Here is a 144,179-nt window from a genome sequence, read left to right on the forward strand (position 1 = left end):
TATACTCAAATTTTTAGTATGTTGATACTAATGTCGAATGAGGCTGACTCGCAAAAAATTCGGGTAATTGGAGCTGAACCAACCCCGTCTCGACCCCTAACTGCCTCCTTCCCAGAACTACGTCTTCTTTAATCGTAAAAAATTGTTTTTGTTCTATCATAAACTAGATCAAAATTCATCGACAGATTTCAAATTTCATCAAAAAATCTCTTTTCGAGTTAAAAAATAATAAAATTCCAGAGAAACTGAGCAAGTGTGATGTATATGCGTGCAAAGATTTTAAAGATTCAAGCGTCCACAAAACTATTATATTGGCCATTTTGCCTTCATCAAACGAAAAATACCATAATATGCGGTTAATTTTGGATAAGTTAAACATTTCATCCTTAGATTACACAATATGTGAAGACCTTAAGGTTTTGCTTCAAATGGTTGGAAAACAAATTGCAGCATCAAAAGCACCCTTGTCCGTAATGCATGACGTCTTCTCCGTACTTTCAAAAAGCTGATCATTACACTCAGAGTGTAATGATCAGCTTTTTGAAAGTAAGGAGATGACGTCATGCATTACGGACAAGGGTGCTTTGATGTTGCAGTCTTTGTGTAGATTGTACGACCAATGGATCAATGGCTGATGTTGCAATTTTAAAAAAAGGAAATTTAAGGGCTACAATTCCTTTAAAGGTAAACATATTTGAGCAACATGTTATCGAATTTATTGACATGAAAGGTGGAGTCTTAGTATGATAAATAACTTTTAAATTTGATAAAAAATAATTTATAATCTTAGTAATTAAATACTCTATTTCAATAGTTGAATAGTAAAATTTGCATAATTTACGACGAATATTTATTAAATAAACTTGCATTTCTTTTGTACTTCTACTATTCTATAGGCTTTGGTTACTGGACCAAACAAGCTCTCGAATCCATTCATCAGGATTTCAATCAGTTTTGGTGAATGAGAAAAGTTGGAGAGCACAGCCGAAACTATATAGAGGCGCTAAAAAACACGATTGTTGCTTACAACTAAAAGCACTTTGAAAGTAGCATTCTATTTGCAGGAATGTGGTTTGTAAAAAGTAAAATATTAAACCTCCTATGAACAAACGTTTAGTATGACTTTGAAATGTAAAATATCAATCATAATCTAACCATAAAGACCAGAATTTTTTTTTACCGTAATAAATAGTTGTAGCAAACTCTTCTCGACCCCTAATAGCCCTCCCCAGGGTATGGTTCCTAAAAACACTTTTCAATTTTTTGCTTGTTTTATATTCAACTAGATCAAAATTCATTGACAGATTTCAAAATACATAAAAAAAAAATTTTCGTTTGAAAGTTGAAAACATTTTAAGTTATTTCAGGAGTAATTTTAAGCTTTGCATGGTTATAAATCTTAAACGAAAAGAGATTTTTTGATGAAATTTGAAATCTGTCGATCAATTTTGATCTAGTTTATGATAGAACAAAAAATGTTTTTACGATTAAAGGAGACGTAGTTCTAAGAAGGGGACAGTTAGGGGTCGGGGCGGGGTTGTTTCAGCTCCAATTATCCTAATTTTTTGCAAGTCATCCACATACGACGCTAGTATCAACATGCTAGAAATTTGAGTATACCCCATGCCTCTTAGTTACCTATCTTGAACAACAAAATTTCTGGGCACTCCCCTAAAATAATATATGGTTTCTCCCCAGGCCCCCACTAAAAAAAGTTGTTGTTTACATTTAATGAAAAAAAAATTTCTGGGGATGTGCTGCAAGGTCTTAAAGTATGTTCCTATGCACCTTGCCCTTTTGTTGCAAAGCGTAATTATTTTGTAGAAACTTCTTTAAGTTAAAAAAAAATTATCCCGCCTTCTTTTAATAAAAAAAAGTTCTTTTCTTTTGTCTGTCATACGGAGTAAGAAAATATTCGAAAGTTAAAAAGAGTCAGTTGTAGTGTTTTTCTTGTAATAAAAGAATCTAGGTATAAAAAAGAGAAAAATTGTATTTGAACCGTATTAGAAAATAACGGTTTAACGGCGTTGACTTAATAGGGTTTCTCATTTTCCGTAAAAATCTAATTCCTGGGATTCCGGGACAAAAATTATTAATTTCCCGGGACCCCAAGAAATCCCAGAATTAGGTAACAAGCAAGAATTTATCCAATTAGGTGGGGGAAATGTGTAAGTTCAAACAAATACAAAAAAAAAACGCCTCTTTAATACTATTACTTTTAACAAGAAAATAAATACGAAATAATTCTTAGAAACTAAGATTCTCAAAATAAAACAAATATAAACTTCAATAACATTATATTTTACATACATTTATTTTGAAAATAATTTTTTAAAAAACATAAACATTGTCAATAGCGCTATCACTCAACGATGACCGAATTTTCGTAACAAAAAGACCTGCCGCCGAAAAAGCTCTTTCTGAATTGATTGATGTCGGTGGGATAGTTAATAGAGCATTATTTAATTTTTCTAAATTATTTGTACGATTTTTCGTTGCATCAAAAATATCCATTTCTTTTGTAATATTTTTAATGTCATATAATATATCTTCTGGACTCTTAACTCAACTAACGTTAGTAATGGCAGCATCCAATTTTTGATGGAGTGTTAATTCAGATGTTGTCTTCAAATTTGATTCGGCCATAAATGACGTTTCAGTCCCATTATTACTGCATTATAGTTCTTCAATTTCAGCGGAATTTCCACCACCATCAATATCCTTAACAAATAGCTTAGAAAATAATTTTTTAGCCGTAGCTTGAAGGACTGATTTGGAAGGCAATAATAATAAAGAATCTATGTCCGATTCGTGTTTATAATTTGATGGGTTATTTAAATATTTTAGCAAGCCAACTAAATTTTTATTCCGTCTTTCAACTATTCTTTGTTGCACACACTGCAGCATTTTAACCGAAAAACAATCTTTATTTTTGCGTAAAACATCTAATATAAATACTAATACACCCTCTGCATCAAGTAGGCCAAGTTGCGTCGGCCAAGTCTTTCAATTCCCAATTTAATTGGTTGTAACGCCGTTACTACAGTCTGTACTACTAAATATTCATCCTCCGAAATATTGTTAATATTATTGTGTTTAAAATATATCAATGCTTTTAATATACATGTTTTTAATGCAATAAATCGCTCCAACATTGCAAGAAGACTATTCCACCTTGTCTTTACATTCAGTATTAACTTGAGTTCTTTATTGTATGTAACTTTTACGTATTTTTGTAAAATTTCATTTTTGAATGTTGATTTACGAAACATTCGTACAATTCTCTTGACCTTTATTGTGCAATACTTATGTGGCCTAATAATTCGTCAGTGATCTCAAAGTCTCGTAAATTTAATAAATCGTTGTTTTGGCTTGACTGTAAATCCACTGAAGTCGTAAAACCAATTTCTTCAGGCTCGTCATCCTTGCTATTAATTTCATCAGAATTCTGACTGTTTGATGCATTAATCTCACTGCCCGATGAATTTGAAATCACTGTTTTTTGTAAAGAACATCACAAACTCCTAAATATAACCCATGTGCATAACAAAGTTGATGTTCCATCCCACTTAATTTTTCATATTTTTTCATAACTGATGCACCGTCAGTTAAACCAATTTAAAAGAAATAAAAGAAACTAACTGAAAACTAAACTGAAACTAACTGAAACTAAAAGAAATTATATGCTTCTTTATAGATAATTTAAATTCGGATAATTTATTTTCAACCTTTTTGTAAAATTTTGCTGTGCCTTAGATCCACTTCACATATGCGGTATATTTATTATCCTATTATTTAAATAGATTAAAATACACTAAAATATAAATATTAAACAATATTACCTACAATTAAATCCCGAAATAGTGTGCTAATAGTAGATTTACATAAATTATTTTAAATTATTGTAAACATATTTTAAACGTAATTACTAAACATATATTTTAAACTTCACTTACTTTTTCACTTTTTTTTTTCACTTATTTTACTTTTTACATACTAACTACTTTCTTAACGTAACTGATTACTTTACTTACTAACTACCAACTTTTATGCGTAACAACTTTTTTTGCACGTACAAGTACTTTTGACTTGTCCGTGGTTATTCTATATTTAACATATCAGGGACTACCCTTTATTCATTGTAATTTTTTGCAATTGTGATTATTTATAAGATTAGTCACCAATTTTTTGCAGTTTTGGTTTGTGTCTAAGATAAAATACTATTATTGAATTTGATTTATAAATTGATTTGGTTTGTTTATTTAAGCTTTATATGCTGTAAGTTACAACATATAAAATTTAAATAAGTGAATCAAATCTATTTATAAGTAATAATATTTTTAATATCTTTACAAATGTTTAAAATATGTTTAAAAAAATTACCGGGGTTCCCGGGTAATTTCATTGAAATCCCGGAATAGCGGGACGGTTTTTTACCTCCGGGATCCCGGGATCCTGTTTGAGAAACCCTAGTTCTTAATAGAGACCCCTTAGAAAGGTTGTTTGTAAGTGAGTCTTAGATAGAGTCAATAACTCTGATAACTCTTTTAACAACAATATGAATTAAAACCAGGTTATAGCTTGTTTTATCATGGAACTTAACTAAAACAATTTAAAAAAAAAATTAAATGTAACTCTTTAATTAAAACAGTTTTAAAATTTAAATCGTTTAAAATATTAGCTTTAAAATATAATAATAACAATTTTAACAGTTACAAAAACTATAAAAAAAATATTACTACTGTTTAAAATGAGAGAAATTTCTGTTTAGAGCAAATAACCATACGTAAATGAGTGGCTGGTAACTTGAATGCTCTTTTCAGCTGGGTCATTTCTAATCTTAAAATAATTGAATTGGTTTTTAATAACATTACCAATTGTTATTTTGTATAAATACTTTATTTTGGCATTCCTAATCTCTTTGTTAAATGATTTTTTCTAAATAAACTCCATTAAAAAGTGCTAATTCATCGGCAGTCTGTAACTCAAGTTTTAAAAAATTGCAACCCCTCAGAGAAACAAACTACCTATTATATAGATGAAGACTTTTATATGTTGTATTAAATTATTACAATATTATTATTAATAATAATATTAATAATATTATTAGAATATTTTTTTGTTTTTTTTGTTCTTTATTACAATATTTATTCAAATATATATAAGAAATAAAATTACAGGTAAAAAAATTCGTTAAAAAGAGTAAAAATTTAACAATATTTAATAAGAAAAAAAAAAACAAAGAACGCGGACACTCGAAGAAGACGATTAGGTTTTGTCACCAAGGACCACTAAAAAAAAAAAAATTACATTAGGTTACCGTACAAAAATAAGTACATTACGTTACAGTACATGCAAGTAAAATAAAATCAACTTATGATCAAAAAACAGTAAAATTCATTTTGCAACATATTTATGTTAATACGTATTTATATAAAGTTTATATAACATATTTCAATAAGCTTCCCGTAAAAAAAATAAAAATAAAATATGCACATACACATACACATAAAAATTGAGATTCGTCTAAGTTTTAAAAGTATATAAGTATATTTACAGTGACAAAAATGAGTTTTTGAAGATTTTTTTAAAAGAATCAAACTTAGGTTCTTGAGAAATGACTATTGTAGTATTTAAAACTATATTATTCCATAAAAAATGGTCCGCGAAATGAAATAAAAAAACTTCCAAAATTAGTTTGACAAAATGGTTGTCTAATTAAATTTTCATTCCTTAAAATATATTTATTTACATCTCTTTGCAAATACAAGTCGCGGAATGAAACGGGCGATAAGTTGTTTTTACATTTATACATAAAACAAAGAATGTTAAAAACATTTAGCTCGTATATATTGAGAGCTTTTATTCCATATAAAAGAGGCTTTGCATGAGCAAAACGGTCCTGGAAATTTATAAGGCGTGCAACGTGCTTCAGTTGCTGATAGGTTCAAGTTTACCTTTATTTGTACTACCCCATGCAATGTTTGCATAGTTAATATGACAATGAATTAAAGAGTAATATAATTGAATTAAGGTACGTTTGTTAAGAACGATTCTTGTTTTGTATTAAATACCTATACTCTTTGAAATTTTACCGCACAAGTTAGCAATGTAGTTTTTCCCTGTTAAATTTTCGTCGATATAAACACCTAAAAAATTTGTCACTAAAACTCTTTCAATTATTATATTATCCGTATAAAAAAAAGACGAGTTACTAGGCAGCAGGTGCTTTTTACCGCTTGGATGGAAAAGAATCCATTTAGTTTTATCAATATTTGATAACAATTTATTTAATTTAAACCATTAGCAAACTTTTACTAACACCCTATAAATAAAATCTCGGACAAATTTTAATTGCATTTATTATGTAATTTATTTCATGCACGCAAAATTGGAGAATGGATCTCTAAAAAGAAAAGTTGGAAGTGGTCGAATCGCTGAGGTAGCTACTAAAGAAAATATTCCAAAGATTGCTGCATTTTTTGAAAATAAGTCAGGGTGCTCCCAAAAGGAAGTAGCTCAAGTTTTAAACTATAGTCAAACTCGAATTTTCCAACTATTAAAAACAATGACTAACATTCGAACTTTCAAAAAAACTAATTGTCTAGATCGTAACCATCAGCAGAAGAAAGCTATGCGTCCTAAATGTCGTAAGTTGTACGAAAATTATAAAAACTTGGATTTTGTTATGGATGATGAAAGCTATTTTACCTTAAACAGTAACACATTAGCTGGTAATAATAGGTTTTATGCCGCTGATACTTCTCAATGTTCTGACCAAGTAAGATACAATTTGCGTAAAAAGAACGAGGACAAGCTTTTAGTTTCTTGTTGTATCAGCCCCCGTGGAATAAGCCCTCTTTATATTTATCACAGTAAGCAGGCAATCAACCAGTACACTTATAAAGAGATAAAGCTTTACTTCCTCTAGTATCAGAATATTATAAAAAATACAATGAGTTTATCTTCTGGCCTGATCTAGTTCGATCGCATTACGCAAAGTTGGTCATCGACTTTTTAAAATTGAAAAAAATCAAAGTTGTACCCAAAGGTATAAACCCAGCTAACGTTCTAGAAGCAAGACCAATTGAAAACTTTTGGGGTGATTTAAAACGGCTAGTGTACTAGAATAATTGGAGAGCTGAGAATTTGGAAGAGCTTGAAGCAAGAATTAGATATTGTTATTCAAAGATGAATAAAGAAATTTTCCTTTCTCAAATAAAACATCTTTAAAACAAAATTTATAATATTGCTAAAGATGGTATTTGAAATAATTATTTTAATATATTTATAAACTACGTATACTAACATATTAACAGTTGAAATATTAAATAAAATTTATTAGTTCTTAAAATATTAATTTTAAAATTTTGTCCAAAATTTTATTTATAAGGTATCAGTTCAATGTTTATGTTGTTAAAAAGTGTTATAATGTTATTATAAGAAAGAAATAAGTTGGAATCATCAACAAACATAAATGTTGTTTGGTTAGAAGCTTAAGATAGATCATTAAAATATTATAATAGGAGAGGTCCTCAAATGGATCTTTGAGGAACTCCACACTTCCCATTCACCAAATTAGATGATATATTCTCGTCCGCATAAATAAATTGCTTTCTATTAATTAGATAGTTTTTTAGCCAAATTAAATTTTTCCAGTAATTCCGAACCGTTCTAACTTTTTAAAAAGAATTTCGTGAGCAACAGTATCAAAGGCTTTAACCGAACCAATAAAAATACTCAATGTAAGTTGATGTTTTTTCAAATGAATCAGAAATATTTCTAGTAAATTGAAGAATTGCATGTTCAGTAGAATTGTTTTTTTCGGAATCCATATTGATTACTGAATAATAAATTGTTAATAGTAAGATGATTACAAATTTTGTTCGAAAAAATTCTTTCCAAAACTTTAGAGAATACTGAAAGTATTGAAATCGGACGATAGTTACTAATTTTTTTAATGTCACTACCTTTTAGTATTGGTATTTCTTTTGCTAGTTAAATAAACAAAACATGACAAGTTCGCTAAAAAAGCTTTGATTTGGCAAGCTATTTGCAGCTGTAGCAAAAAATCAGCACCTTATATTTCTCAGTCCACACTTTCTGGTCAAATATATGTTAAAAAATGTTTACAAAAACGCCTTTTACCTCTCATTAAATCACACAATAACAGACCTGTTTTCTGACCTGATTTAGCTTCAATTCATAATTGTAAACTAGCTACCCAGCAAGCACACAACGTTGAAACAACGTTGAAATAACGTTGATCAACGTCGATCAACGTTATTTCAACGTTGTTTCAACGTTGTGTGCTTGCTGGGTATGGAATGGTATAAAAAGAATAATGTGAGATTTGTGCCTAAAACAGAAAATCCTCCAAACTGCCAAGAATTAATTAAAGATATTAAATATCATTTAAAAAAGCATCAAATAGTTTTGATTCTTATTCTGTGCGCAAGCTTATGGGTACCATTAAAGCAAAAGCTCGAAATTTTATTAGATTCCCACAGGAATAATTAATTTTTAGGAGTACTTGTTTTTCTACTTTCACATTTATTTCGTGTACACGCTATAATAAACATTTAAGAATTAATTGCAATAAATTAATATGTGAAGAGATAAGTAAAGCTCAGGCATTTTATTGTAAAGAATTTTATTGTAAAGCTCAGAAATTGTAATGTAAAGAGATGAGTGAAGCTAGAACATTTAATTGTGATGAGATGAGTGAAGCTCAGACATTGTAATGTGAAGAGATGTGTAAAGCTCAGACATTTTATTGTAAAGAGATGAGTGAGGCTCAGACATTGTGATAAGAAGAGATGAGTGAAGCTCAGAAATTTGATGGTGATGAGACAAGTGAAACTCAGACATTGTAATGTGAAGAGATGAGTGAAGCTCAGATATTTGATTGTGATGAGATGAGTGAAGCTCAGACAATTTATTGCGAAGGGATGTATGAAGTTTAGAGATTTTATTGTGATGATATGCGTGAAGTTCAGACATTGTAATGTGAAGTGATAAGTGAAGCTCAGACAATTTATTGTGAATTGATGTGTGAAGCTCAGATATTTGATTTTGATGAGAAGAGTGAAACTCAGACATTTGATTGCGATGAGATGAGTGAAGCTCAGTTATTATAATGTGAAGAGATGAGTGAAGCTCAATCATTTTATGGTGAAGAGATGTGTGAAGCTCAGACATTTATTGTAAATAGATGAGTGAAGCTCAGACATAGCAATGTAAAGAGATTTGCGAGGCTCAATCATTTTGTTGCCAAGAGATGAGTGAAGCACATTTATTGTAATGCGAAGTGATGCGTGAAGCTCAGACATTGTAGCAACAAGTAAAGGTGAAAAATGGCTAGATATTAAAAACACATAAAATAAACTGACTTATTAATTATAACTAATATTTTTGTTTAATTCTTTCTTTGTTGTTTTTTGTCCTTTGTTTGTATTGATGTTCAAGTTGCAAATTCAAATATTCTTAAATTGATAATCTCACTATTTTTTACTAAATTACTATGGTAGATACTATGGTTACTATGGTTATTGTATAATCTCAATAAACTTTGTTTGATTAAGTTTCTTAAAAAACCTAAAATTAGTTGATATTTCAGCTATAGTACATTTTTTGATAATATCCAAAATTTTGTTAGTTTGGTGGGTAATGCTTAGATTTTTTTAAACAATATTGAAATATTGGTTTGCTTAATAAAAAATAATGAAATAGGGAAAAAAATTTCAACATTTTATGTTGATATCCAAAACTTTTCTTGGATAAAACAACATTATTTTGTACTGGAAGAACTATTAAAAATGAAAACATCAATGTAACGTCAATGATAAATAATTAATTTTTTGTTTATAAGAAAAAAACACACATTAAGAACAGTGCGTTGTAAAAACTTGTTTACTGGATTATCTTGAACTGTAAAAACAAATTTAGTTACTTAGATGAAGTTAGCCTAAAAGAGACCAATATTGTTCAAGATGGACTAGTAATCGTCATTTTTCACTAATAGATTGTTTTAAGGCTAATGTTACTCAGAGATGTTTAACTCAAACAGGACAAAATTCAGAACATTGGATTTTAGTAGTATAAACTTTATAATTTTGGCTTATCGATGCACATCATTTGCATGTACGCCAATTTACCTATTCTAACTTATGGCCGGGAAAAAAACGAAATAAAGTTACTGATTACAATTTTTACAATTACCTAGCGAAAATTAACATTTACTTAATTTCAAATTAATTAAAAAACTCAAGTTATGTGAAACTAACTTTACTTGATTTGAATCACTTTAAATCATTTAAAATTTTAAGTTCTTATGAAAATGTTTCTTTAAAAGAGGTGATTGCGAGTAATTGAAGATATTAGTAGGATGAAGTGTCAGCCAATATCAGTGCATAAATGTTTGTGATATACATTAATACGGTTAAATCTATTTATTTACGAAACTCAACATTACTAATCTAATGTTACAAGTACAATATTTAATATGAGATTAACTTAAAAAAAAAAAAAATGAAAGACCGCCTTTTATAATTACCTTAATTACCTGTTATAAATATAAACTAATGTATTTGGTAAATTAAACTTATCTCTGTTTGTTGAAATTTTTTGAATTTTTTGTTTATACCAAATTAATGAATTAAAATTTTAGGTATAACTTTTAGTAATTTGAAAAAAAGAGGTTGCTTTTAGAAACTTTACTCGTTTTTCTAATAGAGGAAAAAAGAAATGATTTTGTCTTGGTAAGTAATTCTATAAAACTTTTGTGCAGCAAAGTTAAAATAAAATGGACCTTTTTTTAATAGCCTAATGTATTTATACATTATACATTGCATGATGTATTTATACATTTACATTAATAATAACAAAAATAAAAATAATAATAATAATAATAATAATAATAACAAGAATGAAAATAATAATAATTAACAATCTTGTGCTTTTTAAAACTTGATTATTACAACTCACTTACTAAGGTAAAGCACAATGGCATAATATAAGAAATACAAATTAGACCACGGAGGTTTTTAATTAGAAAAGTAAGACCTTATATGTTTATACTTTTACATATAAATACACGTTCATCATACGTTAGATTATTTAGACGTTATTATATAAATGGGATAGGCGTAATTATTCTGATAAAGTTTGGCGCTATTATGTAAGTGCATCACTTTGAGATTGAGTGAGACGACAAAAAACAACTTTTATCATATTTATGCTCAATAATAAAAAACCAAAGGTTCAACTCAAAAGTTTGAGCTCCTTATTTTGCATTTAGTGGCATATTTTTTCAATCGCTATTTAAAAAAGTACCATTTAAAAGTAGTATTTTAAAGCATTCTATTTAAAAAAAAAAATATACAGCTTAAAAAAATAGTTCTATTTCATGAAACTTTCAACAAATTATAATTTAAAGTAATTCCAGTACAATATCTAAAATGTAAATATTTGGCATTACTATTATGATAATACTTTCAATATGAAATTTTTTGAAACTGTTTACAATATAATATCTAAAATACATTTAGAAATATTGTTTATGTTATTATTGCACAAAAAGAAGTTCTTTGAAATATAAGCTTTTTAATATATTTTATTAAAACTATAAAAGTAATAAAAAGGTAAAAATAATTTATTTATAAAATACCATTCTAAGAAGAAAAAACACCATGAAGTGTAAAACATGAAGTATTTGGCCAAATAAAACGAAGTTAAAAATTCAACAAAAGAGTGCTTTACATTAGAAACTGGTGTTCATTTATTTTCCAGCAAGTTCACTTAAAATAACAGTAGGTCACTCAAGTGGCAATACTTAAGTGGAGTTAGGATTAGAAATTTTTTGAAGGATTTTATTTCAATTTTTTAAGCAAAAATTTTATTTTAGAGAAAAGATAAACTTTTTTATAACGTGCTTTTTATTCAATAGAAGTTGTTCTTTGTGACCATTACCCTACAATAAATAGAGTAAAAGTTGATACTAATGCAAAAAAAAAAATCTTTGTGACCATTACCCTACAATAAGTAGAGTAAAAGTTGATACTAATGCAAAAAAAAAAAAAAAAAAAAATTTTCAAATGTATTTAATAAATACAAAACAAATTTTATAAAAACACTTCAGTTTGACAGGAAATGTTTTACGAGTGCCATATTATCATTTATTCAGTATTCAAACGAAAATTTGTCCAATAATCCAACTGGCCGATTGAGGTTTGCATAAATTAGCGTAAAAGTATTCAATAATAAACAGTTGCTACTTTGTATCGTTCTTACTCGTTTTACATATCAAATGATCTAAAAATGTTCAATGTTCATTTATTCTAAAAAAATCTTTTAAATGTTTATTGTTTTTATTTAAAAGATTCAGTTTTTGGTGGAGTTTTTATAAGCATTATCAAATATGACTCGTGTAGTTCCTGACCAAAAAGCAAAATTTGATACGGACGAACTATTTCGGAAGTTATCAAAAGAATCAGAGGTAAGATTAAACTCAAATATTTATTAGACATTATCGTCTTATCCTCGTATCAATTTAACTTTTTGATTTGTTTCTGTATTTACTTTTTAAGAGTCGTTTATAAGTTACACATTTTATACCGTCGTTTTAAAAAATAGGAAATATAATAAACGCAATGAATTTGAAAAAAGAAATAGATCTTTTACATAAAGAAAGTTGTTTAAAAATGAAACACAATTGAATTAAATTTGAAAAGCTTATGTTTTTGTTTGAACAGCTTTTTTAAAAATGTATATTGAATTTTTTTATATTTTGAAGTTTTTATATACACTTATAGCGAAATGTTTTACTTTTTTTTTTTTATTGATCATACCAATTTTTAAACAGATAAATAATTATTTCTAATTACAAGAAACATTATATTCTTATGTAACCATCTTTACTCATCCTTGAACCAAATCTTTAAAAAAATATTATTTTATGCGACTAATTAAGAAAAAATGAAAAAAAGGATTAAGAATGGAATGCACTTAGCACATGCTAAGAACTTGAAAGCAAATATACCTAAAAAGTGTGTTTCTTTTCTGAGATTTTAATTGCGATAAATGCGATATGAGAATATTTTATAAGTGCATACTTAAATATAATTAGTGCGCTAATTATTAAATAATAGCAAAATATAATCGCAATGTAACCAATATTACGTCGAAAGCGTAGATGCACCAATATATCGAAAAATATTTAAAACAAAAAAAATAAATATCTAAAACAAACCTGTTATAGCCAAATTGATTGTTTTCAAATAGATACAATAAAAATAATATATTTATATAAAAACCACTATAACATCAGTTGTAACTTTATGTTTAAAAAAGATAGTGTTGATTTTATAAAAGTTTTATATTGTTTTCAGATTGATATTGGTTTTATAATAATAAACTTGACTTCATATAAACATATGATTGTTTTTTAGTAGCTACATCATTGCTTTAAGAATAAAGTCTATAAAAAACCTTCGAAAGGTTGATGTTTACACTTTACAAAAGCGCATTTTTGGTGGCAAATATAATTTTTTTTATTTTTCGATTGACGTATTTATTTATATATTTCAATATATAAGTTTGACAAATGCATTTTGTTTAGTGCAATAGTGTTGCTAAGTTTTTACGCTTGTTAACAAGGAATTTATAGGCAAGGAACAAACTCCAATATTTACGATATTTTTATTTTCAGTCACACTTTAATACGCTAAGTAATTAATGACTGAAAATTATATCAGTCGGTAAATTTGAGTAAAGTTTGAATAAAAATAAAAAAGTAAGAATATGTCAGCAAAATAATATTAGTACATATTAGTAAAAAAAAAAGCGCAATTTTTTGCAAGCATTCTCATTTGACATAAATAACATTATAGGGTTTAAAATTTATTTGTGAAAGTTTCCTACATTAAATAACACTGGTGATAATTTTTTTTTTTTAATTGAAAAAACGTTTCTAATGACGTAAGTTTTGGGAAATATCTATTTATGACGTAATAATATTTGCGAACAAATCAATTAAGTAAGGAGCCCAACTGCAAAATGCGTTAAGTCACAAAAATAAGACTTTTGAGTTAATTCTATTTCCATAGTCTAATAACTGAAATCTATCATCCATTTAAATATAAGACCATTTATAAGTTTTTTTGTTCGAAAAATAAAAGAAGAAAATATTAATTTCTATTGATGCGCAGTTATGAGTAATTCAGTTTTTTTTGTCGTTTTCTTAATCTACTCAATTATTATAAGTCCGAGCTAAGTCCGAGTAAATCAATTTACTCGGACTTTATTGCAAATGGGCTCCTCAATTTTAACTTATGCAATAAAAAATAATGTGCTTGGTAGTGATTATTTTCATACTTTCGTTGCTTAATGTTAGTTAATCTTTGAAGGTTTTATCGTTAAAATTTGGGCCCTATTGCTAAGTCTTTTAACAACAAACTTTTAAGCACTTTTTGACAAGACTCTTAAGTGGTAGGTATAATAAATTTGTGTATTTGCAGCGGCTCTGGGTGTACAAGTTAATTGTTTTTCTTTTTCTCATTTGATTTTTAAGAAAGTATTTTAAAGAAGAAAAATAATATTAAAGTGATTTTATATTAAATTGCCATATTCTTTTATTAATCGTATAGGTTACATATATAAAAATGATTTTAACATTTATTTGAATATATAAATTTATTTTTGAACTTTTTCTTTAAAAATATATTAAATGTGCTGTAACAATATTTTTTAGTGACATTTTTAATTAATTATAATACATTCATGGGATGCGTTAAATATTATTGGTTTTTATCTCTAAGCAAAGAATCAAAATGAGACACTAGAGTAAAATGGAAACCAATAAGATATTCAAAATTGAAAAAAATATATGTTTTAGACTATTCTTAAGTTGAGATTTTGATTATTAAATACAGTACAACAGGTGTTATATTTGTTATAAGCAAAATAGGTTTTGTTTTATATAAAGTGTTCGCTTTAATTCGTTTAATAACTTATCAGCTTCGAAATTACGACAAATCAAGGGTGGCAATTCGGAAACTTGGTGTTTGATGGCAAACTTCCAGTCGTAGAGTGAACTCCGGATATTTACATGTTTTTATTTATGTCAAGTAAGAATACTTTGCAGAAGGTTGCAGAAGTTGGAACCTGAGAACAAAAAAATACTTTTAAACTTGATGCTCTTGCGTTAGGAGTCAAAATTTCACGAAGGGTCAAATTTTCACGGTTTTTGATCTCAGGCTCCTACCATCGCTATCTTTAGCAAAACATCTTTTTTTGAAAAAAGTATACAGATTTAAATACTTGCAGTTTTATGCATCTCTGCAGAAAACTGCAAGTATTTAAATCTGTATTTTTCTGCAATTAGTGTTTACAGTTCTGGCTCAGAACCAAGAGGTCTCAGGTTTGACGCCGGCTTTTGCCCAATAAGCGACATTGGTAATAAAGGAGATGTGAACTTTCTAGTTAAATGCTCTTCCACGGTGCTCTGTGATAAGACCATAAGGATTTCTGGGAGCACCTTAAAAACCACAAAAATGGTAGCGATCTTAAACACTAAAAACTGGGTAGCTACCCCGGCATCAAAAGAAAGTAAAAATAGATCCAGTTGAAGTAAGAAGAAAATTTTTTGCAAGTATTATACTTTGCAGTTTGCAATTGTTTTTTTTTGTTAGTGTTTTTAATGGTTATCATTTTATAATTGTGTCTTTTCTGAGCACAAAGTTTTTTTTTTAAGCAGATACTTCTTTGTATTTTAATATCTTTGAACTCTAAACATTTTGTCACATATTATCAATTTCAAAAATACTAACGTTTCGGTTATTAAAAAGATTAGTAGTGAGAAAATCCATATCAAAATTTAATTCTTAAAGCTATAAAGCCGATCTCCTATTCAGATATTTTAGAAACTTCCGCACGGAAAAGTTTTTTAAACATGTGCAACAGATTTTTAATAAAATCCTAGCGGAAAATATTATTTGGGCTTCTATATTTTTTATATTTCCACCAACGATGAAAATTGGCGATGAATTACTGGCCACCATTATTCATCGTAATATATTCAAAATATAATCCTAGTTCTGGAAAGCCTAATTCGAAATCTTTGTGAACATCTTTGCTGAAATTCTGGACATTTTGATACCATGCCATTCAATGATATAAAGATAGACTTTAAAAATTCTACTGAAAAAAATCTTTAGAAAAGATATAAAGCGGTGTTATGTCCGGAAGATATTTATTTGTTCTTCATTTCTTTAAGCAAAAATTCGACAAAGTAATAGCAAAAGCATATCAACAAAAAACGATAAAACTATTTAACGATAAAACTATTTAACGATAAAACTATGCTTAAATAAAACTTGATAAAACTATGCTTAGTAATAAATTTCTTGTTACTGCATTAAATGAATTTATAAATGTTTCAAAGGCTAAATAATTAAAAGAATTTATAAATGTTTCTAAATGGGAAAGAAATAAATAAAAGAAAAACTCGGTTTTTTGAGAGAGAAAATACTTTTTCAAATCAATCTTATTGAAAAACTTTAAACAAAAAAACAAAACTTTGGAATTATATTGGAATATTTTACTTTTAAATCAAATTCCAAATATAAATTTCGATTAATATGCACAAAGTGAAGTTTTGAGAGGCTTAAGTTACAAAATTTTTAACTCGACAAATTTGCGGTAAACCATCCTGAAACGGCAAAGCGAAAAATCAATTTCCAAATATAAATTTTAAATTAAAATAAATTTCAATTATCATTAACAAAGTGAAAACATTTTTATGATTTTACAATTTTTAATAAATAATTTTTTAAAATTTTTAACCTCTGTACCTCCGATTTAAATAATCTCAAAATTTTTAAAACTTCTTGACATGTGATGTCGATGATCAAAATAATTTCAATTTAGTAAGTAAAAACAATAGACCCTCCCGTCAATAAACAAATTTTGCTTTTTAAAAAAGCATGTTTTTATTACTAAATTACAGAAAAAAACTACAGACCAAAAAATAATTTGTCATAAAAATTGATTTTTTTTGATTGAGGCGTTAGCAATCAGATTAATAAATATGATTCAAAACTCAAAATAAAAACGGAAATACGCATTGCAGCCCTATTAGTTAACTTATACAAAGATAATTAGAATAATGGTTCTTTTAAAGTTTCAACAAACAGTTCTGACAAAAACAATTTTTTTTAACTAAGTCTTATTAGATAACATCGATGATGTCCCTTTTAGTGTTTTAGGTGTGCGTTGTTGAGAGAGGCAATTATAGGGGGAGGGGTTTATTCAGTCGGCTATCTGACACCATTCAGTCGGGTGAATTTTAGTTTAGAGGACCTTATTATTATTTTTTATTTTTAAGGAACCTCCCTCTCCCCCTCATTTTATTAGTAGAATTGCTTCTGATTGTCGTGTCCATATCAGGAGCCTTAAGTTACGACTTTGGTTTAATTTTTCAGGACTGGGATAACTGCAAAGCTCATTGTTTGGGATGCCGTGCTCTATTTATGAACGAGTTAAGTTCTCTTTGAACTTAAACCATGACCAAAGCAACCAAAATTTAAAAAAATAAAAAACCATCCCCACCACCTAACAATATATGTTTCAATATATCTTTTACAAAAATATTATTGGGCATCGGAATAACTTTCCATCAGTTGAACTTTATCTCTTGCGAAATTCACCAGACTTGCTTGCTATTTGTGAGACTAATTTAAATTCAGCTGTTCCTTTTTCAGATCTCAGTATTCATGACAACTATTTTTACCGTAATTCGCAAAGATTCCAATGGTCGCATTCTTGTCTTGGGCATATATTTACGCATTAATTTATTGATTTATCAAAAAATTGAGTTCGAATCCTCTGAACATTCTTTTATGTGCTTCTGCTTAGCCTATCTTTACTCTATCAACTTTCTCTTTGTTCTTTACTCTATCAACTTTCTCTTTGTTCTTTACTCTATCAACTTTCTCTTTGTTCTTTACTCTATCAACTTTCTCTTTGTTCTTTACTCTATCAACTTTCTCTTTGTTCTTTACTCTATCAACTTTCTCTTTGTTCTTTACTCTATCAACTTTCTCTTTGTTCTTTACTCTATCAACTTTCTCTTTGTTCTTTACTCTATCAACTTTCTCTTTGTTCTTTACTCTATCAACTTTCTCTTTGTTCTTTACTCTATCAACTTTCTCTTTGTTCTTTACTCTATCAACTTTCTCTTTGTTCTTTATCGTTCTCCTTCTTCTCAATACATGCACTCTTTCAGACGTAATTTCTAATCAAACTGCCCATGACAGTTCTTTTTGCCCCTCTGCCAATATCGTTGTTATTATTTATTTTAACGCTTATCGCACTAAATGGCTTGACTCTAACACTAAAGTTTGGCATTTATAGTATAGTCAGCCTCAAATTCTAACGATGTTCTTCAATTCCAGTAACTTCTGAGTTACATCAATGTTCTCAATGATCCTTGGTGTTGTTTCTTATCTACATTAATAATCTTCCTGACAATATTACATCTTATAAGATTTTATTTGTTGACGACTCAACTTTGTTCTCGTTTCGATTGCTTAGAACAGGCAACCGATCTTGAATCTGATCTCACTTCTGTAACAAATTAGGACATGCAGCGTCTTGTAAATTTTAACACTAAAAAAAATTATTAATTTACTGCAAAAAACTATCGCAATATTGTTGACATTATTATTAAATCTATTATTAAATGGCAACCCTCTTACAGTGTCCTCTTCTTTACCTCATCTTAGATTATCTTTCACTTTTAGACAAGGTTTAAAAAACCCATTGTCAACGTAATTGAAACTGCTTTATCTGCCAAGCTTGAGCCTCTCTCCAATAGTTGTAAAGTTGCATCTCTTTTTTTTCCTCAAAAAAAACAAGTACTATCATGGTTGCTGCTCGAAAGAGCTATCATCTCTAATTCAATAAATCAAATCATTAATCCAAATCACATCCTTTTACTGTAACTGTTCTTGCTTGCTTTAAAAACCTTTATTTGTTTAGTTTTACTCCCCGCACTTCAACCCTTTGGTGAGTTCCAAATCTTCATGTTTTCCTGACAACCTGCAACTTTTTAAGTCTTCTCTCAGTCGTTTCCTTTTCGGTATCTTTGGTTTTCTAGTAACTCCAAACTTAACAGAGGTTGATTGCTGATTTATTACACATATATTGTTAATTCTTCTTCTAAAAATATGAGTGATCACTTTCCACGATTAATCTCAATTAAACTTTTTGGTTTCCAATATGAAGGAACTATTGATAAAATAATATTCCAAGTTAAATCTGATGTAGCAACAATTTTAAACTTATATAACGACCATCTAAACGCTATTTTTAACAACCTGATCCATACAATTTGCAATTATGAAAATGCTCTAGCCTAAATTTATGTATCCATTATTTGCAGTGTAACTACGGCTCATTGTGAATACCTTAACAAAAAGAAAATATTTATATATTCCAAATCCTGGTAGACTCCCAATTGATACCAAAATAAAACGATTTTATCTAATCACTTTCGAAAGTGGAGATACAAAAAACATTCAGATTCTACCACTTAAAATGGTTACAAATTGACTCAAAAAACTTCCGCAAGGGCGCTAAGTTAGCTCAAAACAAACTATACAAGCAATACATTATAAGTGAAAAATTAAAAATAGAAAATCAATTTTTTACAATGCTTTTAAAAATGTATATTAAAAAAGATAAACTTACGATTATTCGTAACAAATAATAAAAAGAATTAAAAAATCATAACTAGAACTTGCAAACATGTCTAAAGAATTATTAAACATACCAAGTAACTATCGGGGTATTAGTATCTTACCTATTTTCAAAAAGTTTAGAATAAATTATTTTATTAACATGTTTGAAGATAAAAAATACTCATCCTCTTAATTTGGTTTTAAATCTATCAGTTCAACCCTGCATGCAGAATTTTTGATTAGTGTATGAGAATTTGTGATGAGAACAGCTCAACCCTATATTCAGAACTTGTGATAAGTGAAACTATTAAACATAACAAAACAGTAAAAATTTACCTGTTTATAAATACTCCTTAGATGCTGAAAAGGCCTTAAACTACTTTGACAAAATATACCTCTTTATATAGTTAGGACAATCTTTTCATTATACCAAGCTTGCAAATCAAACAATTTTTTTTATAAACAAAAAGTAAGAAAAGTATCAATTCTATCACACTCTTGAAAAATAATTAAAAAATTGCAATACATACTACAACTCAAACTGTATAAAATTATGGGTTTTTTATGGTATACAAAACTGTTTTTTTATTTTTGTTTCCTGGTTTGCCTCACTTGATCAGGTAAACATTTTCAAAAAATATCAAATTTCCGAGAAGCAATCCAAACTCTTTCTCATTTAGGAATCTAATTCTTATATCTAAGATCCATTACTTAATTGTTTTGAACCTTGACAGTGGCCACATTAACTTAATGTCTGTAACTTTGCAGAAACAACCACGTGACAATGCAAAAGCTAGATAAAATCGGATTTTAAATGTATACAATAAAAAGAAATTAAGCTTCTTTATTTTTCTTTTGGACAACATATTAACGTATAATAATATTGGAACTGAGCTATTCCACAGTAAAACACTCTTTATAGATGATGTCCTGTAGGTGTACCGCAGTAGTAGTGGAGAAGTAGCATTAGCAAGTGTGTCGCAGTAGTGGAATAACTTTTGAAATCTTTACAAATGTTAAAAAAAATCCGCTTTGCCATTTTTGAGAGAAAGATGTCGTGAGAACTTTGAAATCTTCAATAGAATGGTGGAATGTAAAAGAACAGAGCAATATTTTCAAGCAAACTCTTTAAGAAAACGTTCCGAAAATGATCTCCTTTTCTTTTTCTTCTTTTCAAATTTTAAACTATTTTTTTGTTTTTGCATTTTTACCTTGTAAAATATTTACAGAAGATGATTAAGGAATAATGCTCTTTCTGTTCCATAATACTGTTCCGATTTGAGATTTAACATATAGAATTACTGAAAATAAAGTATGTGGTTAATTTTTTCCTATTTTTATTTAATATGTATACTATTTTAAGTAATAAAGCATATATAAAATATATCTTATAGTAAAAGATAAAAAAATTAGGAACATCATTTATTTTCAATAATTCTATACGTCAAATGCAAATTGGAACAGTATTTCGGAACGGAGGGAGTAATAATATTTTAAAATTTGGACAAGCGATTGTGATTTAAGAAGATTATCTTTTAAAAAAAAAAGAATCTTTGGTCTGGGTTTTTTCGCTATAATCATTTATATTTTGTGATACCGCAAAATTTATCATTTTACTTTTTTTTTTTGTCTTTTCATAATTCACAGACCTGATCATTTAACGGAAATACGTTGTAGTCAGCAAAATATCATACAGACGCTATAATATTTTAAAATTGCCTTTACTACACCGAGCGTTAGTTTGTGAGAAAAAATTCTCGGGAAATAAAAATTCGAATAAATAAAAACTTCTAATCAGTTCCAGTTTGTTAAAATGGGAGTTGACTGTAATAAATATATATATATATATATATATATATATATATATATATATATATATATATATATATATATATATATATATATATATATATATAAACAAACAAATCTTACCGCTTTTAGGAGTTTGCCTTTGTCATTTTAGTCTCATCCTGAAGTCTTTTTAATACACGCGTTTTAACAGTTGAGATTGAGGCAGACATGAAACAGGGATTGCGGCATCTTTTTTCATTATATATTAGACGTAATCAGCAGCCGCTGATTACGTCTAATATATATCAAATATATTAGACGTAATCAGCGGCTTTAACGTCAGCGGCTATGACAAAGGTAAAAACACATTTTTAAAATGTTTATCTTAAGTTTTTTTTTAATGAATATCACTATTGTTCCATGCAATCTTTTACAACACTCCTTTATTATATAATTTCCTTTATTCTAAAAACAAATACTTTTTATTTAGATTGTCGTAACGTACAAAAAATGGACATTACTTTGTTATAACGTTTGTTATGAACACATACTTTGGTTTTTATGTTTTTAAGCAGTGTTAGAGTATCTCTATAATATCTGTAGAGGTATTAAGACCTTCTATTTAAAAATAACAAAATCTTTTTTAAGTGGTTGAGCTATTTATTATACCGTTTGCACAAGTAATGTCAGCATTTATGTTATACTTGTTATAGTGGCAGTAACAGAAAGATCTTCAAGATGATACAAAACCGTTTGTTTTTCCATAGCTTATTCTGCACTAATAGCTTGTTAGGTATTGGTGCAGAAAAAGCAGCTCAATTAAATTTAAAGGATGTTATTGACCGACTTGCAGCTACAAGAGAAGAAAAAAATAATCTAAATAAATTTCTAACTTGGGGGCTGTTTATATGAGGAGGGCTAACCTGGTTAGCTGGGCTGACTCACTTAAACAAGATCTCAGCATGCTCAATATTTACGTATAAAAATTAATCTTGTTTACATAAGAAACGGGCCAGCCTGGATATCTGAGATCTCACCTTGTTTCAGAATCCCAGAAGGTGAGACAATTTTTTTCCATATAAGCACGAATAAGAGAGAGCCCGGCCTATGAATGTAGCAGATTAGATAAAATAAATTACGCAAAATCTTTTATCCAATCAAAATCATTCATAATTGTTTTTAAAATAACTGATTATATAAAAATAAAAATGTGTAATTCAAATTTAAATTTAAATTCCAATGTAAACATGTATTTTTTTATGTTATTTTTTCTTTTTTAAGAATAAAGTTTTTGCTTTCAAACATACGTCATAATACATCATAAATAACTAGATCATTTGTCACTAAAAAGCGATACCTTAAATAGACAAAGTTAAAACCAAGTTTACATTGTTTAAATAGAAATACAAAAAGATACGTAGATAACATAAAAGGTATATCCAGTTCCAACAGACAATAAAACACGTTTTCTTTTAAAAACGCATTGATTAGTTTTGTAAGAAGCTGTATAAAGTAACAATAAAGCAAACTGCGAAGTTGCTTTGCCAATATAAAAAGCATGACAATAACACATTGTGTTATTATAAAACAACTTTGCTTTGTTTTATTTAACTTGATATTGTTTTATTGCTACTTTATACCATTTATAACATTAAAAACAATAAAATAATTAAATAAAAATTAATAATAACAATAAAATATAATAATTAATAAAAATATACAATAAAACGTGTTTTATCGTCGGCATGAACGGGTATTTTCCTCAAATTTGTCAAAATTAAGTTGCACATTAAAAATCTTAAAACCAAAACAGCTATTTTATTTTTTAGAGACTAAATGAAAAATAGAACAAATAGGTATGAGTTGCTAATTGTTATGGAAAAAAAATCATTAGATAGAAGAAAGTAGATATCTTGTTCTTAATTACATTTTTCAATTTGTCACAAGTCACATTGCCGTCATACATTGAAATTATTAAAAACCAATGCCGCTTGAAAGGAATAATCAAATCTGTATTGTGTCTGACTTCAGGATGATTATAAAAGGCAAAAGGGAGTTTCTACTAAAACAGCAAGGTTAATATTTCTTGCTATACACCTATTATTTAACTTCAATCAAAAAAATTTTATTGAATCTTTTTTTCCTAACATTTTATGTAATATGAGCATAACAATATTGTTGTTTCATTACATTAGTTATCTTTTAGGTTTCGTTACATTAGATTTCAATGTAATGAAATGGAATGATTCCTTCGATAGCAATTTAATCAACAATCAACAACATAGTTTTTGAAACCAATAAACTTGATACAAACGTAAGTAACTTCAAAAAATAAAAACACTCAAATAAAGGCAAACTATTAATCTTTTAAAAAAGTATTTAAACGCTTCACAATATTTAGAACTAAATTTCGATTCTGGCGACGTTTATTTCCGCGAACCTACTTTAGAAAAATATTCCAAGGCACGCAACAAAATCATCAAATCAAATTTTCCAAAAAGTGGAAATATAATTTAAAATTCAAATGATTAAATGAGTGTTAGTAAACATGACATGTTGATTCATGTTATAAAGGCAATTCATGTTAACAACATAATTTGACTAACAGAATGTTGATTGATACTCATCAAACCAAATTAGTTTACTTTTTAAGTAAAAAAGGTGTAATCAAAAATGAAAAAAATAAGATAAAAAAACAACAACAACAAACAAACAAAAAACTCTGAAATTGGTACTAACAGTTTGTTAGTTTACCAGCAGGTGTAGACGTAACTAAAAATAATAAAAGATGTAATAAAAAAAAACAAATAAATGATAAACAACATATTTTCCTGCAAAATTAATGCATTGTTTGGATTTAAGATTAATAAACATCTGTAAAAAATAAAAAGAAAGAACAAAAATGATGAAAATAATATTAATAACAAAACATGAAGAATATACATTTCACTATGACAACCAATGATATTGTTAGCTTATAAAAGTTGTTTTTTTTTAAAATAGTATTATAGTTTATTTTTAAATTTTTTTTGTTCATGTCTTGAAAAGGACAGATATTTAACTTGCTTTGTAGACAAACTGAGTCAATAATTACAAAATGTGTTTGTGAAGGTTTGCCATAAAATTTTTATAATTTTGTTAGATAAGAGTCAAATAAAACAAAATAAATAGATTTTAAAGTTTTCATCAACAAAGTGTCTTAGTTAAGATAAGAGCATTGGGTCTGTTTAATTTAAAAGATAAATCATTTGCATGTTTGTATATTATAGTTTAAGATTAAAGTTCAAGTAATAAATCATTTGTATGGTGTTTTCAGGTTAAGTTTTCATCTATTTTTATTCCAAGATATTTGATACATTTTTGGGGAAGTGGGAGAAGTTTGTTACTATTCATTTTAATTATGAGTTGAATGTCTAATCAATCAGATCTTGGTATGAAAATTAATAGCTCAGTTTTATCATTATAAAGAGATATTTTATTGGGATTATATTGGTATTTATTGATATTTTATTGGGATTATATTGGCATTTAAGAAGAAGCAAAGATTTTTGAGATCATATTTAACAAATTTGTTAATTTTTTAAAACAGACTTGTTGATATAAAGAAGATTTGTTTGTCAGCTATGAGTTGAACTCAACAAAATTTATTGACCTTAGAGAAATCTTTTATTACAGATTATAAAGAGTAATGGTCTCAGTACAGACCCTTGAAGTACACCAACATTAATATCACAAATGGAGTTTTTTTCCATTTATAGAAGCTAATTGGTTTCTATTAGTGAGAAATGATTATAACCATAAGTTTGTTACTCTTATACCATAGTAAGATAATTTGTCTAGTAGAATTTGTTCTACTGTGTCTTTTTGCTTTTCCAAGGTCAATAACAAAATAAATATATAATAAAATTGATTCTAATATAATCAGCAAAACTAGTTAAAGTAAGAGATGTTGAATAGTTTGAAACCAAATTGAAAACTGTAAAAGATCTTAGTGTGCTTAAGAAAGTTGTTAACTCAATTAAGTGGTAAACTCTGTTAAGATTTTATCAATGTTAGACAGTCAAGATTGGCCTATAGTTAGATACAAGTAATTTTGAGTCTTTTTTTTTAAGAATAATTTTAAAGATTGGAATAGTTTTAGTCTTTAGGACCATAGGAAATTCTTTGGAGAATAAAATATAAATAAATTGTTAAGAATTCATAACAAAGTAGTTTTGAAATTTCTACAGGTATACTAGTTGTCCTAGTTGATTCACATGGATCAAGAAAACCCATTTTTCATCATTATTTCATATTTATCAGAAGCTTTAACATGAAAGGAATTTAAATAGCAATTTCATTTTTCACTTTTCTGTATTTTCTATTATTGATACTTTTAGTGAAATAAACAATTTCTTATTAAACACTAATTGAGGTAGGTGATCAGGTATTCTTTAGGTCATCAGAGATCCATGATTTAGTCTTAAATTTTATATCCATTTTATTCTATTTTTCTATAACTTCTTATTAAACAATAAGAAACTGAGGTAGGTGATCAGATATGGGCGGAATATTGTTTCCTGTATTTAATTCTTTTGATTTAAGGTTTGAGAAGATGTTAACATTTAAAATAGTCAGCAAATGTTTTAGATTTGTCAACAATACATTTTAAATGGATAATATGAAGCATAATATAGTAACAAGTCAGCAAATTTATAAACTTTTCAGTCGACAGAATATTGCTTTTCAAAAGATCAATATTATAGTCACTTATATTGATTTTGATAATTAGATTAACTGAAAAATACTGATTAACAGTAAAACTTCATTAACATTTCTTATAACTCTTCAGTCACTCTTCTCTTAACTTTGTTATTATGAATTTCTATTTTTTGATGGTGACACCCATTTGTAACTATTGGTATATCATTATTAAGATATTAGTTATTTAGTTTTCATTATGATTATAAATGTTATAAATATTAATTAATCATTATCATTTCCTTTACAATACCTGTTTTTTATCTTGTGGTAGGTTGTTACTTTATGTTAGGTTTTAACTGTTTTTAACTTTTCCTATCTATGTATATATTATTCAGTTTCTGTTTTGAAATCTGTTATCGATTTATTTTAATTCTAATATATTATTTTAATTATTGGTGTTGATAATTTTTCATTATTGCCATTTTTATTCTTCTTTTCATAATTATTTTCATTAGTACTATTGTTGTTATTGTTATTAATATTATTATTATTATTATTTGTATCATTAATATTATTTGATACAATTTTAATTAGGTATTTGCTTTATATAAGTTTCAAACTATTTGTAAATATCCTTGATTTTAAGACCTTATTCAGATATATATGATTGATTGATGGTATCAAAAAATGCAATGCAATTTTTTTAATTTGTAAGTTAAGATAAATAAAAACATTCAATAAACTTGCTAAATTTTCAAATAATAAATCAGAAATACTTATCTTAGGTAAGTTATACGGGTTATCGAGATCGTGGGCATGATGAAAGAGTTGCTCGTTTTCAAACAGAATGTCGTGAGGGAAGATGCAGTTTGGTAATGTGAAAAATTTTTGCAGATCAATTAGTTTCTAGTTTAAAGTTGTTTATTAAAAATAACTTTATATTTATACTTGGTTATCTAAATTTACTTTTATTCTGTATTTAAGGCATTTTTGTCATCTGGAACCAGTTTGCTTTTGTATTTGGGTCCACAATCCAAAGAAAAAAAGAATACAGTTCCATCTAAAGAGTTTCTTGACTTCGAAAAAGAAGTAGGAAAGGTATTTTTTTACAAAAAAGAATTCATATTAATTCTTAATCTTTAGATAAATGCAATAAAACCTTAAATTCCAAGACTTAAGTTCATTGACTTAATTTATTTTTATTTTGAAAAGAAAAATTATGAAATCAATTAAGTTGTTTTAATTTTCTTAACACAAATAATTACTTTATTAGAATAGAAATTAAAAAAATAAAATAAAATACACAAATATAGCCTTACTATCAAGTTTTAATAGTCTTTTTTAAGTTTATTGAATGTCTCAACCAATATATTTATCGTTTATTGTTTTAAAACCATTAAGACACTACTTTAGGCCAAAAATTTGACAGAATTTTAATACTTTTAGATTTTACAATAATTGTTTTAACTTTGAATGTTTAATAAGTTGTTTTTCTAGTTACTGAGCTGCAAGGGTTTTACATTTTTTACATCAAAAATGATTAGTTTGAATATGTTGTGATCAAGTTAATATTTATAAGACCTTTTATTCTCAAAACATGAAATTAGTTTTAGCGACAAGAAACTATAAAATATTGTTACAATAGCAGGCTTTATAACCAAACAATTATGTATTGATTTTTTAAAATAGCAATTGATAATGGAAATAGCAATCATAAAAATTAAATTTTCAGGTACACCTTAAAAGTCGTTTTATAATGAATGGTGTTGCTGTCATATTCAAAGGATTTATTGATCTTAAAAAACTAGACGGAATTGGTGTTTTGGAATTTGATGAGCAACAGGCCAAGGTATGTGTTAAAAAAAATAATTATGTAATGTGCTAATTTTGTTTATATAGAGATTTTATATATAATTGTTTGTCATGAAAATATGGATAAATTAAATAAAAATGGGCGTTAATTTATGATGATCTTATGATAATTTATGATTTCTTTTTAGATTGAAGATAGAATATTAAGAGACACTATTGACCAATCTCGAATGAGATTACAAGAGTTTGAGGAGCGACAGCAAAGAATCAAACAAGAACCAATAGATACAGAGGTAAAGCAGTTTCAATATTTTTTTAAAGTAACACTATATCTAAGATACTTAATATAATGAACTAATATATAATAATCAGACTAAGTGTATACAGTTTTCCTAGTGTTACTGCATATTATCTAGGTGTTTACAGTTTTCCAAGTATTACCACATGTTATCTACGTATATACAGTTTCCCAAGTATTACTACATTATCTAAGTATATACAGGGTTTCAAGTTTTACGACATTTTTCCATAGTAAAAAGTATTATTATTTTGTAGGATTAACAAATTCTATTAATCTCAGAGTTTATTTGGGTATACTGTTTTTTAAATTTCACTGTTAGTGTGTTTGTCTCACTTGCGTGTATGGTCGATATATGTAAATGCTGTTGCATCTATGGCGCTAAATATTTTTAAAATTGTTAAAATCTAGTTGATTTAAACAAAGACAATCTATAGTTGATTAAAAATTAAATTATATCATATCTGTTAGATATGAAAAAATAAGTTTCAAAAAAAAAATATTAAAAATGAAAATGTCATATATTGGTTAAAAAAAAAAAATTTTAATTGGTTGAAAGTAGTTCAGTATGACATCTAAAATTTATTTTAACTTTTTGGTAAAGGTTTCAAATTTTTTTGTGGATATATGCAGCCCTCTGACTAACCTAAAACACTTTTAGGTCAGAAAAAAGTTTTGAAACAAGGTTCGATAAATCAACAAACATGCAAAATTTTAGCATCAAATTGATAGAAAAATAGACACTAAGTTTACTGACTTTTCTTTCAAACAAACATTTTTTTTTTTAAATTTGATTAACAAACAAAAGTTTTGATGATTTTATATAAAAATTATTTTTTGTTTTTATTATAACTGTTTTATTTAGAATTTAAATAAAGAGTTTATTTTAGGGTTATCCATTAATTATAGAAACAATTTATTGGTAATTTTTACCTACCCTATAAAATTGCATCATGATATAATTATCCCACCTCAACCTCAGCCCCTTTTTCGCTTTTTCATACCCCTTGTCTCCCCTATTTCGTTGACATATATTATGGACCCCTTTTACTTTTTTTATTTTGATAATTTTATTTAGAATTAAAATAAAACGTTTTTTTTTGTCGTTAGAATTCATATGGGATATTCCTAAATAACTCTTTTATTGTTCCCTTTAGTTTAGAAGAGATAATAGTAGGAGTTGTTGCAGTTTGTTATTTTATGTGTTTTGTGAACAAAAAACTTTTGGAGTGTTTCTTTTTATTTTGTAAAGAAAATTGTAGATCTTGTGAAAAAAAAAGTTCCAGTCAAATGATTTACTCATTCTTGTAAGTTTAATTTTCCTTAGTGATTTTTGAATTTTTTTCCAATTATTATTTTAATTTCCAATACACATTTGTATCCACTTTTTGCAATTACCATAATAGCAAAAACTTGGCAAAAACAAAAATACTTTAAAAAAATACCCCCTCATTTTCTATTAGTTAATGAAAATAATTTTAAAAAGTTGCTTTACCTTAAATATGATCATGATCTATAACAACATTTAAATTTAAACAAAATATGTTGTTGGGTCTTAAAAGTTATGGTTATATGAAGTTTAAACCCCCCAAGTTTTTGAAGAATTTTACAGTTTTACATTTTACAAATATTTTTAAAGAGACAAAATAAACTAGGGTAAACAGAAATATTTCATGTAGTAAGCACTGCATTTAAAACACAAGCACTTGTTTTCTCTTTTTAAACTGTAAAATTGTGTATATTCATACCTATGATAAATAAAGATAATTTGGAAAGAGTCATGGTGATTAAAGCCTGAGGACTAATTAATATTGGGAGTTATTTTTTAAACAATTTTAAAACATATATATAAATATATATGTATATATATATATATATATATATATATATATATATATATATATATATATATATATATATATATATATATATATATATATATATATATTTATTCATTTATACAATTACCTAAGTTTATATTCATCAATAGATTTAAAATTCTTCTTATAATCTGTAAGTGTTTGGAAATTATAAGCATGTAAAACTTAACTCATTCCCCTTCAATATAAGAATAAAGTGTTTTCAACTTTGTTAACTATGTAAACATAAACATGGTTTTCAATCACCGAACATCTTTAATAAAATTTGAATATTGTCAATAAATATAAATTTAATTTATTGTGACCTTTTTTTTGTGTAAATAACCTCACTCACTAAGACTATGAAGTTTTAAGTTGGACTTTGTATTATGAGTATGAAGTTTTTTTGCTAAAAGTCAAACTGTTTTTTTTAAATAACTTTGACTTATAGCAATCCATGCATATCATCAAAGATATCAGCAATAATAATAGTAGTTATTATTATAATCTTTTTTATTATTATTTTTTATTTTAATATTCTATTTCTTAAGGCATTTGGCATCTAGCTCTCTAGCTTATGGTTTTGTCATATGGTGACAGATCTGATGTCAAAAACAGACAAAAACAGCAGTTTGAGAATGTTTTTGACATCAGGTCTCTGTCACCAGTGATTAAGAAACTTGGAATCTAACCAACTATTGTTTTAATGCATCTCTTGAGAAATCCTTTTTTCTTCTTCTGGAAATTCATAGCGAATAGATTTTGCTGTGGAGGAAAAAGGCATGATTGCTTGCAAGAATGAGAGAGCATCTTATTCATATGTCAAATATTCTACTTGTGCAAAGCAGCTTTCTTAAGCTAAACTTAAATAAATACCAAACCTTCCTGCCTCCTGCTTTAAATTTATATTTGCAGGTACATAAAAGTACCTGCAGAGGAAAATGAAAAAATAATTTTAACACTTTTTTGTTGCTTTCTAGCTAAAGAAGAGCAGAGATGTCAATTTTAATGATGACATCAGAGATGTCAATTTTGATGATGACATCAGAGATGTCAATTTTGATAATGACATCAGAGATGTCAATTTTTCTTTTTCTATTGTATTTAGCTAAAGAAGAGCAGAGATATCAATTTTGATGATGACATCAGAGATGTCAATTTTGATGATGACATCAGAGATGTCAGTTTTTATGATGACAGCAGAGATGTCAATTTTTATGATGACATCGGAGATGTCAATTTAGGACTTTTTCTATAAACATTTTTAGTCGTTAAGAATTTGTGGTGCCAAATAAAGGGGTGAGGGCATTTATTCGGCTCTTTTTTTAATTAATATACTCAAGTTGGATTCTCTCGAGCCCAAGAATAAACAAAATGAAAATCTTCTAATAAAATTTATTAAATCGTGCAACTAGTTTATTAATTTTTATCTTATTTTGTTATTTGCTCTATAAACTTTTCTAATTGGAGTTTTATATTTAAAAACAAACGTTCATTTTTTTTAGATTCTTCATAAAAAAGAACTTGTTTATTGGTAACGAAAATCTCTATCCATGATTTGTATATACTTATATTTATTTGCGTACAATAAATTATTTGTATATTCGTTTTCCCGCCATTGTATAAATAGTTTATGAATGATTTCAGACATGTAAATTTTGCAAAAAGATATTAATTATAACTTAATTACCATATTTTCTTTGAAATGGTTGATTTATCAAGGGTTTATAATAACCAAATGTTTCAAATATCACATTAAGGGTTGTAAAGTCCATTTTGCTTTGGTTGTACCTAATATTATTTAGTATTAAACTAAGAAAAATCGTAAACATATTAACTTTATAAATTGCCTAAAATCGATATTTATCGACCAATTTTTAGAAATTTTTAGAATTTAGAAGGTCTAGACGGTAGTAAGGGGTACCACGAGTTGTTTAAAATCATTTTAAAACCCCCGGTCCTAATAATATATATATTTTCAATTTATCAAAGGGTTGATCTATTATTTAGAGAAAAAGCGATCGAAGTGATATAAAGATATCAATTTTTTGCTAATGGGTAAAATCAAGCAACAATATATTTTTGCAAGTAGGGTAAAGTTAAGAAACAAAGCTTGGAACAATTTTATCGATTTTTAATTGTTCTTTTTGATATCTTTAGCCAGCGAATATTTATTACTCCATACTATAAAATTAGGTATTTCCCATATTTATCAAATTAGGTATTTGTAATGCTGCGAATCTAGTTGGTTATTTAATGCTTTTTTTAAATAAGTTCTCCTTTCCAGGGCTCCACTACAGCCGAGGAGACCGCTCATATATTTTTTAAATTTTATTTGAAACTCTAAAACATTAAACTCTAAAACATTAAAACATTTATTACTCCATACTATCAAATTAGGTATTTCCCATATTTATCAAATTAGGTATTTGTAATGCTGTGAATCTAGTTGGTTATTTAATGCTTTTTTTAAATAAATTCTCCTTTCCAGGGCTCCACTACAGCCGAGGAGACCGCTCATATATTTTTTAAATTTTATTTGAAACTCTAAAACATTAAACTCTAAAACATTAAACATGTTAATCAAGACGTTGCGCGGAGAAACATTTTGTATTGTTACCTAGTTTAAACAATTTTCTTAAACATTTATTAAACTAAACTGATAATTAGTACACACAGAAAATGTTTGAAAATTGTTTTATTTATTTGAGTGGTGACGTAACTTGTTTTACTTATTTGAGTGGTGACGTAAACTTTTTTTATATATTGAGTAGTGACGTAAGTTTTTTTTTGTATTTGAGTAGTAACAAACTTGTTTCTTGTATTAGAGTAATGATATAACTATTATTTGCTATTGATACACGATAAAAATTACGACTGCAAAATCTACATAAAGAAAAAAAAGTACAACTTTTGAGAACAATGTTAATCGTTTAGGGTACCTATTAATTATATCTATGAAGCTCGCTTGTCCTTAAAAACCAAATTAAAATTAGATTACGCTTCGTAACGTATTTGTTGAAATTCGGAATAAGAATAAGCATTAGCGTCAAAAGATCAAGTATTTTCAAAAAAAAATTTTCATTCGCCAGGTCAGTAAAATGCATTTTTATATATCATATATTACTTTTTGAATAAAATTTTTACACTGCTTCTTAAAGTTCTTGTTTTTATATATATAGATATAGTTTTACATACTAGTCCTAAGCAGTAAACAAAGCAGGCAACAACACGCTAACTGTTACAAAACAATCTCAGTTGTTATGTAACAGTTTTTTCTAAATTAACCTAATTTTCAATTAGTAACTTTTTAAAATTTCAATTAAAAGCCAGATTACAATCCCAGCAAACATTTGGTCTTAAAAAAACGTCTTTTAGCCGTATTAAAAACGTTAATTACGTTTAAAAGACGTAGTAAACACGTTTTTATAGACCAAATGGTTGTTGGGATGTAACATGCAACCATACTGACATCAAGCTCAAAATTTTTATTTGCATTTTAAAAAACTTTTTTGCAAAGTTTTAATTGTTTAATAGCCCAGAGTTTATCACGGAACTTTATTTATGTGTTTTTGTTTTTGATAGTGACCCGTTTGTTTATATAATTTTTTTCAGATAGTGATCCACACTGTCATTGTTCACTGTCAATATAGTTGTGTATAATGTCACTATCAATATAGTACCTGTCAAGATAGTTTTAAAAAGCCGTTTTAACAAACCTATTCTTTGAAGATCTTTCAAAAAATTATTTACTTGTTTTTTCAACTAAATTTGTTTTAACTAAATTAAATTACATTGTTGTATTTCTTTCTCCGCAGAAACATTAGTAACAGTACAAACATTTTTATTTGCAGGATAAAGATTTTAACCATTTATTATTGACATTCTTTTTCGAGCGTTGGTATGTTTGGCGCTCAGACACTCTTACGTTGTTATCTATTTAGGTTTGGCTAAAAAGTAATGAGCATTTTTCTAAAAAACTCCTTAAAAATTATCGTGAGTTTTCGTGAGGTGATCTTTGAGGTATATATGAAAATAGGGAGTATGCCAATATTTTTGACAAGTTGACAAATAAATAGAATCTGGAGTTAATAGAAATATAGTGTTATATTGTTATATGTATTTTCACATTTTGTTTATATATTTGTTAGGTTCATTAACTTTAAACGAAAGAAATATATTTTTAAGCAATCAAGATGTTTAAAAAATTGTTTCAATTTACTTTTGAAGGTATTGCTATAATATAATATTGTTTGAATATAAAATTACTATAAATGACAAGAAACTACAAGCTTGATCCTTGTATTCCAAGTAATACAAGTTGTTTAAGAAAGAGGGTATTAAATGAGAAATACAAACCATGAGTAAAAAAGGTGCCTTGCAAATGCAAAGGCACAGCGCACCATAACACTGTGCTTTTTAAGAACAATTATAGTTTTTAGCAATTTAAGAAGCATGACGTATACTATAAACAAAGTAATAGTGAAAAAAGAAAACAAAAAAAAAAAAAAAAGCTAAACGAGAATTGAATAAAATGTAATTTTCATCTTTATTTTAAACTTTTAAAATTTAAAAAAATTTCACACCGAAGTTGCAAACATAATAACAAGAAGCTTTATATAAAAATATTCAGAAAATATTATAAAAGTAGAACATAAAATTTTATAAAAATAACATGCTAAAAACCAAATAATTAATTTGTATGGATAATATAAATGCAAAGTTTATTTTCAAATTATCTAATGTTTTAAAAGATATACTTTTCCAGACATTTTTTTTTACAAACTCAAAATGGCAAAGATGATCCTGATAATTAAAGGAAGAGGTATAGCTAAAGTTAGCAACTATTGTCCCAAATCGGTTTTATACGTTTGTGTGTGTATGTGTATGGTTATTAAGGTAGTCCAAGAAGTCCTCACAGAGCACTGCAAATATTCAACTAGGAAGTTCACGCCTCTATTTTTACTAATATCACAAATATGGCCAGAGCTGGCATTGACATTTAACTAGAGGTTAAAGCGATTGTTCTAAATGCGCCGGATATATTGACATCGTGAATATTATTTTATTGTACGAAAAACCAGAGTAAAAAAATTTTAGAGGGTTATGTTTTTTGTTATGATGTTTGTTTTTAGTTGTTTATTTTTTGTATATTAATTTTAGTTATAGTGGGAATGGACTCAATCAATTAAATAGATATCCTCTCCTGCTTCCTGAAAAACAGATATCTAGTATATATTTCATTTTTGTCTAAAGATGTTCATCCGCAACAGAAAAACAGTTTTAAAACTGAAATAATCACTAAAGATGTTACACAACCAAAAAGATATTTTAAATAAATAAGTTAAATATTTTTAAATATATTACATATTTTTCAATAGCGAACAGTTTATTTGAAAGCTTTAAGAATAGCGAGCTAAGAACAGCAAGCTAAGAACAGCGAGCACTTTTATTGAAAACAACCAAATAACTTGTAACCAACTTAATAGCAAGCAAATTCTGAAAGCGCAAAATAATGTTTAAATAATGTTTTGACTTTTTCATATGCGTTATAATTTTTTTTTTTAGAAAGTTAATTACAAAATTAGTTATATAAAAATAACCTTGTTTTACCTTGCATGGGATGTACGGGGGAGTTTGCATTAAAAAAACACAGATTATCATGAGGTAATTATACATTAGAGTCCATCAAAGCAAGTTAGTGCAGTTATACCAGTTTTTACTGATTATTTAAAACAATTTCTAAATCCTAATTGCCGTTGAAGACAAATCAAAGCTGAAATTTATCAGTTTTTTCTTAGGTAAAATAAAAAGGCAATTGTCACTGTAAATTGATAGAGTTATCTATGTAGCAAATACTAGATTATAATTATTTAAGTGCTTTAAAACTCCTAATTCGATTATTCAAGTACGGACATTTACTACATATAATGAACCAATTCTAGAATATTGTTAGTTTGGTCACCACTCTAAATTAAATTAAAGTCTGTTGTAATGCCGAGAAGAGATTTAATCCAAAAATTACTGACTTTAGTAGTTTATGTTATTCTAATCGATGACAGGTGCTCATTTCGGACTCACCTAAGATTAGAGTTATAAAACATGAACTAATTTGTATGTTTTTATATATGCATGATTTGGTTTGTAACAAAAAATGGGTATATATATGCCATTAACAAGAATAACTTTACGCGTAGTCATGCCCATTAAATACGCAAACAACATTCTTAACTCAATTTATGCAAATGTAGGTTTTCTCACCAAGTTGTCAACAATTGAAAGAATCTGAAATCAAAAGGTGCAGAAAGGATCTGAAATTAAAAACCCTAAAGTATTTGTATTTTTAAAAAAAGAAATCAATTCCTCCATTTTTCATTTAAAAAGCACTGTTTAAACAAAATTACAATAAAATATTAATATCGGCATTATAAACTGTATTTGTTATGCTGTATGCTATCACATCACTAGAAGCATACTTTGACTTCGGTGTTCTTTAGAGCATGTATTAATAAACTTTATTTTACAAAAGTTTCATCGCATTAACTTTAACTTAAAACAAAAGCTAAAACTTTGTAAAACAAAATTTCTTATTGTATTTTTATTTATTTCCTCTTCTGAGTCAGTGTCAATATTATTTATATTACGTTTTTTTAACATAAATAAAAAAAATAAATTTTTAATATAAATAAAAAAAATAAGCTTTTAACATAAATAAAAAAGAAGACGAGTTCAGCTCATTAAAGAGAAGACGAGTTCAGCTCATTAACGAGAATCATAACCCGCTTCGACCGACCAAGAGTAAGTGAGTTTAAGAAAAATACCTAAATATTAACACCTTGTGGCTGGATAGCTCAGTTGGTTAGAGCGTCAAAAAAAAGTTAAAAAACCCGGAATATTGAACAATACAAGTTCAAATCCTGCCACCGCCAACTCAGCGCTTGAGTAGTACTTCGGTACGCAAAAATGTTGGTCAATAACGGACGCTACTTTAGATTAGTCTTAATGACTATTTGAGGCTGCTCCTATGCTAAGCCAACAATATCTTTGGGTATAAGAACATTTTATGCAAAAATATAGCATGGAAAATTCAATTAAATAAAAAAATAAAAATAAAAAAAAAATAAATAAATAAATAAGAAGAACAAAGAATAAATAAGAAGAACAAAGAGTGAAAGACAGAAGAAGTCGAGTTAGAATGATCGCAAACTATCACATCTTTACAATAACAGATCATTACACAAGTCGTTGTAAATTTCAAACTTTTTATGTTGTTTCCAATATACTTATGGCTTGCAGTCTTAGTAGATTCCATTCCATCAGTCTTGATAAACAAAATTCATCTCCTAACTTAAGTAAGACCTAAATCTCCGAATAAATCATCTAGCTTAAGGTGGTACCACAGGAAAAAAAAGTTAAAATCAAAATTTATTTTTTAATGTTAATTGGTACAAAATTTAATGCTTCTTTAAATGATATATAGGTTTCAGGTGTTTTTATGTGCTAAAATAGTGTTTTTAAGATTTTATTAAAAGGCAGTATGAAGATTTAGTCCATAGAAACACCTTAGCAACGGGTGTTACTCCATATATCTTGCTTTTTATTGCTAAAAAGGGATAGGAATTTAACTGAATTAAATGTCATATAATGACATTTAATAATAATAATATACTTTGCATTTCCGATCTAAAAACCATTACTAACCATTACAACAAACTTATGTAAAAACCTCTACAATGGAGCTTAAAAAACTGTCTACTGGGAAATAAAAACTGTGTACTGGTGTACAACTGAAAGTAAATTAACTATGAGTACAAAAATATCTAGCTGGCAAAATTTTATTAGACATCACAAAAGAAAGTGGAATGGCGTTATTCCAAGGAAATGTGCCACAAAAACTAAAATAAAGAACTGACTTAGTGAAAATACTTGTTCCAGTAGCAGGAAACTCAATGGCAATATAAATATTAATGATAGTTTTTTGGATAGGACTTGTGATAATGATTATTTTTTTTTTCTACTTTAATATTTTAAAAGAGATTTTATCATTTACAGCTTGTCAAATATGTCATAACCTATTAGACATTGTTGATCAACTTGACAGTCGTATGGGATTTTGCCATGCATTGAAACTCTTTTGTTATAGCTGCGAATGGAGTTAAGAATTTTACACCTCAAGTACAATTTCTCAAATAAAGATGCAGGGACGCAATATGTTTGAATCAAATATTCGTAGTGTTATAAGTTTTCGAGAAATCGGTCGTGGTTTTAGTGCTTTGGAGACATTTGCAAGATGTATGAACATGCATTGTTTAAGTGTAAATTGATTTTCGGGTATACAAAACAAAGTAAGCAATGCTTATGAAAGTGCAGCATTTGACAGTATGAAATAAGCGTCTGATGAGAAGCAAAATGAGGTACCAGGAAAACCAGCGCATAAGCGAGTAACAATTGATGGTACTTGGCAAAAGCGCGGGCACAGCTCTCCTAATGGAGTTGTTACAGCAGTAATAGATGATAAATGTGTTGACGTGCAAATCTTCTCCAAACATTGTAAAAGTTGTCAAGTTTGGGAAAAGAGAAAAGGAACTTCTGCATTTGAAACATGGTTTGGAAATCATCAACGTCACATAAATCATCGAAATTCATCAGGATCTATGGAGTCTGCCGGTGCCGTTGAGATCTTTCGTAGATCAATAAGTGAACGCAATTTAATATACCATGAATACTTGGGTGATGGAGATACAAATTCTTTCAAAAATGTTGTTCTTGATAATCCCTATAAAAATTTTAACATAGTGCCAATCAAACTTGAATGTGTATGGCATGTACAAAAATGTTTAGGTAATAGGTTACGTAACATAGTGAAATCATACAAGGGTACAAAAACACCTATGGCTGGAAAGAGCAGACTAAGTAATAAAACAATTAATACCATGCAAAACTGTTATGGCATGATTATAAGGAAAAATAAAGGAGCACTTTATGCTATAAAAAAAGCTGTGTTTTCCATACTTTTCCATTTTACGGATTTTGAAGACCCAAGTTACCGCCATCAGTTTTGTCCAAGAACACCAGATACTTGGTTTAAATGGCATCTAGATCAAATTAATAAGACTAATAAGTATAAACCTACTGCTAGTATGCCTATGTGGATCCATTACATTATTCTTTCAATTTTTAGACAGTTACCATCTGATCAACTTCTTAATAAATGTTTACATGGAGAAACTCAGAACGCAAATGAGTCTCTAAATTCAATTATTTGGACAAAGATCCCCAAAAATGTTTTTGTTAGCAAACAAACACTGGAAATGGGAGTTTATTCTGCTGTTTTACAATTTAATGAAGGTTGTACTGGTATTACTAATGTTTTCAAAGCATTTGGCTTACTTGGAAAGTATACCCTGAAAAAATCGGTTAAACAAGATGTTAGTCGTGTAAGAAGAATGTTGCGGAAAGATTTGATTGAAATAAGAAATCAACGAAAGAGACTTAGAAGAATACATAAAGGATTTTTAGACAAAGAAGAACAAACGAATTCTTATATACCTGGTGAATTTATCTAAGATTATTAAGTGTTTTTTATTTTTTAAACTTAGTTTTGAAGGCGAAGCCTTCAATTTTCTAGAGTTATGATTTTTGTGAAAACTCTAAATTTCAAAACATGATATCTTATCTAATAGTATTGCTTCAGAGTTGAAATTTTCACCAATGGTTCATTGCATATTAAAGAATTATTTAACAGATAGGTTTTTATAATGTTTTCTACTTTTTCCTGTAGAAAGAGTTTAAAATAAAAAGCACCAAATTTTTCTAAATATTTATAAAAAGTTTATTAAAATCTGAAGAAACCTTTTAGGCAAAAAATTAAACGGTTAAATGAAGCAAATCTATCATCAGAACAAGTGCGCAAAGTTTCAACTTCATTTGAAAACTATAACTTGAGAAATATGGTTTCAAAATTTCGCTTTTCAGCCCATATTTTAGGGTAAATTTCCGCCATTATAAATAGTTACCTAATATTTCAATTTTTTTTTAATTGGAAAAAACATAAGTATATAATAAATCATAATGAAAATGAGTTTTATCTTAGAATCTAGATTTTAGTTTTTTTCCTGCGGTACCACCTTAATCTGATATGGAAAGTGAGGTTGAAAAGTTATTATTGGTGCAAAAACTTCCTATATTTCTTTTCTACAGCTACTCTTGAGATTAAATATTCATTTGATCTTCCTTTGTAAAGGAATGAAAAAACAACATATGGCAACGTATACATAAACATAAATACACTAGCGTTTAAAACTTTATTAAAAAATATATATATAGTAAATACTTCATGTTCAATTAAAATAAATGTTTAGAAATAAATGCGTTTGGAGAGTATGATGAGAAATATGCTTACATTTTTAGGTGGTACTGTAAGGCTGTCATAATGTTGGGCAGGTGTTGTAGATGATGGTATGTCTGGATGTTAAAGAACTTGTCTCCCTTTACCTTTTCTGTTCTTAGTAATATCAATATTCAAAAGTAATATCAATATTCTTAGTAATATCAATATTCAAAAGTCATTGTGATGGATCTTCGACTCTTATTGTGATGGATCTCCATTCTCTAAGAACGGCAAAAAGTATTGTCTTTTTTTTTGCTTCGTAACCATCCTGTTAGAGTTGTTCGGTTCCACGTATCAAATCATAATCACCCATTTTAAAATATTTTGTGTACGCGTAACCCAATATGGTACCTTTTACAATTTATGTAATACCCGCTTGTTGCTAATATAATATCCAAATATATAGCAAAATATATAACAAATCATATCCAATATCCAAATTTATAACAAACCATATAGTAAAATTTATAACAAATCATATTAGGAGATTTTTGAGATCCTCTAGTAGCTTTTATAAGAAGTAGCTTTTAAATAGTCGGCAAAAATACAAATATAATGCGTTTTAAATACGTATTTAAAGTAGTTTAAGATGTTTTTAAAACAAATTATTTTAGTATTGAGCAAAAACTTTGTGTGTTTGATGACAGACATGCAAAACATTTTTATACATTTCATGGAAGTTTATAGAAACAGAAAAACCTCGTATTTAAAGTACATACTAATGACGTACTTTTTTCGTCTACAGTATTATTATCTACCTTGTAATACACTTCTTTTCTTTCTTCTTCCAAACCTAAGCTGCGATAAAAGCAAACTAACTACCTCACATGAACTGTTTCGCGAGGCATTGACGATGAATGGCGCTTAGTTGCCGCACCTAACGTTACACTCCTACTAAAAAAGGAAATAGGTTAATAATCCGAGATTTTATGAAATAATTTTTACATAGGACATCATATTTTTATTTTTGTGGGTGTTTAAAAAAAATTCAAATATTTAGAAAAATGATTTTTTTTCTTCTTCTTCTTTTCCGGATTAATTTAGTTTGCCGGTAATAAAGAGTTGAAAACAGGTAGTTATCTTTATTGAACAATAAAGCATGTTTACTTATTATATCGTTTTGTTTTTTAAAACAATAAATTTGGTTTTAGGAGAATAATCTGAGTCAGTTTTCTATACAATTCATAACCGTGAAAATGAAAATTAAGCAAGGAAAAACTATTATGAAAAAACTTTTCTTTTCTTTTCTTGGTGTTTAATTAATTTAATATATCATTTTTATTTATTTTTTATTTTATTCATTTCGTCATTAAAAAAAGAATACAATGCCGTTTTATATAAATAAAATTTACATGACCGGGGCTTAAAGAAGACAATATTTGCCTTACCACTATACCCCGACGTGCTTTCATCAGCAAGCATGTACAATCATTAAAATGTAAACATAAAATTACTTTGTACCACATAAAAAATAAATACAAATTTTAGAAGTATGTTAAGATCAGTAACTAATCTATAATACACGAGTTCAAGCGAACTTCTGCCATTATTAATATCGCGCATGAAAAAGTCCTGGAACGAATTTAGAAGGGTAAATATTTATTTTGTCAGTTGCGAATTAGTAATAAAATACAAGATGAAAGTTAACTGTGCTGTTATAGGATGTACCAATAGTTCCTATAAGCTAGAAAAGTTGAAAGATAAAACGTGTTTTCAACACGAAGGGAAGATACTCTCCGAGTGTGGATGTGAGGCACCATTTCGAATGTATTGTTTCCCTAGTTTTAAAAGAAATAGCATAAAAAAAGAACAATGGATTAGTCAGCTTAGACGAGAAGGAAATAAAAAAGGAAGTGCATGGAAACCAGGAACTGCAGATAGAGTATGCTCTGATCATTTTGTTGATAAAATTCCAACTGTTATGAACCCTAATCCAACAATAAATATGGGTTTTTATCAACCTGAACAAAAAAAACCTAGAAGAACTTTAATGAAGCACCCAATCACTTCTTTACCATGTTGTAGAACCTTTGTTGACTGAAAAAAGTATTGTCACAGAGTTTTCAAGTCTTAGTTTTAATGCTGATGTTTTATCACCTATATTATCAGACCATACGTATTCATTGAGCTTACCACAACTTAACTATTGTACTTCATGTGAATACAAATCTTCACTTATCACCTCTTATGTTAGTAAGGTAAATAGCCTTACTAATCAATTAAAAAAGTCAAAAATAAAACAAACAGTCAAGCTTAAACAAAAATTCTCTTGGAGATTAGTTAACAATGATAAAAGAATGAACTTTTATACTGGTATATCTTCGATTGCTATTTTTAATGTTATTTTTGGTTTGTTAAAACCATTTTAACCCTCCATTCGTTATTGGAGAGGCCCAAAACATTCACGTAGCAAAGTTAAACAACTAAAATCTATATCTAAATGTAAACTGTTATCACACAAAGAAGAATTTTTAATGACACTTATGAGGTTGCACTTAGGTTTATTAAATGAAGATATTGCTGATCGTTTTGACATTTCAAAAGCTTTGTGTTCTAATATATTTACCACTTTTATTAGAATTATTGCTTATATTCTCGGAAATGCTATTATTGTTTGGCTCCCAAGTGAAGTCATAAAAAAAACTTACCAGAGTCCTTTGTGAAAGCAAAGCATCACAAGTGTAGAGTGATTCTTGATTGTTTTGAAATATTTATTGAACGTCCAAAGTCCCTTTACAACCAAGCAGTGACTTGGTCTGATTACAAGCACCACAACACTGTCAAGGTATTAATTGGTATAGCACCAAATGGGTACATAACGTTTCTATCTAAATGTTACGGTGGAAGAGCATCAGATAAATTTATTACAAGTGACAGTGGTTTTTACAATCTGTTGGAAAGAGGCGACGAGGTGATGGCAGACAGAGGATTTCAAATAAGAGAAGAACTATTATTCTGTTATTGCAGTTTATCAGTTCCACCAGGTGCAAGAGTAAAGAGTCAAATGACTGCAACTGAATGCAAGAAGACTACTGATGTTGCGAACTTAAGAATTCACATTGAAAGGGCCATAAACCAAATAAAAACTTTTCGAAGCTTAAAAAATGTATTACCCATTTCTATGCTTCATCATATGGATGATATTATTTTATCGTGTGCAGCTTTATGCAATTTAAAGCCTGCTTTCATAAAAAAATAATTCAAGCTTAAAAGTTTAAAACATAATTTTTAATTTAGTATTAGTCACGCGTGCTTAATACAAGGGGGTGGGGAAATTTTAGTCCAGATCTAATAAACAGGGGGATCTTAATTAAAGGTCAGATGGCAATTTTTTTGTTTTACACAACACACATGATTTTTTTATAGATTGACAATTTTTTAAATCTGATTACACTGAAAGTTTTATTTTTTATCTGTGAATGATATTATATTTTCCATTTTTTAAGGCCGGTTTACACTGAATATTTTTCTTATTTTTGACATTTCAACATTTTTGACATTTCAGCAAGTAAAAATTAATAAGATTAGTGGGTAGGAAAATTTTCTGAAAATTATTAAAAGCCCCTCTACAATTACTCTTGAGTCTTGATTGAGATTTTTGTTAAATTTTCCCATCCACTTTTTAATAAAACCCTCCAGTTTGTTAGATCTGGACTAAAATTCCCACCCACACTTTAATTCCCTCCCCTTGTATTAAGGACTCAATAGTAAGCACGTGAGAGTATTAAAATTGTAAATTTTTATAATTACTTGTAAGGGATGCCGGACACCACCGTGCACTTTTAATGAATATATATGTTTCACACTACTACTGCTTTTTATTATTATAAATAGCTTGAATAACCATTTTGATTTTCAGTATTTTCTTTACCTAAATATTTGTACACCATTATTTGGATCTTATAATAAGACAATAAGTTATTGTTTCTTTTTCTAAACTCAATAAAAATACCAATTTAAATATAAGAAGGATTTTATAATTAAAAAAAAAGATTTTACAATTTTGTTCCAATCAGTTAATAGAAAAATCTACAAAGACAGTTTTTAAATAATGATCGTTGTAGTATTTAAAAAAATCAACTTTCATACTCAACCAACTAGCTTCATCAAATGCAACTTTATCAATTTTATACCCATGAGCTGTCCATACCATAAAATAACAATTGTTCATCTTAGCAGTTCCCATTTGAACCTGACATTGAGTATAATATCTATGTTTTTTATTAATGACAAACTTGTTATTTAAATTTTTTTTAACATAAGGAAGAGATATATTTGGATCTTGTGGTGTTGTATGGTTAATTGAAAATGGGCATTTTATTTCTAAACAAGCTGGTGGGCAACACGAGCATCTGATTACTCTATCAGGGCTTCCACCTATATAGGGCATTTCAACATCTAAAAATAATCCGCATTCATTTACAGTTAAATTTTGATGAAGAGATTTCATCACTTCAAAAAACTGCTTTGCTGCTTCTATTTGCTCTCCCATACTTTAATGCAGGTATATCTGGGTTCACAAATGTTAGCCCTGAAATACTTTGGTGTAATGACCACATATCAACTTTAATGCCCATGTTAATTTTTTCAATTTTTTTTAGAACATCATGAGCTTTTGAAGCAGTTATAACTCGCTTTCAAAAATTAAACCAAAGCTCATTTGTGCTTTGACCTACAGTCATATGCTCTATATCAGTAACAATTATTTGAGTCATATTTGTTTTCATGTTTTCACTGAAGGAAAATTTATTGTCTGACATAACAATAATGGCTATTTCAGCAGAGTTAAATAATAAATAATTGTGTATATCAGGATATAATAATATTGGCCAACAAGTTAGGCCCTCGTCTTCTGATAACCAGCCATTACTGAGCTTAACAGGATCAGCTGTTTTAATAGGCATAACGTTCTTCAGCTGTTTTAATAGGCATAACATTATTTTCCATTGCACAATATACTCGAGCTGCAAGAATTTCTTTCTTTCCAGATATCTTCAAGCCACGAAGACGTAAATAAGACTTCAATTTTTCAACTTTCATACTACATACTATATCATAATCCATTTTGATCTATATATGTTTTATATTTGTTTAAAAGATTATTGGCTTAGTTTATGTTGTTTGTTTATACTTCGTTTACTCAAGAATTAAAAGCTGACTTGATTTATTTCCCTCATAAACTCGATCCAGTTTTTTTTTAAATTCTCCGTAACGCGGCTTGAATTGGTGTATTAAAAGAAAATCGCAAATAAAAGATTAAAAAAAAAAATAATAATAATAATTACACCTAAAAATTAAAAATAAGTTAATAGGAGAATTTAAGGAAAATTTAAATTAAAGACCAGTTAATAAGATAGTTGTTAAAAAAGAAAAAAAAAAATTAAAAAGAAAAAAAAAGACGAAAAAAAGAATCTTAAAAAGAATTTAATTCATTAACGTCGTTAAGAAGTTTTTGTTTGAGTTTTTGTTTGAATAGAGAAAGTGAAGAACAATTTTTCGGCTGATTATTTAATAAAGTGTTCCATAATTTAGGAACTCTGATGGCAATAGGAAATTTATTAACCAAATAATGCATTTTAGGTTGCTCATAATTGTAATTTGAAAATCTTGTAGGGTACTCGTAGTTAATTTTATTGAAAAGTGTATTAATTATTATAGGAGTTACTTTATTATGAAATTTGTACATAAATATAAGAATTTGATAAAGGTTCAACTGAAAAACATTAAGTATGTGATGATTTTTAAATAGTTCTTTAGAATGTGTAAAATGACCCGCACCTGAAATAATTCTAACAGTGTGTTTTTGTCTACTAAGCAATTTTTTAACTTTACTTACATTAGAGCATCACCATGCAATATTTGCATAGTTTATATAACAATGTATGAGGGAGAAATTTAAGATTTTTAAACAGTTTTGGTTTAATAATTGCTTAGCTTTGTATAGAATGCCAATAAGTTTTGTAATTTTATCTTCTAACGTTCTTATGTGTTCTCTCCATGTCAAATTTTCGTCAAGTATCACTCCTAAAAACTTTGATGATAACTCTCTAATTATTTTAGAGTTACCAATATAAAGATCAGGAAGTTTTAATGGAATATTTTCTTTATCGTAAATTCTATGAAAAAAAAGTATACTTAGATTTACTTAAATTTAAGGTCAATTTGTTTGCCTTAAACCAATATTGAATTTATTGAAACAAAATTAAAACGTATTGCATATACATATTGGATAAACACAAAAATATTGTTGACCACATTATTTCATTCCTAATAAGTAATACGTTATGTAATTTTACTACTCTAAATACATTGAGTTATTTTTTGTGAAACCCATGGAAACAACTTTTCTTCTGAGTCAGGCGAAGAACTATTTTGCATTTTGTACAATATAGCCGACTAAATCCAGTCTTGCAGAATTGACATCTGTTTTTTGAATCTTTATATTCCGGCCAATGATCTATGCAATCATAGCAAACATCCACACAAGGATTTGGTACTAAAGGCTTCATCAATATCAACTGATCTCTTTGATGGTCTATCAACTGACTTTGAAGGTAGTTCTTTTCCAGTAGATATAAGAGCTTCAGCCACACTGGAAATAAATTTTAACAGTGAGTACTTTTTTTGGGTATATTTATCACCATAACGACAATATAGAAGCCATCCATTGACTTTACTGATATCTACACAATGAAGTATCACCTTCAAATACCACCTCTTTGTTTTTATTGGGGTGCAATAAAGGGATATCAGCATGTCAGCTAACTCCCATAGACTTGTTATACTCCTTTGCTATTTCAGGACAGGAAACATTGACATTTGATTTAGTTTTTTGATTTCATCTTTTGACATTTGATAATGAAATGGGGGTCGAGAATGTAGAAACAAGTTGAACACATTTGTTGTCAAACTATCTCACCAAAGCTAATCCTGAATTAACATCCGTGAAATAGCAACTGCTGCCACGTCCTTTTTTTTTAATTCTTTTTCTTTTCAGAGCGGACATTTTTAAACTCTATTTGATTTAATAGTTGCTGTGGTTAAAACTCTATCAAAACAAATCCAAAGATGTAAATCAATTGTCAAAAAAAGTTTATGATTCACATTTTTTGGAAAAGTTTCGCAAAGCTTTCTTACAACATATTTCCCATTATATTTCATATTTCCACTAGCTCCAGAATACAAAAAAAAATCTTACATCATACTAGATGTGCCAGCTCTAACAAAAATTTTAAACCCCCATTCTACTGGCTTGTTTGCATTGTATTGATGTATGCCACTAAATTTGGTTTTAGCTGGAATTACTTGTTTGCCTATACTCTAGTTTTCCTCATGCTAAATAGTTATACGATTTTTCCTCACACCATCAAGAATTGGTTGCACCTTAAACAGTTTATTGTTATTATTAGTAAAATCATCTTTCTTTCTATTGTTATTGGCATGGAAAAATTGGTTTATATCGATTTCTTGACATAGCATCAGCTATTGGAGCATATCTTGTTTCTTTCGCCCAATACATGTGGTAAGCTGGTAGTAGTATAATTGAAATCATCATGTGCATACCAAGAAACTTCGCTATTTCATCTTTATTTGTGTTCATAGATTTTCCATTTTTCTGAACACTGTAAAGGTTTGTTTGTTCCACAAGTGTATTAGTTATAGAATCATCCTAGAAAAGCTTGAAAAAAGTCAATGGAGCCATTTCATCAAAATGTTGGAGTGGTTGACTAAACCCAGCCTTAGAAAACTCAAAATTTGATTGTGGAGGGCCTTTTTTTCTTTATCTATAGATACGTTTTGGCTGCATACAATTATCAGTTTCAATTTCATTACCACTTTCAACACTATTATCTAAATCACTACTATCGATATCTGCTACTTCCTCATCAATCATTTTTTCGAGCTGAAAATCAGCTTTTTCGTTGTCATCATCCTCTAAATCAGATAGCTCAGAATCCGGGCAAGGAGATATTTTATGATGAAGAGCTTCTTCAACATTGTATCTAGTTTTGTAGTTTTTCTCCATTTGAAATATATACGTGTGTATTCCTAATTAACTATTTAATTTTATTTTATAAAGAATCGCCATTAAACATTTATAAAACAGCAACATCAGAGTCTAAAAACTATTAGTACAAATATTAGGACAGAAATGTTTCTTAAAAGTGTACGGCAACCATTATGATAATTTTTTTCTTATTGCTGAATCATCATAAAATACAATAACACTTTATACATAAACAAATTAAAGACCAGGCTTGAAGTTAGTGGCTTTTATTTTTTATTGCCATACGGCAACAATGCCCCATAAAAAGTCAAGAAGTTAAAATTGGAAAAATGTTCAGGAAATGTAAATCATATTTCCACCTAGTGAGGCTTGGTGTGCAGGGTAGGCGCTAAAAACGTAATAACTTTAAAACGGTCGATGCTACAGAAAAAGTTTTTACATTTTTGTAATTAGCAGAGAAAATAATTTATTAATAATAAAAAAATTAACAGTGAGAAAAAATTTCGTAATAGTTTGTAACATGCTTTTTTCAACTCCAAAAACTGTTTTTCTTAACTTTTAATAACCCCGTTTTAATAACACCAAACAGTGTAAACTAAAAAAAAAAAAAAGATAAAAACATTTGGCATATAGATCTGATTTTACGAAAATTTTTACATTTTCAAGATTTTATAATGACAAGTTTAAACAAATATTATATTTTAAAAAATTACAGTATTAAAAAAGCAATGTTTCTGTTCACCCAGTTTTACGATAATTCGTAATGAACAAATTCGTAAGTTTCAAGTTCCATATATTTTCATTCAAGATACAATTCTCTTATCCAAATACTGCTTCATGGCACGGCGTACATTGAAATATTGACTAAAAGATACATACATATACTATCAGTTTGTTTTTGTTGTTGTTGAAATTAATAAAAAAAAACAAAAAAAAATTTAAACTTTTGAAAATTTAAGTCGAGAAGTAAACCAATTTTTGTTATAAGTGCCAACTGTATCATATCTATCATATAAATATACCTCAGTACCCATCAACTCCTGTTTAATTCGTAACTGTCTTTCTTCAAAATTCTGTTGCCTTATTATAGATTGATTTACAGCGTCTCTCAATATTGTGTCTTCAATCTTTGAAAAAGTGAATTGAAGTTAAACTTATTTTCATTTACTTATTTCCTTTTTTATCTCATTTCTACAATATTTTAAGTTCCAAACTGCAACATTTCTTTAAAATCAATAAAAAAAACAAAAAGGAAAACCTTTAAATGATTAAAAACACATAAAAGAAACCTTTGCATTGTAATCATCATATTCTAAATATCCAGTTCCATCAAGCTTTTGTAAATCAATGTATCCCCGAAATATAACAGATACTCCGTTCATAACAAAACAACTTTTCAGGTGAACCTGATAAAAAATTATAAGTTTTATATATATATATACATATATATGTATATATATATATATATATATATATATATATATATATATATATATATATATATATATATATATATATATATATACAAGGTCATCCCAGAAAGTCTTACAGGAAGGGGGGGGGGGGAGGGGAAGAGGGAGATTTTTTTATTAGACAAAAAGTTTTCATTGGAGAAAATTTTTTGTCAAATGTTTAAATAATGGTTTTATTTAAGTTTGCATTGAATATATTACCGGTAGGGCTTCCAGAAGATCATGGGATCTTATCATGAAACGATACAATATATACCACAATAAAAAATTTAATAGTCTAATATACTTCACAATCTATATAACAAACAAAATAAAGTATATATATATATGTGTATATATATATATATGTGTGTGTATATATATATATATATATATATATATATATATATATATATATATATATATATATATATATATATATATATATATATATATATATATATATATATATACACAAGTAAAAAACTAATAAACTAAATACCTTTCCCAATTCTTTATCAAAATCCATAAATTCTTTTGATGGAATCATACCTTTCTTTTCTTTTAACTGCGGACCCAAAAACAAAAGCAAATTGGTTCCCGATGATATAAATGCCTTAAAAATTGGGTGTAAACAAAAACTATAAACATATTTAATATATATATATATATATATATATATATATATATATATATACATATATATATATATATATATATATATATATATATATATATATATATATATATATATATATATACTCACACATAAATATAAAAGTTATATAACTTTAAATAATATTTTTATCATAAACTGTTGTTACTTGTATGGAACTAAATTATTAATAATGACTAAATTTACCACACTGCATCTTCCTTCAAAACATTCAGTTTGGAAACGAACAACTCTTTCTTCGTGTCCTCGATTTCGATAACCTGTATATCGTATCTGAATAAATAAGATCTTTTGCTTTTGTACAATGCAATATGAGCTTTTTATTTCTATTTGAACTTTATTTCTAAGGTTTTTTGTTTTTGAAATAATGCCCTTACATTTTAAACCTTTAAATAAGTATTTATTGACGCAATTTGAGTTTTATAAAAAATATATTTTAAAACTTTTTTTTCAACTCAAAGAAGAATCATTAACGTCATTCAACATAATTTGCAGCTTTAAATACGTCATTTACATTGTTAAAATTTATTTTTAAGTTAATAATGACAAGTTTAAAACGTCATTATAACTATGACGCAGCTATTAATAGTGATTGTAACAACACTGCATAATCATTTAAACTAATATAGTTTCTTATTTTAATAAGTAACACTCTTCATCCTGTTTATCATAAGTTAGAATAACATTAATACTTATAATGTCAAGAAATAACTAATAAAGTTTAGGTGCTTAAAATAAAATTCATTTCACATTTAAATTTTTTTTTATAAATATTAACACTTGCATTACAAATGTTTATACTTATAAACTTTATACTTCGTTTTGTTTAGTCATGAACATTGCAAACGTTCACAAGTAAACAAAAGTTAGCAGTTTAAGCTTAACGTCAAAGATGTTTTAAACACCAAATAAATCTCAGCAATTTATTTGGTGTTTAAAACATCTTGTTCAAGACAAGTTGACGTTAACAATGTTACTTTTTTTAATAAATTTAAATACTAAGAAAGCAAAAATTAGACAGTGTTTGCAGTCCTGTGTTACACACTCGCTCAACCTTCAGTACTTTAATAAAGCTTTTCATATTCCTAATAGTTTAAAAACCGTTTTGTGCTCTAAAAAGACGCGGCACATACAGAACTAAATATGCTTATCTGACATTTTTACCATAACACTATTATTTTATCAAGGTTGTTGTTGGTTAATTTGTAGTGCAACGAAAAAGATTTATGTTAGTACATGGTCTGCATTATATTATTTAAACGTTTATACCAGGGTTCGGCAACCTGCTGCTGGCAAGCCTTGTGTAGTTCTTTCAAGATGCGGCTCTTTAACTCCGTGCACAAATGTTTATATATAATATTAAAATAAAGATGTTGGTAGCTTTTTAAAATTAAAAAAATATTTGTAAATTGCAACTTTTGGCTCTTCTGCCTCATATAAAATAGAGTTATTATATAAAATAAAATTTTTTCTCAAAATATTTTACTTTAATCACTTTTTTTGTCTTAGTCGTAAACTAGTCTATTTAAAATATTGCTTTGTTTTTTTGCACTAAAATTTAATTTTTTTTTAATTCTTTTTTTTTTATAGTTACTTTAGGTGCTCCCAGAAGTCCTTACGGTCTTATCACAGAACACCGCGGGAGAGCATTTAACAAGAGGTTCTCGCTCCTTCCGTAACAATGTAGCATATTGGGCTTGAGCTGGCGTCGAACCTCGGACCTCTGGGTTTCCAAGCCAGAACTCTAACCACTGCGCCACGGCTGCTCAAATTTTTAGGAAGATGGAGGGTGGGGTGGGTGAACACCCCCTTAAAATCAAGTCAAATGTTGATGTAATTTTATAGGGGGTTTCTGGAATTTTGACAAGTTGTTGACAAAATGGAGGGGAAGGTAAAAATTCAAGAAAAATTGTTGACGTAAATAATGGACATTTTACAAAAATGTTATTAAATTATGTTTAAATTTTTTAGTAACTTCTAATTGGTAATATTTTTAAGTGAAAAGGCAATAAAGAATAAATTATAATTTATTCTTTATTGCCTTTTCACTTAAAAATATTACCAATTAGAAGTTACTAAAAAATTTAAACATAATTTAATAACATTTTTGTATTTTACATTAATGTATTAATGTATTAACTAACTAGTCTATAGACTAGTTAGTTAATACATTAATACATTAAATCTAATGGAATAAATAAATATATTAATAATTCTATTGGAACAAATTAGACTTGAGTATCAACAAAACTAGTTTGTCGAAAAAAAATAAGGAAGAAAAAAAAACAACAAGTTTAAGGCGGATATTTATACTTTGTTGGACAAGTTCTTCAAGTAATTAATATCATAACGAAATGCCCGAGAAAAACAAAAAATATAATAAGAGAAGATTTTGATTTATTATAAAGTTCTAAAAGAAATATATCTAAGACTGTCGAGTAAAATAAAGAATTTGAAGATTTAAATAAAATTAAGTCTGAATGAGTTAAGCATGAATGATGAGAATAATCTTAAAACATCTTTAAACCGTCCATCAAAAAGTAAAATAGTTTAATGCATCGCTGAAATTTACAGAAGAAAAAAAAAGCACTGACAAAGCATGAGATGGACTTTGCAAATTTGAAAATGAATTAGATGAAACTAGATTTGATGTTGTGAATGAATGCGGTTGTTCTATTTTGTAATTTAGCTAAAAATCTTAATTCTCTCTAAACAAAAAAAGTAAAACAACTATAAAATTTTAACTAAATGAATTCATCAATTTTACTTGGGCTGTTCTTTTTTAACTGGAATTTTTGTGAAATTAAAAATCATATAATCAACATAACCTAGACAGAGATTGTGGCAACTTTTTTTGATGTTCTATTATTATTAATATACATATACAGCCGTAAAATAAACATAAAATATATACAGCAAGCAGAAGAAAAAAAAAAAGAAAAAAAAAAACATCAATAAACATTTAACAATATGATATAAATATTCTTTAATTATATGAAAACTGTTTATAGATTTAGATTACATCGAACTCTAGGCGCCGAAACTCATGTGATGGTAGATTTTATATTTTTTTGTTAGGGTTGATGTTCATTTTGTTGAACAGATTTAAGCGGAGGAGCCCAAAAAGAGACACAGCATATTCAAGGTAAGATCTTACGAAAAGTTTGTAAATATTAATAAAGATAACTTTCAGAGATGGGGCAAACCTTTGAGCTAGGTATGTATTAATTGAAAATGCTTTGCAAAAAATTGTGATTATTAGAGCCTGAGAGCAATAAAAACCCTAAAACTTGTGTCCCTAAATGTTAGGACGATAACTTACTGCTTTTTGCTTATTGATTATGGTTATTTATAAAAAAATAACTTAAGCGTAAACTATTTTTTATTATAATTAAAATAAGTTTTACTCCTAACAAAAGTCAGTTTGCTATATATGGTTTTAAATTTAAAGGTGTTTTAAAATCGCCAATTACGGTATGATTATTGTAAACTCCCATTCTAACACTTCAATTTCGTTCAGATTAAACTCTGAGTTTTTGTTGCAATTTTATAACAACTTTTGAAAATCAAATTTTTATCACAGTGTTATCAAGTGACCTTTTTTTTAAAAAATTATTTCATCTTACCTCAGATTTTTTTGATAATTTTCGGAATAATTCGTCCGTCTCAAACTTGTTTTTTTGGTCTGGAACGATACGTGCCATATTTTGAGCTTATGAATATCATACAAATATCGATAGCTTCACCAATAATTTAAATATTTTTTCTTAATTGATAAAGTATATTCAAGATATAAAAGTATTTAGAAAAAAGTTGTGCATATATTTAGAGAAACGTTTAGAGTGCATATATATACATATATATACAAATTATTTTTAATTTGGAAGATAGTGAATCCTAACGACCAAGTGATAAATGTTTTTCCAAACCACAATATGCAATGTGATTGGATAAATAAAACGGTGTTAATAAATTTATGACGTAACTACACTAATGTCAGTCTTCAATTAGCATTTATAAGGGTTTTATTAAAAATTGTTGTAACGTTTGTTTTGTTTTAATTTGGAAAGTGCGTTTATAAATGATCGATTTTCTTGTGTTTTTTAGTTTTTAATTAATTTAAATTTAAATTCAGTTTATTTATTTAATGTTTTTTTATTTTAAATTCTAGTTGCTCTCAACACCAACAGTTTTCAAAGTTTTAATATGCGATAAACTTGTGAGATTATATATTAGAGAGATTAAATTAGTGCTAACGTTTTGTTTCACAAATTTTAAAAAATAATACATTTAGTTATCTTATTGTTTCATAATAGGGTTGTCGAAATTCGCTTATTTATGGAGGAGAGCGTAGTGAAAACTTATTTTTAATTAAGCTTTGTATCGCGCGCTCTTATATAAATAACTCGATTTCGAAATCATTTGTTCCAAGTCCCTAGTTCCAAGAAGATCTAAGGGTTTAAAACATAACTTTGGAAAAGCGCTTAAAAGCAAGTTTTCCGCCAATGCTGCCTTAACGGCTTGAGCAGACATATGTAAACATAGATCTAATGTTAGCACTCTAAACACCTTCTTTTTGATGAAAAATCAATACTTTGATGGCAACTTTCATAAAAAAATATTTTTAAGAATGTTTAGTTGTAAACTTTTAATTTGGTTTTGCTTTTTCATTATTGTTTAATTTATTTAGTGGCGTGCCTGACAATCAACGGAGGCGGTCGCTTCCTTGTTTTTGCGGTTCTTGTTGTAGCATTATTTTTTTTTAAATAATTAAATCTTTGCAACTACGTTTATATTTAAAAATGTTTAATAACTTTGGACTTATATGTTAATTGTGCAATTAAGTTTACTTTAACACTCGATGACTTGATGACATTTATTCTTGAAATAAAAATACTTTCACTTAAATAAAAATACATTCATTCAACAATTGTGGTTTTTAGTTGTTTTATAAAAATAACTTTGTTTTTCAATTTTCTCGGTTTTTTAATGATGCATTTATAAACGTTATGTTTTAGTATTGAAGGTGATTACTTCTTTTTATTTAGATTGCTGAGTAACATTTTTTTATGGTAGTAACATTTTTAGTAGTAACATTCTTTTTTATTTTGAATCAATTTTTCTTAAACTTTCACGTCTGTAACTTATGTTCTTCCTGTTATTCCCTTTTCATTAAATTCTTCTTCTTCTGTTTTTTTTTTCATAAATTAATGCTTTGGAACTCTCTCTTGGTTTCTTTACCACATTTAACTATGAAAGAGACTCTCCTTGTTTTTTGTTTCAAATAACTTGTAATTTTTCCTGTTAATTGAAAAGATTAAATAAAAAACATCTTCTATTGCAACAAAATTAGAATTGATTTTTTAAATAATAAGTGATATATGATTTTTTTTGACGTTGTTGCCACCTTTACATATATTTCACCGAGTCCCGATCAGGTTCGTTCCGAAGAGATCTTGAAAATAGGGGCGGGGGGAGGGGGGAAGGGAGGGACGTATCTGTTTTTTGCAGAGTAAGATCTAGAATTTTTTTTGCCGACTAAGATCTAAAATTTTCTGGGGAGGAAGGGGAGAGGGGTTAGATATCCCTTAACGCTTCCCCCCTCGGGACGCCTCTGGTCCCGTTTCATTTTCGCCGCCCGTTAATATGTCATACAAAAAAAGATAAAGCTGAATTAAATAATATAGTATATATAGTATAGGAATTTTATGATCAAATAAATAAAAGCAAGACAAAAATAAGTGAGTATAGATTTTTTTCTTTTTCTAACATGAACCGTTAAAAATTTTTTCTGAATTGTTTTAAGAGTATTTTAAAACAATTTTATTTTTAAATAACTTTCACAGGTATGGCCCACAATATTGAATTTGAAAAGAACTTATTTATTAAGATCTTCGTACGACAAAATTATCGTTTGAAAACTGTGGGGGTATTTATGAGAGATTTTTATAAAGTAAGAAATTTATTAAATCACAGCAGTCAAGTTTTCTAGTTACAAAACGTGGTCCATCAATTTGGAATCATTTCCAAAATCAAAATATTAAAGACCTAAAAAGCATTTCATCGTTAAAACGACAAACTAAAATGCATCTCCTTAATTCCTGACATATATATTATAGTTTACAATATTTCTTTTCAGATTTTTAAACTTTTGAAATTTTTTTCTTCCGTTATTTCTTCTAATGTGTTTTAATATTTTTTTGTTTTCAATTTTTTACTCTTAAAAAAAAAGAATTTTGCTTTATTGAATTTTTATTTTACTTTAAAAATTAAAGTTTTTTTTTCTAATGAGTGACTAAAGGGGCTCTATGAAAAGGTTGTAGTGATAAACGTACCATTTTTACCTATATATATATATATATATATATATATATATATATATATATATATATATATATATATATATATATATATATATATATTATAAATTAAAAAAAATTAAAAACGTTTTTTATCAAGGTTTTTAACGTTTACGATGTTATTTATTTTATATGAAAAATTGTAATAGTGTTTAATCAGCGAAATAAAAGTTCATAATAAAAAAAAAGAAAAAAAAAAGAATGAAATATATTAGAGACACCATATTTTGTTTAAAACATGAACAGCAAAACTTGATTTATATAGAGCTTATAAATATAAAGAGCATTGAGTTGTCTTTAAAGAGATTCGCCTCTAATCGTTTTGTTAACGCCAAATATAATCCTGCATACACTTTTCTGTTAACTTTAGATTTTTTCAGCTTACTAAAATTGGTGCAATCCCCATGCAATCCCCTTGCAATATTGCAATTGGTAAGATAACTATGATTTCACTATATATCTATATCTATATCTATATATATATATATATATATATATATATATATATATATATATATATATATATATATATATATATATATATATATATATATATATATATATATATACATTTCACGATTAATTTTATAGATGAAGCTAGCTAAACCATAAAAGAATAAAATTTTAAATTATACATTAACTTTATACTTATAAACCAAGGACGTACAGGTTAGGGCCCTGCAAATCGGCATTTTTAGAACACGAATCGAAGCAAATCTTCACTCGAAATCTGAAGTTTAAGCTTTTTTTTATATGATATTTTTCAGAAAAAAATATTTGAATAAACTTATTTTTAAACTGCTTCTTGCATTGGTTAACGTTTGATTAAAAGGTATTTACGAATAAACAAAATTAATTTGATAGCGCCAAAGCGTCAAATATCTAAAAAAAAACGCAACAAAATCAAAACAAGTAAGAGTTCAAAAAACTTGAATCATATTTTTAAATTCGAATTGAATCTCGAATTGAATAATCAAAAACCGGTTCCATTATAAATTTCGAAGCTTCTCCACAGGCTATTAAAAATACGTATTTATACGTCTTTATTTAACTCAGCAAATTGAGTTTCGCAACTTTACAAAACGCAGACCAGAAGTGTTTTAGAAGTTCTTGGATATATAACTGAAAACATATTAATTTAAATAAAAACAAAATTATTTATAAACAGAAAAATTTGTTCGATATATAAATATATATAGAAAATTACATATTTCAGAAAATGCCCTCGTGCTCAAATATATCTGGTCTGCATTTTGTTATAAACACAAAGTCCAATGTTGATTTTTACGAACAAGATCCAACTAACCCAACGTGCCACCATATCTTTTTTATAGTTCTCGTAAAAAAACTTGAATTGTATGGAGTGACCGGACTGAGAATGCATCAAATGTTTTTAAAATGACTTTTTGTGGCGCAGACTTTGAAAATTTGAATGAATTCAATGCTGTTTTAGCTGCTATTGAGTTGCGATTTGTTGGAGACAGACCTCAATTTTAGTTCAAACAGTAGACTACCTAATTTAATTTATCCTAACCAAAGTGAAGAAAGAATATTATTAAATATATGTGTTTGTTTTGCAAGAAACGATGTATATCACAAGGTGTCTCGTCACCTCAACGCCAAACACAAGGACAAGTTTACTGATAAACATTTATTAAAGAATGAAAGAAAGCAAAGATTATTCTTCATCTTATTAAGTTTTAAAATTATTTTATCTAGATTGCAGAAAAGCTTGCTTCAGATAAATGGTACTCTGCTATAAGCTGAATTTAAAAATTTAAAATCAAGCATAAATATTTCAAGTATTTCACTAGTAGAAGTCATTACAGCTTAGTTCCTAGTAAAAATCTAACTCATTCATGTGATGGAAATGCTGAAATTTTGTACCGCTAATTCTACAAAAAATTTTCTGGAAAAACAATTTCTTTTTAAAACTGTAGTTTTCATTCATGTTTTCCAAAATTGTACTTTTCTTTTATGTTTTGAAGTAGCAAAACTTGTTTTGTTTATCTGACTGGTATCTATTTTATCAATGATATTATAACGTTTAAGCGTGTATCCCACTACATTACTAAACAAAACATTCTATTATAACCTAGTGGGAATGTTTTTAGTACCTCTAATTTTACAATTGGTTTTAGTTCTAACATGTCTAAGTTGTATCTTAAGCAGTGTTTATCGTATTTACTTGCTGCTAAATATGCATGATCATCTAACACTTTATACACAAGTTTGTAGATTTTACATTGCAAAAGATAACCTGAAAGCTTTCAAGATTTAAAAAAGTCAAACTAAATTGATATTTAAAGAACATCATTTAAAAAACAACCTCTATTTTGGAACAAGAACATTAAAGAAAAAGTGAGATGACTTGAACCTGCTTAAATGACTATTTTTATAGCCACATATTTTTTAAAAATATTTATTGATATATAATTAGCTCCTAGAGTAGTAAAATAAATACTTCATGTATATTTTATTGTTTTATGATGTAGTAACTTTATTATTAAAATAACAATAGAAGATTGAATAATAAAAATAGTACAATTGTCTTTTTAATTTTAAAATAATAATGACAACACTACTATTTTACATATATTTTACAAATATAGAAGATATTTAGTTTTGAACAAATTTAATAACATCATTTTTTTTTGGCATGACTTAATATCATATTACTACCACTTAATATTACCCATGTAGCTAAATACATTACATTTCCAGCTACTAAAAAATTCTTTAGTTTTTTATTTTGTTATTATTGAAGCCAAAATCATTAATAGATGGGTTATCCTTGCAAGCATTAAGTGATTGTTAGTGTCCAAAATAATTTTCAAATAACCTATTCCATAATGTAATAAAATTTTTAATACAGTAAAAACTTATTAATTAGGCAGCAAGTTTAACACTTTTTAATAAACGTTTTTTTGACTTTATATGCTCAAAAGTTTAGGTAAAATACAAAAGCCACATTCTCTGTCTTCATAGAATATATAAGCAATATGGTTCCACAGTATAACCTTACCATCCTTATATACATCTTTATTTTTTCCCGTATGTTTTAAGTTTGATAAATCATATTTAAATAAGACAGTAACAAGTTGTGTTATTTAATGTGGTGGATTAGGTATAAAGGAATCATTTAAAATGCCTTTTCAACAACTTGCGATTTGCAGAAACATCATTGCAAGTTACAAGCAACAACTTTTAAGAAATTTAGTTTACAAATTTTGATAGCTTTCTAAAGCAAAAGAAACATTTGTCATGCAGTAAAACCAATTGTAAAAGTCAGCTAGATTAGTCAAGTGTATCATTATACACTGCAGCTGACTTTAAAACTAGATAATTAACATGAAATATCTTATTTTAGTTGAAGATAACCTTAGATTTTAAGATATTATTTTTCTGCATTCAACAAAATAGATAATAAATCATAGCTTAAACTTAAAATCAAGATTTGAAATAAAATTCTGTTAACTTAATTTAATACACAGTGATTTTTAAGTAGATTTCTGTAATCTTCTTTTAATACATTGTAATTTTTTTTTTAATTAAATATTGTTTGATTTATGTATGTTAGTGATGCAATATTTGGTAGCAAACTTTAACATCATCTTTATTGCATCAAGTATATTTTTTATTTGCTATTATACAAATTGCAATACAGCATAATAAAAACAAAAATTTATATACGAGCTTTTGATTTTTAATTTAAAAAGCATTGATATACTATATCAAAGCTTTTTAAATTAAAAATCAAAAGCTATTATATAGCTTTTGATTTTAAATTTGTTTTTATTTTATAGCTATATAGCTATTTTATAAAGTATTTATTAAAATCCTAATTTTTTCTTTACTGAATAAGTTTATTAATGTAAAAATAGAAAAACATTTTTACAGTAATAAGTGCTTTTAAACCGTCTAAAATAGGTACCTTTATAAAAAATTTAAACTTTTATTTTTTAAACCAAATTAATTCTATTATAAAGAGAATATTAAATGACAAATTTTAATACTAAATTAAATATTCTAGGTCAACTAGAAAAAAAGATATGCTACTTTAAAGGTGGAGAAAATATAGTGGACATCTTAACAAAGATACACAGGATAACGACTTCAAAAAGTGGATTTTAAAATATAGCGCATAAGATGATTCACAATGTATCATGACATATATAATGAAAAATGTTCATTATATCCCATATATATATATATAAAGGGGGTCGCTTAGGCCAATTTTAAAAACAAGTAAAATTCTATTTAAATCATTTTATTTAAAAATTGTCATAATTTGTCATAAATTTTAATTTGTTCAAATTTTTTTACATTCTCATGTATCAAATGAGAATGTAAAAAAAATTTATGAAAAAAAATTAATTACTCGTTGGCTTAACAGCTAGTTAACCCAAAAGAGACAGGCCTGCTAACTTTTTTAGGTATTTTTGTTCCTAAGTTTTAATTATCACAAGTTTTTGCAAATCATACTCATTTGACGTATAAATGAACATTATTATATCTAGAGTTTTTAGAAAGGCTGAAGTCATGTGTCTGTTCTTTCTTTTATTTTATATTATCTAAAATGTAAAATAAGCATGTGTCAGCTCTTCTATACAAAATTAAAAAAAAAAAAAAATTAAATAAAAAATTTATATACAAAATTTTCAAATAAGACATGTCTTAGACAATAAAGCTTAATATAATAATGAAAGTTTTAAATAAATTCCAAGTCTTTAAGTATTAAATCTGCTACAACTCCTTCCTGGCTTATGTCAATATCTTCAGCTTCATCTTCATTGACTTTTCAATATCCTATTGTGATGTATATGATTTTTCTTTGTTGCTAACTTTTGATTAACAATCCTACTAAAAAATAAATGTATATTTCCATCATCAAGCTCCCAATTATGGCTTATAAGCTGCCCTATCAAGGTTCCATTCTTCAAAATTATACTTAAAAATTGTTTTTGTTTTTCATCAATGTTATTAAAAAGAGTATGTGTTATTTTTGCATGACCAGCTATTGCTTTTTTAACATCCTTCTCTAATTGCTTTCTTTCTAGTTTTTTTTCTTTCTAGTAGTTTTTTTTTTAAACTAGCTTCGGTACATCTTTTTCCAATTTCTTCATACAAAAGATTATTAAAATTTTTAGAAGCTCGACACGTTAAAGTTCCTCTCTGAATTGCAAACTGAATGAGGTCTTCTTGTTCTGGCAATGTTTTCTCGTCAAGCCATGTTAATGTTTTGTTTAATCTGGCTTTTATTTTTGAATCCAGGAAGCCAAAAGTAGCATTAGGAGCGCGACGTAAAAAAAAATCAAGCATGCCCAAAATCCTTTCAGCCTCCATTGTATGTGGTGGAGCAGATAGTGTGGTTTTTATCATTTCTTTAGATAGATTTGAGAGATTACCAGTCAAATACCTGTCTTTTAATAACTGGTGTGTGGAGCTTATCAAAGCTGATAAAATCTTTTCCAAAATTTTTTTATTTTTAATGACACAAAGTGATTGGTGTACCTTATCTTCTTTAATATTCAATATTTGACTAAATACATCCACATCTGTATAAAGAATTGATTCTGGATTACTTTTGAAGCTGGATAATTTTTTTATTGCTTTCTGGAAAATGTCCCCCTAACAAAAAAAGAATATATTTTTATTTATTGTTTTAAATTCCTTTATTACTTTATTAAAAAACATTAAAAACTTACCAACTCAAGATTACTTTTTCCTGTTGCATTTTTATAAACCAGATTCATCCATGGCCCAGTTATTATTTTTCCTATCACGCCCAATCCTTGCAATTGCACAAGTGTCATATCGTTACTTATGTCTTGAAGTAAGAGTTTGCAAATTTTATTTTTAGTGTTGCTGAAATAACGGAAAAAAAAAATTCAAGTATAATACAAAGTTGTAATGGAATTCAATTTAACTTTATATTCATCTAAAAAAATATGTACCTTTCAAGAAAGTTTTTTATAAGTTTTTCATGTGTAACAACAATCCCTGCCATATGGAACAAGACATGAAATCTGTTACCAACATATCGAAGGAATAGCCCTGGAGCAACATTATTTTTTTTAAGATAGCTTTTGAATGCAGCAGGATCTCCTTTGAAACTATACCTGATTTTCAGAGAGAAAAAAATTACAATTTCATATTTTCAAAACAATTTGTGAAACAATAAAGAGAAAAAAAATGTTTTTAAAATTATTACTAAATATTTTATAAAGTTATACATATAAAAAATAGCCATTAACTTAGCTTCGAAATATTTTTGAGGACTGTTACGGCAATCCCATCAGTTCCTTTAGCTGGTTTTACCTTCATCTCGTTATCTATTGTTCTAAGAGCTGATAATGCCTCTAAAACGATAGATTCCAGTGGATGAAAATTGCAGTGTAGTTGTATTAATTCAATATCCATCTCCTCCTGAAGCAGGTTTCTCACACAACTATTAACAGGTGCTCTGTCTGACAGAAAACTTTTGATTTTTTGAGTGAATATGTCTAAAACTTCTATTGCTGGCATTTTTTTGAACTCTGCAAATGTATTAGCAATTTCTTTTAACACACTAGCTATGTGAGTAGCACAGTCAAATCCTATACCCCCAGCAAGTTTAGCGGTTGATAAGGAATAAGATCTCGTGGAGGATAGGTACTGACATGAAACGCGTTGGCATGTTTGTCTAAAATGGTGGTCGCGTCGAACACCAATGTTGCACATTCGCAATGAAAAAATGCCTCACCAGCTTGAATCAATGCTAAAACACCTGGCTCAAATGCCATTCTATTTACTGTGGATGAGTGGGGTGTTTCCTGTAGTTCTGTGTTGTGTAATGTTTCAGAGATTTTTTCCAACAAAAAACACTTTCCACGGGCACATTGTTAACAATTGCAGCATAAACACATTTTCTTATGGGTAGGTCATATGTTTTTAGTTTTTTATTTTCTATATTCAGCCTATTATCTCCTTTTTTTTCTAAAATAATACTAGTTAACTAATGAATTTGTTCTACAAGTTGTTTGTTTTCACGCTCATTTTTTTTTTATCTGTTTCTGTAATTCTTTGATAGCAATTTGGTGTTTCCTTTCTATCTTTTTAACTCTTTGTTGCAACTTTGTTCTACTTATTCTAAGAATTCTTAACTCATTTATACATTCTTGAACTCATTTATACATTCTGAAGGAACTTATTCTGCTGAATTCTGTTTTTTCTTTTTTCGTTTGAATACTTTAATTTCCACAAATTTATTGAAAAACACTGTCTTTTAAGTCTTTTGCTAGCAAGTTTGTTTTGGGTCATTGAACTTCTTAAAAAAAGAACTGTTCGTTGCAGTAGTCTGTTCTTTTCTTGTAAATTATGTAGTGCATTTTTTTTAATTTTGCATAAATTACATTTTATTCTCTGTGTTGCGCTTGAGGCAATAGTTAAAGTCGTAGAGGTAATATTACTAGAGGTAGGTGACATTTTGCTAGATCAGGATAAAAATTTATGTTCAAGTGATTGACCTTTAATTGTTGGTATGTCTATTGAAATTTCCCTTGATTGACAAGCTACACGTTGGATTTATTTATTTTTCTTTCATATTTAAATGGCTGTTGCAAAATATTAACAATAGCAGTCCATGACTGGGTAGGGTTTCTTTTTACCATTTACCATTTAACACAGGCTTGGATTGCCATTTATATGAGTTAATTAAAAGGCAAATATCTTCTGCAGTCTTTTTGTCCATCTAAAAATAAGAAAAAAATTAGCAATAAAAAGAGACAGAGAATTGTAAGACAAAATCGCGCTATCGAAAATAAGTCGTTTTGTCGGGAGCAACGGTATGCAACATTTTTAAACACGAAGGAGATTTTTACATATTGATTGTTTTATATCAAATGAAAGATCTATAAATAATTTATTTGAGCATGTTAATTTCATTTAGGAGCATTTGTATTAGTATAATAAATTTTTCATATGAAAATTACCTATTTTTGCAAGATTCGTTAACAGTGAAAATCTCGAAATTAAAAAAAAAATTAGCACTATGATCAAGTTTAACCTTTACTTAAAATGAAATAATATAAACAAATTTAACAGTTCATTTTTTTGCTAGCTTTTCAAAACTCTTTCCTTCATGTATATAGTGTAATTTGAAAGCGATGTCAAAATAAAAACCGGATATTAAACGGACGCGAATGAAGGTACCTAGTCTAAAATGATAAAATTGTACCTGATTTTCTTTTGTTTCCAGAAAAGATACCAATATAATGTAAAGAGTGATATATAAATTATCAACTAATCCAGCTAAGTAAACTTTATACAGAATATAGAGTTTATTAAGCTCTATTAGCTAACATTTAAAATAAATATACTCTGAATATATGATACTAAGCATTAATACCCATATACATCCATCAAGTTATACAGTCGATGAAATGTTTGCATCTATAACATATTTTTATATAGCATATAACTTAAATGCTCATATGATATAAGCTATATGGTTTGAGTATGCATATACATACCACTACAACCTCTGTCCCGTAACTACATTTATCAACAGTTGATGTTTTTATTTCATGCTCTATTCATCATTTTTATTCGGAATACGAAATACATATGCAATCCAAAATAATAACTTTGAACTGAATAATCAAAACAAACACAATTTGCTCCTGCCATTTCAATATTTATCCCAGAATATATGCAACTTAACAATATCATAATACAATGTTTACATGTGTCCAATCATATCCCACTCGCAATGATTTTACAGTATTAGTATTTTGCCGAACAACTAAATAGTGGACTGGAATGCTGCCTTTCCAAACCGAAACTCTCAATCGATGTGTTTTCACTTTACTGTGCCTATTCATAAATCAGTGGTTGTGCGTACACTCCACTGCGCCTATCCATATATCAGTAGATACCCGCTAAAAAATGAGGCGTTGATTTGATGTTGATTCAATGTTTCTCGTCAACATTGATTCCATATTGATTTTTTGTCCAAAATGTTAGCCACTTATCAACGTTGATTTGGTGTTTACAAAAAACGTTGATCGAATGTTGCTTTTCAACGTTTAATCAACAATCATTTTTTCCTGGTGATTCAACACTGATTTTGATAATCGCCGCCGGGAGTTTGATATCGCTTTTTGAGGCATATATCAAAAAAAGATATATCAACAGTTTACGACATATCGAGATCTCTATATATATATACATATATATATATATATATATATATATATATATATATATATATATATATATATATATATATATATATATATATATATATTTAAACAACTTTAAAACGTGTTCTACAAAATAGAGTGCTCAATGTTCTTAAAAGAACTGAGCAATTATAAATTAGTAGAAAATCACTTAAGAAATTTTTTTTTCATTTAACACTGTATTTCATCGATAAAAAGACTCATCAGAAATGCACTCATCAATAAAAAAACTCAGTATTTCTGATGAGTCTTTTTATTTATGAAACACAGTGTTAAATGAAAAAAAACTTTGTTAAGTGATTTTCTACTGATTTATAATTTATATATATATATATATATATATATATTATATATATATATATATATATATTATGTATGTATATATATATAAAATATTTGTATATAAAATTTATACATATTGCTCAAATCTTAATTTGTTTTGTAAAAAACAGGCTGTAAATAAAGGATTTAGCAAAAAAGTTATTGATAGAGCAATTCAAAGCTAACTCAAAAGAATAATGAAAGAAACTAGGCACTACATTAAGAAAGTTTTTTTATTGAATTTAACACAAAATTTACATTTTCAAACAATTTATTTAGCGTTTGCAGCATTGTTCATTTTCAAAACTTTTCGATTGAGTCGTGTTCCTGATTGACTTAAAAATTTCGAAATGCCTGAATAACATTCGCAAATTTTTGCATCATGATGCTGTCGTGTAATCGCATCTAAATCAAAAATTCAAATCAAATTTGAAAAAAATCAAACTGCAGAAATTATAGCAAATAGTTACATAAATGACTGACTAGGATAAACAAAATATATTTCCTGTGAAATAAAAAATCTAAAAAAATGCATAAAACCTATCTATCATATGATACAGGGTGTATGTTTTAAAATTTATCTTCAATGAACCACCCGAGACATTAAAACAGGCCCCAGCGTCCTCGCTCATCAACAACTTTCCAAAAGCAAAAGCCAATTTATATTACCTCCACAACGACTAAGAGAACTTATCTATTATTAAAAAAATAAAAATTACTTAAGGGTCAGAACACATATTATGTTTATTCTATATGAATGAAATTATCTTAATTTCAATACATGGATTTTTAAAATTGACTCTTGAATCACTTTTCTCTTTTATCTATTTTTGCCATCTCAACGCAACTCAACGCAAATCTTTTTTGAAAATCTTTTTTAAAAAATGTAGTAAAATAAACAATATTATTATTATTTATGTAAAATATTTTGTAAAAAATTAACCATGAAAAAATACCTAAATGGGAAAAATAAATAAAACTTTTATTTAATTTACCCTGGCAAGACAAATGTCTTTCTTTGCTATCCTCTTTATCCAAAACACAATTTTTAGAGCCATTTTCTACCTAGGTATAGATAAATTATACATACAAGAATTAAATAAAATTTTTAAACATTATATAGTGATTTTTATTTAATCTTGTCAACAAACATGTATTTATAAAATATTTGTCAACAAAATTATATTCTATAACATATAGTTCTGATTTCTATTAATTTTTTTACTGCACACGCACACAGATTTTAATTAAAACAAAAGCAACATTAGGACTTTTTTTTACCAATATATTTGAAGACAACATCATTTTCCCTTGAGATAGATTAGTTTCTTTCGAGAAGTCATTGTTATTTTCAGCAACTGAAAAGCTTGCTATTTCACTGTGTAAATGGGAAGTTAATATTGATTTAAAAACATCTATAATTCAGTAAAAAAATAAGCATTTTATTTTAACAAACCATTATTTTACTTTTACAAAAATAGTTAACCTGCTATATTTGGAATCGCGTTAGATGTTCTTTAGCTATTTGAACTATCAAAATAGTATCTTCCGTATAGTTCTTCATCATCAATCACAATATCTTAATCACTTTCACAAAATGTCATTGCTGTCTTTCTCCTTTAATATAAACTTTACTTTATAAACAAAAAAAGTGCATGATTTGTGTAATTCTTTATTGCAAAATTTTTTATTTGTTAAAAACTAATTTTAGTAAAATTTACTTTTGCTTTGTCCCTTTTTTCTCTTCGATGTCAGTTTCAATATTTGAAGTATCTGCTGCTTTCTCTAAGTGTGACTGAGCTTCTTCATAAACACAAATCTATGTACATAAAATCATTTATCAATATCTAATGAAGATGTAATTGAAATTTTTGCGGCAAAAGCAGGCCCTATGAGAATGGAGTGCAATTGGTGCACCGCATAAAAATTAATGAATTTTAATGAAAAACCCATGAAAATTAATGAATTTTTTAATTTTTAAAAAACACTAAAAGTTAAAAAAAAAAACTAAAAACATAGTTAAAAAAACTTTTTTTAATCGTTGGAAATCTTCTTTAAACATTCTAAAGACATTCAGAACATATAATTTAAACAAATGCCCGTTGGAATATTGGATTTAAAATAAGTGATATTAAATGAGACTATAGTCATATTGTAAAGCAGGCCTAAAATAAATTTGCACCAGCACATGATTATCCTCTTCAGTGCCCTGGTCAAAACATACAGTTCAATATCTAATTCAATTATTTTACATTTTTTTATAGTAATATGCAAACCTGTAGTGTATAAAATCCTAGCAGGGTATATCTTCCAATCAGAGGTTGATGCCTGCAAGGTTGTGACAGCTTTACGAATCGCAGCGGAACTTTTAAATGGCAGCCAGAAGCATTTCCCATCATTTTTCATCCAACTTTTAGCAATCACTTCCACTTCTTTAATTTTTCCATTTAAAGTTCAACAATGGCAAATGAAATTTCAATATTCTGGTGCAATTTAATTCTAAACAATCTTATATAAGTTACAAAATAAAATTAAAAATACATTAGAGATTAAAAACAATGAACTTTGTAAAACGCTTTTTAGATTTATTAATGTAAAACACCAGTGTAAATATTTTATTATTTCTATAAACATACCAGGTATTTGTTTCACACAAAAAATTTATAAATTAAAATGCATTAAACTCACTTTAAATTTGTTCAATGAACTACATATTTGACAAATTTACAACAAATTTTACAAAATGACACATGCACAGACATTCTTTAAAAATTGATGGTCTGCAAGTATAATCAAAGTTTGTGTTTTTAATTCAAGAAATCAGTGATTATAAGCAATATCACAATGTCTAAGCACAAAAAAAGCATAACCACCTTTTTAAACAGGTATCATCAAGCCTTTCTTCAAAAGTTCTTTTTTTTTCGGAAAAATTGTTTTTAGCTTGGCTAATGAATATACATAACAAACGTCTAAATAAGATGTTTCAAAACAATCAGGAAAAAACTTTCGAACTGAATGAGGATTTAGAGCCTTGCATTTTACAAGATCTACCAAAACCTCTTCTACTAAAATAAACCCTTTGTCTTGAATAAAATAAACTCTGTCTCATAGATTTGATGTGATCTTTTTATTTACCACTTGGGCAGAAATTTCTTTACCATTCCTTTCTCTAAGAAAAATATCCAACTTTTTTCTCTCATCTAATTGATTCACTATTTGGGCAACAGTCTGATGTGATTTTTGCACCATTTTTTTAATTCAACCCAAAAAGTTTTCAAAAGGAAAAGCTGATAGATGATCAAGACTCTCCCCAAAGTTAACACAATCATCAGCTAAATGAATCATGCTATGAACATTTTATGTTACCAAGATCTCCCCATACAAAATTTGTACTTCTCTGACAAACTATATAAGCAGCTGTTTAGCAAATGCCACTAACAATTCATTTTTGGCCATTTTATTAGAAAGCAGTATGTGCATAGCAATTAAAAGAGAAATAAATAAGTCATAGTTTTATTTATTTTTCCTTTTTAAAACAACAGGTCCAGCATAAAGCAGAATAATCGAAACTCTGTTGCTTTCCACTTCTCAAGTTCATTTAAAGAGCGTGGTCTATGTTGAAAATTGGATGGTGTATAACTTCGTAAATTTATGAGTTCATTTGAAATACTGTCTTTAACAGATTGACTTATTCTAATACATCGGGGACCTTTACACCAGTTTATTAGAAGTTTTTTAACTACCCCAAGACATACAAGGTGCATATAGTCTAATGGGAATTCAGTTACCATTGGGAAATTTAACTGAACAAGTGGAGAAAGACTCTCAAGCTGGTGACCTTCTTTATAAAAATTATTTTTAAAAGCCATGTCAGTACAAAGTAAAGTAGTCGTTTCCAATAATCTTACGCCATGTTTTTGTGTGCCAACTGCCATACATCTTTCACAGCTATGATAGCCACTATGCCCTATAATGCATTTAACAAATGCTCTTGCAGACGCATCACAAACAAAAGCTTTAATAGTCACCAGCAGCTGTTTATACCCATTAGTTTGCAATTTTTTCATTTCAAGAATAAAATCTTCAAAGCACTCATCCAAATTGTTTGGTTTTCCCTGACCATGCCAAATTGCAACAGCATAGGATCCTTTTCTGTTAATTGTAACTAGTATAGGCCAAATGGAAGTCTTTTTACTATTGCACATAGGTGCACCATCAATACTTACAATTAGATCAAGCTTCTCCTTATTTCCAACTGTTGATATGTAATAATCAATTGCACTTTTAACTCCAAGATATATATAATCGCCTCCACTGACATATAAAACATTAACTTTTTGAAGAGATTTTTGTAATGTCTGCCAGCATTTTGGTATAGATGGAGTAAATTTATTTAAGTGAAATAAAAGTGCATTTAAAGCATCATCTTTTATACAGTATTTTAATAACCACTCATATAAAAAATCTTTTGTTGAAGTTAGAGTATCAATACTACTGTATAAACTATTTTTAAATGCAATGTCGTCAACATCACAATAATTAGATTCAACTTTACTTAAACAAAATTTATTTTCTGGCGAAGTGATTGAAAACATCAATATATCACTGTGCACATCTTCAGAAACTTCAAAAATCTTTTGAATGTCTAAATCTAGATGAACGCAATTTCCTCTACCAACAATGTTGCACTCTTCAAGAAGATATTTTATTCTTTTTTAAGTATTTCGTTTTTCTTTCATAAATTCTCTCATATATAGGCTTCTGTCATATTTAGGCATTATTATCTTTAGTTTATTACATCACAAAAGAAAAAAAAATAAAGGCATTATTATTCTTATACAGAAAAAATCAATTTAAATTGCATTTTGTACTATATGATTTAAGTTTGCAGTCAGAATTTATCAGGCAAATACTTGCAGCCATTAATAATTTGCTATGATAATAGTAATGTTATTATAATAAGCATTAATAAGCCAAATTGCTGCTAAGTTGTGACTTTTTCATGTTAAATTGTTAAAATATTTATATTAAGATGTTCTATTATCCTCAAATAGTTAAAAAACTACCCTAATTTCATTAGGATAATCTTTATTCAAGAACTGAAAAAATAATCACTTAATAAAATATATGTTTTTCAATAAGTTTATACTCATTTTATACTGTATAATACAATTAAAATTTGAACAAACGTTTTATAACCACCAAAAATAACAAAAAAAATCCCAGCAGAAAATGCTCAGCAAATTACTGTTAGTAAACGGCTCAATAAATTTGTTTTTTGTCAACAGTAAATCAACGAACGCTCAGTGTTTGTAAATAAACGTTGATTTGCTGTTGATAACATTGCTGTCGCTACAACATCCATTTATGGTTGATCGCCGTTGATCGCTAATATCAACGCAAAATCAACGTTGATCAACATCAAATCAACGCTTCATTTTTTAGAGGGTATATGTACACTAGGGTGTTTCATTTCCAACAAATTTTCGAAAATGATTACGTTACATGCATAACGGGGTAAATAATGTGCCAAAAAAAAGTCTGAAAAATTTTAAAAATTTTAAAATGTCATCTAGAGGTCGCCATCTTGAAAAAACAGCGTTTTTTACACTTTTTTCAACTGTAAACTTGAAAAACTTAAAAAATAATTAAATTTATGTTACGTTACTGGGTGTATATATTAAAGGTTATTATATGAACATTTGGTGAAATTTTCAGAAAAATTGGTAAATGTCTAGAGGTCGCCGTATTAAAATATAAAGCTAAAAAACTTGTTATTTTTTTAAATCTTAAAAAAAATTTAACTGCTCTATTTTTAGGCTTCAGCTTTTCTAAGAATAATAATTAATAAAGAAGATATTAGTAACATACAAAATACTATAAAGTATTAATTAGTTTTGATTTCGAATTGGATGGATTTTGCTTTCTGTGTTGTTCGACAACTTGCAAAATAAATTGTCGTTGTTCTTCATTTTGTGCACACTCGCGGAAATCACCAATAAGTTTTATTCCTCTTTCGGCGCAATCATTTGTTACCTCTAATTGTTTAACAAAATCGTCTGCAGTTCGATAATCTTGGAAGAATTTCCATTCTTGTGGATTCATCTGGAGCCATTCCTGGTTGTTTATTAGTCCTAATAAATCAAAAAGAAGCCACGACCGTGGTCCAATTAAAAAATAAATAACGGTTGAAGAACTTAATGTCGGAAATTTTGGTTTCCCAATTAAAAATGTTTTTGGTCTTGGGGTAGAAAAAAGTTTCTTTGCCATTATTGTTCTGGTAAATTCTGACAATTTTTCATTAAATAAAGATAGAATAACAAGCTCTTCTGTTAAATACCAAAGGTGACGGTTAATCGACGAAATCACAGCGGTCGCGATATCTGAATCTTCTTCTTGATACCAGTTCATTGCAAAAAAAAATTTGAAGTCATCAACTGGAGCAAATACGGAAATCCTCGAGCGGAGAAATTGCATCGAATAAAAAAGACTAATAAACTTAGCCATGCGGTGGATCATAATTTGCTCATTATTGGACATAATAAATTTATTAGATAAGAGTTCCATTTTTAAAATATATATGGAATGTGACATAAATCTGGCATTGTGAATTGCACCTGGTTTGTGAATTTTGAATATTCTTTCCATTGATAGTTTCCCCCCAAGGTAGATAATAGTTAATTCAATTAACTCAAGATAATCTTCTCGCGGAAATATTTTCTCTTCGAGGCATTGGTAAGCCCATTTCAGAACTAAACTTGCTTGATTAAATATTTCTGATTTAATATCAGTAGGCCATTTGAAAACATTCAGGTTTGAGTAATCAATATCAATTCTAGAAAATTCGGCTCGGAAACGTTGAAAAATAGGTTCATCTGGACTTTTGCTACCTCCTCTTAATGCGGTAAATGCATGCTTAATGTGTAGCTCATTATGATGATGGCGACATGCGAGCCATAAAGAGGTCTCTTTAACTCAATTTCAATTAAAGTTGCGCAAGTTTCACGACCTCGTCACATTGAGTTTTACCTGTCGAATCTTTAATCAAAGGTACACCAATAAGTTTCGGCCTGCAAATAAAACTTAAGTTAGTTTCTTTGAATACAAAAATAAAAAATATACATAGGATTTATATAAATAAATAAATAAGTACCCGTTAAGAGATCCGCTAATAAGAACTGCTACACGTTCTTCATTATGAGCTATGTCTAAATGAAAAAGCTTCGAATCCCAGTGCGAAATGGCCTTTTTAGGTTTGTTTATCTCCCAGTCAGCTTTAATTGACAGAACAATATTCTTTCGCGCATTTTGTCTTTGACGATGCACAGTTGATACTGACATAGAAATTTCATTAAGTTTGCCTCCGCTTTTGCAGATGATAGTGGATTGAAATAGAAGTTGTTGGCGAACTGATAAACAACATCGATCAGCCACAGATGCCGTTACTTCTGAGAGCTTCTTTGATGATATCTCTAGTGAATTTGTTAAAGGCACCTTTCTTTTCTTTAGTGGTAAAGGAGTAAACTCTGTATCTTTTTGATCTTCTTCGTCAGCACTTTCAACTATTTCATTGACATCAAAGGCACTCGATTTTTGATCTTCGGTTGAACTTCTCCGAAAATCTATGCTTAGTCTATCTTCTCGACGTTCTAAAAATTTTGAAACACCTAGATCGATGCTACCTGTCATATGATACTTTCTGCTACTCTTTTGATCTTCATAAAATGCCCAATCTTCTTTCCATTTTGGTCTACGTGATACTATTAACTGTTCATATGCATTTACTGCTGAAATGTCGCAAAGTTTCTCAAGTTCATTACAAAATGTGACAATTTTTTCTTTTCCAGCTTTAACATCTCGACTTGCGTGATCAATTTTTTTTATTTTCACCATTTCCACAAACAATTTGGTAAGCAATGAAAGACAAGAGTTATCTGAACGAACTGGTACTCCAGCTTTTTCCCAAACTTCCTTAAGCTCACCAAGAACAAGTTTAAAAATATCTCTTGCAGAAGTGTCGCCTTTTGAATAAAAATGTAAATGAGAGTATCTACCCAAAACATGTTTTTTTGTTGGTAGACGACTGAAACTTGATAATTTATTGGATTCAGGGTAACCAATTAACCAATCTTGATTATTTTTTCTTAGGTTCATCGTTACAATAAAATATTCGCTTTTCCAACTAGTTTTAAAATTGTTTTAATATTTCAATTTTGCTAATTGAAATAAGAATGAATTTTTTAAAATAAATTTATGAAATTTATATACATACGTCCAGATGTTTATTTTGCAAACTATTTAATCCCGCAACAACTTTTAGTGGTCAATTATGCTCAAAACATAAATTATGCATTTTATTTAAGGTGAAAGCATTTAAGCAATTATTCAGCAAAAAAATATGTTGAAAAAATAAAACTTTATAATTCGGCGACCTCTAGACATTTACCAATTTTTCTGAAAATTTCACCAAATGTTCATATAATAACCTTTAATATATACACCCAGTAACGTAACATAAATTTAATTATTTTTTAAGTTTTTCAAGTTTACAGTTGAAAAAAGTGTAAAAAACGCTGTTTTTTCAAGATGGCGACCTCTAGATGACATTTTAAAATTTTTAAAATTTTTCAGACTTTTTTTTGGCACATTATTTACCCCGTTATGCATGTAACGTAATCATTTTCGAAAATTTGTCGGAAATGAAACACCCTAATGTACACTCAGTGAGTGTCACTCACTACCTTTATCCCTATGTAGTTTATTGTTCGGCAAATTACTAAACTCGTCAAAATCATTACGAGAGGGATATGATCTAGACACAACCATTTGATGCACTCTAAAGTAGACTGAGCACTAGTATAGAGAGAGGAACGTAAGTGTTATAAGAAAACGGCCCGCGTTATCAGACTAGTTAAATACTATGACTATTGAAATTCTAAACAATAAATCAAAAAACATTTTACTGAGTTGTTGCTATAGGCCTCCGAACGGTGTGGCCGAGAATGTGCTTTGAAGAAAATCTTTTCAAAAAAGGCATCTTTGAAAAAAAAAAAGAATTTTATTGTAGGGGATTTCAATATGAATTGCTTCCATTACTCTACGGACATTAAAGTTAAAAATTTTTATGATTCTATTTTCGAAATGGGAGCCATTCCTTTAATAAATCGCCCTACCAGAGTAACTTCAAAATCAGCTACTCTAATTGATAACATTCTAACAACTGATATTTTTAACAGTGACTTAAATAAAGGTATTTTAAAAACAGACATATCTGACCATTTCCCTATTTTTTTTACTATTAACTTTAACTCTAAAATTATGACCAAAACTAACATAAAAGTTAGATTACGCAATTATAACCAAAAAAATGTTGAGCAATTTAAAACACAATTATCATTGCTTCATTGGAAGAACGTCGACTTTAGCGATAACGCAAACAACATTTACGATAATTTTTTTAATACATTTTACTCTGTTTATGATGCCAATTTTCCTTTATATAAAAAAAATATATTAAAAAAATATTAATTCACCCTGGGTTCATTAATTCACCACCAAAGGTTTAAGAAAATTATCAAAAGTTAAACAGAAATTATACATAAAATATCTAAAAAACAAATCAATCGCCAATGAGAAAATATACAAAGATTACAAAAATCTTTTTGAAAAAGTTCCAAAAAAACTTAAAAAAACATTACTATTCTAAAATTCTTAATAAAGCAAAAAATAATTGTAAACGCTCCTGGGAAATAATAAAATAAATTACCGGTAAATCAAAGCCATACTCAGGTTCCCTGCCACACATGATTTAAGTGTATAACAATAATATAAATAATTCTCAAACAATAGCTCACAAATTTAATAAATTCTTTGTTGAAATTGGCCCTAAACTATCTAAATAAATCTGAACACTGAAGCCTCATTTAAAAATTTCCTAGTACCAATTGGTAATTGCACTCGGATGAGTTATCTAAAGAGTTACTATTTAATGAGTTTGAAAAGCTTTTGAAACACTAAAAAAAAAATAAAGCAGTTGGACCGGATGAAATCAATGGTAGCATAACTTTAGATTGCATTGAACAAATAAAATATATTCTTTTTTAAGTCTTTAAATCATCAATCGAACAAGGAGTCTTTCCTGATCAATTGAAAATTGCTAAAGTTATTCCACTATTCAAAGGTGGTGACAAAACTGACATTAGTAATTACCGGTCTATATTTATCTTATCTATATTTTCAAAAATACTAGAAAGAATCATGATCAATAGAGTATTTAATTATTTTAGTTTAGATAACTTGTTATAAGACAATCAGTTTGGCTTTAAAAAAAAAAAACTCAACTGAGCATGCAATTATTCAGTTGGTACGTGAAATTTCCAATTCTTTTGAAAAATCTCCATTCACATTAGGAATTTTTATCGATCTTTCAAAAGCATTTGATACTGTCGATAATGATATTTTGCTTTATAAACTTAATTATTACGGAATAAATGAAAGAGTAATTTATTTTATATGGTTTATATGGTTTATATGGTATTAAATTATATGGTTTCAAAGTTATTTATCTAAAAGAAAATAATTTGTTTCTTGTAATGAACTTAATAATAAGCAATTTTTAAATATTTCCTGCGGGGTAATTCCGCATCAAATCACCCAAAATTTAGAAAATTTTGAACCATGGGTCTTCAAATTTTTTAAAAACCTCTTTGGCTGTTGCATCTTAAAAAGAAAAGTTAACATATAAAATTTTAGCTAAAAATGTTGAGAGGTTGACAAGATACTGCAATTTTAATACTGACCTGGTTTCCTAAAATGACCCGGTTTTCATAACACTCTGAAAAAACATTTTTCTTAAAATAATAAGAAATAAAAATGGCAAAAACATGAAAATAAACATATATAATTTTTTTTTGATGCTGAATTCAATAAATGTACTTAAAATGCTAAAATACAAAAAGAACATGCTTAAAAATTAATAAAACAACTAGTTTCTATAAAACAACTTTGGGGCCCAATATCTCAAAACACCCCCATCAAAAAAAATTTTTTTTTTGCTGTTAATATTTTCAGCTGTTTATAATCTTACTAGGCACAAAAAATCTAACTGGAAAAACGACTGAAACATACGGAACTTTAATTTCAAAGATGTATCAAATTTTCAATAAACTATTTTAAAAAACTTTCAAATAGAATTCTGTAAAATATTATATTTAGTTAAAAGACTCCTTAAAAAAAAAAACAATTTTGTTATATTTAAGGAAGTCTTAATTATATGATAACTTAGTTATTTGAACTTAACAACTGAAAAAAAACATCTTGTTTTGTTTTATATAAAAACTGAATTAGTGTGATATGGATGTGCATTTGTTTTTAAAATTTTGACAACTTTTGTAAAAGTTTATAATAACTAGTTTATAAAAAGTTCAGTTAAAAAACAGCATTCGTAAATTTTATTTAAATTTTAACAAAGTAACAATTTGATATATATATAAATTGTATATATATATAAATATATCTATAAAGAAAATTAACAATATCTATCAGTGTAAAAAATTATACAACAGTGGGATTCTGAAAAGGTTTGAATTATTTCTATATTAAATTTTTTTTTTTACTAAAAATTAAGTAGGAAAAAAGAATTCTCTTTTTTTTAGGAAATACATTTATACAAAGTAGTTTGTTATAAGATGTGTTCTATTGGGTTAATGACATCAGATGCATGCAAAGGCCAACAAGATGTTATTGGAACATTAAGCAACGAAGAAAATATAGCTATATCATTACGCTGTAACATTGAACTATCAAACTTAACAACATTATGTGAAAAACATGCTACAAGTTATTTGAAAATGTATCCTATATGGCAGTAAGCATGCTGTGATCCATTCAAAAAACATACAAAGAAAATTACAAGTAAGTAAAAGTGGAATTTAAGTATTTTAATATATATTTTTTTTAATTTGTGTTTTCCAAAACATAAACAATGTTTTAAACAAATGTGCAGATAAGCTATATAGAACTATACATACAATTATACTATATACAAAATACATAAAGCTATATGCAATTATATATACAGTTCAATTACTTTTAGAAAATCTTAGAGTAGTTACGATAAATGAGTCACAAGGCATGATGAGTGGTAGCTTAAATATTGCTCCTGGGAAGAAACTTTGCAAACCCTGGAGCAAAAGATTGCCAAAAAAGCAGATCTCAAAGAAGAGAAGCAAAGTCAGGGTGAACAAGATGAAGATTTTCTAATATCATCATTCAAATCAAAAAGACAGGAGATCAATGAAGCACTTGAAAATTTTAATATATCTCCTCTAAAATCTCATTCAAAGTCATCAAAACACATTCTCTCAGAAGGAAAGCGTAAAGTTGCGCTCATCAACGAAATGGTAAGTAACCTTACTAGAAAAACTGAAAGTCAATTCAATGTTCCCTCAAAACTGTGTTATGAACCAAATGACATTAAAAAGAAGGCTGAAAACTTTGATGAAATTATGAGCTTGATAAAAGAAAAAATTCTATGTTCTGACAAAAGGATATTGTTCAACTTCTAACACTGGCACCCCCAAGTTTGTCAATATTAGAAGTAAAAAATAACTTTGCAGTTACAGAATACCAAGCAAAAAAGGCTAGACAACTTTTTAATAAAAAAGGATTGTTGGCTATCTCACCTTTGTATAAAGGGAAAGTCTTACAAAAAGAAATAGAAGATTCTGTTAAACTTTTTTATAATTCAGTTGATTTATGTAGAACTATGCCTGGAAAAAAAGATTATGTTAGCATTCAAAAGAACGTCCATAAACAAAAAAAAACTGCTTTTGTGTAATTTAAAGGAACTATATGTATTATACAATGAAAACAATCCAGAAATACAAATAAGTTACTCAAAATTTGCTTCACTTAGACCAAAGTGGTACATTTTGCCTAGTGCAAGTGGTACACATTCTGTTTGTGTTTGTTCTTATCACCGAAATGCCATATTGCTAGTAGATGCTTTAAATATTCGACTAAAGTATAAGAACTTACTTTCAAAAACCGTTTGCTCAGTCGAAAACAAAGAATGCATGCTTGCACAGTGTGATGATTGTCCTGGTAAAGAACCCCTCACCAAATATTTGTATGAGATTTTTGGAGAATACGGAGATGATTTTGAGATACACTACAAGCAATGGCAAACTACTGACCGTGCAACACTATTAAGTTTAACAGCTGATGTTCCAACGTTTGTTGAACTATTAGCATCTTGTTTTGAAAAGCTACAAGCTCATTCTTTTATTGCTCACTCTCAATCACAGTACCTTAACCAGTTGAAACAATATATGGATCAATCAAACATTATCATTATTGGCGACTTTGCTGAAAATTATGCTTTTGTTGTCCAAGATGAAATACAGAGCTATCATTGGAACACCCAACAATGTTCTTTACATCCATTAGTCATATGCTATAAAAATGATAAAGGTGAACTGAAACATACTTCTTACTGTTTTATATCAGATGACATTATACATGATGTAACTTATGTGTACAAAATATTCCAACTAATCGTACCAATATTAAAAATAAAATTTTCCAATCTGTCCAAATTACATTTATTCACTGATGGTTGCGCAGGACAGTACAAAAATTGTAAAAGCTTTTACAATCTATGTCAACTAGAGAGCGAATTTTGTCTTAAAATTGAATGGAACTTTTTTGTCACGTCCCACAGAAAGTCACCATGCGATGGGATTGGTGGTACTGTAAAAAGATTAACAGCACAAGAAAGTTTAAAACGACCGTACAGAAACCAAATTCTCATATCAGAAGCTATGTATGAATTTTGTATTGATAAAATCAAAGTTGTTAACTTTATTTACATAAAGGGATTGGACTTACAATTGCAACGTGAAGAGCAAAAAGAAAGGTACACTGGTGTAACAACTCTACCTGGTACTCGTAGCTTTCATCAATTTATACATCTTGCAGATAACAAGGTTGGGGCAAAGAGGTGTAGTACAGACACTAATTATACAATAATCCACAATCTTAAAAAGAAACAAGACATATCTAAACTTGATACTGTCACTTTAGGTTGTTATGTCGCTGTAGTCTGTAATGATAAGTGGTGGATCGGCATTGTAACTAAAACCAACTTAGAAGAAGTTGATGCTAAAGTTAAGTTTCTTCATCCAAATGGTCCATCAATCTGTTTTAACTGGCCTGAAAGAGACGACTATTGTTTTATTCCAAACACCAACATATTGAAAAAACTATCTGTTCCACAAGCTTGCTCTAGTTCTGGTAGAAACTATGTGTTTGAAAATGCTGAAATAGAGGAAGTACAAGTAAAATGGGAGCAATATTGTAAACTATTACAAACACAGTCAAAATAACTTTCATCTTTGATACCTTTAAAAATATTGTATATTTAAGTAACTTAACTTTTTAAATTACGATTAATTTTATTTTATTTACAAATATTTTTTGGGAATTTCTTGAAAAAGTAATACATCTTTGAAATTAAAGTTCCGTATGTCTTAGTTGTTTTTCCAGTTAGATTTTTTGTGCCTAGTAAGATTATAAACAGCTGAAAATATTAACAGCAAAAAAAAATTTTTTTTGATGGGGATGTTTTGAGATATTGGGCCCCAAAGTTGGTTTATAGAAACTAGTTGTTTTATTAATTTTTATGCATGTTCTTTTTATAATTAAGCATTTTAAGTACATTTATTGAATTCAGCATCAAAAAAACATTATATATGTTCATTTTCATGTTTTTGCCATTTTTATTTCTTATTATTTTAAGGAAAATGTTTTTTCAGAGTGTTATGAAAACCGGGTCATTTTGGGAAACCAGGTCAGTATTAAAATTGCAGTATCTTGTCAACCGCTAAACTTTTTTAGCTGAAATTTTGCATGCAATATTTTTTTATAATTAGGAATAATGTGTCAAAATATAACACAAAAGGAAGACACATGGTTCAATGGACTGGGTGATTTGATGTGGAACTGCCCTGTGGTGTTCCGCAAGGTTCCATCTTAGGCCCTCTTTTGTTTTTAATATATATCAATGACTTGCATAAAGCATCAAATCTTCTAAGTATTATGTTTGCTGATTACACAAATTTATTTCTCTCCAACAGCTATCTACTATTCTTTAGAACAAAAGAACTTAAAAAAAATATTCAAATGGTTTAAAAGTAACAAATTATCATTAAATGTAAGCAAAACAAAATGGATTTTTTTCCACCCGTTCTCCAAAAAACGTTCTCTACCCCAAAACCTACCAAAAATTCGTATTAACCATATTGAAATAAAAAGAGATTCTGTTACTAAATACCTAGGGGTTTTTATTGACGAGATCATCACATGGAAACATCATATTAACTATGTCTGCTCGAAAGTTTTAAAAACTATCGGAATTTTATATAAGGCGCGTACTCATTTAGATAAAAATAATTTAACTATACTTTATTATTCTTTTATTCATAGTTATATAAATTATGGAGTTATTGCCTGGGGTAGCACTGATAAAAGCAAGTTAGAATGTCTCTATATCCGTCAGAAACATGAGATCCTTTTGATTAATTCTGCGGATCGGTTCGCACATTCCTCAATATTTTTTATTCAGATGAAAATGCTCGATATATATAAACTAAACGTATATAAAAATTTATCTTTTGTTTAAATGTAGATGTATGATTTATCTCGTTTAATTTTTAAAGATTTTTTTATTTTGAAACCATTAAGCAAGTTTAACATGTGGAGTAATAATTATTTAAATAAACCACTCTGTCGAACAAAATTCAATCAATTCTGTATCACTTATCGTGCAGCTCATCTCTGGAACAAAATTATTTTGCCTAACTTCGGCGTACCCTTGAATTCCGCTCATTGAATTCATATTAAGAAGACTAACCGGTAATAATTTATTACTAGTTACGAATAATATACTTATAGTTATAATAGTTATGATTTATTTAAGAATAAAATAATTGACAATGCCTCAAAAGTTTCCTAATGAAAAATGGAATCTCAAAAGATTTTATGAAGACAAAATTAAATCTCAAAAGATTCTATTGCAAAATAACAGACCTTGTAGAAAAACAGTTTTTTGACTAAAAGAAAATGTGAATTGTTGAGTTTTTTTAACGAATTTTAACAGTTAAATCCAGATTGCTTTTTACCACCATGATAGAGTTTAAGAAATCATTTGAAATGCGAATACGTAGATGGCTATAAACCAAAGCGTATCCAGAGAAATCACGTTCAACTTTTACGCTGGAGAACGCTGCACCGTAAACTACTTGCGAAATTTCATAGTGCCGATCCCAATTTGTTTTTTTATTTTTCTTTCAGTAAGCAAGAGTGTTGAATTCAACGTCTAATGTCACTCGCGCTTCATTAAGAGTCCATTGTAAAATTAGTTGACGAATATATTTATCTGATTCCGAAGATGCATTAACAATACTGTTCTTGTAGAGTGTAAAGTTCTTGATGGATTTTGATCAACTGTGTGATTCCTCTATTCAATAGTTCTGTATTAAACAGTTGATGACCCGATATAAATCAAAATCTAGGATCCAGAACTAAAGCAGCAATAAACGCTTAACATTTAAAAAAAACTTGTTCTGGTGTATTGATTGCGTTGATCAGTAACAATTTTAATCTCAAAGCACCTACTGAAACGTCCTCGATTGCTATTATTATTTGAATCCATCGAACGTAGAATTCACTCATTGATAATTTTGGTGATTGAAAATCCATCATGCCGAATGTATTGGTAAAAATGCGTTGAAATATTCATCTAATAAGCTCCATGATGCATCATTTAATTTTAATTTGTCGGGTCTTATCCTTTGATATGATTCTGCGTTGGTATTAAAATCTTTTATCCTCAAAAAAGTGGAATCCTAACGTGGTGCAATATCTATACGAGGCTTTTTTTTAGATTTTTAAATGTTTAAATATATGCTACTTTTTTGGATTCAATAGCAACTTCTCTTATATTATTCAATGCATCTTCAAACATTGACGTTACGTCCTTGGCAGCTAGCTGACACACATGTGCGCCACAAAACAGGTTCAACAGAACAGTCAAACTGATTTTTCAACGCAAACAGTGTGGGCTTCACTATAATTCCCTTCTTCATTCTCTCAAGCGCCAATATCAATTTTCTCGTCTTCGAAACCTATAAATTCGTCACCATAAATTTCAAGGATTACTTTTATTTGATCTTGTGCATTTTGGAGAATATTTGAAGCCTTCATCATGTTCTTTCTCTGATCTGTGCAAATTGCGTAGATATCATTAGCACATTTTCCAATTTTTCCAATCACAATTTCTAATTGAGCAACCAAAATTTCGCCAAACTGTCGACCTTCTTGAGTAATTATGCCTAAGGTTCTGTCAACTATTTCCCCGTCCTTTATATATCTGCAGCTAACTCCAAAACGTAACTCCAAACATGCTTCTTCCACATCGCGACGCACTATCAAACATCAACAACATAAGAACATTTTCAGTTTCTTCTCTTATTAGCGAAAAAATATTTTCACATGCATGTCGAATGTAGCGTTTCATGCTGTGACGATTTTTCTTTGTGTTTTCGAAAAAGGAGATCTTTGAGGTTACTTAATTTGCCTTTGTAAAATTTTTTGCACATTTTACATTTTCCTCCTTTTTTATTAATTTCAAGTTGACTTTTCACTTGTTCATTCAATAAATTAATTATCAACTTTTGACTTTAAATCGAAAGGAAAACGAAAAAAATTATTATTCCAATATATATTTCACTCAAAACATTTTATGCAAGTTTATGGCAGTTAATTATGCAGTTATAATGCAATTGTCATTTTTTTTTTATTGTTAAATAAATCATAACTATTATAACTATAAGTATATTATTCGTAATTAGTAATAAATTATTACCGGTTAGTCTTCTTAATATGAATTTAATGAGCGGAACATAATTTTTGTGAAATATTTTAAATTTTTCAGCTTAAATGAATTTAATTTGGCACGAAGTTTTTGAAATTCTGTGAACCGTTTTTTTCATAGAATCTTTTGAATTCAATTTTTCATGATGAAATCTTTTTCAGAATCAACCATTAATTAAAAATAACTGAAAGTTTTTTTTTTATAGTTATTTTAATCAAAAGAATAATTCTAAGTTTAGTCATACTAATAAAAACCACTTTCATTAATAAATACTCAGCTTGAGATGGTTTTTACATTCTAATAAGGGAAATCGCCAATACTAATCAATACTGATCAATAGTATCAAATGATGCATCAATACTAGTCAATATTAGTCAATACTATCAAATGATACATCGCTAAAAAAGGCAGAAAAAGGCCTTTATGAAACACCTAATGTTCGCTTATAGGGTTTAAAATAATAGTTTTATGAAGCATAATTAATTGCAAAAAAGCAACAAATTTATTAAACTATTTGCACTTTACTCTTTAAATAAAGCTGCAATGCGCAATAAATTTGTTGGATTGATTTTTTCTTCAAGAATATCAATCAGCAAATATGTCAGACATAAAATTATAGCAAAATATGTGGATAGAAAATATTTCTGACATATTTTATATCAGCAGAAAATAATTCAGACATAAAACAATAAGTCAAAATACGTCGATAGAAAATGTGTGGGACATATTTTATGTCGGCAGAAAATATGTCTGAAAATATGTCGACAGATCTGCCACACATATTATGTCGTAACAACCCTGCTTATAAATAAATTTGAAAAAGAGTTTGATCAGACAGAAGATCAAACTATTATTGTTAATGCCTCTGAGCATCTGTCTTAATTCAAATAGAATGCCTGCAAAAAAGAATTTGAAAATTTTAAGACAAAAGATGCTTTTCAAATGATAACTATGAAAGCCTTTTCATTGAAATTATTAATAAAAAATACCGAAACATTTTAGTTGGATGTGTTTATCGTCCACCGAGTGGAAAAATAAAAAATTTCGAAACCTTTATCAAAAATACGATTATGAAAATAAATAAAGAAAATAAGACTTTATATATAACTGGTGACATAAATCTTGATGCTCTTTCTAACACAAAATTTCCAAAAATAAAATCTTTTTTTGATATGCTTTTTAAATTTAATGTCTTGTCAACTATTAATAAACCAACGCGAGTAACAAAAACCTCTGCAACAGCAATAGACAATATTTTTATCAATAATTATTTAGAAACGACATTTGAAACCGGTATATTTTTGACAGATATTAGCGATCATTTCCCGATATTCATAAAAATAAAAAACTTTAAATCTATGTCTGATTGTCATTCAAAAATTATACATTTAATAAAACGAAATTTAAAATTGAGTAACACTAATAAATTAACAAGTAGACTAAAACAAGAAACATGGAACAACGTATATAAATGTAAAGATACTAATGAAGCTTACAATGCCTTTTTAAGTACATTTTTGGAGTACTTTAATGAAACCTGTCCAAAAGAGATAATAACAACTAAGTCAAAAGCAATTGCTAATCCGTGGATGGATAAATCGTTATTAAAGTGCTCAAAAAAAAAACAAAAACTCTACAATAAATTTTTGAAAAATAGAAACAATGATAATGAAAAAAATTACAAAAATTATAAATTTTTTTATCAAGATCTCATTAAAAATGCAAAAAAAAAATATTACAGTAATCAAATTAACAAATGCAAATTTGATAGCAAAAAAACATGGTCCATCATTAATCTCATAATGGGAAGAGAAAAACTAAATTCACCTTCTCTTCCTAAACGAATTGTTATTGAAAATAACGATATATTTTGTCAAAAACTAATTTCAGAAGAATTCAATAAATATTTTACAAATATTGGTCCTAATCTTGTAAATAAAATTGTACCAACATCTGTATCATTTAAAACCTATCTTAAAACCACGAATAACGTTACCATGCTTGATTATGAATTAGGCTATAAAGAATTAGAGGCAGCCTTTGCCTCCTTAAAAAAAAAAAAGGCTCCAGGATTTGATGAGATATCTAGTGATATAGTTATTGCAAACAAACACAGTCTTAATAGACCCCTGATTCATATACTTAAGCTCTCATTAAATTCTGGGATATTTCCGGATGTACTTAAATTGGCAAAAGTAATTCCATTATACAAATGTAATGATCATTCTGACATTTCAAACTACAGGCCTATATCAATACTTTCTGTATTTTCAAAACTCTTCGAACGTGTAGTTTATAATAGAATCTATGATTACTTCATTAAAAACAATTTTTTTTACCCAAATCAGTTTGGCTTTCAAAAAAATTTCTCTACAGAACATGCAATCATTGAAATAGTAAATCAAATAACTAATGGTTTTGAAAATAATAAATTTACTTTAGGAGTGTTTCTTGATTTATCAAAAGCATTCGATACAGTGGACCATTGCATTCTATTAGATAAATTAAGGCATTACGGAATAATAAATAAAACTTATTATTGGATTAAAAGCTATCTTACAAACAGAAAACAATATGTAAATAATGTCCAATCTGGAGTATTAAATGTCATATGTGGAGTCCCGCAAGGATCGATTCTTGGTCCACTTCTTTTTCTAATATATATAAATGACTTTTGTAATGCATCTTTAAAAATGAACTCGGTCATGTTTGCAGATGACACAAACTTATTTCTCACCAACAATGATATCAAGAAACTATATGCAGACATGAATATTGAATTGTGTAAAGTAAACAACTGGTTTAAGGCAAACAAACTCTCACTTAACGCTGAGAAAACAAAGTATATACTATTTCACAAAAAAACACAAGAAGAAAATCTTCCTCTCAAGTTGCCTAACCTATCTCTAAATGATAAACTAGTAAATAAGCAATCCAATATAAGATTCTTAGGAATCATTGTTGATGAAAAATTATCCTGGCTTCCACATATAATATATATCCAGTCAAAAATCACCAAAATAATAGGTTTGATGTATCGAGTTCGCTCCTACGTCAATAAAAATAGTCTTAAATTAATCTACTTTGGGCTAATTCATAGCCTCATCAGCTATGCAAACATTTCATGGGCAAGTACTCAAGCGGCAAAGATTAAAAAAATTTATAGTCTTCAAAAACATGCCTGCAGAATCATTTACTCAAAAAATAGGCGTGAACACGCTAAGCCTTTAATGAAAGATATGAAAATGATGAATGTGTTTGAAATAAATATCTACCAGCATTTAATTTTCATGTATCGTTATAATCACAATATCTCTCCTATAAGCTTTAATAACAAGTTTAAAATAAATAAAAATGATAGCTATAATCTTAGAGCGAATATGTCCAACACATATAAACTGCCTCGGATAATAAACAAATATTCAGAGTACAGCATTCTATATCGAGGTCCAAAAGTATGGAATACTTTTCAAAAAGGATTCAAAGGTACGGTAAATTCGTTAAGTTCATTCAAGTTTTTAACAAAAAAAGAAATTTTTAAAATATAAGAAACGTTTTTGGTTAATGATACTTTGAATAATTTCTCATAAATCTGTTTTTGTTTTATTTCTACTTTTGTTGGTTGCTTATCAATTTTATTAGCGAATTACGCGTTTCATTACGATATTTTATTGAAATTTTATTACGCATATTGTAACATATTACGATATTTTTTTGAAATCTTGTTATAGGGGCTCTATGAAAAGATTGTGATAACGTACTGTCATCCTCATCTTCTTTGAGCCCCTATCTGTTTTACTTATTTTATTTATTGAAATTTTATATTACGAAGTTGTAAAATCTTATATTATATTAAAACAGAGAAAGAAAAAAAAAAAAAAAAAAAAAAAAATGTAACCAGCAGTTTCTCACAAGATTTGTTAATTTTAAAGGTAACTAATTTCAAGTTGGCACACTTCTCAAATAGTTTTGCTATCTTATTTAGAAATGGTTAAAATCCTGCTAAATTTGTTATATATTGTTAGAGCTGGAAAGTGGTAACTGCTACTTGAGTGCATTCAAGATATTGCAACTTATTCTTTTGCTTATAACAATAACAACTTAGCCAGGTGTTTGACACCTTACCAGCAGAAATTATTGCGTTTGAAGATGATTTACCAGTGGTGAATGAAGAGAATGCAAATGAAATACTTTTTGTTTAACCTAATGAGTTATTACATTTGGTAAAGTTAAACCCAATTAAGTTGTTGAGGTTCACCAAGATACTAAAATCCTCTAGGAGAAAAACCTCTAAAAAAGGCACAACAAGATTTTCAATAAAAAGTAATCTACTGAATAACTTATTTCACCTTTTTTTAATTTACCTCCCAAAGGCTGAAAGGGTAGCTACAGTCAAGGAAACTATTTTGTTGCGGTTACAGCCCTCTCTCAACTCTTTTACTGCGAAACACGATGCTTGACAAGACTAGTTGAGCGTAATGCTTTTAGGGACGTGGTGGTAATCGAATTTGAAACTTCTTACTTACGAAGCGAGCGCTCTACTACTACACCACTTTCGCAAGATCATGGGTTAGAAAATCTTCGCATGAATTTGTCAATACGCGTCATAAAGTCCATCAACACAAAGAATTAATATTAAGTAGGATTAGAAACAATAAGTACTATATTAACTCATTAATATCATTTTAACGTTTATTCATCCATTTTTCAAAAACTCATTGCTCTAATTATCCAACGGTATTGTTGGATGAAAGATTATCTTTTTGTAACACTAAATCAGTGTTCAATTTTATAAAAAAAGTTAAAAATCAAAACATTTTCTAATCTAAGAGAAGAGGTCTATAATAGCTTAAACAAAAACTTATTCTTATAACGGCTGCACGAAATTTATTCTCAACTATTTGTATAATCACGGAAAAGCAAAAATTGTATTCTAGAAATGTACTTAGCTACCCATTAGGTTTACATAGGTTACTTAAATCAAAAATTGGATTCAAGAAATGTATTTAGCTATTCATTAGATACGCACTATCACTCTCGTTAGCAGATTGCATTTGTTACCTAGGTAAAATATCAAAAGTTTTCATCCTTTATTAACTAGAAGAACTCAGGACCTTGGTCTGAAGATATTCTATTACGGTAATTTCATTGAAAATATGGTTATATAAAGTATGGTTCTTTTATAATAAGAAAAAACTACAGTTTTAACTTATGGTCAATTGGCTCAATAGTTGATGCAAATAATGTTAAATCTAAGAGTTAATGCAGACTGCATAGATTTTGTACTTGATACATTCATGAAAAATTCAATTAAAGATGTAGGACGACAAAACATAAGGATATTTCATAAAATTTTCTAGCGTTAAAAAAGATCATCCAGTTAAAAAATGGTTAAAAAAACTATCGAGTTTCTTGTTAATTAATGTAGTGTTAATTAATGTTAAGTAATGTATAAATAATTCAGCTCGAACAGAAAACATTGGTTATTTTTTGTTACAATTAAAGATAAACGTTTTTAACTCTCAATATCAAGTATAGAATTAGTTAAGGAATTGCAAACAGAACAGGAAGAAGCTGACAATATAATTTTTCTTCACGTTTCAAGCATTCAAAATTTCATAGGAAAGGTTTCATAAAATTCGTAGTTCACTTAATATAATAAGCCCCAAAAATAGATATATACAAACTTCAATGTAATAGACTCCAACTCAAAAATCCGTGTATAAACTCTAATATAAACTCTGAAATAAAAACCAATGTTCTCTTGTCTCAATGTCTTCTCGTCTTTTTCATTCTGACACCGCAGTTTTTTCACTCACATTTTTATACCGGATGTTTCTTTTCACCGAATATTTTTTCGTTTTCCACAACGAACCATTGTGTACATTCGCAGTAACAGGGTTTATCATTTTTATCGGTTTATTATGTTAATGTAATTTTATTCTTAATTCGCACAGGGGCTAGAGATAAAGATAGAATATCATTGGAGAGGATTAGGAAAGAAGTATAGGGAAAATAATTGTTAAGAGGTATCATGTTTACACGTTTTTTTAAGGTCTTTTTGGTTTGTATGCATAAACTAAATCTAATACTGTTGGTACATTATCTGGGCTAGGAAAGATTAAAGCCATGAAGCTTATGACTACAGATAAGAAGTACATTGAGCTTATTTGCCATGTAAAACATTTTTATAACGAGACTCTTGTCCATCTTATCCACGTGTTTTTTTTTAGGGTAGGACTGACCTTTAACCGCGTAGAACCCATAATTTAGCTAAATTTTTTTGTTTAAAAGTTATTAGTACTACTTTGCGAGTTATTAGTACTACTTTGCTTTTATAGTGTTTAAGCTGAAGTTTGTTAAAAGTTCTAAATTTTTTTCAAGGATTCTTTAATTTTAGGTTTGCCGCTATATTTTGATAATGAAAAAATAATTTTAAAGTGTTTAAAATATACATTATTAGGTCTTTAAAAAAAGTGCATTTAAAATATTTTATTTTTATTTATATTTTTAAAAAATGTGCTTTTTGCTTATATTTATATTTACACTTTAATACAGTTTCAAATTTTTTTTTATGAAACTGCTGATGATTACAGATTGTAAAACTTTTTTTTTTGTTGTACTTATTGAGTCCTTTTGTATGAATTAGTGGAAATGTGTCAATTACATCAGTAGAAACCAGGTAACGAAACCAGGTCATTAACGCTTAAACTAATGACATTCTTTTTTTTTTGTAAAATTTGTTTTGAGCAAATTTAAGCGAATAAAACTTCTCGAGTTTTTAAGTGAGTTTTTTTGAGTAACTTTTTATATTAAATTCGAATTACTATAATTTATATTAGTGAATCGATTAGATTAAGTTTTAATATTATTCGTTCATGCAAATTTTTTTCATTTTTTTTCTTATCGGTTTTTGAAAAACCTTACTTGAAATTACTTGAAAATACATTAAAAACGTCTGACAATTGTGAATAAATGTTTAAAAAACTATGGAATAACTTTTCGTAAGTCTAACAAGTGACCTTAAAATAATTGTTTAACTTAAAGAAAAACTTAAAAATCCAAAACAAAAGAAAGTGTCATGTTTTAAAGCTATTCTGCCCCAAAGTGCGTCCATTGCTAAAGCCATGCGACCTTAAACATCGGTTGTTAAAGCCATGTGACTTAAAATGTCTATTGTTAAAAGAACTATCTTAAAAGTTGTTTGACGTTTGTTCTCCGTATCTTTACGTGGTACAAAACATTTTCGAGTACGAAAAATCTGTCTGACAATCGACAGATTTTATTTTAAAATGGGATTTCGGTAAATAAATATCAAAAGATTTTAAAATAGGATTTTGAAACTTGTAAAAGATTGGTCGGTTATTAAAATGATTACAGCTAAAAATTTTGCCAATATTAGGAAAGACCTTTTAAAATTATTTTAAATTCACCAACAAGCAACCATAAAACTCTCAAATGTTAAATAAGACCGACGTTAAATATTAAATAAAGACAACAAATGTTAAATAAGTCCGACGTAAAAAAAAAGGGAAATACGTATGCATTGTTATTGTCGCGATAACAACAATGTATACGTATTTGACATTTCAGTAGTTTTTTTTATTTTTTATAATTCATCTAGATCTATCCACCATGAAACAACTATCGCATTAAAATGTGTTTGTATCAGTCGAGCAAAAATCTAGTTAATGGAAAACAAGTTGCTTTAAAATAAATACATTTATGGTGCGATAATAATGCGTTTAAATAGCAGATGTTTTAACTGTTGCTTCCTAATTTATTCAAGAAATCTTAAAGTTTTACTGTTGATAACACTGAGAATGTTGTGAAACTTAAAACTAAAAACAATGTTTGATTTTTTTTATATACTTTTCAACGCAAATTATCTGCTTTATTTTTTCAACGTTGCAGTAGACCGCTACAAATAAATGACTACCGATGTTTGAAAAAGGAATCAAGAACTCACTTCCGAAAAAATTATTTGTAAATGCAATGTATTTTAGAGAGCTGCGAAGAGGAGTGGACGCCCTAGAGAATCATAATGAATTAAAAAGAAGTCAGCAAAGTGAGATAAATGTACAAAAGGACAGATGCATAGTGGAAAATAAAGTTCCTCAAGAGTCAAATATTAAAATTAGTCATATTAAAATGAAGAAAATATTTTAAAAATGATAAAAAAATTAAAGGTGTATGACACTCGTTCTTTTACCTTTATTCATCTTATCAAGTTCGTCGTGTTTTAAAAAGGATTTTACCCACATTCTTATTTCTCTTTCTTCCTCGCGTAATTTTTTGTTGCCGTTTTTATTCTTCAAAAATTCCTTTTAAACTATTATTTATATTATGTCAAGTTTTCAAAAAAAAGTTCTTTTTTAAAAGCACAAGTCATCAACAGTTGTTGTCACGTTAAACTTTTAATGTATAACGCGACTGGTATGTATAAAAAGTACTAGAGGTGAAGTAGAATTAGTCGTAAAAGTACTAGAGATGGAGTGCGATTGTTCGAATGATAAATATTTACGATATAGCCTACTTTATTTGCATGATGAATGTACACTATTAATGAAACACATGAGTTTTCAGATTATTGTTAGTAAGTGTTGAATGTGAGGTTTGTGAGAATACGAGTATACACATCCTGCATATCATATGCAACCACTTACATAGGAATTTATATATACATAAACACATGTATAGACGCATACCAGCAGAGATATACAAACATATACACATTTTTGAACTCACATACGTGCATAAACACATACATACATAAACACAAACATGCATACATACATATAATCACATACACTATCACACATACCTATACATACGCACATTTACACAAAAATTTATATGCAGTGTTACATTACCGTCAAACGGGGTGACTTTGATAGGTTTTTGAGCATTTTTGCAAATAAACTCTTTCGTATAAATTTTTTTTGAATTTTTTCTTTTCGATATAACATTATACCTTTCCTTTATAGGATTCCATTAAATATAATTTTTTTTTGGGTTTTAATATATATTTTTTCAAGTCAAAAATGTTATCAATCTCAATCCTTTGTTGGGGGTGACTTTGATAATTTATTGTTTCTTAAAAGCTTATTAATTAAGCCATCTTCACAAGTGCCATTAATACTTTTATTTGGAGTTTTACTAAATTACAACACAATTTACAAATATATTTTTAAGATTTTACTGGTAAAATTATAAATTTAGACAACAAGATTGGTTATCGAATATATCCACGAAATAGACAAAAAAAACAAAAAACAATTTTGTGTTAATATGCTAAACATAACAATATGATATATTAATAGCATCATTAGACTAATTGTAATTAGCAGTTATAAAATAATGATAACAAAAAAAAGTACTAATTGTATATAAATATTAAGTACAAATGTACTTTACTTGTTTAACTCCATTTAAAATACAAAAAGATGCCAAACAAAAAACCAAAAAATCACATTTTCTGAAGATTTTACAACAACTGGTGTTAAAACCGGAATTGGAATTAGTTGTACTGTGTAGTACCTCTAATTAGTACTAATTAGTAAAATAAATGTTTGAAAGACAAAGTGTTAATTTTTTTAAATGAAAAGTTCTGAGTTCAATTTTGATAACGTATCCGATTCACTAAACAGATTTTATCAATATTTTTTACATTTGCAAACTCTAGTTGATAACTATTATTTGTCTTCGGTGGTTGAAGATGTTGCAATATACTCGAGAAATGTACAGCAAAAACGAAGTCTTCTGCAACAAGATAATTAAACAGATTTTTGGATCCTTCTACTTTCCTTAGGAACCTCATATAAAGAATTTTGGGTGTTGGTAAAACCTCAACAATCTGTCCAATGTAACTCAATTTCACAAATTTTTTAGCTTTTCCTGGGTATACTACAACATGCCAACTCAACCTGTAGTTAGAAAATTGTTGACATAAGATTTTTCTTGATTAGACTCATTTAAATCAACATCTTTCTTGTCATTATTTTCATTGGGATAACCACTACTACCAACTTCAATGTCTTCTAATTCAGACAAAGATTTGACATCCTTTGAAGCTATTTTTGATTTTTTGCCTTTTATTTTTTGGTTTTTGGATTTTTTCTGTTTTGATGTTTGCATATAATTAATGTCATCTATTGTGATCGATTTTCCTGGTGCAATTTTTTTCCCTCTTTTTCTATTGGTTTTTCCTGCTGCATCATTGCCACAGTACTTCGTGAGAATATCTATTACACCCTCATTTAATATTTCTTTTATGGTCTCACAGTCATAGTCTTTGTTGACATCTGGAAGCCGTTTTAATACTTTTTCTCGATTCAATGGATATATGCCTGAGGCTTCGAGTCCCGCTTTTAAGTTGTCTGCTTTCAGAGTATTTTGCAACTTTGTCAAGAGTGCTGGGAAATGGCTTTTTAGAATTGAACCCTTTATTCATAACTCTCTTCTCCATGTTTGCAAAATTCTCTTCCACTCAACTTTCAAGGGTCTGAAAATAGCAATATCAAGTGGTTGTAGCAGATGTGTGGCATTTGGGATTAAACATGTAAACCGAATATTATTTTCCAAGCATGCTTTGGTGATATCAGATGAGAAATGTGAAGTTAAATTATGCCCAATAACAACTTTAGTTCCTGTAAGAGATGCTGTTTCAGGAATAAAAATTTCCCTGAACCAACGCTCAAATGTTCTAGAGTCGAACCGACCAGATTTAGAACTGTTGAATATAATTCCAGGTGGGCCACCATATGTCCACTTTATGTAGCAGTTTGCAGCTTTATATACAACCATGGGAGAAAGAAACTGACCAGCTACCCTCCCACAGTACATAATACTAATAGCTCCTTTAGAATGCTGCATTTTTGTTTCTACACGTTTAAGGCCACGTTTACAAACTACTGTATTAGAGCCTGGATTATCACTCACATTTGTCTCATTATAGTTAAATATATTGGAATTAGGAATGTCTTGAAGTATAATAGATAACTCATCGAAATATGAACATACTGAATTTCGATCAATTTCAGCTCTTGCTGGTTTTATGTTGTCAGCAATTCGAGTAGTCAGATTATTGCGAACAATGAAGGATTTTATCCAATCAGGGCCAGGCAAGTTATTTTTAAATCTTAAATCAGTAACAACCATTCTGTCTAGATAGCCTTTTACTAGCAGACGTATATCCAATTTATCCAAAGGTAACTTCCAATCTGTCAGGATGCTAATAATTTGTAGAATCTTTTCTTCGGTATGGGGCTGTAATCTGGTCTGCCCTCCAAAATTTTTTATATGTCTTAGTTTACTTTTGTTGTACAGAGTACCATATGGTATACCATATAAATTGGATGCCTTAGAAATCAATATTCGGTTAGTTGAGATATCTAACAAGGCATTTTGCATGGCTTCTGCTGGATACAATGCGTAGGATTGATTACCTGGTTTACGTTTATAAGTTCTCATGAATTCTTCTGCAATTGTTCTTGTAATATTTTTTGTCTTAATGTCTTTTTTAACTAGAAATAATCGTTTAATACATTAAATAATCACAATAAGATTGAAATATCAAATATTGAAAATTATTTGAAAAAGTGAAAAACAAAATTGTTTTGAATTTTATGCAAATGTAATTGGGAGTAACCAAAAATGAGTGGTATATTACAGCGATATTATAACTGGAATATACCATTTGAACATCTAAGTATAGATTTTTAGAAAAAAATTTATTCCAAAAAATTAAAATCATATGTTTTCTGGCATTTTTTTGGTACATGTAAAAATCGTTATTTTGTTGTTTAAGTCATGTCAAGTCCCAACACATTTCCAAGTCCCAACACATTTGCACAAGTTAGAATCATTTCACAATCCTTAAAATTTTAAAAACGTATGCAGAATATAATAATGGGTTGACTCGTATTTTATGTAAAATACGAGTCAACCCATTTAAAATAAAATTAAAAAGCGCAACTTTTTAATTGCTTAATAAATTGCGTAATAAAAAGTAATTAAGAAGTTCTTTTGTTTTTGGAATATTTTTAAACAAAAGAGTTTGCATAATTTTTAACTTAGAAGTTTTCAAAGAAATGGATTTTGAACATATTTTAACAATTGTTGCATAACTATGCAGTAATTATGCGCCTTTCTTTTAAATACGCAAAGTTGCGCTTTTAACTTTTTTAATTTACGTACATAAAATACGATGTTACCATAATATGCCTTCCGGATTGTAGCAATATTCAAATTGAAAAATATATGTAATCTTTTCTAAATATATATTCAATCATTTTCAAATATATATTCAATCTTTTTCAAATATATTCAATCTTTTTCAAATATATTCAATCTTTTTCAAATATATTCAATCTTTTTCAAATATATTCAATCTTTTTCAAATATATTCAATCTTTTTCAAATAAATTCAATCTTTTTCAAATATATATTCAATATTCCTGGGGAGAACGCGGCCAATCGGCTTTTGGTTGAACAAAACATTGTCAACATTTAAAAATACTTTAATAATATTATTTATAGAAAAAGCGTGTAGTTATAAAAAGCAGTTATACTTATACCGATATGGATAGTTATAGCAAAGTTGCATCTTTGTTAGAGGAAGCTTCTATTCTTCTTCGCACAAATCAAAGCACAAATATCAGCAGGCCACAATCGGAACTCACAATAACCTCCACATTACAAAGAGCTAGAGGAATGCTTAATGAAAGTGGTTCATCGGGTATTTTTAGGCGCCTTAATAGAAACGATAGATTAAGGTCGTCAGCACCATACAGTAGCAATATAGGCAACCACATAGGCAATCAAAATAAATCAAAGAAAATGACAAAAACATTAGAATTTGCACTAATTTCATCTACAGAAAATGATGAAGAACAATTCCTAAAATGGGATTCTGTAATTGCAAATGGAATTTTGATTATCAATGAATTCGATAGTGAACAAATAATAAGAGAGAAAATAAAGGAGTTGTTGCATGAAAAATTTCCTTTGCTGGGTTCAGATGAATTTGATTTTGTTAAAGTATCACGAAAAAAAATATCAAAGTTAAATAAATGCTCAAATATTGATTACTCATATGATGTTGTAAAAAAACTAGCTGGACAAGGGCTTTTATATTTACAGCTAAAAGAACGATGCAATGATCATCAAATGATCATTCCAACGGAAGTTATTGAAATTCCATCAGCTTCATTTGTATCAAAAAGTTCACAACTAATAGATCAAGAAGATGTTAATGAAGTTGATATACAGGAAATAAAAGAACTTACATCAGCTTCATTTGTAGCAAAAGGTTCAGTTGATAAAAATATATATATTGAAATTGATTTTGAAAACCAAAAAATTAAGGAAATTAAAGAAAATAATCTTCAGGATCCAATAGAAATTTTAAAGTTTCTTCAAAAAACAATGATCAAGGGCAGAGTTCAAGATATAGAAAACATTGATGAAAACACGGATAAAGATTCTGAGACAAACTTTATTTGTATCGATCGACAAAATATTTTAATGTCAACATTTGCTGAATTAGAATCCGTTGAAAATTTTTTAATTACATTTGAAGTTGACTTTATGGGAGAACTAGCTAAGGATTATGGTGGTCCAAGGAGAGAGTGGATACGAGAACGCAATAGAATGATTAAAGAGAGATTATTTGATAGTGGTTTGAGAGAACTCTTTGCTGAGGAATATTACTTTGTAGGTTTGTTAATTGGTATTGCACTCTTTCAAGGAGGGCAGCTACCAACATATTTACCAGACAGCATCATTATTAAGATCACCGAAAATACAGCAGATATTTGTATATCTAATATACACAAAGGTTTAAACAAGTTTAATTTGATAAGGTTTTTCAAAGAGTTTCCACAATTACTTGAATTATTAAGACCTTCAAAAGTACAATTCACAGCAAAAATGCTTTTAAAATTATTGAAGCCAAAATTTTCATCAGAAGGGTCGACAGCTTTAGTTAAAGAAAAAGAGATTTATTCTATGTTTGTGAAATATGTCAAAGAGGTAAGTTTTTTTTAAATGTAAAACAGTGATCACTGTGATGTTTTAGATGTTACATATAATATATTATTTAGGTTGCCAGTGGTAGAAGAGAGTGTGTTTCATTGGCAAATATTCTTTCTTTCGTCACTGGAGCTTCAGAAGAGCCTCTACTTGGGTTTGCATTGCAACCATCTGTTGAATTTATTCCTACTATTGAAGCTGATGAAAAAGTAAAAGATCTATTATATTTAATAAAATAGTAGTATTTAACTGAAAGATTTTGCTCATACTCAAAATAAATATCGGAATAATTTATTTCATTCAAATTTAGTTTGTTATCGGAAACTAAATTATAATTTGAAAGACGTATATTATTAAAATATTATTTTTATAGTCTGTCAAGTCATGTTATCCAGCTACTGGTAATATGTAATCTAGTACAACCTGATTCATGTTAACATCAGGAAGGGCATTTAATTGTAAAGATGTTGCTTTAACTTTTCTATAATGGTTTTTAAGTGTCACTATGAAGTGGTTTGGATGGTTCTTCATAGTTTATGGTTTTTAGATTTCTTCATAATACAAAACTTGCAAAATTAAAAAACGTAAAAAAGGGCAACTTTGGCCCTGCATGTTTCTGCATGACTTTGTTTCACAATATATATTTTGTTTTAAAATGTTTATATTCTCTACCATAACAGTGTTCCCACAGTCCTGCAATGTCCGGGACTAGTATCCTAGAAAGTCCTGGGATTTTTCTTTTTTTTTCTCAAAAATCCTGGAAAAGCCCTGGAATTTTTAAAGTGTAGGGGAAGTTCGTGTACCTAGGGCCACGTATTTTCAACGTCAAAGTTTAATGCTCCGCACTTGTCTAAAAATTGTAAAACTGATATGATCAAATGTATATACCAATTACTTTCTATTGATATAAGTATATTGACTTAAATAAAAAAGTTCCGCCATATAGAGGGGTTTGAAAAAAATTGGCCATAGGTACAGTGAGCTTTTTTTTAATTGTATCCAATTTAGTAGTAGACCAATTGTGGCCAATTTTTAATTGGCCACCAGCTATTGTACCTAGGATAATTTAGGTGCAAAGTGGGACAAAACCACCCTAGTTAACTTTAATTAGTGTGATTTCTATAATAAGCTAAAAACATAAACAAGAATAATTTGCAAGATCTTGAAATTTTTTTAATAAATATGCAAAAATGTGTATAAAAAAACTCCATGCTTGGATTTATGATGTAATTTTTCAAAAAATATTTGAAGGTTATTTTCATAAAAAATTGTTTTTTTAAATAAAAATAATAAAACTAGACATTCTTAAGTGTTGCAAGTTATAATAATATTTTTATTTTTGTTCATTTATAGGATCAGAAGACACATAAAGCATATATGTCTATACCAACTGCACATACTTGCTCTAATTGTTTAGTTTTCCGCGTGGTTCGCTTTTATGCAAGCTTACAGCTAATAACGACCTTTTTGATGTTTATGACATGGCATTTACTAATAACTTTTTCGGAACAATATGATTTTGCAATATGTTTGATGATATTTTTACATGTTCATATATGAAGTCTTACCAAGTAATATATAATATTTGAGAGAAACGCTAATCTTTTTTTTCCAAGTCTCTGGTTTACCCTCTAAAAATATTAAGAGACCGTCTAGAACGAATGCAAAAATTTAAAAAGTAACCCTATTATGGATAATTTCCATTTAGTAGCAAATGAATATGTTGCTTGATTTGAATATAGGCTCAAAACGAATTACATGGAAGTAAAAAAATATAGTACTTTCGAGTCCTTAATAAACAATCCCCCCCCCCCCCCCATTTCCACTGTGCCGTTTATTCCCACCCCACTTGTATTCTGGACTCGAGAGTATAGATACAAAGGATTCTATTCAGTAGAAACTATTCTGTACACATTAACAAGCAGCTAATACAAAATAAAATAGAACAAGAAGTTAAATTCATCTGAAATTATAAATAAAATTCAAGTTTTTCCACCACAAGTGCTAAGGCTTCTATGTAAATGTCGATTGCCATTTCAGTGGATTCTTTAGACATATCTATTGAATTTCTGACGAATGCTTCAATATCAATTCTATTCGGAATACTAACTGAGTTAACAACAACATTGTTTAAATCGTGAGATAAAGGGCCGTCAACATCTACTCCATAGATATTAAAATCATTTATATCATTTTCAGTTTCATCTCTTGACATAGGATTGTCAATATTTATCATTCCCATAGTCCATATTTGATTGGTCCAATTTTCTTCTGTAGATAAACGATGGTCGTTGTACATAAGTTTAAACTCTTTCAAGGAAAGATTTATTCTTTCTAAATAAACTATATGCAGTGTGAACATGTGAATTGGATTTTCAATATCTAAAATGCCGCTCTGTTCCATAGCATAAAAAGTGTAATAAAAAGGTAACACGACGCATCGAAACACATCTCTCCATAACCTCTCTATTCTTTGATTTCTTGTGGAAGATCCAGCTAAAAAAACTCCCTCTGCCATGACCTCTTCTTGCAATCATTTCATCACATATAAGAACATTTTCTACCCCATTTTCTACTCTTATTCTTGAAGGCGTTGAAAACTCGCTTGTCGCAAAAAAGATTTAACACCGTTTCTGCTAAATTATTTGTATTGGCTTCCAAAAACATTACTTTCCTTGATTTACCATCAATGCACCCATGTATTACGAATTTCCAACGAATTAGAAAGTGATGTCCATCTATATGCCATAAAGAATTTGGCCATGGTACATAATAAGATCGCCTTCTAACCAATGCTCCCCATCGCAATGCAGTATTCCTATGATCCACTCTGTTTAAACTAGAGCGGATTCTTTTTCTTTGTATATGGTAACCTTTTGATCTAAAATAACCAGATAATAATGGTTCCACTGTTGCTACACCGTGACGAGATATGTATTCAGCTATAATTCTGTCTATTTCGTGGTCATTGATGTTGCTAAAACGACCTGTTTTGTTTAAATTAAGTTCATTTACTCTGCGATGAACTGTCCAACGTGAAACACCTAAAACCTTCGATGCAACATTCCAAGAAAAACCCAAACACTTAAATTCTTTTAGAACAATTTTTGGAATTTCGTACTTTGGCCTTCCAGGGGTTTTACTATATAACACATTAATATTGATACTGCAGTATTTTGAAGATTTTTCATGATAATAAAGGGAAAGCATTTTCCGAATCTCCAAAAATATATATAATATACTTTCTATTCTTTCTTTGTTGTTTAAATCACCAATAAACTTTTCATTAAAACTGTTCAATACTGGAATAAGTTGATCGATTAAATCAATATGCTGTAATAATAACGGCAAATAATCACCACAAGTGGTTTTTCCAATAAAAGATTCAACTTCATCTAGAAAAAATATTAAATTTTTATATAGATCTGCACCCATGTCTTTTTCAATAATTTCGGTCGCCATTGTTTTTGTTTGTGTTTAATTTTTTTGTTTGCCATTAATTGTAGTTATTATCCTTCTATTTACGCGCGTAAATTGCTTTATCCCAGGAATATTGAATATATTTGAAAAAGATTGAATATATTTGAAAAAGATTGAATATACTTGAAAAAGATTGAATATATATTTGAAAAAGATTGAATATATTTGAAAAAGATTGAATATATATTTGAAAAAGATTGAATATATTTGAAAAAGATTGAATATATATTTAGAAAATATTGCATATATTTTTCAATTTGAATATTGCTACAATCCGGCAATTGTAGCAATATTCAAATTGCTACAATTGCCGGATTGTAGCAATTTGAATATTTCAACTTTTTTATTAAAATATTAAAAAGAAGTTGAAAAATTCTTTTCTACTTCTTTTTAATATTTTAATAAAAAAGTTAAAAATATTACTAAAAAACAGCATTGCACATAGCAAAGCAAATGACCTTGCATATTTCCTGACAATTCTCTTCTAAATACTGGCATACTTTCTCTCAGTAACTGTATTATAATTCACAAAATACTTTTAAAATAAAGTAAAATGGTATAAAGTACCATTTTACTTAATAAAAGATGAAGCATTTTTGGGTAATTTTTGTCTAAGTTAATTAATAATATTTTGTTATGGTTAATAAAAAGTCTCTTTTTTTTTACCTACCGTAAAATGGGGTGAATAGAGAGACAGTGAGGTATGTAGGAACACGCACTAGAAAGGCTTTTTGATCGAATACTAAGTAAAATAGACAGTTAATAGACAAATAATCTTTTTTTTAACTATTTCCTTTCCTATTTTTACTGTTACATTACTGACTTCAGTAAATTGTGTTAAAAATAAGCCCTAAACTGTAAAAAAAAATATTGGAACAAATATTTTCAAAGAAAATTCGATAAAACTGTGAGAAATTACAGTACATTAATCTAACGTTAACTAACTAATTTTAATTGATTTCAATTTTCGAGGAAAAATATCCAATATTGGGACAATGTAGGTTAATGTCGATTTTGCCTAGAACTTAAAAAGAACCGGATAATCTTGGCTGATTTGATCAAGTTTTGTACTTGGAAGAATGTTTTTTGAACTTTTCTGCATCCTAAAAAATACGGGGATGTATCTCGCTCTGCTTTTCCTTAAGTTAAGGACAAATCACTATTTAGCTATTCTCAAATAATAACATGTACAAATCAATCAACTTTTCAGGGTAGAGATTTGATATAGCTGTAAAAAATGGTCACAATTTTCATTTATTAGTACCGTAAACAGTGGTACCCGTACCAACTTTTTTTAGCATTATTTAAAAATGTTTTGCACTTGAATTTTATTTTAGTCTCATTCCAGATAATAATGCCAACATATTGTAAATACGGAGCTCATTTTTCTGCTTTTACAATTTAACATGTATGACGATTTTTTATTTTTACTTTGTGTTCATTTGGTGCCACTAAGCCACGTTTATGTTTTACGTCATACAATGTACGTCATGTTATGCTAAGTTATACTAAAAATCTGCAGTTTCGGTGCTCAGAACTTCACCTTTTAATAAAATCTTTTATAATAATTTTTAATAGTCAATGAAGATTTTATTTGATTGAATGTTTCCAGTGCACTTTAGGTACACACACACATCTTTTAAAAGCGCTAACAGTTTCCATTTTATACCCTTATATACTAATATTTGAATTGAAGACCATTGTAAGTGACTAGAGAACTTATTTAATAAAAGAGTTTATCACTAGTGCCGTGTTTTTCAAGCTTAAATATTAAAAATACTTTATCAAAATTTTGCATATTTAGGTAATATAGTCAGTCAATGTTTTATTTGACTTTGTAAACGTTAAAAAATATATCGTCTCCAATAGATTTTTAATTCACTTAATTTGTTGCTAACCAATCCTTGTTGATGAACCAAAAAAAGTCTGCAAGCAGATTTGTGAACACTAAAAAAGATGACGAAAAGTTTGCTGAAGCCAAAGCACAGAGAGTTCCTATATGTCCCAAGTACGTCTATAAGTTCGTCTTGATATTTATTTAGAAACTGGTTGTTTAAAATATTACTAATATATATATATATATATATATATATATATATATATATATATATATATATATATATATATATATATATAAATATATATATATATATATATATATATATATATATATATATATATATATATATATATATATATATATATATATATATATATATATATCCCGGCCAGCATGCCCAGATGGGTTGTATCCCGGGATTGCGTGGGCATCCGGGCATGGGCTTGATGTGGGCTTGTCATACGATTTTATATGGGTCCCATATGGGCAAATTATTAAAATTACGAAACTCATTATTTACTATTATTATTATATAATTTTCGTATTCCGTCATTTATTTGTATTGGAATATAATAAGATAGCATTTAAAACTTGTTTTAATTTCGAGTGTTCAGTTCATCGAAGGCAGCTAGATTATGAATTTGTATATTATGCATCGGAAATTTGTTAATTGCGCCAATTTGCAACGCTATAGTTATAGTGAAATATTAATTATCAAATTATTTTGAAAAAAACAGCGAACATTTAGTAAGTACTAATGTTTTGTTTTGAAAATAGTATATTTACTATACATATGTTTTATAAGAAACTGATCAATTTGTTTTAAACGTGATTGCTTGTATAGTATATTATTTTACGATAAAAGGACAGAAAATAACTTACTAGTACTTGTACTGATGTAATTATTAATTTTATTGGTTAGTGGTTAGTAATATAATGCATTAAGTTAATTATCCGGTATCTTTAAATAATTTCAATTTAAGCTTTCAACAATTTTCCGAGATGCCATCGACCATAAAATATGTTGGTTAAGTTGTCATAAAATTTTTAATAATATATTTTATTTGTGAATTCACATTTTACTGCGATAAATTTTTTATTATCTAAGTTAAATATTTATAGAATATGGCCAAAAATTTTGAATGTTGTCAAAGAACAAAAAGGAGGCGAGTAAGAAGGGCAGTGGATGAGTTACTAAAGAGTGTGAATGAATGTAATGAAGAGCCCGACATTAACAATGACTTAGGTCTGTATTATGAATCAGTTAATAATATAATGACCAGTGGAGATGTAGAAATACGTTCTTGCATATTGGATGAAAATGAAATTGATGAAAATTCCAAAAAGATAGATAATAATCTTTCAGATGTATCATTGCAATACGATGTTGAAAGTAAAAGCCAATTATTTAATAGTGAAGCAAGTACGTATGATCTTACTGATGGAAAATATAGCGACAATGAATCCAATTTCAGTGAATATTCTGACAAGTTTGTAGGCAGTAGCGATGATGAAGAGAATGTTTGTAAATGTGATATTCGTGATCAGCTAGCTACGTGGGTAGTTACACATAACATTTCTACTACTGCAGTTACAGCTCTATTGCATATTCTATTAGTGGCAGGTTTAAATGTTCCTAAAGATGAACACACTTTGATGAAACACCTAAGAAGGTTTCTAATATCATCGCCAGAGCTGGTGGATCATACTATTATGTTGGAGTAAAAACTGCCTTATTGAGTGCATTATCGCAATTAAATGAATCGACATTATCAGACATTTCTGCACTATCTTTAAATATAAATGTTGACGGCATTCCACTCTTTCATAGTTCAAATACGCAACTTTGGCCAATACTCGGATATGTAAATGAATTACCTAAAAAACAAGTTTTTATTATTGGACTTTATACAGGCAAGACAAAGCCAACATCAGTAGAGGAATATTTAAATGATTTTATTTTAGAAATGAAGTCTCTGTCGGAAGGTTTAGAATACTGTGGAAAACGATATGACATATTTATAAATGCAATAATTTGTGACGCCCCAGCTAGAGCTTTTATTAAATGTATAAAAGGACATTGCGGTTACAATGGCTGTGAACGCTGTATACAAGAAGGGGTCCATTTGAAATATAGAATGACGTTTCCCAATACAAATTCAACACTACGTACTGATGCGGACTTTATCATGCAAAAAGATAAAGATCACCATATCACACTTTCACCGTTAACTGAATTGCCAGTAGGACTTGTTACACAATGTACTCTTGGTTACATGCACCTTGTATGCTTGGGAATAGTAAGGCGGGTCATATCTTTATGGATCAAGGGCGATTTAAAAAATAGATTGTCTGCTAACACAGTTAATAAAATATCTGAAAAACTTATATCACTTAAAAAATATTTTCCTAAAGAGTTTGCGAGACGTCCAAGATCACTGTATGAGTACCAACAATGGAAGGCAACAGAGTTGCGCCAATTTTTATTATATACTAGACCTACTATTTTATTTAAGTTGGTTTCTGATAATGTTTATCGTAATTTCTTACTGTTAAGCGTGTCTATGACATTTTTACTTAATCCAAAGTTGTATAATAAGTTTTGTGATTATGTTGAAAACCTGCTAATAACTTTTGTGAAAAACTTATAATATATATGGGGTCGCATGAAATTATATATGGGTCGCATGAACTTGTATATAATGTACATTCAATTATTCATGTAGTAAATGACTGTAGGAAGTATGGCAGTTTATATAATGTGGCAGCATTTCCTTTTGAAAATTGTTTAGGGCAATTGAAAAAACTGGTTAGACGCCCACAAAATCCTATTAGCCAAATACTTCGTCGATGTGCTGAAAAAAAAAGATGTTGTAAAATTGAAGAAAACAAGGAAATTTGTAAACATTTACATCAGCACTACTTAGGTCCATTGCCTGAAAATTTTCCACGAAATACTTACGAACAGTATGGCCAATATAAAGGAGCTAGTTTGTTTATTACGGTTTCACCTGGAAATAATTGTTTTATAATTCATGAAGACATTGTTCTTGTGCGAAATATATTGAAGTCATCAAATTATGATACAGTAATTGTATATGAAAACTTTTTGGAAGCTGTCCCCTTTTTTACATATCCTTTGTCGTCATCAAGTTTAGGAATTTATAAAGTGAGAAGATTATCAAAGAAACTAAGTTATATATCTATAAAGGATTTGAACCAAAACCATATTTTATTGCCATTTGAAGATGGCAATATTGCAGTACCATTGTTGCTCAGCAATTAATAGTTTTTAATATTAAGACAATTTTTGTTAATTAATAAACTTTGCAACAACATAATTGGTACAGCTGTGTGAATTGAACTAAACTTTTTTAGTAGGAAATGTTTGCAGTTGTTGAATTCATAACTTACGGAACAGTAGACATTATTCCAGTAGAATGGTTTACTTCTGCAGAAGAAGATGAGTGTTTCTGGCCCGACACTGAGGCAAAACATAAGGTTTCGAAGTTAGTGCAGACCAGTGCTAATCCCAATAAGAATTGGAATAAGTACAAAATTAGAACACTTGGAAAAGCAGGTTTACATAACTGAATGTAGTAATATTGTATATATAGTTTATTAATGAAATTTGTAATACAGAATAATTTTTCGTAGTGATACAAGTTTTTTGTACTTATTTATAAATTGCAGTTAAATTAATTATATGATAATATAAATATAAAATTTTATAGAAATGAAACGCATGTATGGTATACTTTACAATAATTTTAGTTACGTATTAGAGAGCAGTGGAAAAATGCAAAGTAGCTGAATATTCGTCTGATTTGCAGACAGATCGAGAAGAAGATGGTAAAAGACGTAAATGGTACATTTCTGCATTCATATTATATAAAAGAAATCTTGTGATGTATTTCACATAAAATTTACAATTTAACTAATTGAAGTAATATATTACAGAGCAAACAATGATAAATTCAGAGTCTAAACTAAATTGATTTACTTTTTTTAAGGTAAAGGTTAATGTAATTATATATTGCAATTCGCATGGTATCAAGACAGTCAGCATGTTTCAAGTGTCGTATAAATTATATATTAGAGCTATTATAAAATAACTGACGAAGCAAAAGGTTTGTTAACCGAATTAGTAAAACTATAGCAGAATTGATTTGATCACTAAACTAGCTTTGTATCAAGTTTCTGTACCGTCTCATTTTTTCACAAACACTTTGTACTTTTTAGAAAAATTATTGCACCGGCAGATGATACTAACAGTGATAGTGATACAAGTTCAAAAATGACATCAAAAAAACAGAAGAAATGTCATAAATTATCTGACCGGCAAACTGAATTTTTACCTCCAGCACCCCCCACTGAATTTAGTAAGACAATATCTGCTGCTGAATTATCCGTGCAGCCAGACCAAACCTCACAAGGTCAGTTTTGTTAATTAAATTTCTCATAACAAGAGTGTACATAAATTCTGCATTGTTGAAGTTACGGAATATTAATTAATGTATTGATGTAACATTTTACCTTGGCATAATTTGTAATTTTGAATGGCTAATCCAGACATTTATAATTTAATTATGCTATATATATATATATATATATATATATATATATATATATATATATATACACACATATTATTGAATATGCAAAAAAGATGTAATATGCTAACGAAAACAAGATAATGGCTTTTTTAACGACTACTTTTTAATTCAAGGTCATCCAAAAGGTAATATTTATAACCAAACTTTGATGTATTGTGAAGAATAGTTCATGCAGACCAAACATCACCACTACTATCAAACCAAACTACACCGGCAGGGCACCAAAAGAATATACTGACCCAGAAGCGTCAGAACATTGTTCAATGTTAGCATTTAAATTTTTGTTTTGTTTTTCCATTTAGCAGTGTATCTATATGTAAGACAAAATTTACGAATTCATTACTATTATGCTTTTTTTTCAAATATAGCAGCAAAATCGGCAACTACTGACTCCTTAATATTACGAATTTTAACGTCAATGGAGGAGATGAAGCAAACTCAAAAGGAAATTCAGGAGACTCAACACTTTCAGACCAACATGCTGCAAATATTGCTGCAACATTACAACAAGAGTGCAGATAAGACAGAGCTTCCCGATGATATAGTCTTTCCAATGCAATCAATGGATAACTTTCAAGAAATAGAAGAACGGCTGAAAAATAATGATTTTGCTAATGCATTAGTAAGTTAAGAAATTTTTTTTAAATATTTTTAAAAAAATGCTTGAAATTTTTTGCATTAAATCAATTCTGAATATAGTTAATATTAAAATTTGTCCATCCAATGTATTGAAAGGATGTTTTACAGTTATCGCTAGTTATGTAGATTTTGTTTATAATTAAAAATTTGTTGTTGTTTTTTTTACATAAAAATATTGCCCAATATATTTCATTTGTGCATAGATTGGCTGTTTGAGTGATTTGGGTGGGCGTGATATTTGGGAAACAACAAAAAGGATTATGAAATTCCTCATGGTAAAAAGCTTGGCTATCTTGTTTAACATGCAGGGAACTAAAGGCAAAAGATCGTTCAGCACATCAAAAATTTTCACCGTCATTTACAGTGAGTTGGGGTTTTGATACATCAATGTAGTTATACTTGCTTCTAACTGATGTTACATTCTTTAGCTTTGTTATTGAATTAAAATATCAGTTAAATGTCAGAATTTGAATACTTATTTTACACTTTAAATAAATAATAATTGCCAAAGTTAATATTCATATAATAAAATGAAAATATTACATTCATGTTCAACAACCAAATAATAAAAATAATAATTTATTTTTATTATTTGGTTGTTGAACATGAATGTAATATTTTCATTTTATTACTAATTTTTGCTGTTTACATTTTAATTATTTGTTTTATTATTAATGTTAGAAGCCATCAAGAAAAGTGCTTGCACAAGGGACTGTAACCGAAAAGATGTTGAACAACAAGTGGGAAAATGGTTGGGAGGTGCCAGAGACCGGGACGGTGGTCGCACAGAAAGAGATAAGAGAGAAAAACAAAAGAAAACAAATAGTGTTGATGCAGATTAGCACTTGATCTTACTACGTGCACATGCAGATATATACTATTGTTTCGTTTTATTGTTCAATGTTCATTATGAACAATTATTATGCTTTCTTTACGAGTAATAGATACAAATTGTATTGAGCATTAAAGTGACAGTCCAGCCAATTTTAAGTTGAGTGTCATTTTATTAGAATTGTGTCTATAAAATTATTTTGATTATCTGTTATTTGTTTTTTCTAAAGTTATATTTTTAAGGAACTACTTTGTTGAAAATTGCAAATTATAAATAAATCTGTAGCCAACGAGTGCACAACAATAGCTAGTATTCTAAGCCGTGATGTCAATAACACATGCAAAGACGAAAACAGACCAATGCATGTTGCATAGCAAAGCATTTACGCTGTCCTATACTTGATATTCTGGTTTAGTGACGTCACTAAACCAGAATATTAATTAGATTTTACGTTAGAAAAATACATTTTTTCACTTACGAGCAGTTAATAAACAAAAAATGAGTTTCCAATAATGCTTATTAAAGCGAACACTATAAAATAACATCAACTTGATATTGGCTGGACTGTTACTTTAAATATACAGTCTTATTTCATTATTTTTGGTGCTTCAATGTACTTGCTGCATTGTACATAATTATAGTTTTATCATGTTTTCAATAACTTTATAAAGTCATCGAGAAGTATCCACGATGCCATTATTGAGCTGTAAAATATTATATATAAGGGTATGTGTTTCATTCTGTAAATTTATAAACAAAGTCAATAGTACAACATTTTTTATGTACTCGTGTAATTAACAACTTTTGTTTTTAGAGTACTTGTTAGTTGTAATATTTCTGGATTTTATGCATAATCTAGCTGTAATATATTGTTATATATGATGCAAACTTGATTTAGTATATTGTGGTGCTAAATGCATTCGAGTTTTTTGAGTTTACTATTTGGTGAACAAATATTATGCTTTCTATTAAACTTGCAGTCTTATTTCATTATTTATGGTGCTTCGATGTATTTGCTGCATTGTACATAATTACAGTTTTATCTTGCTTTCAGTAACTTTGTAATGTCATCGAGAAGTATCCACGATGCCATTATTGAGTAATAAAAAACTTTAAAATATGTGTTTAATTAAAAGGGTCAAAATTTTTTTATGTACTCGTGTGATTAACCAGTTTTTTTTTTAGGATACATGTCATATTTCTGGATCTTCTGTATAATCTAGCTATAATATAATGTTTATATGAAGCAAACTTGGTTGAGTAAATGCATAAAAAAACTATTTAGTCAAATTACTTACTGTTTTCCCACTATAAATGCTTTATTTCAAAATGTAACAGTACAACACAAGTTTTGTTTCTGCAATTGTATTGCATATATATTGTTATAACATGCAGCTAACTTTAATGACTTGTTCTGCCTGTAAGCATTATGTATCACCTGGTATTACTAATATGATGCTTATTTTCCTATGGTGGCTATAGCTGTATACATACGTATATGCAATGTGATTTTGTTAAATAAACTTGTAACTTAATGACTATCACAATCTAATGTAATAGTTATAAAATTTTGATATATAATATGCTATATAAGCTATCCTAAATTCGTACAAAGTTTTCAAAAAACTATATAGGTCCCACTTGGGTTGCCCATCTGAGACCCGTGCGCAGTGTTTGGGGACGTCATATGGACCCTACTGGGGCAGCCCATATCGGGCCCATCTGTGCCCCGCAGACATGCTCGCATACTTTAGCTCCATTGAAGTAATGTTAGGGCATTTTTAAAAAAGCAGTTGTAATGGAGGAATAGAATTCGGTATTGTTGCGATGGAGAAAAGGGCATTATTTCTTTTCTTTTTTCTTTTCAAACTACATAATGACTTCAGAAATATTTTTCCACTGGTTTAATTTTAACTTGTTTTTTATGTGTGATTGATTTTAAGTTTTGCTTATAAAGTCAAGTTTGCATTTTAAGAGATTTAATAGGTGGCAGAGTTTTTTATTTCTAAATATTTTTTTAATGTTTTTCAGTGTATAAACGATTATAATTTAGAAAATGTTTTAGAGAAAATATTTTTAGAGAGTTTAGAGTGGTTAATACTCTTTTTACTTCTAGATATACAGCATTTTTAAGTTTAAATTCAATTTGATATATATTTTTGTAATACGTTCTTTAATAGTTTGATGAAGTCTTTTAGAGTTAGCTAATAAATAGTGTAAGTTTTGTCTGGAAAAGTAAGAGTATTGGGCTTCAATTTGGGCGATTCTAAGGAGGGGGAGGGGAAGTGGATGAGAGGAGTGTGTTGGAGTGTCATATCCTCCCCCCTCTCCAAAAAACGCGAATTTTAAGTTGTAGTCAGTTTTTTTAGGAATTAGTCGATTAATTAGGCATTTGACACATTTCAGTCGGGTAATTTTTAGTTTTGGGAAAAAAAAGCAGTCGGTGCTTTAAAGTATTTGCTCTCCCCCCCCCCCCCCCATCATTTTGTTTCTAGAATCGCCCCTGGTTTTGATTATATTTTTATCTCGTTCTTCAGTGTTTTTAGAAATTTGTTAAAAGCTTTTTAAATTTTCTTGATTTACTAAACCAAATAACTCCAAATGTTTTACACAAAATGCCTTCGCTTTAAACAGAGTGTTCCTGTTAGCATTAAACGACTACTTTTATTATTGTAAAAAATGTTTCTCATCCACGCATCCATGGTTGAAAAACATTTCAACATCCACGCGTGGTTGAAAAACATTTTTTACAATAATAAAAGTAGTTGTCTAATGCTAGCAGAAACACTCTGTTTAAAGCCAGAGCATTTTGTGATAAAAATTTCGAAGCGAAATTATTTAGTTTAGTAAATCAACAAAATTCAAAATAGCTTTTAACAAATTTCTAAAAACATTGATACCCTGATATACTGATACACTAATATTTCTAAAATACTGATACTTTCCCTTGATTTTATTATTAAATGTCCACCGTGGCCACGGTAGACATTTAATACAACCTCAATAAATTTTCTTTAAAGAATTAATTTTCAGAGAGTACTTAAAACTATTTTTATTTTTATTAAATAGGATCGATGCAGTAATATTAATAATCATTATACACACACACTAACACACACGCACACACACAAACATTTAAATAATTTATATATAATCGACGTATGTATGCACACACACACACATGACAAAAATAGGTTTTAAGTTTTAGGTCAGAGTTACCCAAATATTTTTATGGAACTTTTATCAGTGACTCTTCAGGATACTGAATCTAGAAGCTTAAAAATCAAAAGGTAGCCGTTTTTGGAAAAAAAGATTTCAAACTTTTGTCTATTATTTTATAAAAGGGGAGGGGTTGAGAGTTGTAAAGTTAAGGTTTTCCTTATAAAAAGTCAATATTAACACTTTCTAATGATGTTAAAGTTAATCCAGTATTGCATGCAATTAAATTTTGATCATCTTAAGATGTTAATTTTTAGTTATCTAAAATTCTCGAAGTTAGTTATCTCAAACATTAAAAAAGTTGTGATGGCCTTGAAATGGAGTAGAATTTTTTTTTGAAGAGAAAAAATGTCAAATTCTTTTAAAAAGACAATTCTTATTATCCATATTAACTCATATACCTTATTAACTATTCATGTTACAAAATGCAAATGTTAGAAAAAACTAAGATTTTTTTATACTGTTAGCTAACAATTAAAAAAAATATTTGTATCCAATGTTTTAAATTTATAAACATAAAACAAAATATCTGAATTTTTTAATCTATAAATTAGTACTGCTGAACAATTCAGCAATTCTTCTGCTTCTAAGAGAGTGCTTTGAGCTTGTTTGTGAAACATTGAATCGTTCGATTATTGGCTTCATTTTTGAATGAGCCGATTCAGATGCCTGTTCATTGTATCGTCTAAGAGAATGACCAGTAAGTTCAATAAATTGTTGCAAGTGAGCTGAGATTATATGTATTTTCCAGGTCACAGTAAGTTTCTTTCCTAGAAACTAATAAAATATTCTATAAGATAGATAATAATAATAGTATATTAATACAAAGCCAATTTAAAGCAAGTTTATTATATTTAACTGTACCTCTGAACAGTACTCTTGTGTGGCTTTGTAGGAACAAACAAAGTCAGTTATTAGTTGAAGATAACAAGGGTTAAGATAACTTCCGAAGGTTCCTTGAACTAATTTCTCAAATTTTCTCATTGGACATAGAAGTGGTAAGAGTTCAATTGGTAGCCTTAGTGGTCGCAGTTTTTAAGAATAATCCTTCATGTATTGCCTTCATATGTTCCCCCATGGTATCCTCTTCTAATACATCCAAGTGAGTTGACCCATTCTTTGTATTCAGGCCAATAAAAAATTATATAAGTTGATATATGATTTACAAATCCCATTAACATATGAAGCTCCGGCAAAGGAATTACTTCAAGAACTAGTTTTGACTTGTTTCTCTCCTTTATTAAGCATACATTCACCACATTCTATCAAAGTTTATTAATTTGATTACCAGTTTTGAAAAAAAAAAAAAAAATTTATTTAATAAAAAGATTTTTAAATTTTTAAATTAAATAATAATTAACATTTACACCTTATAATCTTTCATTTCAGAACTTCGATAACCAGCTTCCATGTACCTCTGATGCTATAGATCCAATGATAAAAATGTTTTTGTCAACCCACCAAAAAGTTCACATTCTCCTTCACACCAAGCACAAGCATACATACCGCCATGAGACTAAATTTTCTTATGTTTTTTGAAAAATCCTAATTAACTAATTAAAAGTTACATAATAAATTAATTTTAAATCAGAACTTAACATAAATTCCAAGAAGAATATTAATTATTTTCAAATTAGCTGCAAGAACATATTTACAATATTCTAGCTTTAAAAGATCTAATAAAATGGCTAAATTTTTGTGTGTCTCCTGCAAGTTTTCACAATATGCAAGAACTATGAAATGGTTAATTCCAGAGTATGTTCCATGAGAACTTTGATCTTCGCATCGTTCTTTTTCTGGATCAAAGAGGTTACAAATTACCTTAAGTGATCCACCTCCTACAAAATATTAATTTTAATTTAAAAAATATATATTATTAAGTTCTATATTATATATAAGTTGTATAATATTTCTTTATCTAATAATGTTTTTACCTGAATCAATTCCAATTCGTATTAATGTTTGGAAAGGGTTTTGCTTTCTGGAAGTCATTACAAAGTTAAGCAGCTCGGTTAATTGACAAACATAAACAAGGTCTCTTGACACATCGGTTGACAACTTTATTTTTTTTCTTCTGCAAAAATTGTCTTCACATCATAAAATTCAGATAGGAGTTTACTTTTTTTGCAGTTTTTTTTAAGATTCGCCTCAAATTGAATTCCACTTTTCCTTAAGGATTTCAGAAGGATGCGTGATTTGAAAGTCCAAGTCGAATAATCATTTTTTCAGTTTCTTCAAATTTGACTTTCCTAATAACTAATTGAGGAACACCAATAGTTATAGGTAATGGCAACCCAACTGAATAATAAAATACTTTAGATGATTTAATCAATTCGAAAACACTAATAAATCTAATAAACAAATTACCAGTATTTAGATGTGTCTGGATTCCATGCTTAAGTTTTTTTTAATAATCGATCTTAAAACATTTGAAGTGACTTTTTTCTGAACTTTTTTTGAAGCATTAAATAACTTAGCAGAAAGATTTGTATACACGTTCATTTCATTACATTGATGTCGAATTCCTCTCTTAATCGCACATAAGCAAACGTTACACATCCTATTCGAACTTACTAATTTCTTTGTTTTTTTCATATGTGGAAATCTGGATCTAGCTATTGAACAAACTGTGCATGTTTCACAATTTCTAGTGCTTACACATCTAGATAATTGGGAAGATTGCGATCGAGTTTTAACTGCATTTGGTATGTCTTTACTTTCTTTCAGTAAGTTTACATACTTTTTGTATGTTGGACAAATGCCTACATAAAGTAAATTAATTTTTAAATAATGATTATTTTCAGAAAGTATTTTTTAATAAAATAATTGCATTAGTTAATCATAATATGGAGTATACCTGTTGGATAACTGTACACAGATATTGAATATTCAGGTTTTACATACATTCTTATGTAAGCCTCTAATAACTTCGTGACTGGAATACATTTTAAGCATTTCTTCAAACAACAGCAACAAATAATTTTCTGATTCAATAAATGGTCTCGTTTTTCTTTGCTGTTTACTGTTTTGTTAGATAATATATTAGGCATTTTTTTAATAAAGTAATTTATGTTTAATATTAACAATAACGAAACAATAACTAGGGTTTGAAACATTCTATTGTTATATTAAACAAATAAATTACTATATAAAGTAAAGAATGCTTCCATCAACAATTCTATAGGAATATTAACATCTTAAGATGATCAAAATTTAATTGCATGCAATACTGGATTAACTTTAACATCATTAGAAAGTGTTAATATTGACTTTTTATAAGGAAAACCTTAACTTTACAACTCTCACCCCCTCCCCTTTTATAAAATAATATACAAAAGTTTGAAATCGTTTTTTTCAAAAACGGCTACCCTTTGATTTTTAAGCTTCTAGATTCAGTATCCTGAAAAGTCACTGATAAAAGTTCCATAAAAATATTTGGGGAACTCTGACCTAAAACTTAAAACCTATTTTTGTCATGTGTGCACACTACACCTATCACTATATAAATCAGTCAATGCAAATAGATTCTCTCTCCTACCCCACTTCCAAAACATAAACAAAAAAACTTTCTAATGCTTAAATTAATTATAAAAAGTTCATATGCTCAAACACTGCGCTCTAAATTATTTAATATTTTAAGCTTTTTTTTGTTTTAAAGATCAGGAAAAAAAATTGATAAATTCTTCACTTTTTGTTTTGCATCTTTTTGTTTATTTCTGTTTTTTTTTAGTTGGTTTGTTAGTTGGTTTTGATTTTTTCTTAGTTGGTTTTGATTTCAAAAAGTATATAGTTTCGGTTTTTTATGGTACCGAAACAAAAATGTTTTTAAGTAGTAAACACAACTAATTCTTGAATTTAAAGCTTTTTGTAATGCTTGACGTAATCATCCATTCAATTCACTTAAGAAAGAATTTATGTTTTTTTTTTGCTTTAAGTTAAATAGATATTAAAAAATACGAATCTTTTTTGTTGAATTTTTTTTTTTAAATATATTTCAACATTCAGCAGCATAAAAGGGCGACTCTAAATCGAGTAAGAACAGTTTTAATTTAAATTATGAAACATTGAAATTATTTTTCTAAAACTATGACAATTAAATAAGTATCAAAAAGACTTTTTTGTCGATTTTTGTTTTCTGTATGAACTGCAAAATAAGATTTAGAAAAACCACTTTAAAAAGAATTCCGAAAAGAACTGTTCCAAATGCAATTATGCAAGTTTTTGCATGTTGTAAAGCTTACTTAGTTTACTTGAGTCAAGTAATAACACTTTACACGACACTAGATTTCTTGACGATGTTCGCGTAAATTAAGCCTAAAATACAGACTTTTTGAAGAAAATATATTTATAAATGGCTTAACTCTATATAAAATAGCAATTAATTTGATTAAAAGATTCAAAAAGCCTCCCTACTGATATTTTTTGAGCGTAGAAGCTTTTATAGTGCAAAATTTAACAATAGCATATGTAACAGATGATGTATACATTTTATTTATAGAAAAGTGAAACGAAGTGTCCATAGATTGACTGTTTAATTTGGGACAAGTGCAGTAAAATATAAACACACTGATTGAGGGTCATGAATTATATAACGTTAAAGTATTGTTTAGGTAGGTTTTATAGTAGCTATGTTTTAAGTAAAACTCTTAGTTATGGGTATGTACACTTTACTAGAAATTACGCAGTTTGACTGATTTAATATAAATGCTGTAATATTTAAACTTACGGTAAATCGATCTTTTATTGTATAAATAACAGTAGAATAACAATTTATTATTGAAAAAAATTATTTATAATTTTCCCCGAAATCTATTCAGAATACGATTTTAGTTTGATTTCAGAAATCGTTAGATTAAAAAAAAAAAAATTTAAGTTTCTTTCAAACTTTTGTCTATTTTTTACCCAAAAAAGATTAAAACGTTTTTCCATGCTATCAAAAACAATTTTTGATTAAAGCAGTGATTAAATTCACGGACAACAGGTGGAAAAATACTTTATAACTGTCTGGTTTTGAACTTTGTCTGATTGATATTAAAAACCACGTAAGAACTAATAAAAATAAATAATAAAAATACTTGAGAAAAATAAAAAATTTATTATTGTATACTAATTCTGATAAAAATACTTAAAAAACATATACATTTTTTACTGCATACTATATATACATACGTATAAATAATTTAAAATATCTTTATTATTTACAAAAAAAAATTCTTAAAAAAGTGATCAATTTAAATAAATTTCTTTTTAGTTCACATCAATGAATTTAAATAAACTTTTTTTAGATTGAGGAAATTGACTTTGAGTTGGTCCAACAAATGTTTTTGGTAAAGAATTTATGATTTTAGAAGACTTATTTGAAAAAACATCCGTTTGTAAACATTTAAATGGAGTCATTTTATTTACAGTGTTTTCAGAAAAATTTCTCTTATTATTTATCTGCATTGAGATGTTAACGTTACAAACAGAAGCAACTACACTTTCTAACGATTCGTTGCTAACAGTTAGATTTGTTGATTGTGATAAACAAATTTTATTTGGTTGAAAGTATATTTGCTGATCCATATAAGTAGTTGGTTGTACATATATATGCTGATCTGTGCAATTAGTTGATTGTAAATTGACATGCTGGTCAACGGAACCAGTTAATTGTAAACTGACATGCTGATATATGCAATCAGTTGGTTGCAAATTTATTTGTTGATTCAAAAATCCTGATTGCATATTTTTTTGATGAGCCATGCAATCATTTGATTTTAGATTTATTGGTTGATTCCTACAAACAGCTGGCTGCAAATTTACTACTTGATTAAATCTCCTATTCTAATTTTAAAAAAATTACAAATATATATAACTTTATAATAAAATATTAAAATAATAATAATAAAAAACATAACTTTATAATACATATATATTTTTGAAATAATATAAAATTTCAATTCTTAAAATAAAAAAAAAACTAAAATGCTACCTCAGTTATTCCATCTACAGTGCCAGATAAAACATTTACTTTATTTAATGATAAAACATCAACTCTGTCTGGCAATATTTCTTTTATGGATTGAATCTCATCGTTTATTTGAATAGATTGACCAACAACTTGTATACTCCCATCATCCATTACATTATATAAGAAATTTTTAGGAGAAAGCAGAGGTGAAAAATCTACTTTATTTTCATTGAGGGACTTGTTAACACCTTCATAATTAGTTTTTGAACTATTGATTCCTTTACAAAATTGTTCATTAATTGGAGTTGGACAAGAAATTCTTTCTGGTACAGGAGGAGATATATCGTCAATAGAAGTTAGCTTTGTTAAGTTTTCATTATATTTTGTACTAGAAGATAGTACACATGGCTTTGTACTTCGATCTAAATCAGGTGGTTCTGGTCCTCTTTCCAAATCAAACCCTTGTTGTCGTAGATTTTTAAATACATTTTTTTTCTTTGATAAATAGTATTTTTGTCTTAATTTTTCTTGAAATTCTTTCAAGTTATTTTGAGCAATTTTTTCTGCACAAGTTTTAGATTCTTCTTTATTTAAAGTATCGTCAAAGCTTTTAAAGCCTCTTGAAACATTATGAACCTGAAGCTTAACTTTCAACGGCTCACTTGAGCGACGAGGACCTGTTTTTGAAGGTAAATCAGATAACTTGTTAAGTGAAGTACTTGTAAGAGATTTTTGGCTAACAACAGATAATCCTTTCTTACATTTTATAGTGTTCATAAAACCAGAAGTAACCAATCCTAACCTATGCTCTAGCTGAACTTTTTTACTTTCCTTGACTGTTTTATGGTCTGAAGTATCATTTATAGCCAAAGTTGACAAAGATAAGTTTTTTACACTTTTTTTCTTTTTATCAATACAAAATGACCTATCACGAAATATGTTAGAATCATTCATATCAAGAATAAAACTGTTAACTCCATTTTCAAAAGAATTATCTTGACAATTTTTATTTTTGTAAACATTACTATCAGCTGTTTTTCTTTCATCACTACTAGCAAAAATGCTATTATTTATGCTGTCTTTGAAATCTAACAAATAAAAATATTATTATTATTATTATTATTATTATTATTATTATTATTATTATTATTGTTGTTACTATTATTGTTATTATTATTATTGTTATTATTATTATTATTATTATTATTATTATTATTATTATTATTATTATTATTATTATTATTGATTACAATAACAACATAATAATGATAATAAAGCAACGACAACAACGATAATAAAAAATATGATACAAAAAATAGAAACAGCAAAAATAAAAAATAAATTGAATTAAAAAAAAAACTATATTAGTACCAGACTCTGTGATCTGCAAAAAATTTTCAAATGATAAAAATCCACATTTTAAACTGTTTTTTATTTCCAAAAAAGAATTTATCCATTCATCTTGCAAAACAGAACTAACACACCCAAAAATAAATTTCTCAGTTTCTTCACTTTCAATGACTACTTTAAAGGCATACTGGTGAGATTTTAAACTATTAACTTTTTCAACAAAAGTAACAGATTCGATATTGTGTGATATACTCAAGTCTATAAGTGATTCATTTCCATATAGTTCAAGGGCAAAAGGATTAGAACGCAAAACCAAATAAGTCTTGTTCAAACTCTAAAAAAGTTTTTTTTTTAATTAAAAAAAAAAAAAAGTATTACTTATTTGCCAAAGTCTATAAATAGACACGACACAATATTGTTTTCCATCAAGTTGGTATTTCAATACATGCTTAATGATATGAAGACCATATTTTTTTACTTTTTATTATTAACTATTTAATTAACTAACAAATGCGTCCGCATTTAAAGTGTATCTCTATAATTATGATTTCTCTGATCTAATGGCAAGTGTTATAGAAAACGGATGTTTAATTGCAACGCTTAATCCGGTCTCGTGTGATATTTATAAAAAAGAGTTCTGGTAATAATACCAGACAAATATATTCTTATGCTTAAATAAAATTAATACTGGCAGTAGCTTCTATTGATAATAAAATTGATTATTTTAAATTAACTGTTAAATAGTATCTGATTTTTTTAAATTTTGCAAATACCTATGACGTTTAAAAAAAAGCATGTAACAAAAAATAAAAAATTTACCTTCGAAAATACTGATGATTTCTTTACAATCTTAACATCAATATAACCTTGTCTTACAATTTTATGATGTGAAGCTGACCTCATATTTAATAAATAGTTTTATAATATCTCGCTGTAATAAAAATTTAAAAAAACTTTTGATGTTCGTATGATAAATTATTTGTTAATAAATAGTTAAAAACGTTATTTTAAAAGCAAACACGAAATTCGAAACGAAACTAACTTAGAAACTACATTAAAGGAGGCTCAGGCTGAAAATAGAATTTTAGGTTAAAAGTATTTTAAGAAACATCTCTTTTTATTTCGTTTTCAAAATAATTTTTTTTTTTTGAAGTCGTTTAAAATAAAAAAAATCATGTTGCATTTTCTTCATTGGCACAGTTTTAGACGCAAAAAGATTTTCAAAGAGAAATCAATTAAAGTAAATTATGAAAAATGTACATAAAAGTACTAAAGTAATTATTTATTTAAAAAAATAACAACAAAATAAACAATAACAGTCAAACCGAGAGTTTTCTTGTCATTTATCTAAATGACAAAGTTCATACCAATTAATTATCATTTTTCAACAAATTGAATTATATCAGTGGAAATTTTAAGAAAATGATGAGGAAGCAATTTCTTAAAAATTTGAACAATTCTAGCAAAAATCCTCAAAACTAAAAATCTGCCGACTTAAATGTGTCAAATTACCAACTAGCCGACTAAATTCCTGACTAAAAGTTGAATACCTGTATGAAACTGTTCATGGATTAAACTATAAAAATACTGAATATTATATTACAGGGTCGACGTCACGTTTTCCGAAGTTTTACACTTATTAGTAACTATGATTCAATAAAATTCTTAGAAATTCGTATTGATGAAAATTTATCATGGCTTCCCCGTTTAAGTTATATTCAATAAAAATTAGTAAAATAATTGGCTTGATGTACCGAACTTGTCCATATGTAACATCAGAAAGTCTGAAACTAGTATATTTTGGCCTAATACATTGTCTCATTTACTATTTCAATATTGCATGGGCTAGTACTCAACCGACAAAACTTAAAAAAATATTTTCTCAACAAAAACATGCATGCAGATTTATATATAAGAAAAAAAAAAAGAACAAAACCATTAATAAAAGACATGCAAATGATGAATATTTATGAAATCAATATTTACCAACACCTAACTTTTATGTATAAATGTAACAACAGTTTGATTCCAAGAAACTTTAATGATAAATTTACGAAAAATGTAAATAAAAAGTATTCTCTTGAAATAAACCAATGGAATACTTATAAATTGCCAAGAATTAGACTTTTCAATCCTACCCACGTTTTTAAAAAAAAATTAATTTTTTTATACAACCCTCCTAGCTATATAAATTATTAAAAACAATTCAAATATTCATTTTTAATTATCTTTTTTAAAATATTTTTTAAAAAGTTTTTCTATATGAAAATACTTGAAAAAATGCATCTAAAATACAAAGAAAATACAATATATTTATAGTATATTTCGAACATCAGTTCTTCTCAGTACATCCAAGTCTTTGTAATATACAACCCAGTCGTCCGGGCAACGTCCGTAAGACATCCGACGGACGTCCCGCGGACAACGCATGCCCACTGGAAAATAACCTTTCTGATTTGAGATGAAAATGGGTGAGCATGATTTCCCGGGCAGTATGATAATTTAGCTTTTACTCGTTTATTTTTGGCTTTTTTTAACAAAGATTGCTGTTTTATTACCGATTATATTGTTTATTTGTAGTATTTTTTATCAACCATTAAATCAATCAATTGAGTTAAAAAAAATAGTACAGTTTTTCAACATGAAAAGTGATTTTTTGAAAAAAAAAAAAAATTCAAATAAATTTTAATTTAGATTTCCGTATGAACTTACAACCATTTTATTATTGTGTACTTATATGTGTTAAGTGTAAAATAATTTTGTTTTTTTAGTCGCTTAAAATATTTACAGAGGTTTTTGGCACCAATATGTCAACTATACCACTTTGATCGTTAAATATTCGGGGCTCATTGATCAGATGATCATTGATCGGGGCTCATTGATCGGATGATCAAAATACCCTATATAACTTATATTAAAAGACTTATACTTTTTGTTTAACTTTATACATTTAAACGAATGACATGTACTTACAATAAATAAAAATCTTTTATATAACAAGTAGTATTTTTTAACATTTCATTTTTAAAATGTTACAATGTTAAAAATAAAATTAATAATATTAGCTTTTAGTTTTACACAAGTTTTACGATTAGTTTACATAAGATTATTATGCAAAATGCTTTTTTTTAAAAATAAATATCTAATATTAACTTTTTTTTTTTTAAATTTTCAGATCTTTAAATGGTTAGGTAAAAAAAAAAAAAACAGCAGACAGAGTTGTTTTACCATGTAAAACAATAAAAGCAGCTGTTTATGAAGTTTTTGAGAAAGCCTGCCCATTGAATGTTGTAACTCGCAAGTTTAGCATAAATCAAATAACTTTAAAAAGATTTTGTCTTAAAAATCAAATCAAAGTAAATCTTTTAAGCCTAGTTACAACAATAAACAAGTTTTTTTCCAAAAGATGAACAAGGTTTACTAAGTTGTTTACTACTTGAATTGAAAATGAACTATGGGCTTTCAATTAAGTCAACTCTATTATTGGCATAAGAGTTTGCTGTAAAAAATAATAAGATCTGCCCATCATCATATACTAAAAATAAATTGCAGGAATGGGTTGGTTGCAAGACTTTATAAAAAGCAACCAGAGCTGTCTCTACGAACACCTGAAGCAACTAGCTCTGCTCGATCAACTGCCTTTAACCGACACACTGTAGGATAATTTTTCAAAACCTCAGAATTGTAAGAAAGCGAAATAAATTTGATTCTTACAATATACATAATGTTCATGAAACTGGTTTAACAACCATACAAAAGCCAGTAAAAGTGTTAGCAGGTAAAGGAAGTAAATAAGTTGGAAGAATCACATTTGCAGAACGAGGAGCATTGGTAACTGTATGTTGTGCTTCAAATGCAAATGGAAACTTTATTATTCCACTATTTCTTTTACCTAAGATAAAATTTCATGATTACACAATAAAGGAAGTTTCTACTGGATTGCAAAATTCATATTTCTGTCGGAGATTTGGAATTTGCAATTCAACATGGAATTACAATGCTGAGTTTTCCTCCCCATTGCATCCATAAATTACAACCATTGGATAGTACTGTTTTTGGACCGTTTAAAAGGTTCTACAATGTTGCATGTGACAATTTGATGGCCAATTCAGAATTTTTTTAAAATGATAAGTATTTACCATCATCAATAACAAATCGTGCTGCTCCAAATATAGTATACACAATTCTTGTGGAGCCTGAAATGTAGGTAGCACATCATAAAATAAGTTTTTAAGCAAACTGTCACCAAGCATTGTCTTATTATTCTCACCTGAGGATTTGAAACCTTACCCAAAAGCATCTGCTAGAAAAAGAAATGTTAAGAGTAGGCAGCTAAAATCCAGGATCTCAATTGATGCTCCAATCAGAAATGGAATTTGCTAATTAGAAAAAAAGAAAACCCTAAATCAAACTAACCAACAAACGAAAATTATGACAAAAGATAAAAAAATGGAAGAAGTTAAAAATTACTTGCTTAGGAATAAAAAAACAATGTAAAGTAAAAACAGCTTCTGGCTATGGTAACACGTTATAAAAAAAAAACCTTATAAATTAAATTTTATGCACTTGTTCTTATTTTTTTTTTTATTTTTTTTTTTTAAGTGCCCTAAGAAGTCCTTACGGTCTTGTCACAGAACACCGCGGAAGTGCATTTAACCAGGAAGTTCACGCCTCCTTCCTTACCGTGACGCGAAAATTTGTCTAGAGCTCGTTTTAAACCTAGATCTCCTGCTTATAAAGCAAGCGCTCTAAACACTGCGCCACGGCCACACAAATTTTAACGTTGGTTCTAGTAAATAATTCGCCAGAAAAAGATCCCCACAAAAATAATCCCCCCAAAATAACCTCCCGCGAAAAAAATCCCGTAAAAAATCCCTTTAGAGAAATTTTTTATTGTTTATTTATTTTTTTAAACTGATAGGTTGACTGCCATAACCATAACCGTCCGCAAATGTAGCGGATTTTTATTCCTTGTATGTTCTACCTATTTGCCAGTCGATGTGTGTTCACTCCTTGCATATTCAACCTATTTTTCAGTTGATGCATGTACAATTCTTGAATGTTCTATTTTAATGTATCTATTTTTCAATCAATGAATGTATACTTGCATATTTTAACTATTTGTTAGTCAATATATAAAATAATGAAGGATTAAGGTTTTGCTTGTAACATATTTGTTGTTACATAATATGCATGTATAAAATATTTATATTATGAATTGCAATAAATTCTGGAAAGAATTTAAAAGAAAAAAAAAACTGATTTAAATATAGATATTCTTATAAATCAATTAGAGTAACATTTTAAAAAGTTATTTAGTGAACGCTAATGGTCAGACCGGTATGAGTAGGGAAATGCTTAAAATACTAGTTCAAGTATGGAGAAACCATAATGGTCTTTTTCAGACAAAGATGTCCTTTGCAATAGGTTTTTTGTATAAGACAAGACTTTTTCTCGATAGTAAATCACGTAATATGCTTTACTTTAGTCTTGTTCATAGTCAGCTTTTGTACAGAAAATTGTATGGGCCAGTACCCATAAAACCAAACTGCTAAAATTGCAAAGCCTGCAAAACAATGCATACCAAGCAATTAATTATTTAAATAGGTTAGTAAACCCAGCCTCAGTGATGAAAAGCATAATGGTTCTAGATATTGAGAAACTTAATACATTACAGATATTACTTTTTATGTATAATTATAAAAACAATCTTCTACCAAGCGTTTTTTCATATAATTTCTTGATATCATTTTCTAAAAAAAATAATCTGTGTTTAAATACCAGGTACAACTATCACCTAGGAAAAATTAAATCACAGCAGTCAAATTTTCTAATTACAAACTGTGGTCCATCAATATGGAATCATTTCCAAAATAAAAAATAAAAGACCTAAAAAGCATTCCATCGTTTAAACGACAAATTAAAATGCATCTCGTTAATTCCTGACATATATATTATAATTTACAGTATTTGTTTTCAGATTAAAAAAATTTTTTTCTCCTTTTTTTTTCTTCGGATTTGTTTTAATATTTTTTGTTTTCACTTTTACACTAAAAAAATATGAGTTTTGCTTTATTGAATTTTTTATTTTACTTTTATTAAATTGTTTTTTTTATATTTAATGAGTGACTAAAGGGGCTGTATGAAAAGGTTGTGATAATAAACGCATCATTCTTACCGTCTTTGAGCCCTTTACTGATTATCACAATATATATATATATGTATATATATATATATATATATATATATATATATATATATATATATATATATATATATATATATATATATATATATATATATATATATATATATATATATAAATATATATATATATATATATATATATATATATATATATATATATATATATATATATTTATATATATATAAATATATATATATGAAGGGGTCAGGGCAAATACAGGGGATGTCAGTTTTTGAAAATTTTGCGATTTTTTTATTAACATGTTATACAGATCATAGGCTACATTCTACATTGAATTTGAAGCAAAAAAATAAAAACTAAGGTGCCAATTTAGGGATTAAAGAATACCCCTGCACTTAAAAACAGGGAATGTATTGCTGTTGCTACCGTAAAACCAGGAATGTCCGATATTTTTTGTTTTGAAAAGGATAAATACGGCCGAAAAAATAATGGCAGACGCACATCCTGAAATCACAAAAAAACCTAGAAAAAGACAAGTAAATGGCAGAAAACGAGATAGTTAAAAAAAAAAATGAAACTTTCAAGTCATATAATAGGCGAGTCTTGTAACTGCATTCGTTTAAAGTGTTTTAAAGTTATTAGTTTGCAAGATAGACAAACAATTTTGGACAAGTTCAATCAAATGTCATGTAAAGACCAACAGGATGCTTTTTTGACATCGATTGTAACTCCAATGGAAGCGAGACAAAAAAGACCTAGAATACGAAGTGAAGATTTACACTGCTATTCTTATCAATATCATTTATTAATAGCAAGAGACTCCTATGTAAAAATTCAAATTTGTTATAAAGCGTTTCTTTCTATATTTAACATAAGCAAATCTAGGCTTGAAAGAATACAGAAGGTCTTAACAACGACTGGTAAGTAGTTATGCATTTTCATAAAGCAAGTAATTTTTTTTTCAAAATATTTTCAGAGTACACACAAACTTATTTATTGGCAAGTTAGTGCAAAAGCAAAGTCAAAACTAATAAAAAAGTTGTCAAGTATATTATTGAATAATGTTTATTGGATTATGATTAAATAACGTTTATAAGTTTTTGGTATAATATACCACCATAAACCAATGAGCATATATTGGATTTTTATTTTTAATTTATAATAAAATTAAAATAATTTAAAGTTTCAGAATATAAATATAAAAATGTTTTTCAGCCTAGTAATCATAATCGTCATATCCATTTTCCACTTTCAGTTTTGGTTCTTTTAGTTTAAGAATTGGTTTGTTCTTTTTTTTAATTCTGTTGAAACATATTACTTTTTTTTATAGGAATATCGCCTAAAGATCAAAGAGGGAAACACATGAACTGTCCTCGAAATTTTACAAAAGACAAAAATGAGAGAATCATAAATCATATTCGATCTTTTAGAGGACAGCAGTCTCATTACTCTCTCAAAGATTCTAAGAAAGTCTACCTTCCTGAAGATCTTAATCTTAGCAGGATGCATGCAATGTATTTAGAAAGTCTCCAAGGTAAAACCTGTTCAAGAGAAAGTTATAGGTAAGCAAAAAAACAAAACAAAATTTTATTGTGGCTGATTTTTGAGCAATATTTATAACATTGTAGACAGTTCTTATTTATCTTAATAATATTAGATCTTATTAGTATTATTTTTTTTATATTCAGATGCATGTTTAATAAGAAGTTTAACATTGCCTTTGGTTACACAAGAAAAGACACATGTTCAACATGCGATAGATTTAAAATAGATTTGTCAAATAGTCATCCTAAACATGAACTAGAAAAACTTCTAGCTGAGGGAGAGCTTCACTGGAAAAAAGGAAAACTTTTTTATGAAAGGAAAACTGTTGCTGTACATAGTGCACACTCTTTGACCTGGTTTGCTGCAATTGCGTTTGATTATTGGAAGAATCTTCCGTGCCCTAATATTACAACCAATGATACATATTACAAACGAAAACTTTCTTTGTATACTTTTAACATACATAACCTGGGGGCTAATAAAGTTTACCTTTTTTCCTATGATGAGACAATAGGAAAAAAAGGATTGAATGATGTAGCATCAATGTTGTTGCACTACTTTATTGAAATCCTGTCTAAAGTAGTCACTCACCTTCAACTCTTCTGTAATTCATGTCCTGGACAGAATAAAAATTGGACTATGCTACGATTTCTTCACTACATGGTCCATCAGAAAAAAAGATTTGAAAATATTAAACTATCTTTTCCTATCAGAGGACACTCTTATATGGAATGTGATCGAGACATAATCGTAATCAATCAAAAGATTCATATAGATACTCCAGCTGACTGGTGTAGGTACTTTGAGGATGCAAGAAAAAGTCCTTCTCCTTTTTATATAATTTCAGTTGAAAACACCATGCTTCTAAATATAGAAAAGCACATTAAAACTTTATATTTTACCTCATTTCCAATTCAAACTCAGACGCTTCAAGAAATTGTAATTTCAAAAACTCACCCAGATAAAATAATTTACAGAGATAGCTGGAATGAACCATTTCTTGAGGCTACTGTCACAAAACCAATTAAAAAGAAGAGAATATTTTTAGAGCCCCTTCAACCTTTAAACAGAGTCCTCATACCTATTTCATTAGCAAAGTATAAAGACCTACAACATCTCAAACTCTTTTGCAAGCTTGATGCACGAGAATTTTATGACTATCTTCCGTATGAAAAAGATGGTCAATCATCTCCTGTAAATGATTACTCTGACTTTGATGAAGATGAAGAAATTGAATTGTAAAATTTAAATTTAATCTTGTTTTTTACTTTTTGATTGATCGTATATTTCTTTTAAGGGATTTTATACATAGGCCTATTTATCAATTTGTTTATATTTATTGATGCTGAGCTGATTAGTTTTTTAAATACATATATATCATATATTCTTGTTATTATTCTTTGAAATGTATAAATTTGTTGAATTCATATATTCGTATATATATATATATATATATATATATATATATATATATATATATATATATATATATATATATATATATATATATATATATATATATATTCTTATATTCCTAATATATTCTTATATATTCTTTTGAATATTCGTTGGAATAAAAAGTAACTTAAAAAAAAAAGATAATATTGGTTTGTGAAAGGATATTAGCGCTTAAATCGCTCAAAGGTAACCCCAGTTTTAAAGAAATGTGTTGTGCAAATCAAAAACAGGGAACGTCATATTTAGAGACAGGTTGCAAAATTTAATAGCAAACAGTTTTTGTAACTATTTAAAAACATTATATTTTTTTCATTCATTCTAAAGTCAATAAAAAAATAAAATCAAGATTAAACTTCATCTTGTAAGATTAAGGGGTAAAGGTAGACTTTGAAAATTGATTTTGAGTTTTCTCAGTTTGCGAAAAACTGACATCCCCTGTTTTTGCCCTTACCCCTTCATATATATATATATATATATATATGAACGGGCGGGTAAAAAATAATACTTTTTGCAAATGTTGTTCTTATAAAAAATCACTGAAAACTATTTATTTAGTCATGTCATTTTTTTTAGAGTTGTTCTTTTTCATTTATTTCTAAACTTTATTTTACTTCAAGTGTCTAAGTAACACAAGTCTCAATTACGGTTTAGAAATATTAGAATGTCTATTGTTTTAGGTGCCGAAGATGCATACCGTCGATCGACGACATGACGAGCAGTCGAGAAAATATGTTCTGATGGCACTGAAGTTGCATTTATGCACATTTACTTGCGCGCTAAAATACAAACTGTATCTTCTATTTTCCAGGTTTTGTCCGAGAGACAAATTAATTAAAACAAGTTAGAGAAGTTCTGATTAAGGTTAAGAAAATCAATGTATCATCAACCATAGGAATATTAATAATAATATATTGTATATATTAATATATTATGTATTAATATTCATTAAGGAATAATAAGTGAGTATCTGAATCAGAAACTCAAATAACTTTCCGAACGTTCAATGTTTTCTGATGGTGATAAAGAAATCTTAACTATTGAAATTCGTAACGAATTTTCGGGTAGCATTATTAAATGATGGGTAACCGTCGCTTGATAAGTTTAGAATCCATTTCATTAATATTTAAAGTTTATAATCATTAATTGTAATACTAGCAGTAGGCAACCCGTAATACGGGTTTGAAGTAAAAAAATTATTAATAATAATTTAATTTGTTTTCTTTAATGAAATATAAATTTTTTAATACTTTTTTAGTTCTGCTTACTTTTATTTTTCTTGGCTTAAACAAAGTTAAACAAAACTGTAAGCTTCATTAAAAATAAAGTTAACCATTTATTTCGCAACGTTCGGACATTAAATGCGCAAATCACAACAAAATCGTTTTGTTAAAATATGATTTGAATTATATGCATAGATTTTTTTTTTTTTTATGCTGTTATTTAGGTGCCCCAAGAAGACCTAACGGTCTTGTCACAGAGCACCGCGGAAGTGCATTTAACCAGAAAGTTCACGCCTCCTTCCTTACCGTGACGCGAAAATATGTCCAAGGCTCGTTTCGAACCTGGATCTCTTGCTTACAAAGCAAGCGCTCTAACCACTGCGCCACGGCCGCACTAATTATTTAAGTCTTATTTTAAAATTCCGAAAAATTGTTTATGTAAAATATCCGGAATATATTTTCTCTTTCCTTCCTCTTAATTTTGCTTTTAGTTGAGTAGTTTCTAATTATTTTTTAAACTTTTCTTTATTTTCCTAAGAATGATGAGTGAAGCTTTAAAAATAAAAATTCACAAAAATTATACCTTAACTTGTATCTTAATATAACTTGTAAACTTGTATGAAAAGAAATTGTTCTGGATATCCGGAAAAACTATAAGTTGAAAAACATATCTGCAATTCCGGATAAGGCTAATTCTTGTATACTGCTCCTATAGTATTAAAGCTTATTACTCAAGCTATCTTTTTTTTAATAATTCAGCAGAAATTATAATAGTAATTAAAAAAAAAGTTGCGGTAAACTATGTCGATTTACTTTATATTAACGTATATTAACATATATATTTATTTCAACATTCATCTAATTCAAATTTATACTAATGCAGAAAATATTTAGCGAAAAATGTCCGGAATATATTTTGCCTTGCGTTTGTCTTAACTTTGCGTTAAAATTATTAGTTTTATTTAAAACTTTTTATTAATTTTTGTTTAAGTCAGGTTGATAAAAAAAAGCAATTGCTTTTACTCGACATTTTTGAAGTAATTGTTACGCTTTACGTTAATACAAATTTGAGCAAAATCGATGATTATTTTCACATAAAGGTGAGCAATTAGTCTAAAAGCGTTGAATAAAAGAAATGATGGCAATCCTAATGAGCTTAACGAGCTGAAAAGGCTATAAAAGAGATGTTAAAACCATATAAAACAGCTGTAAAAATTAAATATTTAAAATTGTGTTCACTTTTTTTTTTAAATAAATTTATATACATGATAAATAGTTAAATATGTAACAAAAATATTTAAAAAAAAAATCTATATAAAGCATATTTTTCTTAAAAAAGAATTTACGTTGAAGGCTCTTTTCCAAATGAGTTCATCTCCAGAACCGAAGAGTCAAGCATAGCATATTGTAAAGAAAACCATATTAAAATAATTAAAAATATTTATTATCGATAGGGACGACGATTAAACATTAAAAAAGCTACGTGATTCCTTGCTAGTAGGAAATTATAGAAAAATAAGTAAAAAGTAAAAAGTAAAAAAAAAAAAAAAATTAAAAAAGAACAAAATAGAAAGATTTTTAAAAACTACCTAATTTTGTGAGCAATTTGGCTATGGTGTTCATTTTTCATTCAAGTTTATCATCATTGGCTAAATGAAGTAAAATGCGGGCATGCGGCAAATCACACTTTTGAAACTCAATAACCTGAACATGCGTTACAACTTTGCCTAATACACCATGTTTAAATATATCATTGAGGAGGTTATTTAACTTGAGTTTAAATACTCGATTGACCAAATCAGGTTTATTATTCGCAGTCTGACTCGGATATAAATTTTCTGTTATTTCGCCCCATTTTGGGTTGCAAGTAAATATAATAAAAAGATCTGGTTTACTATACTTTTTAATAATTGCTATAGCATCTTCAAAGTTTTCTTTTAAAGCTCTAGGACTTCCTACATAAGATGATGACAAAACAACTACTCGCCCTGGTCTAACATTACATTCGTTCGCAATGTTGTTAATATGTTCATGTAAGACATCATACTGCTCGCTTCACTTCACAGTTTATTTTGATTATTTCTAATAAAAGCAAGATTAGATTTTGGAAAATTAAGTGAATTAAGTGCCTTCCTTCCAACTATATCAAGCTTTTGTATTACTATGTCTTGAGCCACAAAGCTCAAGACCGAAACCGCTAATGTTTTTTATAGCTGTACATCGAGTTTGGATGAACAAAGCAGGTTACTGGCTGAATTAGAGTTTGTATTACTTACCTGAAAATTAATATTTTATGATCAATATTGAAATAATTGGGCGAGGCAAAGGAAAACTTTTTGTTTCCCATATAAAACCTCGTTAAATAAGTTCATCCAAATTCTTGACGGTAGCGAGTATAAGTTCCTCCTTTTGATTCGTCGTTTTCATTTTAATCATTTTCTTTTTCAAAACTAAAATTTCTCCCCAGTAAGATATCTTTTTTAAAAAGTTTTTTTTCAGGTTTAGATTCCCCATATAACTTTTTTACAAAAATTAACTTTCTTTATATTTAAAATTTGATAAAATAGGTAACAACGGCGCACTCTTCCGTCAAATTCTTTGTCTAAAATATGAGTGCCTCATTATTGTTAATAAGCTTCACAAAAACTCAACTTATATAGTCAGTTTTATGACTTTTTTCACCAAATAAGAAATTTTCCTAACATTCAACTTGGTAATTATTAAGTTTATCAAAAATTTTACAAAAAATGCTTTTTTTTATTATAATTTTTCTTGTTAATTAGTCATATTTTAGTCATTTTTCTCTTCTAGCATGACATCATAATTTTTTTTTTGCAGATTTTTCGTAATCTTCATAAAAACTCTCTACCAAAATTACCCCCGTTTTTACAAAAGAAAAAAAGATCAACACACTCTACTAATATATTAACTTGGGCTCGTCACAACACATTTTTCAAAAGAGCTTTTTAAATGCAATAGAAGTAGATATGGTACTCGAGGAGTAAAAAACTTCATTGTACCATATTTGAAAAACAAAACCATTTCGTTTCTCTAGGTCATTACGCGGCCCTTTACAACAAACATATATCCTAAAATACTACAATCACAAAATTAGATTTTTATTTTCAATGATTTAGAAAACCTGAGTTCTCTGGAATTGAAAATCTAATAAATCCTAAAATTAATTTCAAACAAACCATGGGTACCCAGAAGGTCACCTAAGATCTTATGCTGTATTCCATGAATTATTTTTTTAAATTTGAAAGTAGTCTACTTGCACATTTTATAAATGTAAAAATTTAAAGCATTTGTTTGTATCTTTTTTAAAAAACTTGCTTAGAAGTTTCATAAATAACGATGTTTCGGCACTATAATAATACTTTGTTTTCTATAATTGGAACAACGCGATTGGTGATAGTAGGGATGGTTCTTTTACTTACTTTTTTTTTACCTACACGAGTTCATTTTTATCAAAAAGTAAATTACATAAGTAATTTTAAACGTTTTAAGTAAATTTACATTTTCATACAAGTAATTAATTTTTTTGAAACGACTTTTACTTTATAATGTAAGTTTTTTTACTTTACAAGTAATTTATGTAAAAGAAGATTACATCAAAAAGTAATTAACTTTTACATGTAAGTCATTTTAAAATAAGTCCCCAGCAAGCACACAACGTTGAAACAACGTTAAAATAACGTTGATCAACGTCGATCAACGTTATTTCAACGTTGTTTCAACGTTGTGTGCTTGCTGGGTCACATGAAAAAAGCTGTTTACTTTTACATTTATAAGTTAATTACTTTTGAAAATTACATTACATAATATAAATTTCCCCAAACTGATTTTTACACTTACCTATAAAAGTAACTAATTAAAAAAAAGTTATATTAAAAAGTAACTTGCATATGAAAATAAATTACTTAAAAGTAATATGCTACCAAATGTAAGTTAATTTTAATAATAAAATAATATTTTTAAGTAGGAATTTTTATTTTAAAAGTAATAACAAATCTTTATTAAATATAATTATATAAAATAAAATTTGAGTTACATAAGCTTACATTTTATATGATTTGTAAAGTAAATTAAAAATGATTTATATAAAGTAAATAAATAAATTTACTTATATTTTACAATAACTTTGACAGGATCTTGTTCTAAAGTAATGCAAAAAAGTAAAACTTAAGTCACTAAGATTTAGTTTGCCTCAACATTTGATTTACGCAGTTTTAGGTATTTCTTCCCTGTAAAGTTTAAAAATTTCAATAATAGGTTTCTGCCAATGATTAAAACCCTCTCTAGTTCCGGTCCATGATAGTTTTAGCTATAATAACCATTCTCTGAATCAAACCGTCTCACTCTCTGGCCAACCATTCAAAAGATCTGGGAATTTAGATAAAGCTGAAACAAAGCTGTTTGCAGAAGGCACTTGTACCCATGGGAGACTCGGAAAGGGCACTATTTGAAAGGAAAATAATTGGCATCATTGTTAGTTCTTTTTACAAGTTTTTTTCGTAAATGTATTTATTATTTAAAAACTAAGGAGAGAATGTTTAAACCTGTCCTGAACTAAGGGGGCTATAACATGCCCTGAAGATAAGGAGCCCCAAACTTTTTAAGAGGAAGCTTCTTTTTAGTAAAGGTTTTTTGCCACTTTGATACAAAAAAAGTTCATCTGCTCAAAGTATCCCTTGACTTTTAAAGTCTTGGTTTAAACAACTACGGTACTTTTATTTGGGCATGAAAAATTTTGAACTCTTCACGTAAATATCTTTAACTGCGTAGTATCAGTAGCCTAGCTAACGCAAAGCCAGTATAAGTAAAACTTGCGTCCCACAAGCAAATGAACCTAGAGAACCTATTTTCTTAAACATTCTAATGTGATATAAGCAAGAACATAATTAAGTTTGGCACTTAAGTATGTTATATTTACCAAAAGTATATTTATTTCTTATAATTATATTATATTAATAATAGTCCGGGTGAATAAAAAAAAGCAATTGCTTTTACTCAGTAATAGATCAGTTTTACATAAATAAAAACTTCAGCAGTTTTGCACAAATTTTCATTCACGTAAAGTTAAACAGTTTACTCAGTAATTGCTCAGCTTTACGTGAAAAAAAACTTGAGCAAAATTGCAGAAATTTTTATTCTCGTAAAGCTGACCAATTAATGAGTAAAAGCAATAGCTTTTTTTTATTCACCCGGCCTATATCATTTAAAAATGAACGCAAGTAGACATCATTATATTATTGGTTACCATAAAATCTTTATATGAGTTCAATATGGTTTTTAACAACACATTAAAAGACCTCATTTGTACGTAACTATTTATAATACTATTATTTAAAGATGCTGTTGATTAAGTAATTCTAACCGGTTTAGTGATAAAAGGAATTGCCGCATTTTCAAATTATGAAACTTTTTTACATTGATTTTAAAGTGGTATAATACCACTCAATATTTGTATTCAAATCAATTTAAAATTAAATCTTGTATTTTATTTAGTTTATATTTAAAATAAACTTAACTAACTCAAACTTCAGAAAAACACATGATTATCAATTTTTGATGATAAGTTTTTAATGACTTTATTATGTACGGATATTTAGGGGCTTGGCAATAAGACTACTTTTGTCTTCTTTTTGCCCACGCCATTCGCCATTTTACAAAAGAAAAGTAATAATTTGTAAGGGCAAGTTTAGAAAAATTATAAAAATTAAAAATCAACCACTGCATTAAAGAATGTCTTTATGTATCAATCAATGACGAAATTAAATTTGAAAAAAAATTAATTTTATAATCAAATTAATAATAATAGAAATAAGAATAATTTGAACAATTTATATTGTTTGAAAAAAGCAAATGATCTTGTAGACTAAAGTCTCTTATAAAAACTTAATTTTCTTTGTTATTCTTCGACAAATTTCAAGTCCACGTCATTTGATTACTTATTCACGAAAAAAGAGTGAAATAACTTTCGCTCCGAACTTTTAAATGAAGAACAGAATTTGATTGTTAGACGAACTTATAACTTAATTAAAGATAATATTTTAAATCCCCTAAATGACTGGGGAGGTTGCTCAAAATTTATATGGTCATAGTTTTTGAACACGAAGAGATAATTGCATGACATTTGAGATTTATTAATGAACTTAAATTTAGTTTAAAATGTTAAAAAAAATGTATATGTAAATGTTATAAACTCGTCGCTCTCACGCTAATGGCATGAAAGGGAGGGAAACATTTTAGGGGTTTATTGTTAACAGACTCCGATTTCGCAATACTTATGAAAAGCTTTACATAAACATGAATATATAAATGTTTGGAGTTTGCTCCAAGTCGTTACAAAAAGTTAAATTCTCAAAAAAAAAACATAAAGCTTGCTACGAGCCTGATTTTAAATATGTGATTGGAATCTGGTTGTTTAAATATTGTGCACTTTTGTTAACTTTTTTACTTTAAATTTTTGAAAATTTAAAGTAAAAAAGTAACAAAAATTTACTGAAATAAAAAGAAGTTATTTCATCTGTATGATAAAATAACATCAAAATACTTTTTTTCACAATCGACTATATAATTTTAAATTTAAAAGTTTTTTGAACCATCCCATAGTGCAATGCACAGTGGGTCAGAATGCCCATTTTTGTGCCAAAATTATTTTTTTATTAAATATTATTAAATTTGATATAAATAACATACTTAGAGCTTCTAAACATATTTGTGACTAAAAAAATGATTTTATTAATTTTTTTTTCTTAATAATTATAAATACAGCAAAAAAAAAATTAAAAAAAATGCTTTTTTCACATCTTATCAACTCAATTCAAACACAATCCACAGAATAAACATTAAAAAATTACATTTTACTGTTTTTAATGGGTACACAATCCTATGAAAAAAATACTTTCATGTCTTATCAACTCATTCAAACACAATTTACAACTTTAAGGCAACCATCTATGTCTGCATATATTTAAATGAAGTATTTACAAATTTACAATGTTATCTCCTGATAATAATAACTCCAAAACCTCAACAGGAAAGTCTTTCTTTTTTGAAGTGCAGGTTTGCCTCAAAGATGCTATGACAGGATCAGATGAGCAAAGAAATCTTTTCAAAATATCCTCATTTGCCATACATCTTGAAGCTTTTCGAGCATGACGTTCACGAAACCGTTCGAAAAATTTGTTTGTTGCCTCCTGTGCTTCTTCACTCATCATTCCAATTGGCAGTGAGATTCTATTAATGATGGCTGGGCCGTGGATCAGCAGTTTGTGGAGGCTTTGTGGCATGTAGTACCATGGGTACAGTTTCACAAACAACTTTGCAGTTTCTGTACACATCATGGTAAACTTTTCAGCATTTATTTTATAGCCAATTGATATGCTTGACAAAATAATGTGCAATTTTAAAATTAGTTCTTTATTGACACCTGTTATATTTGCAAAAGATATGGCATCAGTAAATGCTCGTCGAGAAGTGTTGCCATCATTAGATGTACCAGATCCTCCAGAGTTTGGTTGATCAACAACAAGGCCCATCTGTTGAAGAAAAGCTTGTTGGACGTGAGACTTTGTTTCAGCAACTTGTTCTTTGTCTTCTGCTGTTCTTGCTTGCCACTTTTTGATAGGCAACTTGTAACCAATATGCAGAAAACATTTAAAACATTGAATTCAGCAATGCAGTATAGATAAACCATACTGCAAGCCTTTTGCCTAGTAATTTCTTACTATGCTGGCATCAATGTTGTTCATTTCTTTTGGTGAGCATCCTCAGATAGAGCAACTGACTTGAGTTAGTAGCCTCTAGGGATTGCAATCCCAGGATCCCGGACGTTTTTGGGTTCCGAAAGTCCCGGGATTCTAAACACAAAATCCCGAAATTTTCGGGATTATAGCAGGATTGAACTGATTAAATTATTCTGTAATACAAAATGTTCAAATTTGGTAACTATACTGAATTATAACGAGTTATATAATGCTGCTTTGCAGGTTTATCCTGTTTATGCTTTATCCTTACGATAAATGGAACAAATTTTTGAATAGACCATGGAGTTCGGGAGTTTATCATTGAAAAAAGTTTCACAAACACAAATTAAGGCAGGTTTGTTTGACTCAACGTATAAAAAAACAATCGTTAAGTTTGTTGGCAAGACTTTTCGCGTTAAAAAGATAAATTGTAAAATTGTTGAGCGAACTTGTGGTTAAGTGATTGCTTGAGTTTATTAAGTCGCTTGAACGTTTTGAAATGATAACCTTTTTATTGCTTTTGTTGTTTACTGCAATAATGTTTACCGCAATATATGTTAATAATAATGTTTACTAATGCTTGAGGCATCATTTTTTTGCAATGACTTTGGAATAACTGAAGAAATTAACTTTAATATAATGCTGCTTTGCAGAAAGAATAAAGATGATGAAAAAGAAGTTGCTTGACCCAATAAAACAAAGAAGAAAGCTGCTTCGTGCACAACGAAAAGGTTTTACAGATATAGTAAATGAAAGTGAAGGTGCATCTTATGAAGCAGGAGTGTTTTAGATATTGGTTTTTTGTTGTTTTATATGACCAAACCTTAAATGCTCTACTATTCCTCCGGGCATATTTTCAGACAAAAAAAGAAAGTTTGTAAATAAAATATGCATTTAATATGAATTGTTTTTTTGTTTTACATTTATTATTTAGCCACCATTTATTTATAAATATAAAATAAAGATTTTCTTTAATTTTTGTCTCTCAACATTAACAAACAACTTATTATGTTATTTTTTACAAAGTAGCTTGTTGCTACAGCAGCTACATCGGTAGCCAAATTTAAGAAAATTTATGTTTACAAATTTATTTTGAAATTTTGATTGTTTAGTTACTTTAGTCAAATACACTTTAAATGTTCAAATGTTATTTACATATCCAATTATTTGATGAAGGTTATTCTGTAAAGTTTGTAATTTTAAAACATAATATGGAAGGTACCGTATATATATTTCTGCATTATTTTAAGATCTTTATATACACCTGCTGCCTGTTACACAATTAAAACAATTTAAGGCGCCATAGAAAATTAATTTCAGTCATTAAGGCATAATGAAATTAAATAAAAAATTGATAACATCAAAAAGTATATTCATATATGCAGTATTAAGTTCTGTTTTTTAGCAAATATCTCACATTATATAAAATCCCGGGATTTTATTTACTTCAATCCCGAAATCCCGGGATCGTAATTCATGCCCGGGATTGCAATCCCTAGTAGCCTCAGATAAAGCTGTGTGTACTTTTCCATCAATCATTGTTATTTCAATCACATGCTTTACTTGAAGTACCTTTCCATTGTTTAATATGATTTTTGTACAATTTAAATTCCTTATTTCTTCTTTTAGTTGAGCTTCTTCAGAGATTATAATATCTTAAGACTCTTTTTCAAACTGAAAACACAAAGGGCGACAATACAGAGTTGATGATGGTTTTAGGTTTCGCCACAAAGTTGTCTTTTTTCCACCAGCAAATGAGCTCAAGTCAAGTGGTACTATGCAAGTTAAAAAGAATGACTCTTCTATTTGTATATTACCGATACCATCTTTAGACACTGTTTGCTTATAGACACTTTTCCCTGTTGAGCCATCAAATCCTGCCTTGTGTTTTAAAGTAGCAAATATGGTTGTATCACCAGCAACTATTTCAATAACTTCATTCTGTACTTGACATAGTCTTTGTGCAGTGTGGTTGACCAAGTTCTGCATTGAGATTTTAGCAAAAAAATCATCTATCTCTATTTCATTTGGATAGCAAGATAATTTTGCTGCCTTTATTATGTGATATGAAGGATAAAGCTCACAGTTTTTTCTCAAAGCAGCATTTCGATGTAGTTGATATCCATCTTTGGTCATATTTGTATCTAAAAGTAAAGCTAGAGCCTCATTGCCAGAGAGTTGTTGAGATATTTTGTTACTATTGTCAAAAATTCTCTTTACTGCATGTACCTCATCAAATTTATTTTCTTTTTTAAGAGAAACTTTTGCTGCAAAAAGTAGTTCATTCGATGAATGCCCATGTTGTAGAGAGTTGGTACGCCTGTACTTTGTTCGAAGTGAACAGTCATCAAAATTTTTAATTGAAGGCCTGCCACGTGTATCTTGTTTCACAGGAATATCAGTAAAAACATCAATCTCTGTCTGCAGCCACTCTTTATGCTTTTTTTCGAAACAAATACGGTTACCTTTTAAGTCCTGCCATCTCTTTCTTATATGAATTAGCAATGTTTCCAGCTTAGGGTTAGGGTTTACCAGATTCATACCATAGATAGCATCCTTTAAAACACCATGGTCAGAGATTTTTAATTTATTTTCTAGCATGTAGGTATATATATCAATGTATTTCATTTTAACCTATAAATTCTAAAATACATTCATTAGAAATCATTTAAATGACAGCATATTTATGCCTAAAAGTTTAAAGATGATGTGTTTTATTTTTTATTAAAAAGCCAAGTGATTAATTAAAAATTAACTAATTAAAAAAACTCGTGATTTGTTTGTCGCGGGCAAAATTTTAGTTATAACCTGCTACCTAAAAGTTAATTTTTGGGCAAGGTGGTACTTTGTTGAAGCTAAAACTAACTTTAAATTATAACATATATACTTAGTAAAGATTTTAATGCATTAAAAGATTTTAAAGCATCAGACTGGAGGATATTGGAGGTTTTTTTAATTAAATAAAGTAAGCAAAAAGTTACACTAAAAAAACCTGTAAAAACACATCATCTTAAAAATTAAATAAAATTTCTTACTAACAAGCAAAAAATTTGCAGGGTAGTTATTTTGCTTCAAAGAGTATCAATCTATCAATATATAAAAAAATTATAGCGCAAATAATTTTAATTAAAAAATAGTTGACAGTTTCTGTGTAGCAGCACATATATTTTATTTTAAAACTTACAAATCTTGCAAAAAAATTAACTTCAACAGGCCATATAAAATTTAATATAAAAGCTAGTGGCTAAAAAATATCCTTTTTTTTTGATAAGTATGGAAAACAACTATTACCATTAAACCTACGTTGAACAAAAATTTTTTTAAATTTTGGCACACCTGTGCATCCTTCTAAATTCGCTATACTAAATAAATTAAAATAAGCGGTTGTTGTGGTTATAAACTTTTTTTAAGTTAATTACTTCTACTTTTTAACTTTTTAAATTAATCTTGATGTTATTTACATCAACTATTTAAAAGTTTTTTTTAAAAGACTGTCTGGTTTAATGTTCTTACTTTGAAAATGCCTCTACATTTTGCAATTTTATTCTAAGTTGTGTGTTTTGGCTTCCTTTATTCAGCGTGGTTGTTTAAAACTAGTCTAACCTAAATAAAAGTAATTTCTGGAAATGACTAACTAGAATAATTGTTAGATAATAAAATAATAAAGGAATAATTATTGTCTGGAATAGACTAATTGAAATTAGTTCATTCCAGACAACAGTTTTATGATTAGCTATTAATAAATAAACAAAAAAAAAAATTAATTAATTTTCATTTCTATTAGAGTGGTTGTTACGACCAGTGCTGACCAGGGCCAACCCGAACTGGGGGGTGAAAGGGTATCCCCCTCCCCCAAGCTGATATATATGCATTTGAGTTAGCACATTTGTACATTTAGCATTTCAGTTGGCAAATTTTGAAGTATAGTTGGAAAATGTCAAATATCAAGGACCTTTTTTTTTGTGTGTGTGTGTTTTTCTTGTGGGCAAAAAACATATACGACCCCCCCCCCCCCTCTTTCCAACGAAAGACCTCTTCGGGACTGCCCTGACAACAACCTCGCTGAAAAAGAGAAGCGAAAAGCAGCTGCATAGCTACAAATATGCCTGGCTCCTTTATCCTTTACTGTAAATTTTTATCAGGGCCACTTACCTGTATCCTACTGACAAAAAATTAATTCTAAAACAAGTAAATCATAAAAATGCTTTTTCAAAGCTTTTTTGCTAAGAATCTTTATAATATTGGTGGAAAAAAAATCCTTTCCCGATGCCCAACCACAAACACTGTCCACATATATCAGAGTATTACCTGAAGTATTACCTAGAAGTGCCCCAAACAGGCAACTCAACTCAAACAAATCAACATGAAATGACTGTTCTTTGAAAAAATATTAAGTATATAACTTACATTTTACTTACTTACCAAGTAAAGTATAAAATTTCAAAGAAAAAAATTACTTTTATTTTTCATTACAAATTACAATTTTTTTTTAAATTACATTTATGTAAGCTGTTTTTCCTAATTAGTTACTTTTACACGTAAAAGTAATTTGTTGTTATGATGTAGTTTTTAAAGTAAGTGTAATGTTTTTTAAATATTATATTTACGTGAGATTACTTCATGAACGACTTTTTTTACATTTGAAAAGTAAATTACATTACGATGTAAATTTTTTACATAATTATAACCAAAATTACTTTTCAAAGTAATTTACTTTACGCGACTTACCATTAAAAGTTAGTTACATTTACAAGTAAAAGTAAAAATGCAAATAACTTTTACTTGTAAAAGTAAATTACTTTTTCAAGTAACAGCTACTCATTTAAAAAACTTAACTTAAGTAATTAAGTTTTACACGTTATATAATTTACGTAAAAAAAAAAAAGAATTACTTTTAAATGTAAGTAAATTATATATTTTTATATAAGTTATGTAAAGTAATTTACGCTTAAAAGTAACTCACGTTTTTACATCACATTAAGTAAAAGTGGTTTCTGATTGACTAATAGTTGTTGACTATTAGTAAACAACTATTAGTCAATTATGACATTGCTTTAAAAGCCTAAATATAATAACAATGGCTGTAACGATAAAGTAAAAGCGTTTTCTTCATACTTTTTATCTTTAGTTCTGTTAGAACAAATGGAAAATGTTAGGACTAGTTCTGAATTAAGAAAAAAAAACTATACTTTACTCATAATCACAACGAGTTGATATAATAATTTGTATATTATGCATTTTTTAAAACATAATATACAAATTATTTTAAAAACTCGTTAGGCCGGGTGAATAAAAATGAGCAATTGCTTTTACTCAGTAATTGGTCAGCTTTACGAAAATAAAAACTTAAAAAAGTTTCGCCCAAATTTTCACGTAAAGTTAAGCAATTTACTTAGTAATTGCTCAGCTTTACGTGAATAAAAACTTAGCAAAAATTCTTTAAGATTTTATTCACGTAAAGCTGACCAATTACTTGGCAAAAATTCCTTAAGATTTTATTCACGTAAAGCTGACCAATTACTAAGTA

At 28.0% G+C, this 144,179-nt stretch overlaps 9 protein-coding genes and 3 long non-coding RNA genes across 24 annotated transcripts; 6 read left to right on the plus strand and 6 right to left on the minus strand.

Moving 5' to 3' along the window:
- The first annotated feature begins 10,590 nt into the window (after positions 1–10,590).
- Positions 10,591–31,868, plus strand: LOC100215754 (core-binding factor subunit beta). 4 transcript variants are annotated; one of them, XM_065820484.1, is made up of 7 exons: positions 10,591–10,760; positions 12,380–12,496; positions 26,999–27,085; positions 27,198–27,311; positions 27,946–28,062; positions 28,214–28,318; positions 31,688–31,868. In XM_065820484.1, the coding sequence occupies exons 2-7, from the start codon at positions 12,419–12,421 to the stop codon at positions 31,718–31,720; spliced, it is 534 nt and encodes a 177-aa protein (XP_065676556.1). In that variant the 5' UTR covers positions 10,591–10,760; positions 12,380–12,418; the 3' UTR covers positions 31,721–31,868. The 4 variants fall into 4 exon arrangements, with proteins under 4 accessions (XP_065676556.1, XP_065676553.1, XP_065676554.1 ...); XM_065820481.1 differs by lacking the exon at positions 31,688–31,868 and adding an exon at positions 29,481–29,593; XM_065820482.1 differs by lacking the exons at positions 10,591–10,760; positions 31,688–31,868 and adding exons at positions 12,133–12,228; positions 29,481–29,594.
- A 1,131-nt stretch (positions 31,869–32,999) lies between these two features.
- LOC136092374 (uncharacterized) lies at positions 33,000–56,870 on the plus strand. Its single transcript, XR_010644376.1, has 3 exons — positions 33,000–33,274; positions 53,786–53,852; positions 56,554–56,870. It is a non-coding gene; the product is annotated as an uncharacterized LOC136092374 (long non-coding RNA).
- On the minus strand, positions 44,785–54,491 carry LOC101235090 (protein big brother). 2 transcript variants are annotated; one of them, XM_065820486.1, is made up of 6 exons: positions 54,334–54,491; positions 50,894–50,980; positions 50,534–50,599; positions 49,870–49,986; positions 49,603–49,707; positions 44,785–49,444 (listed from the first exon to the last, which is right to left on the minus strand). In XM_065820486.1, exons 1-6 carry the CDS (start codon positions 54,409–54,411, stop codon positions 49,400–49,402), a joined length of 498 nt encoding a protein of 165 aa, XP_065676558.1. In that variant the 5' UTR covers positions 54,412–54,491; the 3' UTR covers positions 44,785–49,399. The 2 variants fall into 2 exon arrangements, with proteins under 2 accessions (XP_065676558.1, XP_065676557.1); XM_065820485.1 differs by having other exon boundaries at positions 50,534–50,647; positions 54,334–54,487.
- A 4,743-nt stretch (positions 56,871–61,613) lies between the features above and the next one.
- On the minus strand, positions 61,614–64,869 carry LOC136092121 (uncharacterized). The gene is made up of 3 exons (XM_065819843.1): positions 63,024–64,869; positions 62,775–62,934; positions 61,614–62,697 (listed from the first exon to the last, which is right to left on the minus strand). Exons 1-3 carry the CDS (start codon positions 63,074–63,076, stop codon positions 62,095–62,097), a joined length of 816 nt encoding a protein of 271 aa, XP_065675915.1. The 5' UTR covers positions 63,077–64,869; the 3' UTR covers positions 61,614–62,094.
- A 1,961-nt stretch (positions 64,870–66,830) lies between these two features.
- On the minus strand, positions 66,831–72,013 carry LOC136091423 (uncharacterized). Of its 5 annotated transcripts, XM_065818979.1 has the most exons (8): positions 68,888–72,013; positions 68,333–68,430; positions 68,098–68,228; positions 67,893–67,989; positions 67,607–67,676; positions 67,393–67,483; positions 67,152–67,305; positions 66,831–67,016 (listed from the first exon to the last, which is right to left on the minus strand). In XM_065818979.1, exon 1 carries the CDS (start codon positions 71,204–71,206, stop codon positions 70,142–70,144), a length of 1,065 nt encoding a protein of 354 aa, XP_065675051.1. In that variant the 5' UTR covers positions 71,207–72,013; the 3' UTR covers positions 66,831–67,016; positions 67,152–67,305; positions 67,393–67,483; positions 67,607–67,676; positions 67,893–67,989; positions 68,098–68,228; positions 68,333–68,430; positions 68,888–70,141. The 5 variants fall into 5 exon arrangements, with proteins under 5 accessions (XP_065675051.1, XP_065675053.1, XP_065675050.1 ...); XM_065818981.1 differs by lacking the exon at positions 67,393–67,483 and having other exon boundaries at positions 67,607–67,672; XM_065818978.1 differs by lacking the exon at positions 67,393–67,483.
- A 1,583-nt stretch (positions 72,014–73,596) lies between these two features.
- LOC136091992 (uncharacterized) lies at positions 73,597–74,829 on the minus strand. Its single transcript, XM_065819713.1, has 2 exons — positions 73,765–74,829; positions 73,597–73,681 (listed from the first exon to the last, which is right to left on the minus strand). The coding sequence occupies exons 1-2, from the start codon at positions 74,763–74,765 to the stop codon at positions 73,597–73,599; spliced, it is 1,086 nt and encodes a 361-aa protein (XP_065675785.1). The 5' UTR covers positions 74,766–74,829.
- Positions 74,830–96,959: 22,130 nt separating this feature from the next.
- On the plus strand, positions 96,960–100,175 carry LOC136092373 (uncharacterized). Its single transcript, XM_065820480.1, has 3 exons — positions 96,960–98,580; positions 98,652–98,789; positions 99,934–100,175. Exons 1-3 carry the CDS (start codon positions 97,129–97,131, stop codon positions 100,138–100,140), a joined length of 1,797 nt encoding a protein of 598 aa, XP_065676552.1. The 5' UTR covers positions 96,960–97,128; the 3' UTR covers positions 100,141–100,175.
- Positions 100,176–104,490: 4,315 nt separating this feature from the next.
- LOC136091520 (uncharacterized) lies at positions 104,491–110,875 on the plus strand. 5 transcript variants are annotated; one of them, XM_065819167.1, is made up of 7 exons: positions 104,491–104,647; positions 107,675–107,768; positions 107,914–108,336; positions 108,630–108,781; positions 108,885–109,138; positions 109,359–109,518; positions 109,837–110,875. In XM_065819167.1, exons 5-7 carry the CDS (start codon positions 108,935–108,937, stop codon positions 109,995–109,997), a joined length of 525 nt encoding a protein of 174 aa, XP_065675239.1. In that variant the 5' UTR covers positions 104,491–104,647; positions 107,675–107,768; positions 107,914–108,336; positions 108,630–108,781; positions 108,885–108,934; the 3' UTR covers positions 109,998–110,875. The 5 variants fall into 5 exon arrangements, 2 of the variants coding, with proteins under 2 accessions (XP_065675239.1, XP_065675238.1); XR_010644047.1 differs by lacking the exon at positions 104,491–104,647 and having other exon boundaries at positions 104,671–107,768; positions 107,914–108,030; positions 108,143–108,336; XR_010644048.1 differs by lacking the exon at positions 104,491–104,647 and adding an exon at positions 104,685–107,480.
- A 4,861-nt stretch (positions 110,876–115,736) lies between these two features.
- Positions 115,737–116,313, minus strand: LOC136092177 (uncharacterized). Its single transcript, XR_010644255.1, has 2 exons — positions 116,064–116,313; positions 115,737–115,968 (listed from the first exon to the last, which is right to left on the minus strand). It is a non-coding gene; the product is annotated as an uncharacterized LOC136092177 (long non-coding RNA).
- Positions 116,314–117,117: 804 nt separating this feature from the next.
- LOC136091293 (uncharacterized) lies at positions 117,118–119,550 on the plus strand. The gene is made up of 3 exons (XR_010643873.1): positions 117,118–117,238; positions 117,705–117,816; positions 118,492–119,550. It is a non-coding gene; the product is annotated as an uncharacterized LOC136091293 (long non-coding RNA).
- Positions 118,282–121,734, minus strand: LOC100215489 (uncharacterized). Its single transcript, XM_065818670.1, has 4 exons — positions 121,326–121,734; positions 120,528–120,840; positions 119,178–120,244; positions 118,282–119,029 (listed from the first exon to the last, which is right to left on the minus strand). The coding sequence occupies exons 1-4, from the start codon at positions 121,407–121,409 to the stop codon at positions 118,454–118,456; spliced, it is 2,040 nt and encodes a 679-aa protein (XP_065674742.1). The 5' UTR covers positions 121,410–121,734; the 3' UTR covers positions 118,282–118,453.
- Positions 121,735–127,139: 5,405 nt separating this feature from the next.
- Positions 127,140–129,600, plus strand: LOC136091418 (uncharacterized). The gene is made up of 3 exons (XM_065818967.1): positions 127,140–127,595; positions 128,006–128,237; positions 128,364–129,600. Exons 1-3 carry the CDS (start codon positions 127,247–127,249, stop codon positions 129,460–129,462), a joined length of 1,680 nt encoding a protein of 559 aa, XP_065675039.1. The 5' UTR covers positions 127,140–127,246; the 3' UTR covers positions 129,463–129,600.
- Positions 129,601–144,179: the final 14,579 nt, after the last annotated feature.

This window comes from Hydra vulgaris, chromosome 15 (genome assembly GCF_038396675.1).
Source record: "Hydra vulgaris chromosome 15, alternate assembly HydraT2T_AEP".
NCBI classification, from domain to species: Eukaryota; Metazoa; Cnidaria; class Hydrozoa; order Anthoathecata; family Hydridae; genus Hydra; species Hydra vulgaris.

Excerpts from the sequence above, each read along its gene's own strand:
- LOC100215754 (XM_065820481.1), top strand. The coding sequence starts at position 12,419 with ATGACTCGTGTAGTTCCTGACCAAAAAGCAAAATTTGATACGGACGAA. Across the intron at positions 27,312-27,945 it reads TCGAAAAAGAAGTAGGAAAG|GTACACCTTAAAAGTCGTTT; the intron begins GTATTTTTTTAC and ends TTAAATTTTCAG. Across the intron at positions 28,319-29,480 it reads AAGAACCAATAGATACAGAG|TTTAGAAGAGATAATAGTAG; the intron begins GTAAAGCAGTTT and ends TGTTCCCTTTAG.
- LOC101235090 (XM_065820485.1), bottom strand. The coding sequence starts at position 54,411 with ATGGCACGTATCGTTCCAGACCAAAAAAACAAGTTTGAGACGGACGAA. Across the intron at positions 50,981-54,333 it reads AATTATCAAAAAAATCTGAG|ATACGATATACAGGTTATCG; the intron begins GTAAGATGAAAT and ends TTATTTATTCAG. Across the intron at positions 49,987-50,533 it reads TTGATAAAGAATTGGGAAAG|GTTCACCTGAAAAGTTGTTT; the intron begins GTATTTAGTTTA and ends ATTTTTTATCAG.
- LOC136092121 (XM_065819843.1), bottom strand. The coding sequence starts at position 63,076 with ATGGCAGGGATTGTTGTTACACATGAAAAACTTATAAAAAACTTTCTT. Across the intron at positions 62,935-63,023 it reads ATAAAAAACTTTCTTGAAAG|CAACACTAAAAATAAAATTT; the intron begins GTACATATTTTT and ends CCGTTATTTCAG. Across the intron at positions 62,698-62,774 it reads GAAAAAGTAATCTTGAGTTG|GGGGACATTTTCCAGAAAGC; the intron begins GTAAGTTTTTAA and ends TTTTTTTGTTAG.
- LOC136091423 (XM_065818982.1), bottom strand. The coding sequence starts at position 71,206 with ATGTTTTCAATCACTTCGCCAGAAAATAAATTTTGTTTAAGTAAAGTT.
- LOC136091992 (XM_065819713.1), bottom strand. The coding sequence starts at position 74,765 with ATGAACCTAAGAAAAAATAATCAAGATTGGTTAATTGGTTACCCTGAA. Across the intron at positions 73,682-73,764 it reads ATTAGCGGATCTCTTAACGG|GCCGAAACTTATTGGTGTAC; the intron begins GTACTTATTTAT and ends TTTTATTTGCAG.
- LOC136092373 (XM_065820480.1), top strand. The coding sequence starts at position 97,129 with ATGGATAGTTATAGCAAAGTTGCATCTTTGTTAGAGGAAGCTTCTATT. Across the intron at positions 98,581-98,651 it reads TTGTGAAATATGTCAAAGAG|GTTGCCAGTGGTAGAAGAGA; the intron begins GTAAGTTTTTTT and ends TATATTATTTAG. Across the intron at positions 98,790-99,933 it reads CTATTGAAGCTGATGAAAAA|GATCAGAAGACACATAAAGC; the intron begins GTAAAAGATCTA and ends GTTCATTTATAG.
- LOC136091520 (XM_065819167.1), top strand. The coding sequence starts at position 108,935 with ATGGAGGAGATGAAGCAAACTCAAAAGGAAATTCAGGAGACTCAACAC. Across the intron at positions 109,139-109,358 it reads ATGATTTTGCTAATGCATTA|ATTGGCTGTTTGAGTGATTT; the intron begins GTAAGTTAAGAA and ends ATTTGTGCATAG. Across the intron at positions 109,519-109,836 it reads AATTTTCACCGTCATTTACA|AAGCCATCAAGAAAAGTGCT; the intron begins GTGAGTTGGGGT and ends TATTAATGTTAG.
- LOC100215489 (XM_065818670.1), bottom strand. The coding sequence starts at position 121,409 with ATGAGGTCAGCTTCACATCATAAAATTGTAAGACAAGGTTATATTGAT. Across the intron at positions 120,245-120,527 it reads TTTGCAGATCACAGAGTCTG|ATTTCAAAGACAGCATAAAT; the intron begins GTACTAATATAG and ends TTTATTTGTTAG. Across the intron at positions 119,030-119,177 it reads CTGTAGATGGAATAACTGAG|AATAGGAGATTTAATCAAGT; the intron begins GTAGCATTTTAG and ends TTTTAAAATTAG.
- LOC136091418 (XM_065818967.1), top strand. The coding sequence starts at position 127,247 with ATGAAACTTTCAAGTCATATAATAGGCGAGTCTTGTAACTGCATTCGT. Across the intron at positions 127,596-128,005 it reads GAAGGTCTTAACAACGACTG|GAATATCGCCTAAAGATCAA; the intron begins GTAAGTAGTTAT and ends TTTTTTTTATAG. Across the intron at positions 128,238-128,363 it reads TGTTCAAGAGAAAGTTATAG|ATGCATGTTTAATAAGAAGT; the intron begins GTAAGCAAAAAA and ends TTTTATATTCAG.